The sequence below is a fragment of the Nelumbo lutea genome, chromosome 3 (assembly GCF_056320005.1).
Source record: "Nelumbo lutea isolate HS-2025 chromosome 3, American lotus-T2T, whole genome shotgun sequence".
NCBI classification, from domain to species: Eukaryota; Viridiplantae; Streptophyta; class Magnoliopsida; order Proteales; family Nelumbonaceae; genus Nelumbo; species Nelumbo lutea.
In genome coordinates, this window is record NC_142686.1 from 10,190,708 (window position 1) to 10,299,496 (window position 108,789).

At 37.8% G+C, this 108,789-nt stretch overlaps 7 protein-coding genes and 4 long non-coding RNA genes across 23 annotated transcripts; 8 read left to right on the forward strand and 3 right to left on the reverse strand.

The window, feature by feature from the left end:
* The first annotated feature begins 2,544 nt into the window (after nucleotides 1-2,544).
* On the forward strand, nucleotides 2,545-12,388 carry LOC148862853 (protein NUCLEAR FUSION DEFECTIVE 6, mitochondrial). Its single transcript, XM_088977289.1, has 3 exons — nucleotides 2,545-3,208; nucleotides 4,662-4,780; nucleotides 12,194-12,388. Exons 1-3 carry the CDS (start codon nucleotides 3,024-3,026, stop codon nucleotides 12,211-12,213), a joined length of 324 nt encoding a protein of 107 aa, XP_088833415.1. The 5' UTR covers nucleotides 2,545-3,023; the 3' UTR covers nucleotides 12,214-12,388.
* A 3,246-nt stretch (nucleotides 12,389-15,634) lies between these two features.
* LOC148862854 (uncharacterized) lies at nucleotides 15,635-20,347 on the forward strand. Of its 3 annotated transcripts, XR_016109475.1 has the most exons (7): nucleotides 15,635-15,840; nucleotides 16,165-16,273; nucleotides 16,571-16,651; nucleotides 17,168-18,000; nucleotides 19,381-19,562; nucleotides 19,734-19,761; nucleotides 19,928-20,347. It is a non-coding gene; the product is annotated as an uncharacterized LOC148862854 (long non-coding RNA). The 3 variants fall into 3 exon arrangements; XR_016109474.1 differs by having other exon boundaries at nucleotides 17,168-19,625; XR_016109473.1 differs by having other exon boundaries at nucleotides 17,168-19,562.
* An 8,373-nt stretch (nucleotides 20,348-28,720) lies between these two features.
* On the forward strand, nucleotides 28,721-30,455 carry LOC148862855 (transcription factor bHLH162-like). 2 transcript variants are annotated; one of them, XM_088980995.1, is made up of 4 exons: nucleotides 28,721-29,157; nucleotides 29,317-29,361; nucleotides 29,647-29,985; nucleotides 30,072-30,455. In XM_088980995.1, exons 1-4 carry the CDS (start codon nucleotides 29,032-29,034, stop codon nucleotides 30,225-30,227), a joined length of 666 nt encoding a protein of 221 aa, XP_088837121.1. In that variant the 5' UTR covers nucleotides 28,721-29,031; the 3' UTR covers nucleotides 30,228-30,455. The 2 variants fall into 2 exon arrangements, with proteins under 2 accessions (XP_088837121.1, XP_088837122.1); XM_088980996.1 differs by lacking the exon at nucleotides 29,317-29,361 and having other exon boundaries at nucleotides 28,724-29,157.
* A 5,986-nt stretch (nucleotides 30,456-36,441) lies between these two features.
* Nucleotides 36,442-38,018, forward strand: LOC148862856 (transcription factor bHLH162-like). The gene is made up of 3 exons (XM_088974354.1): nucleotides 36,442-36,963; nucleotides 37,062-37,403; nucleotides 37,506-38,018. The coding sequence occupies exons 1-3, from the start codon at nucleotides 36,832-36,834 to the stop codon at nucleotides 37,599-37,601; spliced, it is 570 nt and encodes a 189-aa protein (XP_088830480.1). The 5' UTR covers nucleotides 36,442-36,831; the 3' UTR covers nucleotides 37,602-38,018.
* A 1,539-nt stretch (nucleotides 38,019-39,557) lies between these two features.
* Nucleotides 39,558-39,999, forward strand: LOC148862857 (uncharacterized). The gene is made up of 2 exons (XR_016108934.1): nucleotides 39,558-39,690; nucleotides 39,789-39,999. It is a non-coding gene; the product is annotated as an uncharacterized LOC148862857 (long non-coding RNA).
* A 5,756-nt stretch (nucleotides 40,000-45,755) lies between these two features.
* On the forward strand, nucleotides 45,756-58,243 carry LOC148862858 (uncharacterized). Of its 8 annotated transcripts, XM_088977135.1 has the most exons (20): nucleotides 45,756-45,788; nucleotides 45,879-46,105; nucleotides 46,944-46,981; nucleotides 47,107-47,129; nucleotides 49,648-49,754; nucleotides 49,845-49,896; nucleotides 49,981-50,065; nucleotides 51,176-51,266; nucleotides 54,271-54,309; nucleotides 54,435-54,502; nucleotides 54,618-54,680; nucleotides 55,069-55,124; nucleotides 55,234-55,307; nucleotides 55,427-55,519; nucleotides 55,613-55,714; nucleotides 55,897-55,977; nucleotides 56,063-56,154; nucleotides 56,262-56,277; nucleotides 57,625-57,735; nucleotides 57,832-58,243. In XM_088977135.1, exons 2-20 carry the CDS (start codon nucleotides 45,983-45,985, stop codon nucleotides 57,922-57,924), a joined length of 1,407 nt encoding a protein of 468 aa, XP_088833261.1. In that variant the 5' UTR covers nucleotides 45,756-45,788; nucleotides 45,879-45,982; the 3' UTR covers nucleotides 57,925-58,243. The 8 variants fall into 8 exon arrangements, 6 of the variants coding, with proteins under 6 accessions (XP_088833261.1, XP_088833260.1, XP_088833262.1 ...); XR_016109732.1 differs by lacking the exon at nucleotides 45,756-45,788 and having other exon boundaries at nucleotides 45,807-46,105; nucleotides 55,613-55,773; XR_016109731.1 differs by lacking the exon at nucleotides 45,756-45,788 and having other exon boundaries at nucleotides 45,807-46,105; nucleotides 56,262-56,312.
* On the reverse strand, nucleotides 57,788-60,038 carry LOC148862859 (uncharacterized). The gene is made up of 2 exons (XR_016109733.1): nucleotides 59,354-60,038; nucleotides 57,788-58,117 (listed from the first exon to the last, which is right to left on the reverse strand). It is a non-coding gene; the product is annotated as an uncharacterized LOC148862859 (long non-coding RNA).
* Nucleotides 60,039-60,682: 644 nt separating this feature from the next.
* On the reverse strand, nucleotides 60,683-62,611 carry LOC148862860 (uncharacterized). 2 transcript variants are annotated; one of them, XR_016109734.1, is made up of 2 exons: nucleotides 62,126-62,611; nucleotides 60,683-60,819 (listed from the first exon to the last, which is right to left on the reverse strand). It is a non-coding gene; the product is annotated as an uncharacterized LOC148862860 (long non-coding RNA). The 2 variants fall into 2 exon arrangements; XR_016109735.1 differs by lacking the exon at nucleotides 60,683-60,819 and adding an exon at nucleotides 61,538-61,617 and having other exon boundaries at nucleotides 62,126-62,594.
* Nucleotides 62,612-69,842: 7,231 nt separating this feature from the next.
* LOC148862861 (serine/threonine-protein kinase 52-like) lies at nucleotides 69,843-76,342 on the forward strand. Its single transcript, XM_088977862.1, has 6 exons — nucleotides 69,843-70,667; nucleotides 72,052-72,173; nucleotides 74,521-74,717; nucleotides 74,893-75,067; nucleotides 75,587-75,721; nucleotides 75,817-76,342. The coding sequence occupies exons 1-6, from the start codon at nucleotides 70,421-70,423 to the stop codon at nucleotides 76,021-76,023; spliced, it is 1,083 nt and encodes a 360-aa protein (XP_088833988.1). The 5' UTR covers nucleotides 69,843-70,420; the 3' UTR covers nucleotides 76,024-76,342.
* A 3,776-nt stretch (nucleotides 76,343-80,118) lies between these two features.
* On the reverse strand, nucleotides 80,119-83,018 carry LOC148862862 (bidirectional sugar transporter SWEET5-like). The gene is made up of 6 exons (XM_088977140.1): nucleotides 82,694-83,018; nucleotides 82,251-82,287; nucleotides 81,926-82,142; nucleotides 80,945-81,106; nucleotides 80,712-80,831; nucleotides 80,119-80,477 (listed from the first exon to the last, which is right to left on the reverse strand). The coding sequence occupies exons 1-6, from the start codon at nucleotides 82,734-82,736 to the stop codon at nucleotides 80,337-80,339; spliced, it is 720 nt and encodes a 239-aa protein (XP_088833266.1). The 5' UTR covers nucleotides 82,737-83,018; the 3' UTR covers nucleotides 80,119-80,336.
* Nucleotides 83,019-103,579: 20,561 nt separating this feature from the next.
* LOC148862863 (homeobox-leucine zipper protein HAT5-like) lies at nucleotides 103,580-106,278 on the forward strand. 2 transcript variants are annotated; one of them, XM_088979774.1, is made up of 4 exons: nucleotides 103,580-104,182; nucleotides 104,615-104,748; nucleotides 105,104-105,343; nucleotides 105,727-106,278. In XM_088979774.1, exons 1-4 carry the CDS (start codon nucleotides 104,101-104,103, stop codon nucleotides 106,108-106,110), a joined length of 840 nt encoding a protein of 279 aa, XP_088835900.1. In that variant the 5' UTR covers nucleotides 103,580-104,100; the 3' UTR covers nucleotides 106,111-106,278. The 2 variants fall into 2 exon arrangements, with proteins under 2 accessions (XP_088835900.1, XP_088835901.1); XM_088979775.1 differs by having other exon boundaries at nucleotides 103,605-104,182; nucleotides 105,094-105,343.
* Nucleotides 106,279-108,789: the final 2,511 nt, after the last annotated feature.

Below are 108,789 nucleotides of genomic sequence, written 5' to 3' on the forward strand. Positions count from 1 at the left end.
CCGTTTGGATTATACATACAGATTCTAGCATCAATTCTATACTTGGCCTTTATTTACACTAGGATTTGCTTGCAACTATGCAACATTCTGATTTTGGGCATTTTGGTATAATAATCGGAATCTCAACAACCTAAAGTCACATGGGTTTGGGATCTCACAGGGTTGGACACTGGGTCGTGAATGTATAATAAAACTAGATTTTGCAACCAAACGGCTTTTAGCGTACCTAAGCAATGTTGTCAGACCCGGAGTAGATCTAAAACTGTTCTAATCACTGACTTCCAGGCTCCAGCTATCACTCTTATCAGATTTTGACTTTGACCGAGACATGGTAATCAATGCCCCGGATGCACAGATCGCGTATCCCAGAGTTTCCAACAATCGATACTCTTTTTTAATTCACAAATGGGTATATTAGGATGGGTATTAATTTAATCCCGTTAAGGTTCTAATTCTCAGTATTTAGCATGTTGTTGATCTTTGATCCTCAAAACGTATACCTATCGTACAATACGGTATGGGTACACTTAAGGTTTAAAAATATCGATACGGTCGATACCGATAGGGGTGTATCGGATGAATCAATACTGCATTTTGTGCTTTTTTTTTTTTTAATTTTTTTCACAACTGATTCAGGGGGGCTGGTTTAGGGTTCCTTCACCCCCTGAACTGGTCAGGCCTTTGATACATTCACTGTATTAGTCGATACAAGCCGATACATGTCAGTATTTTAAACCTTGGGTATATTATGTTTTGATACTTTGATCGGCTCAAATAAAAAATGCAGAAAAAGAATAAATAAATAAAAATATTACTTTTTTCAGATAATCTTTTGAAACTATTTTAAATAAGCTTTAAACAATAAATATAATAGGTTATAACACCCAGTAATACATGTATTAGGGTGAATTTGACCAAGTCAACATTTCTTAGTAAACAATTCAAAAACCGTTTTGGCTATCGTCTAGTCCAGCTGTCCGGTCCGGTCTGAGTCGGACACATACCCGTGTTTTTTTATTCGACATAGTTGATGAGTCTTGAATGATAATCAAACTCGGTCATTGATTGAAAATGCAACCTGATGAAACATGTTTTCAAATGCTTCACAAACTGTGACCCATTGTTGAAATGATATTTTCAATTGTACTTTTATAAAAGTCAAGAATAAGAGCACATGTTTGTACGTGTGTACAAGTATTAACCAGATATATGATAATTGGATTTATTTTTTATACTTATATGGAATATAAGGCAAATATCCACTCCATATATAGAAAGGCATTTGATTCACTGGTTGGTTTCTTATGGATGTCAATGATTGGGGTCAACTTGATAGACTTGAAACAACGGGATCCTATTACGTACGGTTTGGGTTTCATTTTGAGTCTCAATTATCAATAGGGTTGGACTGGTTGGTTTTAGGTTTGGATGTTGATATCCAATTAAATAAGGTTCAAAGGGTGTATCGACCTCTATCGGTGCTTTTTTATGTTTTATTTATTTATTTTTTAAATCGGTTTAAAGGATTGGTTTAAGTCCTATTTACCTTCTGAACCATGGTCTAACCTAATACAACCCCCATAGGGGCGTATTGGGAAGTCATTGGCACGATACGTATCGGATGATACAGACCAATATGTGTCAATACTTTGAACCTTGACCATAAAGGCATGGGAATGGTTTTATATGTTTCAACCTAATTAAATCTAGAGCATGGTTTTTGAGCTGTAGATGATCTCGACGATCGGACCGTTTGGCCAAGAACCGTCCAGGCAACCAGTTCTGTTTTACCCCAAACTTGATCCTTGGCAAAAAATCATTGAATTAGCCAACGAACCATTGACTCGGATAATCTAACGGTCAACCCATTAAATGGTTTTTGGCTGTTATTTATTTTAATTTTTTTGTCAAAATGGGCCATCATTCGAACTGAATGGTTGAACTGTTGACTCAAAAACCAGTGGCTAGAATGGTTCCAGGTCGTTTTTTAAAACATCAAAAAATACACAACATTTTATGCATGTTTCTCATGGATTTATCTGTAATAACTTATTCATATAAAACATTTAAAATTAGGGTTCAATTATGATATTGGAAAAACATCTTGTGATTAGTCAACTGATATTATAAAAGTGATAACCAATCGGGTGGTTATTTATCAAATTGAAGGTTTGATTGGTCAAAGCCCTTCAGTTATCAAGTCTTTTTGCTTCAGCAACATGTTTTTTTTCCATAAAATTATCATTTTATAGGGGATACGTAAGATATCTGAAAAATTAAAAAGAAAGAAAATTAATAGGTTTATTGTCAAATACCAAACTAAAGGATATCAAATATAATTGGATCTTATCGGCTTAGACCTGAAAGCCCAATCCGGATTGGATCTTATCGGGGCTTGGTTTATTCTGGATCTATGTTTTCTTATTGGTCCCATGTCTACTATGACCTGGCCCAGATTCCGTTTGATTAAACCCAGTTCAACCATCTGGCTAAGATCAGGATTCAAAACATGAATAAATGTACTAATTTGTGGACTGAAAAACCAAAATACGAAGTTGTTTTATGAAGTTTTAGTAGAATAGGTGGCTCTTGCTTGAATCAAGTAGTTTTTTTAGTAAAAAGATTCAGTGCAGCTTTGCATTAAATAAGCCAGCTCTAAGTAATTAAGTGGTAGTTAAGCCTATGAAACTTGATCTGATCATAAAGACTTTTCCACCTCTATCAGACTGGGTTTGATCCCAGATATAAATTAGGCTGCAAATAGTCAAGATTATTTCACGTATTATGGGCTGGATCTGGGCTTGGATTTGTATGGCCAATTTAGAACCGTTGAACCGGCCTGTCCATAGTTCACAATTCACATACAACCCGGCCAGCCCATTGACAAGCAGCAGCAACAACACGGTTCTTGCCTCTCGCCCTCCAAACTCGAATTTAGGGTTACACCACAAGGTTGGAGCTTCTGTAACTTGTAGGCTGCAGGGCAGTGAGGGAGAAACAAAGAAAAGGAAGATAGAAAAAAAATGGCTAGTAGCTGTGCTAGACGAACTCTTCTAAACTCCTCTGCATCTGCAGCTACCATTCTAAATGGTTGCAGGTCATCGTCATCTTCACATATCGCTTCAGGGGCGACTAGGATTGGGGGATTCGCTTCAACAAGGCCCACTTCTGCTCGTCTTTCTCGACATAAGCTTCCCTTATTCTCCAGGTTTATATTTTCATGCCATTGTTTTGTTTTGTTTTTTTTTTTTTTTGTTTTTGTTTTTGTTTTTTGTTTTTTTTATAAATTTACAAGTTCAATTTCGGTTTTGATTGGTGGACAGTTGTTAAAAATCCTACATACCCATTTGAAATCAGTGGAATATTTAATGTTTCCTTCTTCTTTTTCTTTACTTTGTTGCATCTAAGAAAGAAAGAACCTTTTAATAATCTTCTGTGAAGTTGTACATCTCCTGTTTTATCCAGAATGTCGTGCTTATTGACCATTTACATGCCATCCAAGCCAAGTTGTGAGCTATGTCATTGTTGGTTCTACTTATATATTAAATGTTTACATATTCAAAACTACCAAAATGTTTATAAATTATACTAAGTAATGGGATTTTAATCTATCTGCCTTGTTTGCATTCTTTCTTCGGGTGTTCTGCTACTACCCGTGCATCCATTTTTAACCTCAGCTGCTTGATTGCGTACTCTCAAGCTGTTTGCAGTCCTTTGATGGTTGCCCAGTGTTCTGATTCTTGACTTCGGTTTGCTGTATATGGTTGGCTTGCTGCTACAAGAAAATCTTTGTTTTTTTCTTTTTGCTGTTAGTATCATAAAACAAATGCCTGCCTTCCCAGAAACTGGATCATATGAACCATCAATATAAATTTGAAAACTATTCCGAATGTTATTGTCAGCTCAATAATTGTCATTTTCTTCCTCCTCCGATACCTGTTTGTTTTCTATGGTATATACTATTTGATACTTCCCACTACCCAGCATGGATCTTGTTCTTTGTTTGTGTGCAGTTTGCCATTTCTTGCATCCCATATTAGTGTAAATATGACGAGGAACCTTCCCCCACCATGCACTTTGTTCCTCTTTTGTGATTCAATAACTTAGTTTTTTCCCCATTCTCCACTATTAATTGAAGATGAGTATTTATTTGTTCAGACTTCAGAATTCAGTCCTAGATGAGTTTGGAACCAAACTGCTTTTGCAAAATCACATTGGAAAAATAGATGATGGGATGCCTCTATCACTTGATTACAGAGATCACAGATTTGGCCCATTTCATTTGGAACTCCTTTTATTCTTTCTTACCAGCAGCCTCTTTGCTGCCTTTTCTTATCATTCATTTCATTGTGGTTACCCATTTAGGATTCTCTCAATTCTTCTTGTCACAATCATCGTTATCATGACTGCTATTGTTGTTGTTCTTATTGTTACATTTTCTTTTAAAACTGTATTTAAGTTTCCCTGTTCTTCTTTCCTTCCCCCTTCTTTTCTCATTTTTGAAATTGCACTTTTTGAGTCTGCACACTGATAACTCATTTGAGGTTTTTCTTATTTTTCTAGTGTAAAATTGTTTTTTTTTTTTTTTGCATTTTTAATTGAGGAAGATTCTTTTATTTATTATCATGTTACTAACACATCATTATTATACCATTCTGTAGGCTTCCTGTTGAGTTAGGTTGTGCTCAGTCTTTGATGCCATTGCACAGTGTTACTGCTTCTGCATTGCTCAAATCAATGCTTTCTTTAAATGCTGGAAACTGGGGATGGCTTTCTGAAGGTATTCCATGCTCCTTTTCTGTATTTCGTTTCTTTTCCACTATTTCCTGCCTTATGTTGCACGTTACTGCCAATTGGTAAAACCTGGTTTTGCTTGGGCTTGTTATCCAGAATGTTTAATCTTGTAATTGGACATATCTGTTTCAGTAAGTTTATCCTTCTTTGCTATTCTTTTTAGTCCCATCTAAATAGGAGGTATTCATATCATATTCACTAGAAAGATAATCATGCATTTTTAAATTATATTGGCATAAGATCTATATAAATTTCTTAATTAAGATGGTTCCCAATTTTGTATTTTGTAGTTTCACTTGAATGAAGAGTGAAGACATAGTCAACTAACACATTTGTAATATGAACCAACTAAGCATATTTGAGTTTTATAGGATGCATTGAAAATAAGAGAACTCTTAAAATAAGAAAAATATAAAGAACCGTATAATTTATGGGGACATTCAGGTTGCATTCGACACTAAGGCTTTGATTCAATGCAAAGAAGGCAGATGATTTTCAATATGAAATATTTTGCTTATATTTCTACCCCTTTTAGGTTTAAAAGAAAAACAGCCTAAATATTAAATCTGTATATGTGAACTACTTTTTATGTTATGTGAATTTTAAGAGTATAATTTTTATAAGGTTGCAAAATGCATTATAAATGTGTATTTTTCCACTTCATAGTGGAACAAGTATAGGACAATCAGGGAATTTGATTGTTATCTGTTGATTAGTATCACAGATAATCACTATCAGTTCCATTTATCCATCTGATTATCTGATTGAGAGCTTACACTTGCCGGTGCATTTAAAGTCATAGAATTGTTAAGTAAAAATGACATAATTTACAAAGTTAAATAGGATATAAATCTCTCTGTGTTAATGGCCTTGAAAGACTTGCTGACAACCCCTAGAAACCTGTCTCTGGCAACTTATACTTGTTCCTGATGTATTGGAATCTTACCAGTTTTTCTATGTGGTGCTCACAATTTAGTTAGTAAATGTTTCAGTTACCAGAAGGAAACCTAAACTTTTTATTACTCACTAAACTTTTTTGGAAGAAAGAAAGGAGTTAATTAAAACTTAATTATGAATATCAACTTTAATCTTGGCCGGACCTTAACTGGTACTGAATAGCAATTATATGAACATAAACATTAGGACTCTTTTAAAGGAAAATATTTATCAAATTTTAAGATGTTATTTTCCTTTTTTTTCTGTTTTTATTCCAACATAAATGTTTGAATTTTGGAGCTTTTTCTGTTGTAAATGGATGAGTGTATCAGGTCTGGAACTGCATGTGCCCACACAGGTCCTGGCTTGGTGCATATAGTATAAGGGTGCAACTTAGGTGGGCTCAAGTTGGGCATTTGTTAAAATTTAAGGCGTATGGCCTGAGGGCCTGGGCCTAGTGTGGTGTAAACTTTTGAGTACCCTACTTGCACCCCTAATATAATTTAGTCCAGGTATGGACATATATGAACATGAATTTAGTGCCATTGTGCTTAAACTTCTAATTTGAAATTTGGAATTGCAGCCTGAAAAGTTCATTCATGTTAATAGCAATTAAAAATCAAGTACAAATTAAAGGTTTTTAATGTGATTAGCATTCATTATACTACGTTGTTATTATTTAATTGGTAATGCTGCATTATTCTTTACCTTGTATTCAGACTTGCACAATCCTTGATAAGATTTTCAGGAATTGGGATTGGAACTATTTTCATCTTGATTGATATTGTTTGACATGAAGTGGCTGTTTTCTGATTTGAAAATATGACTGTACCACCTTACCGAGGAATCCCTAAAGAAAAATTAGCAATGAGTAATTTAGGTTCTAAAGATAGACTAAAGAGTGATAACTTGAGTTACTGTGGGTCAACAAAGTAAGGCAAAAGAGGGTAGCAAAATCAAAGTGATGGGAGTTGGAATTATGGTGAAAAGTAACAAAAGGAAAAATTGGGTAAAAATAGTTGGTTGCTTATGCAAGAAATTAGGAAGAAGAGGGAACTGAATACCAGGTATTTATGGTGAGGTGTATGAGTGGAATCCACATACTATTGTGTTTTTTAGGGCTTGATGTAACCGGAAGCGTGTCGTTAACCACTTTGGAACACCAGTTTAGAGATTTATAAATTTTTCCAATCCTCACGTAATCTTAAACAACATAGTACATAGTGAGAAAAGGGTCGAACCCACAGGGAAGTGGGAAAAATTATTATTTTCTTGTTCCAGACAAATAAAAAGAAAATTAAACTGGGAATTGCAGAAAATAAGAAAATAAAATATATCAATGCTGAAATTAAACAAGACAATAATTAAAATTCAGAAATTAAAGGAGTAATGAAATCAACAAAAAAAAAACAAAAACAAAAGTTATCCAAAATTCGGATCCAGTGGCGGTAGCTGTAGATTGGCCGGACAACTTGTAGGAACACCTCTTGACAAGATCTGGGTGTCCTTCCCTTCTTCAGCCCTCGAGACACCTTAGCCTTGAACCGGACGAATTCAGCTCTGCAAAGCACAAAAGCGAACAAAAATTAAATCTAAGAGGGTGCTGGAATAAAAATAACAGAAATTAAAATAAAGAAAATAAAAGGTGGTTGAATAGCTTGCAGGAACCCCTCCTGACAAGAACTGGGCGTCCTTCCCTTCTACAACCCTTGAATTCTTCAAGAAACCTTAGTCTTGTGAACTGGATGAATTGACCAACCCCCTCTCCAGGGCCATTGGGGTCCTTTTCATAGAGAAGGGTGGATAAAACTGGGATTAGAGAGAAAGAGGAGGTGGCAGCTGGGTTTTAGCAAAAATATGGGCACCCTAGGGTTTAGAATGAAGGGTTAGGATGGTTTTAGGGTGATCCTAAGGCTGAGAAGAAAATGAGAGGGTGCCCAATATTATGTAGGGCTGAGATTTGGGCGCATAGAAATGGATGGTGGAGATTGAGGCGCCTAGGATTGAAATGTGGAGATTAAAATGAGTGGGTGGCGCCCTAGAGTGGATGGCTGAGAAAGAGAATGGATTAGAGGGTTGAGATTTAGTGTCTAGGGGCTGAATGGTGAGGATTAGGAGGTAGGTGGAGCCCTAGGGTTAAAAGCTAAAAAAAGGTGCCCTAGAATGAATGGTGGAGATTAGAAGGGATGGAAGGTGGGGATTTAGCAGCTAGGGGCGGCTAGGGTTTGTTAAGGATGAAAAGATTAAGTTAGAAGGCGCCCTAGGGTTTGCTAAGGAGAGGGGAGCATGCTAATACTGTAGGAGGGGCGCCATTTTGGGTTTAGCAGAGATAGGAGGCGCCTTCCTATGCTCAGTTTTTCACAAAAACACCCCCTCTCTCAGTTGGGCTTCACACCAACTTCCCAAAAACTGCATTTCTGCTATGAAACTTCCCCAGTTTTCCATAAGATTTGCACAGAGACCCTTAGAGGTCACAATATTGATTTTAACTGGGAAAAGGGGACATTTTGACTATTCTAAGGCCTAAAATACCCCTGAAATGATGCCCTTAAGGCATCAAAATACAGAGTTATCAGGGCTCAAAGTAGGTTGAGGATGATTGGTTGTCAACCCCCTAGGTAGGGATTAGGAGGTAGAGTTATATTGAGGATCATTCTTGTCGTGTGTGATTCCTGTTGTTAAGGTCTTTGGAACCGTTCTCCTTTTACAGGTTGCTGGTGTTTGAATTTATTTTTTGTTCCTTATTTTTGTGCATGCTTTATCTTTTTGTCATGAAGAGAAAACTGAGGTTAGACCATTGGATAAAGAAGGTTGTTCCTGCCACCAAGAGTATGTACTCTTAACTCTTAAGTCAACTCTAAATACCTATTAATCTTAATACTCCAATTAAAACTAAGCAAGCCAAATTCAACTCCAAGACAGACAAAAATTAGAAACTTTCTAGTCTTGTCATTAGGATTGAAGTACATATCTAGCTTACACCTTACCATAAAATGGCCATAATTTTTTCAAAAAATGCATGGTTTACAAGATTTTTTTTCTTATTTGATAGGTAATTGAAGTACATATCTAGCCACACTAAAATCACATCAAACAGACAAGTTTTGACTGTAAGAAAATTGATGTTATTATAACCACAACTCAAATTTCTAAAAATCACTTCAAGGCACTTTAAATTATATGACCCCTCTATGATGACTAGCCCTAGCCTTATAAAACTAAATAACTAGAAAAATAATCTTTGAAAAGCTCTAATTGACCAAAACTATGAAAATGGAACTGATGCAAAATCTATTAAGAATCAGAATCTTCTTTCATGGTTTCTTTCCTTTGTTCCATGCCTGCATCAGCTATGCTACATGAATATACTTTCCATTTGGTATTTTGTTGCAAGGGGTCACTTTAAGAAAAAAAAAAAGAATTTGTTGCAACGGATGGCGATGTGTTCTGAGAAATCTATCAAATTGGATCTCTCTAAGCAGACTGATTATTAGCTTATTGCTGAGAAGCATGTGCATTAAGTTGTTTGTAGCACACTGGTCTCATGTTAACTTAGTTTTTGTTGGTATTAATCACTGCCTGACACCCCCATAGGGGTCCTTACTCTTTTAAGAGAACAGTACAACATCACATTGACAGCTCTTCTCTTAACATAGTTGATGCTTAATATTCTGTCACTAAGTAAAGAGAGCCCCCTTCATATTCCTTTCGACGTCTTTTGTTATTGATAAGAAGTGTAGGTTGGGAAATGCATGATTGAACTTTTGGGTTTTGTATGGTCTACTTGATGGTTGATAGCTACTAAAACAATATGAATTGTTGGTATTAAGAGAGCATATTTAGAGCTCTAAACTTTAATCTTCTAGGAGTTGCATCTTATTGAGGTCGACAAGACCCCCCTTTCAACTAATGTTATGCATCTTTATTCTTCTTAATATAAAAGAATTTTATTAAAAATAAAAATAAAATGAGATCCCCCCTTCCTCTTCATCCTGCTCCTAACCCCCCTCCTCTTAAGGAGGTGTAAGCCTCCTTGTGTTTGAGGCTTATGCCTCTTGCATTCTGAACTATGCCTCACGCCTCTAGGTAGTGGAACGCCTCTCGTCACGCCTCCGCATTTTAAAACATTGTTTGAAACCTTAAACCGTAAGCACCTTTCCATTATTCTAGTTTTGCATTCAGCATATCTTTTGGTCTTATAAATCAGCACTATATCATCATCATCAGGAAGCAAAAACAAAAACAACATGGGAGCTCTTCCTATGTAGTTGAGCTAAAAGTTAAAGACCAAGTGCCAACTCTTGGTAAGATCCAGTGTGATTGGAAAGTTTCTCTACCCTTCCTAAGTTCATACACTGGTCACTGCCCATTAATGCATGTATCAACCTCCTCCCCCTGAAAAAAAAGGAAAAAGAAACGAAAAAATCACCAGGTGGAAAAAAAAAATTAATACAATATCAATATAAAATTTAAACTTTGAAAGAAGCAAATCCTGTTAGCTCAATTGGTTAAAGCAACATGTTATTAACAAAAAGGTTGTAGCCTCATTGATCAGAAAAAAAAAACAAAAAGGTTGTAGCCTTGTGCATTCAAGTGCTACATAAAAATTCTAAAACCAAAGTTATAATGTACAAGGTCAACTCATAAAGACATGGCAACAAGTCAGGGGAGACACACCTAGGTTCAGGTCAGGCACACCCACAAAATGAGTCTTGTCTGTGAACTGCGCAGACCTTTTAAAACACTAGCTTCCATGTGAACAAGGCTTTCAATCTAGAAACCATATCTGATGGTCAAATATTAATTTGGATGCTGGTTCCATGGGAAAAGAAGCATCCCTGGTGGTGGTTGTGTTGCAAAGTGGAAAGGATGATCTGATGATGAAAGTTTATGTCCCATTAACTTAAAGACCATCTTGAATGATCCAGTGATTTAAAAGGCGTGACTAAGGCACACAGGCAAAGGCGCATTTCAGGGTATGCACCTCGCCTAGGTCCTAGGCGCGGCCCTTTCAAAAGGCGCACGCCTGGGCTAAAGGCGCATGCCTGGTGTGCCTTTTGAAAATTTGACGCTTTTTTGTTTTTTTTTTTTAATATAGTGGCTGAGCCAGGGGCTCCACCCCCAATCACTGTGCCACGCCCCTCGAGGCAAGCACAAACAAGTCCACATTAAGTCTTAAATTCTTAGTTTTCACACAATAATGATTTTATAGTTTTAATTGCTTTTTAAGAAGACCTTTTATTAGGATGAATGAATGAACAACATTCTTCTTAAAAAACAATTAAAACTATAAAATCATTATTTTTTGTGTGAAAACTAAGAATTTAAGACCTAATGTGGACTTGTTTGGGCTTGCCTCAAGGGGTGTGGCACAAAGGCGGCTCGTAGAATCAAGAATGTAATATGTTTTACATTACATTACCTGCTTGAAGTAATGCAATTGAGTGAAAAAAGAGATTAGAGGTTTTACATGCTTGAAAATGTTTATATGTTTGATTTTATTTTTAAATTCTCATTTGAGTATGCTTTACATCTTATGTTTATATATTTTAATTTTAGATAATAGTTTTTTTAAAATATTATTTTAAAATTTAAGTTTATATTTTTTATTAATATTATGTTTAATTTTTGGCTTTTTTTTGAATTTTCTGACATTTTTTTATTTTTTAGCTTTTTTTTTTTGTATTTTTGCACCTTGCTTCAAAAGGCACTCGCCTCGCCTTGCACCTTTTTTTGCGCCTCAGGTGCAAATTGACCCCTGCGCCTATTTTGCGCTTTGCACTTTTAAACACTGGAATGATCCTTGAGGCTTGTGTCTGCCAGCATTCTTTTAGTGTATTGTCATCACCATCCTTGATGGTAAGCTTCATAGTAGTGCAGTTTTACACATGCATGATTGAGAAAATTTATGGTTTTTTTTTTGGCATGAGAAGGTTTATATTTGTGCAACCTTTTTTTGGGTGGATGTTTTCGCATTCTATTTATTTATTTATTTTTTCGGGGGGAGTCAGCTCTCATTTCTTTCTATTTTTCTAATATCTATAATCACATTCACATTGGGGTTGAGAAAGAAGGGAAATCTTTAACTTTGCTTCTCAATTGGTTAGAGTATCTAGTTATTAACACAAAGTTATGGTACTGGTTAAAGGCAACAAGAACTCAACTCAACTCATTCCAGCCTTAATCCCAACCATTTACTATTGGGCTACATGAATCTTGTCCTGCCATTATGTTTAATTACTAGCTCCAAGCAACCCACCAAGGTCACAGCCTCACATGGTGAATGCAGACAACCACTGTTGTGATAAGGCAAATGATGGTGATATATTTGATGTCGATAACGATGATCGGTTTCTTTTGTGGACTTTAATAGTTTAATATTTGCAATTTATGGGTCATGACATGATAACGAGAAAGGTTTATAATCAAACTTTGACATTGCTTCTCTGTTGCTTGGTTACAGGATTTGCAACGCCTCTATAGCAGGGCTAGTTGTCCCGAGATACAACTGAAGACAATCCAATCATAAGGAGATGCTTTCTGTTGTCATGTGGAATACCTTATTTCAATTTTCAGAGAGATTTTGGGTCGAGTGCACCGGCAATAATTCCTGTTTCTGTTTCTGGATTTTCTAATTAATACACTTATTATTTCATCATCCTATCATCGCTAAGTAGTCTCACTTTTAAAATCCTTTTCTTCTGAAGGGTGACGTTACAAGATTAGCCAAGATCTTTCCCCAGGGGAAAAGAGAAAAAAAAGAAGAAAAGCAAAATAATAAGAGATGTGAATTGCTAGCTGTGTAACCAATGATGACGTCTCATGCCAACAAAAAAAATAGATGGGCTGAGAGGTCGCCTGTTTACAGTGGGTTGAGGGAACCTGCAGATCAAATAGTCTTAATCATCAAGACTTGTCCAAGTCTCAGTCGAATGGGGCCGGTTACATGAATCCTGTTTTGCGTTGGTTAGTCCGTTCTATTCACTATTCGATGCCATATCCATTCTTAAATTATGGTTGCATTTGTTTTTGAGAATTTAGTCTTGCCTCCAGTCATGCGATTACGGTTAGATTGATTGCAGGATCTTCTATGTTATTATTCATGGGAAATGTTCCTGATACATGGTGGGATGTGACTCTAAGGTCCATGTGAAAAGCTCTCTATGAGCAAGAGATCCCTATTCAGTTATTTGGGTGGGTTGCTGGGTCACAAAACCAGAAAGCTAGTCTATTGCCTTGGAGGTTAGCTTTATGGTGTATTATTATTAGTTTATTACTGGAATAACTGACAAAAATGGATTATTAGTGTTCAAATGGGAAGACATCACTTTTGAGTCATAGTTGATTTATCTAAATAAAATTAATTGCGTTCCATGCTTACATGAATTAAATGTTGCCCAGTGCAACCTGGGTGGGATCAAGTAGAATAGTTTTTAAACATGGGATACATTTGCTTTATCAGATAGCCAGGCATACTATAATATTATTAGGAAACTATGTTTAGGGGAAATTAGAAATATATCAATTTCTTTTAAAGTAAATTCAAGGTCATTGATACGTCAAACGGTTCAAATCCAAACATTTGAAGAGGTTCCAATGATTTTAAACATTAAAATCCCTCTTAACATAGCTCTCCAATTATTGCGCAAAAAAGTGTTTCCCAGTTTTTTTAGATGCTAGTACTCAACTATATTAGGGGTGCTCAACGGAAACTGGAAAACCAAAAAATTGAACCGAATTGAGGAAATCGAAATGAAAAATCCAATTAATCAAACCAATCAGTTCCATTTTGGTTTAGTGTTTTTCAAAACCCGGTGATGCCAATTTGATTTCAATTATATCCAATATATATTATATTTTTAACTATCTTTTTATAATATATAATAAATTATATATATATATATATATATTTGTATTTATATTATATCATAAATATAAAAAATTGAAAAACCAAAGAACCAAATCAATAAAAATATTGGTGGTACTAGTTTGGCTTCAAAAAAAGAGCCCATTACTTGGTTAACCGAACTTTGAATACCCTTAAAGTATATCGATGTACTTTACATCACCAATGTTCTTGATGTGATTGGATGAGCATGGCCAACAATGTGTTGTGGTCAAGAGATCAGGACTCTCAAAGGAAACTACCATTTTGTTCATTTGTGGAAACTGTTCCCCACATTTGAGGAGCTCCATTTCTCCAAAAGGGTGGAACATAAGGGTAGGGATCTGCTACCAACATGCTCCCAATCACCACAACCACACACTGGGAACATCTCCCTTGTAGTTCATGGGAAGATGTTTCCAATGTATGACTGTAATGGCTTGTTGGAACAGTGTTAGAGAAGATCTGAATTTGAAACATAATTGTTACCTTTAAGCTATGTTTGGTTTAAAGGAAAAGGTAGGGAAAGAAAGGAAAAAGTAAGAAAACCTATGAGGTTCAAACAATATCAAGAAGGGAAAAGAGATGGATAAGATTTTTTGATATAGTGGACTGGATGGATGTATGTAAACCATGGAAAAATAAAAGGGAAACAAAGAGCATGTTAGAGGAGGGCGAGAAGAACAGGAAAAGAATGCCTTGAGCCGTTTAACTTCCATTATTGTATATTTTGGAGATCAGAACCTACAATGAGGTTGAACCCTTGACTACAAATTTGTAATTTGTTACTAGTGCCTATTTCTATTGTGGTTTAATTTATAGTTTTAATTTAAAATAAATATAATTTTTGGGAAAATTATACATAGGTATCACATACTGTGGGGGTAATGATATTTAAGGGCTTCAATGGGAAAAAAGATACTTATTGACCAATTTTCCCAAGCTTATTTTATTTGTTGTTAATTTATGTTTGATTTGAAGGGAAAGGTAGGAAAACCTATACAAGGCTTGTAAAGTTTTTCTTATCTTTCCCTTCCTTTCCCTACTTTTTCCTTCAAACCAAACACAGCCTAAATTAACAGGGCCTTAAGTTCAGCACTATTAATCAATTACATTGAGAATTTGAGTGGTTGAATTACAAAATAGCTCATTTTGAATTACTTTTGTGCGATCCTGATAATAAATTCCTTGAGCTGGTTTGAAGGAAACCCAAGGAAAAAACAAATGTAAAGGAGAAAAACATAACTCATGAAAATTTTCAGACTTTACCCATTTAATCCACCCATTTGGTGGGTTGTGTACATCATGGTTGATTTTATTTTGAAAAACAAAAGCAACTGCAACATCACCAAAATTATATTATTTTTTTTGATGTATCAGTTGTTTTAATAAAATAATTGTAAAAGAGAAAATCATACTTAATGAACATTTTCAGACCTGACCCATTTAGGGGGTGTTTAACAATATGATTAATTTTGTTTTCGAAAACAAAAACTGTCACACAATAAAAAATGTAAAATTGTATTATACTTGCGATGTGGCAGTTGACAAACAAAACCAAGCATAGTATGGAACACCCACTCCTTCGTATGGCCGGTTGTACATAGGTTAGAATCGCCCATTGTACCGTCCCATTTTTCTTTCTCACATCGCGTTTTGTTTTTCTCTGGTATTAATGAACTGGTTTGGATCTCTCTACTTTTTTTTTTTTTCTTTTAAATGATAGCGATTTCTCTATATCCTCCCTTTTATCAAACCATTATTGTCTTTTCCTTGTTACAATTTCTTTTCTCGTCGGATCTCAGACCTGACTTGTACATTGTCTGCTGATTGATGACCGTCGTCACTCGTCAGGGTGCAAATAAGTATATATAAAATACGGAGAAGTACGGATACATTCGATGCAAATTTATGAATCATTATAAAAGAAATTTTGATCTTTAGCGACAGTCAATTAAAACTGCCTCTAAAAAAAATCGACTGCCGCATAAAGCACGGGCTAGGTATCGCCTTCTTCCCGCCCTCTTTCTCTCAGTCATCTCTCTCTCTCTCTCTGTATTCAATCTCACCTTTTAATTTCTCTCTGTTTTCCACTGGACAACACCAACCGGCGATGCCTAGGTAAATCAAAATCCAAATTGATCAATTCATCATCGGAGAACATCCTGTCCTTTTTTGTTCAGCCACTCTTCAACTCTTCAGTCGACATTTTCTCTTCTGAATCAGTAAGTATTCAATTTTGGTATTACTGAGGATAATTACTCAATCAACACGAGGTTTTAGAGCCTTTCCTTCTATTTTCTGACAAGTTTTGGTGTTTATATTAATCAGAATCAGTTCAGCCAAACTGTATGCTCAAGTTGATTTCATAAAATATCTAGCTATAGAGTTTAGGTTTGTGATTCTTGTTGTATATCTGATTCTTGCTTTTGTTCCTAAGAGAACCTCTCCCACTCAAATAGGTATGAGCTAGCCCACGTGCCATGTAAGGGTTTGTGAGTTTGTAACTTATTTAAGTTGATGGCCAGACTTGCAGTTCATGTTTGTAGGTCGTGCGGTTATTTTGAAGCCGGAAGCTCTGGTAGAGTCCATGTGTATTGCTTCGACGAAAGTCTGAATCTCGTTCTCATCAGAAAAGATCTCGAGCTCTTCGTACAGGTAAGCTTGTGCTTTGATCAAATAGTGGAAATAGAAATGGAATTTGATGCAATGCAACTTTTCTTTTTCAAAGAGGATCTTTTCAAATTACTATTCCAAGGGCCTATCTGACTCATGGAATTCGAATTGGATTGTATGATTCCATCTCTTAGAATCGAAATTCAGATTTGCAGATCTGTTTGTCCTATGCGCCACAGTTAGAATGTTTATTAGATCTTTTAGATTGACGTCCTGAGGTTGGAATTTTACTAATTCTTTGTCTCCTTTTGAACAATTAAACTTGAATTCAAATAGCAGGTTTACGTTTGGATCGGAAGTAGAAGTGGAATTTGCTCGTTGTAATGCAATGGGTTTCAAGAAGATTCTCAGATAACAATGGTAGACCCTATTTTGTGCAAGTTTTTGGGATTGAATTGGAATAGAGTATTAGATTGCTGCAGTGAACTACATAACTAGAATTCCCTTCAATTTCTTTAATCCTTGGTTTTTAATTTTCTACTGTTTTCCTGGCTCTGGTTTAGACAATTACAGGTTTTCTGGTTTTGGGGCTTGTCTGCTAGGTTTTCTGTGGTGTTTTATTTGTTTTAAACCATAGACACTTTTATCCCTTCTAAAATTCTTTACCATATAATGTTGATACTTGCCTTGGTTTCATGACAAGATGAACATCAAAAACGTTTTTCCTCTATTTAGAAAACCTATCAAAATGCTCTTTTTTCTTCTGTCTCTGGCTTCTTGCTTTGTTCTCTGAATGTTTCTTTTCTCTACATTTTTGGCCCATAATTAAAGATAAATGAAGACATTTTTATGTCAACATTTTTGAGGCCCAACCTATGATGTACATGTCTACCGTGCATGCTTTACTATGTCCATTATGGTTCATTGTTGTTGCAGAAAAAATTGGGTTTGAGTGTATATGCCAATGATCCCTAGAAGGCTGCAGCTTGAGAAAGCAGAAGATGTTGTTACTAAAGAGTTGTGTCACAAGACACCTGATGAGGGCGGATTTGGCCCTCCAATGATATTGTGACACATGGCACCTCAGAACAACTAGGTGACACTCGGAACCACTTTGGCAACAACTTGCCTTAGCCAAATTGATGGTGTCCCACCAGGCGTGGCCCGACACAGGCGTCACCTGGCGACCTACGAGATGTGCTCACCGATAAGTTCGGCATGCATATCCTAACACTCCCACAATCCTTGGAAATTGGCCCACGTGTCAAACGATCCGGAGGGTGGTCAACGTGCATGGCAGTTACCTCCAGGAATCTCGAACCACTTAAACGACCTCGCTGAAATCTCGGATATGGTGCGTGAAGCCCACGCCAAACAATGCCTATACAAAGGCACCAACCATAATGGCAAGTAGGCAAGTAAGCAAGTAAGCAAATTCTAGCTATCACACTTTGTGATTTTTAGTGCGTAGTCTACTATGAGACAACTGACTTAAGCATCAGAGCGACCTCGTCGGGTTAGCCACCCCGGGTCGTCTGACATTTGGTTCCTTGCAGGTCTCTAAAGAGCAACGAAGCTCATCAATCCAGCTCGCCACCAGGCAGCTCAGCACCTCCCAGGCAGCTCGCCACCTGGTCAGCTCGGCAACTCATAGGCAGCTAGCCACCAGGCAGCTCACCACCAAACAGCTCGGCACTAGGCAGCTCGCCCCTAGGCAGCTCCACTTCAGCCTGAGTCATCGGCCACTTGGAAGCAGACCAAATGACAAGGTACTTAGCCAAAAAATTGATACATCACCAAAAATCGATCCATCAATTGGCGCCGTCTGTGGGAAACGTTACAAAAAGCTAAGTTATCATCCTCTAAAAGGCTAAGTCCTCACTTTTTAGAAACTAAAGCTCTCGCTTTATAGTTTCCATTTTTTATGAACTCAAAGACTATGTAGGAAGTTGATGGCCAACATACTAAGCGGCACTACCAACTTTATTTCAACTCAGATAAAACCTCATCAGTCCTCTTCACGAGGTACCCTTTACAAAGATGAGCTCTATGTGGCTTCCGCGGGAGTAGGCAGCCAACAGACTGCATGGACGCCCCTACCGGTCGAACCTTTCAAGGCTCCCGTGCGAGCTAGTGACCTAAAGTCAGTAGTGCTGCCCCCGTAAGTCGAGCTCCTAGTAGCTTCTTGTAGGAGTGGGTAACCGACGTCACTAACAAGGCTAATGCAGCGCAGTCATAGCTCTAAGGTGCCAACTTGGCGGCCCAGATACGGCCTGGCGCGGCCCGGCATAGGCACAATCTGGTACAAGCACGAGTTGGCAGCCTGGCATAGGCGTGACTTGGCGGCTTGGCCCTAGCACGAGCTAGCAGCCTGGCCCAAGCTCGACCTAGCGACCTGGCCCAAGCGCTGACTTAGCAGCCTGGCACGAGCGTCGATCTGACGGCCTGGCCTAGGCGCGAACTAGCGAACTGATAAAAGACTTCATCACCATATAAGACCTAGTTGCCTCTTAGGCATGGGCAAAATCAAGGAGCGGACTGCGAGTTGCTCCCAGAGCCTAAGGAATTGAATCGATGCTTACGAGCTCATCGAATTATTCATTCCGGGCCAAAAGGAGAAATCTACTCCCTCAGAACAACTAGGTGACACCCAGAACCACTTTGGCAACAACTTGCCTTAGCCAAGTTGATGGTCTCCCACCAGGCGCGACCTAGCCCTGGCGCGAGCTGGCAGCCTAGCACAGGCGCGACCTGGCGCCTGGTTTAGGCGCCGACTTGGCGACCTGCGAGATGTGCTCACCGACAAATTCGACATGCATATCCTAACAATCCCACGATCCTTGGAAGTTGGCCCACGTGCTGAACGATCTGGAGGGTGGTCAACATGCATGGCGGTTACCTCCAGGAATCTCGAACCACTTAGACAACCTCACAGAAATCTCGGATATGGTGCGTACAACCCACGCCAAACAATGCCTATGTAAAGGCACCAACCCCAATGGCAAGTAGGCAAGTAAGCAAGTAAGCAATTTCTAGCTCTCACACTGTGACTTTTAGCTCGCAGTCTACTATTAGAGTACTGACTTGAGCACCAGAGCGACCTCACCGGGTTAGCCACCCCGGGTCCTCTGACTTTTGGTTCCTTGCAGGTCTCTAAAGAGCAACGAAGCTCATCAATCCAGCTCACCACCAGGAAGCTCGGCACTTCCTAGGTAGCTCGGCACCTCATAGGCAGCTAGCCACTAGGCAGCTTGGCACGAGGCAGCTCACCACCAGGCAGCTCCGCTTCGGCCTGAGTCATCGGCCACTTGGAAGCAAACCAAATGACAAGGTACTTAGTCAAAAAATTGATACATCACCAAAAATTGATCCATCAACACCAGTCAGAATTGGGGTGTGTACTTATGATATATTTTTTTCATTTTTCTGTTATAAAATATTTAACCTATGCAAGTCTTCCATACCTGTTGTCCACTTTGATTGACTTCAATGCATATTTCAGGAAATGACAGGTCTGAGGGCATTGGAAGGTGATGCTTTAGATAGAATTTTGCAAGCGGCAAATCTCATGTTGTTCCCCCTTTGATTTTATGACTTAGTTCAGTGTGTATATGCATATGTTTATTTTTCCTTTTCTTATAAACACTCAAATAGGTACTCCTACTCATGGTTTAAAATACTTTGTTTTTGGGTCAGGGATTTTCTTGAAGACAAAAGTTCCTTGAAGTCAAAATGAGAGTGGGTCACCGTTCTGGATGGAACTCAGGAAGGCGCTTTTCAGCGGGTATGCTGTTTTGAACTTCACTCTACATACACACAGATTCACAGATTGCATCACAAACTACCTTAGTGGACTATGAAGGAATAAACTGAATAAAATGAAATGAAAAGAATCTCAATACGGCAATAGAGGGGAAAATAATTGATTTATTCCTCATCTCCACTGAAAAATCAAAATGATCACCATTACTATATACAATCTAATTGAGATAATGTTGATAGTAACCCATGCGTGTAAGCTGGAACTTGAGAAATATCCTACAATTAGTGGAGCTAAAAGCAATTTATTCCACTATAGCCATTTTCATCAATAGAATACCTATAGTTTTCTGGTCAGCATGTTCATATTACAATATTATCATCCTTTGTTCATCATTTTTTTTTTCAGTTTAGGAAAGAAAATGATAGAAGTTAAATAGGGTCATGCAATTAGTGGGTCAAAAATTTAAAACTTGGATTGGTACCAATTGGTGCCAACCCCAATCATCAAATAATATGGAAAATCCCCAAAAATATTATCTTAATATTTGTATTAAGTCATATTTATCAAAAAAAAAAAACATTTGTACTAAGTCAGAATGGGAAATGCTTGGAAGATTTTTTCAAGTATTCACTATGTTTTCAAGTATCCACCTATAACACCCATACCTGTCCATCAATTGGCATCAATTCCGAGCTGGCACCTACCCCCAACTGTATGGTGGAGATAGGATTTCTGGGATGGACTGAACAATAAAAACCCCAAACTTTTAACCACATGGGCTGTTGCTTTCTAGGAATTTCACCTTATGGTTGGGATTATCATTCCTAGCCCAGCCTAGAAAGCCTGGCCCATGTATATTATGTACAAGTCTTTAGGCCTGGGTTTATATTTCAGACACTGTGTGCAGGCTGGGCTTGGTCTTACTTGAAGTTCCTTATACTAGGTGACAAGCCTGGCCCAGCCAATGATCACCCCTACCTTCTGGATAAAGTTTTTATGCAGTGAATGGTGGCTATATCCACACTTTCAGACACCTGTTGCTTTAAAATATATCAACCGTTAATGGAACAGTTTCTAGGATATCTAATCCAACAAGTTGGTTCACTAGATTGCTTTTTTGGGCACTGCATCCAAAGATCATGTAAATATCTAGTTAAAGCAACACATCTGTGTATGAAAGCTGAGGGATAAAGATACTCCCACATGGAGAAGATTCTAACATTATCACCTGGACCACTCTTTTGAGAAAACTGATTTATAATATAAGTCTAGATCATAATTTCTAAATATATTCTGTATACAATTAAGCAACAGCTGGAAATGTGCTATTGCTTCTATTGAGGGGTATAGGTTCTTAAAAGCATTGTTTGTAGCTAAGATACAGCAATGAACAGGGCAGGTTCTTGAAAACCATCCGAATGGCTAAAAAGCAGATGGTTTTCAATGGTTTGTTGGGTCAAAGACCGGACATCTGATTCTTCTTAAGTTAGAATTGGACCAGTCCAATTCATTGTATTCTACCATATGCCATAGTCCTAATAAAAGACAAGTGAATAATCATAATCACATTATTCTTTAAAGTTTATTTTCCAAAAAATCCTGGTTAAGCTATGTGGTAGCTATCTTGGCAATTTAAGGTTAGGATTGAATCATTAGTTCGTTGATGGATATTTCTATTCTTTGCATTATGACACACTAAAGAGTTCATTCCCCAACTAATTAATAGATGGATTTTAGCCAATTAATTAACAATACAATACACATGGAATTCAATTAGGTTTCCTTCATAATTAATTTGAAAACCAGAAGCATAAATATCATCCTCTAGATTCGAATCATTTTAGATAATTAATTATGTTATACTTAAACATCGGGTTTACACTGCAGTTGTACATTGTGGGATATAGCCTCACACCTCACTTAATCTATTTGAAACACCTCTTCCACTGACACTTGTGACTGGATATATGGAAGGTAACTGACGTATGTATACATGTCTTCATAACAGAGGATTCGTTTCTCATACCTTAGAACAGAGGAAACTTAATTCAGCATTATGTCTTCATAACAGAGCATAATTTGCAAAAAAAATAAAAACAGAGACAGTATAATCCCATAAATGTATTTGAAGTTAAGCAGGGATGCATATAGACACCATAATACCAGTAATACAAACTTGGCAGAGTTGAATATATATTATGTATGTGTATATGTACTTCCATCCATGATGAGATGGTTCCATTCCCCCTAACAGTCCTTTCCCCTCAGAAATCCTTGTTCCACCGTACAGTTGGAGGTAGGTGTCAGCTCGGAATTGATGCCAATTCACGGGCGGGTATAGATATTATAGGTGGAGGTGTTTATAAATTTGAATTGTTGTAGGTCTGCAGTTCAAATCAGAATTCTGAAGTGGGAATTCTAACTACTAGCCCTCTCCCCCCTATAAACCACATCTTGCCCGTGAATTGGGCATCAATTCATGGTCAGGATGCATTCCCCCTATACTATGGGGCTATAAAATTCTGATCTGGGCTGATTGGCCATTCTCCCTATAAAATATAACTGGCTAGAAATATCAAACTGTACGTCAAATGTGGAAGGAGCTTTCATCCCGACACCAGTGCCCCAGTCTAAGAGGTACAACCAAACAAGGGGTAAGGTCTTAAAAGTAGCATTTTCAAATTCAGACCTCTAAAAGGTGCAATCAAATGACACCTTAATTACTACTTAATGTATGATCCCAACACTTAAAATAATTATTTGTTAAAACAAGTGCTTAGTCCAAGTGAAATCAAACAAGGCCATGGTCGCATTTACATCACAATAAATATAAGCAAATGCTAAAGCTTTTACACTTTAACATGACATCTATGAGCTACCTACACATCCCCTTGGCCTTGCCTGCCAGCCTTTATGAATTAAGAGGCTAAAGTTTGAGTTAAGGTTTCCTTCCAACAAAAAAAAAAACCGTTCCCACGTGCATGATCTGTGTGTGTCCGATACACAGCTCATACGTCCCCGACTCCTCAAGATTGTGTTTACGTTGAAGTGACTTCACTTCGCTGTAATATATAGAATCCGTGAGATCAAAGCCTCCCCCCTCCATATGTACGGACAATCCATGTATCTTATAATCAAAATATCACAACGTTCTCTTCGTCATTTTGACTTTCTCTTTAGTCTTTTCTTTGTTTGGATTTTTTTTATTTTTTATGTTTGAAGTAGATTGATTAGTGTTTCTTTGGGGTTCCGCTTTTTCATTGAACTAACTAGCTAGTAACAATTTATTTACAAATTTAAAATTTTCTTTGTTTGGCATGGACACAGACCTGATTCGAACATATTGAAAGAGATTTTTGTTGGTAGGAAATTTAGACTTGTAATGAAAGATATCAAAATTAAGAAAATACAGGGGATGTGAAATTTAGATTGGGATAGTATCAATTAAGGGAAATCTACCATGACAAAAAGATATGGTATCAAAAGAATTTTAACTAATCAAAATCCATCAATTTTGATAAACCCCACCATGTTAATGATACAGATGGATTGGTCATAAATTTTTAAGATATCAAGTCTTTGTATATTATAGTGGAATCCTAATCAATTAATATCCTTGTTCGTTCTACATGGGTATCTTTGGAAGAATCGAAGGATTAGTAATTGAGAATATAGTTTTACGATGTTCAGATCTCTTATCCACAAGAATCATATCCATATGACACTACAGTATATCTGTATAAATGATAATATGCAAATATGAAAGATGTTCTTAATTTTATTTGCACTATTACAAATCATGAGAGTGAAAATGAAAAAATGCAAATTCTCATTTAATTTTATTTTGTTTTATATCTTAATTTACTTCATTTATAATGCAATAAAATAAAATAAATTAAAATTTAACACCAAAATAATTAGAATTTACATTAAAATCATTTGTACTGTCATAATTTTACATCAGTACAAATTTATTTACATTGCTACCAATTATAACACAATGTACATATAGTGAGCCATTGTTAGGTGTGGGTAGGAGATCGGTTTCATTAGGTTTATGATCATTTAACGACAAATTTGACCGGTCAAAGAAGTGAAAGCGCGTCTGAACCATTCAATTACTGGTACTGAGTGGTCGAGTCCTTGGGTAATGGGCGACTTGAAGTGAGACCAGGAAACCAGATAGTCCACTTTATGATTCTTTATTACTTATTAGTCTTCTGCTTTGTCTTATTCCACAAAAGTCGAATTTTTCGATTACAGTTATCAGTTGCAGTGTAAGCGCTCGCTTTGCGACCTCCGTTTAGACGCCAACCCGGGTTTGTTTTGATTTTCGAATGTATTTCGACAGCTGGGACTGGCGAGTGACATGAATAGAATGGCTAATTGCAGCCTCCAGCATTATAGGAGTTAGCAAATGGGTAAGTTTAAAATGGAATCAATCAGGTCTTGTATCAATCCTATTCAATCTATCATAAGGTAGGATCTGACCCTAAATTCTCGGAAGTAATTCCGGTTTTGATTGACTTTAATGGAGTCAACCTTGGAATTGAATTTGCGTTTAAATAAACTTTAAAATATTTTTAAGAATATAAAGATTTAAAATCAAATACTCGTTGTTATAAAAGTTATAATCTCTTAAATAATTTGATTATTTATTATTATTTTAATATTTAAATGTATATAATAAATAATATTTATAAAATTTAAATTATAATATAATAAATTTTGAAACATATATTAATATATTATAATAATTTATATATTAAATTACACAATTTTATCATTGAAAATCAATTTTTTAAAGAACATATTTCATTTTTTTAAGAACAGGTTCTACGAATAAACCCCAAAACAGACCTCGAAACCGTCTAAGCAAAAACCAACCCTAGACCCTGGGAACAGGTTCTGCCATGGAACAGAATCGAACTGATCCATTCTCATCCCTATGCAGCAACTTGCTAAGAAGTGTCACAGCAGCTACCGATGTCAAGGTAGGCATGTGACGACCCACCTGTGTGCATGCACATTGACCTTCGGAGCGTGTGTGATGCCGCAATGACAAACGAGTACAATTAGGACACGCTGGAAAATGCCCCGTTCTTTGCTTTGAAGGATATAACATTCCACCCTTAGTCTACAAACGAATGAAGTAGGTCCCGTGCGTCTTTTTGCATGGTCTATTTTTATTTGGTATTTGGAAAATTTTATCGTCAAAAAGATGTGAAAAGCTTATTTTTAGTTGATTTTGAGAAATTTCAAATAAAAATTTTCACGTTTTTTATATTTTAATTTCGTGCAAAAAGACTCAGAATGACACACAAAAAAATGCATGTTTGAACTACGCAAATCTTATGTAAAAAACTCGTATATCTATTAACTGTTAGAACTAGAGAAGATCCTATAATAATTATAAAGGACGGTTGGTCGTCAAGGTGGACCCTTACCCTTACGCAATGGGATTGATCAATTTCCAACCCAAAAACGTTTTAACCTGTAACGTAAAGAAATAAAGCACGACGCCACACGCCCACCCGATGGGAGAAAGAGCGGTCATGGCCATTATGCACGGTGAGTAAAAGGTCTGTCTGGTCTGGTAAATGCATCAAACAGTTGGCGATGGAAAAGACAAGAGAAGGAGCTCATTGAACCTTATAATAAGCGACTTCGAAACACTGATTAACCTGGGCCCCCAAAACCAAAACGATGAGAAATGGATATCATGAAGAGCCACCCACCACCCAAGCACCCACCATTAGTGGGGCCAGGTCAAGGTGGAACCGTGGAAGATGTCTTCTCCCCACTCTCCTGTCCTTCTCCTTCGGTCCAGGAATAGTATGCTTTGTTGGCAGTTGGCACGTGTGATATGAACCGTACATATATGTATGGTCAGTCTCACCAACACCAAGCTTGGTTAAACACGGTAGATGGGTTATATTTCAGCCTAAAACATCTGAGACAAATTAAGCTTCTTTTTTGTTTTTTTTTTATTCAACAACACTACTGCATCTCATTTCATGGCTTAATATATTATCCTATGGAATTCAACGGAATTACTTTGTCCTATAAGCCTATAAGCCTATAAGCCTTTTTATTAAGGCTATAGCTTATATAGCCTTTTTATTGTTTTCATAGAAACAAAGAACAAGAAAAGCATGGAGGACAGGAGGACGGGATGTATTTGTGGTTACATTGCCATTATGAAAAAAAAAAAAAACCCTTAATGTCCCATTTTATAGGAGTTGAGGAATCAAATTGGGATCAAGAGTCATAATGTGTGTGACACGCAGATATACAAAGGGTTGTGTGGCCACAATCGATTTTCATAATTCATATGCTATAGAATATTCCCTTTCACATATTAGAATTGGCATATAGTTTTTCAGAAAAGATCATTTCTCAAATAGACTCTGTCCAATCACCTAGTAATCCACAAAATCAAAACATGTCACCCCGATATCCTCTCTTTCTCTCTCTCTCGTGACAAAATTCATGTAGATGGTGAATTGTAATGATTTTATCCTACTCGCTACATACCCATTTCATGGGGTGTTTTTGTTTTTTCTTTTCTCTTGAAAAATAGATTTTGGGGTCAGACGGATTTTGGGCTTTTATGATCTATAAGTATGGGTTGGGTACAATATTAGTCTAAACCCGACCCTTTGAATTTTATGTAAAATAAGGGTGTAAATGGATCGAATTCAAATTAGATAAGGTAATATCTAAATTTGAATTTCATTAATGCTCCTACTACTAATACTGTTGTTGTCTTTTCTACCTCCCATTTTCATCAATTCTATTTTTCAACACTGTTGCCGCAACTCATAGCAGCGGTGGTCCTCTCTCTCTCCTCTCTTTTTTTTTCCTTTTTCTTCTACTAACTCTCGTTCCCATTACCTATGTTTTCCACGACCATTGCTATGCCTCATAGCAATGGCAACATACTTGATGAGGGGTGATTTGGCACGACCTATTAAGTAAAGGTCATGTGGACGCGATCTACCCGAAGGATGACAACTCAGCAAAAGAAGCCTAGTCATCAGTTTTCAGAGCTTGGATGTTTAGTCACCTCGGCACAAATTCACCTCGACACAAAAGTCACCTTGGCATAGAGTCACCTCGGCGTAAAGGTACCTCGACACCTAATCTAGTTCGGGGGCCTAAGAACCGAAGTGACACGTAATCAACTCCAGAAGCTTCCCAACAAACTTTGAACTTCACGGGATCACGCCGCGTAACGGCCATCCTTATCTTCTCCTCGCCCAGATCGAGTGGAGATGATAGACTTCATTAACTAAAACATTACTCCCTGACTAAAGTGGAAACGGATCTCATCTACTTAGGCTGAAGATCCCGGAACCCTTTCATGAGACCCACGGCAGCTCAACTATATACGGGTATCAACCCCTCCAGGACCTAAGTACGTGCGATTATTTACTCACTAGTACACTTATCATTCAACATTCAGCTCGTAATACTAACTTAAGCATCGGAGCGACCTCGTTGTGTTAGCCACCCCGGGTTCTCTGAGGTTCACTATTTTGCAGACCGAACCATCTTGCCATGCAGCCAAGTTCTAGATCATCCTCCAGTTAGGAGCATCCCGATCGCGCACCATCAATACTCTCTCTCGATCCCTCATCTTCTCACTTGGCAACATACATAGGTTTCGCTCCCGGTCTCCATGCCCTGAGTTATCTATGATAAAAGGGTATTTTTGAGATTTTAAAAAATTTATTAGTCAAAAGGTGTCACATATTAATGGTTTATAACAAAGAATTAATGGTAGGGGAGATTTTGGACAATTGTCAGAAATAATAGGGATATTTTAAAATAATATATAAACAATAAGGATATAATTAGTCAATTAATTAAAAATAAGGGTAGTTTAAGAAATTATCCCTAAATCTAAAAGCAAATTTCAAGACTAAAATCTACATTGACCTTAGGTTTGCTTCAATTTTAAATATAAAAACATCAAAGAAACAACTGCAAAACCAAACTCCGTTACAAATTAGACTCAATAGTCAATTCTGCATTCACACTCTTACCAAATGCAGCCGTATTTATTTGCACAAAACTTCAATTTTTTTTTTATTCCACACACACACGTATATAAAGCTCTTGCATGTACATATTTATTTGCACTCTTCCCTAACTAAGCCCTAGGATGAATGGGTCTGTGGGGTTGATCTTTGTAGAAGTGAACCCTAGCGTGATTAATAATGTGATATAAAAAAATTAAAAAGAGAACAAAAAACTGAAACAGTAATATTAAATTTTACAAAATCATTAAGGTTATGTTTGGTTTGAAGGAAAATACTGGAAAAAGAATGGAAAGGTAGGAAATTTTTTACAAACCTTGTATAGATTTTCTTGTTTGTGTTCCCTACCTTTTCCTTTAAACCAAACATAGCCTAAAATAAAAACAAAAGTAGCCGGAGAACTAGGCGCAGAGTCGATTTTGCTGGATACAAAGTCAGCTAGGCGTAAATACAATGGTATTGAAATTTGCTGGATACAAAGTAGCCGGAGAACCGGAGACGTAGAGTCGATTTTTATACATAAAGGTGGTCGGTGAAAGCGCGGTCTATAACAGTGACAGTCAGTTTAGGCGCCTCTCATATCCTTACGTGGTGTTGCTGTCTCTCTTATTGCGAGCGAACACAAGGTCAAAATGTGGTTTGGGCCAATTCCGGTCCCTTCCCCTCCTCATTCGCTTTGCCATTCCATATTTTGCTGGTGCGCGCTGGGGTAGTCTGAAGCCTGTTGCTTTCTCAATCTTAGCCAAGCCTTTCAACCTCCTCCGTTTTGTTTTTTAGTGCCTCTTCTTCATTCCTTTTTTTTTCTATTTAAATAGAAGGCTTGTTAGTAATGTTGATCTTGTTCTTGTCGTTGTTGTTGTTCTTCGTCTTCTTCATCTATCTTCCTGTTTATTGTTTACCAGTTGCTTAATTCCTTCTTTTCTGTGTTCCTGTAAGTCTGTTACTGGATAGATAAAAGATTTTGGCCAGAAGAACGTTAACAGAGGGAAGAAATGAATACTTGTGGTGGATCAACTAAACCCGACCGTAAGACAATTGAGAGGAATAGAAGAATTCACATGAAACGCCTCTGCTTCAAGCTTGATTCTCTCATCCCCAAGCACCAGAACGTCTATAGGGTACTCTCTCTCTCTCTCTCTCTCTCAGCAAATTAAAGAGCAAACATGATACACCATTGTAACAGCCCAAAAAACAATAAAGATGGATCGAATTAAAAATTGGCTATAACTCGCGTAATTTAATTTCGTTTTAATTAGTTCTTATTTTGGATTCATCAGAGTTGTATTTGTCATCACCCCCTGTGGAGATCTTCTTCGATGAAGGTTTGAGAACTACTCGGTTTCAAAACTCTTTTTTCTATTACTGTTATATTCCGTAACTACTTAATCCTCTTTCAATGTTTTCTCCCCCGGTGGGAAGCCCGGCTGGGGGTGGGGGGTATTATCTTCCATACCAATTCTATTGCAATTACAGCCAATTTTCACAAATCACAATCCAACTTCTTTTAATGCGACATAAGATATTTAGTAGTTATTAATTGATTAATGCAATGGATGAGTTCCACAAGAGCAATCATGCTTAAATCCATCCGGTATTTTGTGTTTCAGGATGCAACCAATCAAAGAGATCGGTTGGATCGCGCCGCCAGTTACATAATGCAATTACGTGAAAGAATAGAAGAACTGAAAGAAAGGAGGCAATTAGTAATGTGTATAAAAGGAATTAATAGAAATATGAGAGATTCCGTGAAAATCGATGATGTGGGATTGCCTGTGCTTGAACTTAGAGACTCGGGTCCTAATCTTGAGGTAGTTTTGATTAGCGGGTTGAATAAAAGCTTCATGTTTTATGAAATAATTTGTGTTCTTGAGGAAGAAGGAGCTGAAGTCGTCAATGCTAGTTTCGCTTGTGTGGGAGATAGGATCTTCCACACAATTCATGCTCAGGTAGTTTTTTTAAGTTTAACAGATAAATAGATATTGAGAGCTAACAAACTAACGAGGTTGTTTTTTGATTGTATCTTGTAATTCAGGTCAAGTGCTCTAGAGTTGGTATCGAAACTTCAACAGTAAGTGAAAGGTTGAAGGAGGTGGTTCATTCCATGAATCCAACATCATTTGCCTCTGGTAGCAGGATGGGAGGAGAGTCGGGAGACATACAAGATGATCAACCAATACGAATTAACTAGCAAGTTTAATGTGATTATGGTGCTAATTAAGTAGCATGGCGATTACAGACTGTACTGAGTTTCTTCCCCGTTAGAAAGTTGTTCAGGAACCGTATCAGTGTCAGTCGTCTGGTCTTTCAGATGATTGTCAACAACTTTAGTAATATAGAATATATACCAAACGGGTCAAAGTCGTCGCCTGGATTAAATGATAAATGAATAAAAACAACATATAATCGATTTCTGATTTCTCCCCTTGCCAACAACTTATGGGAATGTTATTGGATCACGGCAGTGGATTCGCAATTGAATATATTCCAATGTTAAAATTCCTTGGGAGTTCAGCTGACTACCTGGGCTGACCATTTCTAACCCCACTAATTAAATATGCATGCACAATTCAATCATTATCATCCGTGTTTCCCATGCTCAAATACAATTTTATTTGTACAGTGCTAATACATACTTAAATAATACAATATTTAAGTATTTGGAAGAACGCAAAACTGAAAACCTGAATAATTATAATGTCATTTTTCTCAGCTCTGCACTGAACCATACACAACCTAAGGCTGCATGCGTTTGGAATGTGGATAGTGCAGCAAAAGGATAAGTGAAAGCAGTGGAGCCAGGAATTTTCTCTTGGGGGCTATAATGTTTTTTTTTTTATTTTATATTAAGCTAATTATATATTCTTTTAAACTTGTCCTTTTTATACGTAGACACCCCTGTGCTTAGAAAACGAAAGGTATCTGCAAGATTACAATAATACCCCTATGTTCAACTTTTTCCCTCGAATCAGAATTTGAAAATAGGCATATATATCCATCGATTGATGGTCGAACAAAACTATCGGTGGGTCATGGGATAAATCAACATGTGAGAGGAGAGAGAAATAACCAAGGTGTTTCTATCATACAAAAAACAGATAATAGAGTAAATGGTCGGTCATGTTTAACTTTGTCATAGAAAACAAAAATGATGCATGGGGATTACTTCACTTTGTTCTCTACAGTTGACTTGACCGAGTATATTCATGTTATAAATAAACGTGTCTGATGGGAGAAATCCGTGGAGGTAGGTATTAAGAAGTCGAAGCATTGTTAAGAGAATGTTGGAAAAGAGAAGAAATTCAGATAATAACTCTTTTCGTATATTTCGTAAGGTGTTTTAGGCAAAAAAAAACCAAAAAACAAAAAACAAAACAAAACAAAAGTTTCCAAAAGAGTGTTTTTGATAATGATAGAGAACAATTAATTAGGGTGAGTAAATGAATAAGTTCTATTTAGAATTGAATGGAGTCGATTTTGAACCAGTCGTGAACCGACCCTACCCAATCTGTTACAGGGTAGGGTCTGGTTCCAAGTCTTGGAATCAACTCCCACCCAGGCTGGTTCCAAGGTTTAGGGGTTTACCCTATTCAAACCGACCCAATGGACTAGCCTTGGTGGAATCGATTTTGTCGGAACCTGTCTTGAAATAAACCCCATAATGCTTTTAGAGATGTTAAAATTTGAATCCAAGTATTCATGGTTACAAAAGCCATCATCTCACTTGATTATTGAGTTACTTAAGTGATTTGATTATTTGTTTTCATTTTAATATTTCAATGTGTACAATAAGTAGTGTAAAAGATAATATTTACAAAATTTAAATTTAATTTATAAGTTTTTGACCATGTAATGGTAATCTAAATACTAAGATATCAAATTTAATCAATATAGATAATATAAGTTTTAAACTATATATTTATTTAAAATCAAGTTTTTAAAGAATATGTTTTTTTCTATGAAGGGGGAGAGTAAAAAAAGTACAAGTGCCACGGATAGACCCTGGAATGTAATTGACCTCAAAACCACCAATAAAAGAACAGACTCTCAAACCAACCTCCAAAAACCTTAAACCAACCCTTATAATATAGGTTCCAGTTTCTGCCATAAAATCAAACTGAATCGGCCATGTTCACCCGTAATAGAGAATAAGATTGAATTACATATAAAATGGAAACATAAATTGAGGGTAAGTTTACGATTGAGAAAACCATTGGATCTGATGTAGCGCGATCTGGTCACTCCTAGCTGGCATTCACGTGGCTCTTGAGAAGTACCTGAAACGAGGAGGAAGAAGAAGAATCCCCAAGGGGCTTGCCCGGTAGGAACGCTCCAACGATTAAGTCAGTATTCTGTGTGAGAAGCAAAGGGAAAACGAAGGCTAAGAGTGCAGATTGCGCAAGTGGTTCGAAGATACTCTGTTCCTTGAGAATAAGCTCCTTATAACAGAATTCCATCGCATCAGGCCCTCTGGCTTCTGACAGGGCAGGTATAACCGCCACTATCAGTCTGCCATAGCCGTTACAAGCAAGGCTGAGGTGGCACGCATGGGGACGTCATCGCAGGGTACGTGTCTGTCAGGTGTAGGACACCTTCTAAAGGTGGCAGGCGCGACAATGTCTGACGAGGGACATGGCTGCTGTCCCCAGATTTGTCAGGTACGGTGGTCGAGCAGGAAATCTTTCGGCGGTACGCCGAACTACCCTTTCGTGAGTTACCCTATGTCGGGCTATCCCATAGGCAGTGAACTGCTTGTGGCAAGCTATGCCGAGCTATCTGGCCCGAAGTGTTTTCACCCCGGGGTGTCTAGAGGTGGGTCTGTGAGCTCCCATCGTGGAGTGGCCCGAAGTCCATTGGGAAGAGCTCGGGTATCGAGAAAGGTCAGGATACCCCAACCTTGGGGCACCCCGAAGTGCCTTAACCCCGGGGAGGAGATACAAGCAAGATGGCTTATGGCAAGTAGTTTATCCGCCCAGTTGCCGAGCTCAACTCGGTGAGACCCTCCCCCCGAGTTGTGGTTATGTTAGTTGCGCTGTCATGCTGAGTCACTGTTTGAGCAAGGTCACACCCATGTGTACCTGTGCTACGAGGTCGGGCCAATTCACCCTCCATCAGGATCTTAATATAAATTTGCCAAATATATATGGTTTTGCCTAACTTTTTTTTCCTTTAATGTTGCATTAAAATTAAACAAGTAGTGTGAGATAAGTATTCACTTGGCATCCTCCCTTTGAGTGTGAGTCACACGTTCAAACCCACAAAAGGTCTAGCTCTCAGTGTAGCGAATATACCTCCTAAGAAAAAGAATATTGGACACTTGTTAGAGACGTGATGAGGGAAGATTTGGCCCTCTAGTGGAATTGTGACATGTGGCACCTCGTGACAACTAGGCAAACACCCAGCCAACAAACTTATAAAGTTGGTGACCCACCCGGGCACTAGCCTGGCCGGCCTGGCCCGACCTGCGCGCGGCCTGATGCGCGGCACGCGGGACCTGACGCGCGGCACGCGGGACCTGATGCGCGGCCTACGCGACCTGGCCAACCTGGACCAGCCTAGACCATGGTCCGGCCAAGCCGCCCATAAGACGCCCACCGATAAACTCGGCGGCATACATACCCCACGAGCTCGGTAGCTCACCAAGGAGCTCGCCAAAGAGCCAGGCAGCTCGGCAGAGCTCGCCACAAACAGTTCGGCAGAGCTCGCCACAGTGAGTTCGCCCCCAGGCAGTTCGCCCCCAGACAGCTCACTATAGGCAGCTCGCCACTTGTAGAGAAGTTCGGTACAGGAGTAGTTTGGCGTATCGCAGGAAGATCTCCTACCTGACGACCTGACCTAAACACTGACCCGCCGACTGATACAAGCGCCAACCTGACGACCTGGCCCAGACACCGACCCACCGACTGACGTAGGTGCCACCTTGACAACCCGGCCCAGGCGCCGACCTGGCCGCCTGACACAAGCGCCAGCCTGACGACCTCGAGGAGTTCACCACCGTACCCCGGTTCTGACAGGATGTGACGAGTCTTACCGTTTAGAGGCTTTTCACCCACCTAACCTGCGAGGACTCCGGTATATAAAGACCTCACCCCCCCAAATAAGAGGGGGATGAGGAAAGGGAAGTAACCCCTGCTCTCTGGCTCTCTCGTTTCTCCAATATTATCTTCAAAGCTCTTTACAATCAGAGTGCTAACTTAAGCGTCAGAGAGCCCCCGCTGGGAAAATACCCCCGGGACCTCTGATTCAGTTCTCGCAGGTCCCTCAGCTCCTGCCGCCTACAAAGAGGAGGAAAAGATGGAGTTCTCGCAGGTCCCTCAGCTCCCGCCACCTACAAAGAGGAGGAAAAGATGGAGTTCTCGTAGGTTCCTCAGCTCCCACTACCTACAAAGGAAAGAAGACCACCTCATGCTGAGGACAGTCGGATTGCGCCGCACCAGAGAGCTCCACCATTCTCTAAGTCACCGGCCGCCTAGTAAGCAGCTCGCCACCAGGCAGTTCGCCACCGGGCAGTTTGCCATCGGGCAGTTCGCCACCAGGCAGTTTGCCACTAGGGAGCTCGCCACCAGGCAGTTCGCCACCAAGGAGCTCGCCACCAGGCAGTTCGCCACCAGACAGTTCACCACCGGGCAGTTCGCCGCCAGGCAGTTCACCCCCAGGCAGTTCACCAAGCAGTCCGCCAGTAGGCAGTTCACCACCAAGTAGCTCATCACTAAGGCACGCCACCACCGGGTCAAATGACGAGGTACTTAGCCAAAAAATTTTACATCACAAAACATTGGTATGTGGCCGAAAACGGTTACATCAAGACGTATTACTTAGTTTAACAAATACAGGAAAAAAATATGTTGCAAATCCCAATTCAAATACGTTACATGTAAGATAGGCGTCTTTGATACTGATGAGGGCAGATTTGGCCCTCCAATGATATTGTAACACATGGCATCTAAGAACAAATAGGTGACACCCGAAACTGTTTTGGAAACAACTTGCCTTAGCCAAGTTGATGGTGTCCCACCTGGTGGCCCGAGCGCGGCCTGGTACAGGCGTGGCCTAGCGGCCTGGCCTTGGCGCGAGCTGGCAGCCTGGCACAGGCACGAGCTAGCAACCTGGCACAGGCGCGAACTGGCAACCTGGCCCTGGCGCGAGATAGCAGCCTGGCACAGGCACGAGCTGGTAGCCTGGCACAGGCACGACCTGGTGGCTTAGCCCTGGTGCGAGCTGGCAGCCTGGCACAAGCACGAGCTGACAGTCTGGCACAAGCGCGACTTGGCAACCTGGCCCTAGCACGAACTGGCAGACTGGCACAGGCACGAGCTGGCACAAACGCAACCTGGCATAGGCACGAGCTGGCATAGGCGTGACCTGGCATAGGCACGAGCTGGCATAGGCATGAGTTGGCACAGGCGCGACCTGGCACAAGCGTGACCTGGCACAAGCACGAGCTGGCATAGGCATGAGTTGGCACAAGCATGACCTGGCACAAGCACGAGCTGGCAGCCTGGCCCAGGCGCGACCTGGCAGCTTGGCACAGGCACTGACCTGGTGACCTGCGAGATGTGCTCACCGACAAATTCGACATGCATATCCTAACTCTCGCACGATCCTTGGAAGTTGGCCCACGTACCGAATGATTCGGAGGGTGGTCAACGTGCATGTCGGTTACCTCAAGGAATCTCGAACCACTTAGACGACCTCGCAGAAATCTCGGATATGGTGCGTGAAGCCCACTTCAAACAATGCCTATATAAAGGCACTAATCCCAAAGGCAAAGGAAGATAGCAAGTAAACAAGTAAACATATTCTAACTCCCACCGTAAATACATAAAATATTCCCAATTAAAATGGTTGTAATCGTAGTGGCTAAGAGATCCAATATGCTATTCATGTAATTTCCAATTATAGGTATATATTTCAATTCTCATTTCCATCCTTGTCCATTATCTCCTCTTACTCTCTTATACATTGCAGTCAGCCATTCATTCAACTATATAGTGAAAAAATAAATTCAACGCCATTTTTGCTTTTGGAATGAGGAATGAGGGGAGGCTTGGCCTTTCTTTCGAATCGCACATAAACATGCTTTATGATTTAATTCACTGGTCGGTGAACGCGGAGATAACAGTGGCCGGAGTCAACTCGGTAAGCGTCTCACGTGCGGTTAATAGTATAGTTTTATATATTGAACGGTAGACCAAGAACAACAATGTTTCGTAAACGAATTGGTTTGGTCCAACCCGTCTTTGAATACGGCATGCCTGACATCTGTTGCATCATGCAGGCCCCTCCCTCCATACTTGCCATTTCCCAAAGTGAAAGAGAAAGACGGGTCTGATCAACCACTGTGACCCAAATAGAAGAAAATGTTTGTGATTGTGCGGCTATAAGATTTGTGACTAGCGTCTTGTTTCATTATTTGTGGTCAGCAGATACATAGTCGCCGGGCTTCAGCAGGCTTCTTCCTTTTCTCCCGCAGTCTGAGACTGGGGTCCGTATGAAACATAACGTATGCTGTGGGCCGGTTCTCACTTCTCTCACTCGCTTTTGAGCTCTTGACCTTGTATAAGTGGCCACTGCCCACTGGCCAGTCCTCACCAGAGCTACTCTTCTTATCCTTTTCCTGTTCCTCGTTAAATAAGTGGACTTAGGAAAGTTCATCGTCCCACTGGCTCACCGCCTCACCACTCTTTATTAATTCAGACCTCGTTCCGTTTCTTCTTCACTTCTTGTACTTTTGTTCAATGCTTCAATTGATGCTTCTGGTGTGAGAGAACGTGGAGGAACAAAAACAGGAAGAGATGAAGCAGCGTCGTCGCAGTGAATCGGCCAAGCTCGATCGGAAGATTATTGAGAGAAATAGAAGAATCCACATGAAGGGTCTCTGTTTCAAACTTGCCTCTCTCATCGCTAAGCACCATAACGCCTCTAAGGTACAATTACTTTCCTCTTGCCTCTTGCTTCTCCGACTGGCTGTACAAAGTATGTAAGACTGATAATTTCTTAAACCCGGCCCTTTTGTATTTCTCAGGATGCATCGTCCGAAGGAGACGAATTAGACTTAGATCATGCTATCAGCTATATAAAGCAATTGCGAGAAAGAGTAGAAGAACTCAAGGGAAGGAAGCAATTCGCAATGAGCATCAAAGGGATAAACACTGACTTCAGAGACACAATGAAAATCGAGTTTACATTGCCCATACTCGAACTTCGAGACTTGGTTCCCAATCTAGAGGTCCTTCTGGTTAGTGGGTTCGATAAAAAATTTCTATTTTATGAAGTAATTAGTCTTCTTGAGGAAGGAGGAGCTGAAGTCGTGAATGCCAGTTTCTCCTGTGTGGGTGATAAGATCTTCCACACAATTCATGCCCAGGTAATTAACTTCTAAATTCTAATTGCTTATCATACTTTTTTTTTTTTTTTTTCTGAAGATAGTTAAAGAAATTCAAGCTTAGGACACTTTTGATACTTTCAGGTCACTAGTTCTGGAGTTGGCATGGAGATTTCAAGGGTACGTGAGAGGTTGAAGGATTTGGTTCTTTCAATGTTTTCTACATCTTTTATTAATTAAATCCGACTATAGAAATTGCCTTACATAGCAGCATAAAATAGGGGCGTAATAATCTTGGGCAAGGGGATGGGCAGAAGTAACCGATTGTGATAAGGTTGTAATTAGTTGATTTGGGTCCTATATATAGCCCACCCATGAAGCCCGAAAAAAAAAAAAGAAAAAACGAGGATTATTCATCCCATATTACTAGGACGGTTGAATGGGACAAGCAAAGACCTAATCAATTAATCAAATTTATGAACGTTTAGAGAGAGATCTTGTAAACATTTAGGGGCGTTCATCAAACATGTATGATTTTATTTTTCAAAAATATAAACAACTGCAGCTTCAGCAAGATTATATATTATCTATGCTGAATTGATTTGTTTATTTATTGTCTTTTAGTGCATAAAATAGTGATATTCACGTCTATCAAAATAGTGGACTTTTTTATTGATTTTAAAATATGCAATAAAGGTTCACAATTTCAATAGGATGGGGTATTTCAGTTTGGCCAGTTTCAGGGGTAGGCATGCCTAAAACCGACCCCTGAAACAATTTTGAAAAAATAAAAGACTAAAAAATTATAAAGTACCGAAACACCAGAAATTTGCATCCCAAGCCTAGGCCAATCACTATATACCAAGCCTAGCCTGTAATATATCTACATAACGTGGGTATTATACAAAGGCCCAAAGGGACGAGTCCAAGGCAGTGTAAAATACTAATTCGGGCCAATCTGAGATGCACCCCTAGTTGTAGGCCCAAAAGCTCGCCCCAGATTCATGTACAGCCAGAGCCAGACTATGCCCCCCTTTATATTACGGCCTATTTCATGATTACCCCTTGTTTCAGTCACACCATGGTGGGACTCAATTTGCACCGTACATATTTATATTCTTACATTTTTCAAATTGAGCCTAAAAATAAACAAATAAACAATTCAATTCTGCCAATTCAGTGTTTATCAAATGACCCCTAAAACTTATCAGCTGATCTGAAATGGTTAAACATGCCTCCAAACAGGAAACTTGGACTAAGTTTTTAGAAAAGCATTCTGAAAATGTGAAGTTTCGCAAAGAAAATAAACAATAGTGTCATCATAATGTTATCCTAGCTGATCCCAAGGGTTATTTGCACATTCCACAAAAATATAGGACCATTTAAACCTTCAACTCTTTCATATCTTTGTAGTTATAGCTTGATTTCTTTCACCTTTGCACTCCAAGCTCATATATGTCCAAACAACACTAAAACAGATTTCCCTGAAAAAATATTGAATGGAAATATTCAATATACATTTTAAATGTAAGTGACTAAATGCATGCATGATCTATTAACCATTTGAAAAATAAATAAATATAACTATATTTTTTTGGGGTTACAAACATAACTATATTAAGCTATTATAAAAATATACAATAAACAACATTAAAAATGCAAAAACTCATTTTTGTATGTATTTTTACTGTACATATTTTGTTTTGTGCTCTTTTCAAACTGACCCGTGACGTTGACACTTGATATAATATTTTTGAAGATCTATTTTATTTTTTCAACACCTGTATTGTTCATGTACTACATTTTTATTCGTCTTGGTGCAGGTCGTAAAAGTTATTTTTAATTTTGTGATGTCAAAATTATACTTTACAACTTTGCACATGTGCATAGCACAGGTCATTATTTTAGTTTTATAAAAGTCCAAGAATTAATTTTTGAAAATTATGCTGTTTTTAGTGAGTTTAGATTTTTTGTACACACAAATTCTGCCCATATTTATGGCAGTCACACAGAGAATATCTCATCCTCTGCATAGTATTATGTAAAGGGAGATGTATTCAATTCATAAGGATAGTGTGTTATGAATTGAAGTGGGCATGGAGTTCGTTTTTACTACAGTTTAACTATATATATTGGGAGATATTCTAAATGTAGTACTGTAGTGAGACATGAATTGGTGTGGGTAGGAGATCCAAACTCAAAGCAGGATATGTATAATGAACTGGCCCTGCCAGAGTGCCAGGGAAAGCTTGTGGTTATGCGAGTTTGATCTAACGCCTCCTTTATTTTAGGGACAGAAATGACATTTCAACCACTGAGCTACCAAATGGTACAGTTTAACTATTGTCCGAACCTTGAGTTCTAAGTTAAAGCCTTACACTTTTCCTTTCCTTCTCTTAAGGCATGTATACATTTTTTTTTTGACAGGTCTTAAGCATGTATACTTTTGTCCCTCTTTTGATGGGGTTGGGATAAATAACCTGGGGCTTGTAGATTTACATGTCATTGACATTGTAATAACTTTACCAAGATTATGTCTAATTTATGCTGCTTACGTCAAGTTTGGCCCCAAACCATGTTGTAAAGGCTAAATTTGAAAAGAGTATTAATACAAATATGTAGAGTGCAAAATTTTGTATTTTGTATGTATTTTCACTATAAATACTTATATTTGTACTCTTTCCAAACTGAGTTTAATTGTTCAATTCAACCACAATTCATCGGTGGAATAAGGATTAAACACCAGATTGAAAAGGTTGTATAAGACCACCGGCTTATGAAAGACCATAAACCCAGTTGGTCCAATTTAAATCAAATTGGACCAGTTCAGTCCAGCCCAAGATGGTAAGCCAAGTCCTTAAAAATCTCATTAAAAACCGAGAAAAGAAAATAGTATACATAAGGGCCCCATGTCCAAATGGGGACTTAGGGCCTGGATGCACCACAAATCAACAATCCAATCTCTCTCTCTCTCTCTCTCTCTCTCCACCAACATTCCGTGTCATTTCCATCTCCTCAAACCTTCAGAGGCTCAACTATTGCCTCTTGAGATCCACTTGCTTGAAGTTTGTATAAATTATTGTAAAAATAAAGGGAAAAGAATGTATTATTTATCTATACTATATAAAGTAGATACTTAGTTTGGTTCAACGCAAATTATAAAATTTAAATCCAAACATCATATATTATATAAAATAGATACTTACACATATGACTATATAAAGTGGATACTTGCCCTAATTTCGATGTAGGTCATTAAAGCTAAATCCAAATGCCATATGTTATACATGCTTACTAATTTTACACATGCATGCCTAGCAAGTGTTCTTACACACTATTAAGTCTTTTTTTTTTTTTTTGGAATCAAAAGGTATCCGTTCATTTACAAGATATTTTACAAACCACTTTGATATATATAGTTACTCAAATTCTTTGAAATGGGTGATTTGATGGCCGATGCTTTAAGTGTTTTAATTTTGTGAAATTCTTGACTTAGTTTGGGAAGAATGTAAATACAAAAAGGTGTTCAATGCAAATACAAGGTTTAAAAGTACCATATACAAAATGCTCCACTGGAACATATTTATATTTGCACTCTTTCTAAACTGAACGTCTGAACCTAGACTCAAGAGCTTTCCCTCAACTTCTTTCCTTTTTCTATCAAAACAAAACTTTGTATGTTTGCACTCTTTCCAAACGATTCCTCTGTAATTTTCTACTAAGTTCTTGTCCTCATGGCCTGAGCTCAAGAGATTGTATGGGACTTGTTAAGATCTCATGTTTTTCACATAATTTACAATTCTTAGCCTCATGGAATATAAACCACCCAACCAAAGAATCAGAGCTTCCTGAAAGTAAAACCTTTAAGAAGTAAGAACACAACATCCAACTACATATTAGGTATATTTTCTGTACATGTATATATGTTAAATTCAAAGAGAGATATTTCCAATGTAACAGATTGGATGTATGTACTTTCAGAGCATTTACAAAGTGTTTGCATTTTTGGAGATCTTGTTTCCCAATAGGATGGTTTCATTCAATGAATGGTTCTGATTGATCATATGGAATGCACTTCAATGGTACCATGGTGTTTACATTGGAGACCAAAATGCAACCAGATGGGCAGGAGACGAAATCATTCACACTGGGCTGGCATGTTCTATGATGATAGGCTGCCCAGCCCACTCTACGTGATTTGGTCTCAGGCAGGCCAGTTGACTCAACTAAAATGTATACGTTAAACGGTTAAAGTTCTATATGTTAAGTTGATCGTGTAGACCAATGAAGTGATAGACTGCGACTGGGGCCGCCTACTATTAATGAATAAATGATATGCTCTCTTTTCTTGAGATTTTACTTCCAAATCTAATTAAATATCCAAATTAATAAAAGACCATTTAGTAGCAATTAATTAGGAAAAATGCTAAATGTTTTTATAAAGTTTTAAATAAATATCATTTAGGGGAGACTGGATCTTTTCCTCACAACTGGCGCCTCACAGGCACATCCTACTATGCATTGGGAACATCTCCCCTATTTATCAGTAAATATTCACGGGAGATGTTCCCAATGCACAATTGATGTGCATGTAAGGCACCCATTTGTTAGGAGCAGATTCCGTCACCATTTAGGGAGTTCCGCTTTCCTCCTCACACCACTTGTAGTCATGCATTGGTAATATCTCTCTATTTGTAGTTTTAATTCATCAAAGCTGTTTTTTAATGTATCACTCTAGTGTTGTGAGGACCAATTTTGTGAGGAGGAAATCTGAATTCCCAGTTAGGTCAGTAAACAAAACCTATGTGAGAGGTTGTCATCTCGGTTTCCCTCTCAAGGTTTTATTGAGTCTTCATCCTCCGGTGATCCCCTCTCTTTACTCCTCCTCCAGGAGTTGGAAGACTTCCCACCTCTGTTTCATATCTCTTTGCTTTCCATTTATATTGAGTTGTGTTGTATATTTAGAGTTAGGATGCCAACAAAATATGTTTAATACATCATCTTACACCACACATCTCATACATGACGGGTCTCACTTTTATTGCCAGGAAATCCAACTCCGTATGGCATTTGATTACAACGATCATTTTGTCCTTCTTGCACATTCAAATTGTTCTCAATCTTGCATGGACCATGGGTGCACTATGCAGTATGCTTTATTGCTTGGTCGTGTTACTTGGCGTGTTCTCTTATAGTCTCAACAGAGTTTAGATTATGATATTTGGATGGAGGTGGTATCTTTTTTTGCAGGCTAATCACCATTGATGTTGGTCAATAATGGCAAAGGCAAATTACCATTGTTTTCTCAGTAGGTGTTTGGCATCAATTCCATTTCCTTAAAAAATAACATTACATCAGTGTTACATCAAAAATCCATTTTTTGGGAAAAATGTCTACTGTTTGATTAGTCATTTTTTCAAAAAACATTTTTCTAAATCATGTCTTAAAAACCAAAAAAGGTATGATCTTTTGGTATTTTCCCATTTTTTCTATTTTTACTAATAATAGTATACTGACATGGCATTGAAAAAACGCCCATGTAATGGTAATAGCAATGGTACCAAATAAAAACCCTAAGAAAACATTTTCCCAAAAAACATCATATTTATACAAGGTGTTTAATTCCATGGGCATTTATTCAATAAACATTGTCACATAGGCTTCACTTCATCAGTTTCTCTTTTTTGCTATTCTGTATGCATTGATAATGGAAAAAGTGGACTTCAGTTTTTGTGTACATCTACCATTTGAGAAAGTTATTTTTTAAAACTTCTACAAACAGTTAAACATTTTTTCACTATTACATACTTAATTGTTATAAACAGTTATAATTATTACCTTTTTCAATTTTACAAACAAATAAAATATAAACGTGGAATAAAAAAATGTAAACTAAACCAAACACATACACAAATCACCATGTTCTAAAAAAATGCCTATCAAACATTGATTACAAGCACCACTTCAATAAATGTCAAACCAAATAAGTGTTTCGACCGTTATTTTGGAAAAGGGGCAATGGTGTTAAACAGCCCCATGGTTGTTAGGTAATCATGGTGGCATTTCATGCGCTGTAATTTGAATTTCATTTGGGTGGTTGTCTTGGATTAGATAAGGTATTAATTACATTTTTCTTCCCATTTTATCCTTGTACATATAATTCCAATGCCCGTTATGGGATTTTGTTGACTATCATTAAAGTCATGTGGGTGGTCGGTTGGACTGTTTCCATTGTAGACCCAACTATTTAGGTCACTGCCATTGGGCAATGCGCATACACGTAACAGAAATTTAATTATAACTAATTATAAATCTATAATAACTACTTATCATAATCATTTTTATTATCAAAAATATCAGAAGCATCTAAATCCCCATCCTTCTTTCTTTGCCTGTCAAGGCGAAAATATTCTACTATGGAGCACGGGGAGAGATTAGGGGTGATCATGAAAAACTGAAGAATCGAAATTTTTGATTAATCGAATCGAGCGATATATGTATATATTTATAATATATAATATATTATTTATTATTTATAATATAATATTTTATATGTATTTTTTATTTTTTATTGTATTCAAGCCTGTTCAACGGCCAGGCCAGTCTATCGGGCCACCCGGCCTATGAACATATCTATAGCATGTTCGACGGTGCCATGAATATATATTATTTATTTTTTATTATATTCAAGCTTGTTCGACGGCCGGGCCAGTCTATCAGGCCACCCGGACCATGAACATATCTATAGCATATATAAATTACCCATACATTTGAATGTAATCATTGACAAGTATATATATATATATATATATATATATATATATATATATATATATATATATATATATATATATATATATATATAACACATATCATTTGATTGTAAGTTAAAAAGAATAAAAATCTAGGCAAAAAATCATTTGCACTCGCATACTTTTGCATTTAGTGTAAATGAAATTGTATTGCAATCAAACGGGTATAGTAAGATTTTTGAAAGAGGTCAAAGTCATCTCCAAGAACAAAAGTGGCATAGAGAGGTCGCTAAGTTTATCCTAAAATGATTAAAAACAATTTAAATGTAAGGAGGTCTCCATTTCACCAAGGTCAAATTAGAAAACTATCCCTTGATGTCCAAATTCAATCGGTTTATAATTGGTTAAGTTAATACAATATATATTCACATATTTAAAGTTTATACTATATATTAATATAGTTGATTATATAGCATTAATGTAATAGCACATACTATGATGACTGGTGTAATGAATTCTGATGAAGGTGCATATGGCATCCTCAAATGGCAACACGTGGCATAGGGTACATCATATCTTTGCTGTTCACTTGTAATTAATTCTAGGTAGGTTCAAGTATAAATAAATGGTTTAACTCCCTAGGTAAGTTATTTTGACATTTATTGTTCTCAGTTCTTTTAATTTCCTCTTGATCTCGTCTGAACTATGTTGGAGTCTCCGCCCCTGGAATAACACCCAAGGCCTCTGTTATGTTTCTTCCTACATACGTTGGACTTACATGCCCTCAACCCATTTCAAGCAGCAACAAATTCCAATACTTTGATCTAACTTTTATCTCTCTAACACAACGAAGACAAACATCCTCATAGATATTAAGATATAATGAATATATGTTTTTACTACCATATTTTCAAGTTTCATTTAAGTTATTTTAGTTTATTTTGTTAATAATATATAATATGTTTGATTTTTTAATTTCATTTAATAATACTATTTCATGTGTGATTACAAATTTACTATACTTGAATCTGAATTAAATCAGATAGAGAATATTTTATTTGAATTTGAAATTTTGAATATAAACGAATCAACTGATTTGATTTGATACATTTCTTATAGCATTACATCCTTTCATGGTTCGTCCCCCATGCATAGAGGTGTAAATCAGGTCGTGCCATCTATAGCCTGGCACGCGAGCTATGCCAGGCATGACACGATTGTGTGGGCTGTGCTGGGCTAGGGGTTTTAGGTCCGTGGGTCGTGCATACTGTGCCACCTGCAACATATATATTTATATACTATATATTATAATTATATAATAATACATAATTTATAATAATATAAATAAACAATTGTATACATGAAAATTCATATAAAAAATTTAAGATTTATTTTTCAATTTTTTTAAATAATTTTTTTGTAATTTTGGTCCCATCCACGGCCCCATCTAGCCCCAAGGCTTAGCCATGAATTAGCCCTGTCCGTGGCACAGCACTGGCACGTATGAGCTCGGACCGTAAACCGTACCGGGCTGACCCCAAAATATCTAGGGGAGGAAGGCAGGCCCAGGACGGCCTGCGGACCGTGCATGCCGGCCCGTGGGCCACGCATAAATAAAATACTTAAATACCAATGCATTTTTGGCGGCACACAGTTCACATACTCCAAATTTCCGGTAAGGTTGCTTTTCCAACCTCTTCCTCTCTCACCTCTTTCCTTCGGTTCACAACTGACAACTCTAATCGCCCGCGCTCTTTATATACAGCGCTTCAACTTCCTCAAACCCCTGAGCCAACGCTCGTTTCACTGTTGTTTTCGAACTTCATCCTTCTCGCAGTATTCCCTCCGTCTGAAAAAGAGTAATCAAGCATGGGAGCTTTTTGCAGGAAAGAGTTGCCGCTCTCGGAGGAGCTCAGCTTTGCATCCCAGTACGATAGAAGGTTTTCGAAGAACGTTCTTGATAACGTCCATGGAACCATCAATCTTGATCTGGTATCAGCATCTGAGTCCATCATCGGATTTAAATTCTTGATTATACGTTACATTTGTTTCACGGCTTCTTGTTTTTGCCTTCTTTATCCTTTTTTTTTCCCTCATTTTGGCAGGATTGGAGTGTTTTTGTTTACGGTGCATTTAGATGGAATTTATATGTAGAGTTAGAAGATTTTCAAAGAAATGGAGTCTAATAAGTGACTGAAGGAGAAAAATAAACTTATAGGAATTAAAGCAGACTGTGAAAAAAATGAAATGATTCAGTCATGAACTTCAAGACTAGATGGAAGTACTCCATGAAAAAGAGTATTTAATAAAAAAAATAGAAGAACCCGAGACTGGAGAGTTATAGGTAGTTGCGACGTTGCGATCTATATATAAATGCTTTTGTGAATGAGATCTAGCGTTTGGCTTTTCATGGCAGTCTAAATATACTTCAGCTCATATGTTTAACCGAATCTAGTTCACTCTCCTTTTTCTTGGTAAGTTAGCTTAATGATATTTCATCCCTCCGTTTTCTTTTGACTGTTCATCCCTCTGTTCAATTCTGTCAGTAGTAACTTAGGTAATTCTGATATATTTCCCGTCGCTTTACCTCAATTAAATTGGGCGATCAACTTCACAAGTCTGGCTGCCTTCCTACGACCTTTCAGTTTAGATTTACATCTGTGGGTTGATGATGGACATGATTATGTCTGAATAGTATTGCTGTACTTCTGGTTTTTTATATAAATCTACACCTACATTCTTTTTATTCATTTATCAACAAGTACTCTTAACCTGGATTTCCAGATAGTTGGATAATTGAATTTGAGTACTATTTTCTGGATGGTTGCAGCTCTCTTTGAAGTTTATTGACACTGAACAGTTTCAGAGGCAAGTATAATTACTAAAGTAATTTCTGATTGTTTTTCGTTTCTGTTTATTGTCTCAGTCAGTTATTTTAATTATACTATACCAAGTTACCAACCATCTGATGTGGTTTTGTTCCAAAATTGCAGGCTTCGTGATCTAAAACAACTTGGTAAGTTTGACTATCTTCTTTTTAAGTCAACCGTTAGGAGCGAAGGTTTAATTTAGGTATGAATGCTTCTGCCACAGTTTTCTTACATTTGATAAAATAGCATGATAGCAATCAAATTTGTCGTTGGAGGTTGAATGGGTTCAGCAATTGGAGAATTTTTGTCTTTACATTTATTTAACTTTGAATCACATTATTACTAGTTTAATTTAGGTATGAAGTTCCACACAGATAACTTCTGATTTTATATAGTACCATCTTGGTCAAAGGATCATTATAGCTCTATTTTGGTTATTTGCAATAAGAAACAAACTTCTTTTATCTAATTGTTCCAATTAGTTTTGATGCTGGACCCAAACAATACCAAAGTAGGTGGTTCTGTAACTTAAGTTGGTAAAAAGCAGGCTATAATACCTGGATACTTGTACATGCCTAGCATACCGGTGTTGGATATGATACTGGATACTGTATAAATACTTCTAGATGTACTCTACAGCATTAACACTTTCAAAATATATAAAATGGTATGTTTAAACAAATTATACTATAAAAATCTGCACATTTTAGAAATTTAAATAAATTTGGCAAGGCATAAGTCTTTGGCAAATGACATTTACAGCTTCAAAATCTAGATATAAATGCATGATATAAGCATATTAAATTGGACACCCATACTTGCATCTGTGTCTAAGATTTTATGAAACGGAGCGTTGTATCTTCTTTTCCTGCACCTGCATCTGTGTTTGTGTCTGAATTTGGGCATCATAGACCACAAGGCCCTCAATCTTTTTAGCTTTAACACTTACCTTAATTGTAATTGAAAAAGGGGGGTGGACAAAATTTAAGAATGTTTAAACATGTAAGAATAATAGCAAAGCAAACATGAAACTGATAAAAAAGATACAATAAAGAATAAAGTAAAACTCAACTAGTGCACAAGGTGTCTATTGTTGAATAAAGATTGAGCCTAATGGAGTCAATATCATTAAGTTTCTATAGAAGTCAGCACCTAGAGATGGAGTATTGGAGTCAATACCATCAAAATCTTAGAGTCAGCACCAAATAACCAAACTGCAATGAACACAGTTCATATTCCACCCATCTTGCCAAAACATTGTTTACTAGGATTTAGTATCTTTTTAAGATCTATAGATATTTATTTTCCTAATAAGCATCGCTGCATGGAAATACTTGTTAACAAAGAAATTATTCAAATCTAAATTTTTAAGGTCTTGTCTATTAAAATTTGAAGATGCAATCAATCTCTTTAATTGATTTGATTGAGAGAATCTCCTACTTAGCACACTTGATTTGGACAATTTTTCTAAAACATACCCAAGTTCATGGGATATGGCTTCATTCACGAGCTGCTTGGGTGGGCCTACAATTATGGGCTTTGGGGCCCATGGGTCTAAGGGTTGGACCTTCTTCTGCCCCATCAGCCCATCTCTTCATGGGATATGGCTTCATTCATGAGCTGCTGGAGTGAGTAAAACTTTATAACATGTTAGGTTTTCAACTAAGGTGGCGTTTAGTTTGTGGTTCTAAAAAAGAGTGGTATGGTTAAAAAATGTGCAATTTTTTTTTCAGAAAAGACTGCATTTTTTTGAATCCAGTAGAACAAAAGAAGCCGTGCTTTTCATGGTTTATTTCTTGAACTATTATGTGAGTATCAATTGTTGACTCATGTGCAAATGTAGTTTCACCACTATTTACTTTTGATCATACTATATTGCTGAGTAGGAAAATTATAACTAGCTATGTTGTTTTGTGAGACACCATATAACTGCCACTGCAACCTGGGTGACCAGGGTTCAAATCTTGGAAATAGCTTCTCTGTATGTGCAGGGGTAAGGCTGTGTACATCTGTCCCTCGCCAGACCCTGCATTGGTGGGAGCCTCGTGCACTGGGCTGCCCTGTCATGCTTACATCAATAAACCATGTTCCATGCTGAGAAAGCCATAAAATCTTGTGATAAAAGAATGCTTATTTTTTTTTGGTCCTGGAACCATGAATTGCTGGCTCCAGATCCGGCAACAACTTACAAAACAACAATTCCACTTGTGGTGTGTTCTAGAACAAGATGAAATGCGAAAGTGACCACAAATCGAAAATGCCCTAATCTATTCTTTTATCAACACATCGCCTACTTTCATATTTTTTTTGTTAGGCTCCGCCTACTTAATTCATGTCATGCATTCTGGGACCACTTGAAGACCAATTTAGAGCTTAGGCTTTTGCATTGGGATTTAGGAAGATTGAAACTCAAAAAAGACAACTGTATATGCTGGAAGTCATGTTTTGCAATCATTTCTGCATATTTTTATTTAGATCCATTAAAAGATAAATCAATTGTACAAACAGATTTCAGACAATTTTCTTGCAACAACTAATTTTGCACATGCAGTGCACTTAATACATCACTCTTTTTGCTACCATCAGAGTACAAAGGTTTCTTCTTTAATTCAGTTTTGGTTGGTATATACTTATCTCTTAAACAAAGTTCCGTGCATCTTTCAGGTCTAACATACATGGTTTACCCAGGAGCTGTACATTCACGGTTTGAACATTCACTGGGAGTGTATTGGCTTGCTGGTGAAGCAGTTCAGAAGCTTCAAACTTGCCAAGTATGGAACTGCTTCTACTTGCTCTGCTCATTCTCATTGCAGAATCAAAGCATTATTGAAAATATTCTATCTATTACTTGTGGTGTTCAGGGCTTGGAGCTTGGAATTGATCATTTTGATTTTCAAACTGTGAAGATTGCAGGTGATTAACTATACTTGCTTTGAAATTAGATCTTCTTGAATGATCTAATTCTGTCTGTTTTGTCTTTTCTGTTTCTGTTTATAGGACTACTGCATGATATAGGGCATGGTCCTTTCAGCCACCTGTTTGAGAGTGCTTTTCTTCCTCGGGTTCTTAATGGTGTCAAATTGTAATCCTCACCTCCTCCACAAAATGTGTTATTTTTCCCTATAAAATGTAATTACATGAAAAGGAGGATGTTTCCAATGTTGGGTTGCTACTTCAAGCTTATGTTTTTACTTAACACTTATGGTTGCAACACTTGTGAATTGAAAACTAAGGCTCTTTGTTGATGCAGTTACTGCTCTTTTCAGTTCAAATATTAGATTGCTGTTGCAAAAATGTCATCTACAAAGCTAAGAAGGCTTTATTATTATTGTTTGTTGTTATCTTTGGCAATGTACATAATCTTATGCGATGTATTACTGAGACATGGAAGCAAAATTCACTCCTAGAAAAATCATCAGGTATTAAAATGACCGAAACTACCCTTCCACCATGTATTCTGCAATTAATTGGACCTTGGGAAAAACAGACCAAAAAATCCATCATTTTAGATTTTGCATTGTTCAATTTTTTTAGCCAAACTGCAAGATCTAGAAAGTGCTTTGTTTTCTCTTTTATCTTGCTATTCCACTTCCATCACCATTGAAAAGTAGCTTTGTAGATTATGTTTTTTTAGGGATATATGGTCTTTTGGTAACTATATTATCAGCCCTTTCTGGCACTTGGATTGTATAATTGATAATAATGAAACAGTAACAATTGGACTTTTAAATGCCTATTTACCACTATTTTGTTCAGAAATCATTGGTGTAATAATCCCCAAATTGGAAGGTACAAGCTGGTGGAAGTGAAGTCCTATTAAAATTTGAATCATGATGATTCTTGCAGTTTCTATTCATTCTTCTAGAAGATCTAATAGTATTGCATGAAGAAGATCCTACATTTTGGTAAGCTAGTCGAAATACAATTTTCAAAATTTCCCAAGGTGCCTCTCTGTCCATTATGTGGGTCATAAGTTCTTTTATGAAAGTTATTTGTTTAAACCTGTGTAAAATTCCAACTTCACTAGAATTCATTTATTGATCTCTAGTGCAATCTTGATAATGTAAGTTTGTCTTTGATCTTGTTGAAATATTTTACTAAAATGGGAAAACAACTTTTCGTAAGAAAAAACCAGTAGTTTCTTTGTGAAACTGTGTCATTGCTCATGTGGAGATGATTTTCACTTTTCCAGGTCTCATGAAGAAATGTCAGTTAGGATGGTTGAATACATTATTGATGAACACAATATTGAAATTGATCCTCAAAGTCTTAAAAGAGTGAAGGTAAGTTTATGCTATTAAGATTTCATATGCTGTAGTCGTATTCTCTTTGAAGATGGTATCTAATAATTTTCTTTAGCAGCAGTTTATCATTAGTTGTTCTTTCCATCTTTGATCGTTCTTTTTTCTATGTAGGCATGGGATACATTAAAACTCATTCATGAATTCAATTTATCTTTTATGGTAACCTTTCCATATCATGGAGTGACAAACTGCAGTGGTTCCTCACAAATTTTATAACAAATATTGTAGCTACTCACCAAATTGAAAATTTGAAACTAATGCAATAATGTAAAAATTGTTAGCATTCTATGCAAACTTTGTGCATTATCTTTGTTAAAGTGAACCGAATAGGGGTAGTTTAGTCATCTCATGTTTGTTAAGTACCTTGCTTATGTGGCAGTTTTATTAGAGATACTCTGCCCCATACTTAAGGGCAGTTTAGTCTTTGTAAATGTTATTAGAACCTAATAAACATTAGGGGGTCGAATGAATAGTGAATCAATGAGTTTCGACTAAACCCTCCTGTTCTCTCTTTCTCTTTTCTTCTTCTTTATCTTCTTCTTCCTTCTCTCCTGGTTCGGGTTACTGTAGCTGCATTTGGTTAGTTAATGGAGAGAACTGGTTCGCCCTAGGTCTGAGACATCATAGCTCGTTTCTCTCTGCTGTGCGGTCTTCTTCATCAAGGAAAGTGATTTCAGCAGTGAATGGTTGGTTGATACTCTCAAAGGAAGATTGGTTATCTAGTCATTTTGTGTTGCTGGTATTTCTGGGTAGAAACCCTTCAAGAATCAGTTAGTACTGATTAGAACCTAGAGAACTAGGTTCGAATTTGCCCTAAAACGGGCTGTCTACAGTAACTGAATAGTGTAGGGGCTGCTGTAAGTGGTTGAGTGGGTTAGGGCTGCTGCAGGTGGCCGAGTGGTGTAAGGTGTAATGCAGTGACTTTGCCGAGTTCTTTGTGGTTATGTAATGCCCTCTTAAATGTGTTAAACAAGTCTGAACTTGGTGTAGCAGATTTGACTGTGTTATGGTGCTTGTGGTGCACAACTTTTATTGAGTGGTTGTAAGAGGTCCTACATGTGATTAGTGAGTGCTAAATTGATGCTTATGTGGTTCGTGGGTTTGTGAAGCCAACAGTAGTGTGAATAAGAACAAGGCGTGGGCTCTCACTGTTGTGTTTAGGGGCTGCAATAGGTGCTGAAATATCAAACTATGAATAACATCAGTCAGCTTGTGGCTGAGAAGTCAGGTTAGAGGCAACTGTGAAAGAGTACAATGGCAGCAATAGGAGATGGGTACAATGATCAGAAACCTAGTGTGGTGGTTTCCCCCGACTACCTAGGGGTACAAATGACCTCAATTAAACTGAATGGGGAAAACTATGTTCCATGGGCTAAATCTGTGGAAGTTTTTCTCAGAGCAAAGAGGAAAGTGAAGCATGTAAAAGATGAGAAGCCACCGTTTGATTGATTCCCTTGACCATGTGAGTTTGTAATGAGATTCACTACTTATTACTAAGTTTATCTCTTTCTTCTCATGCATTGTTTGGCTTATATGTTTCTTGCACTTATGGCACCACCCTTGATGATCCATCCAATGGTTGAAGTCTAGCAATGTCTTTGAAAGTAGTGGAGTTAAAACAGTTCTTCTACCATGAGTGCAGTAGAATGTTGTCATCTTCTTCACCTACTTATATGTGATCAAGCACTGAATGGATTTGCACAGGCTACTTAGATTTTTTCAAATTGATAGGTTCTGGCATGATGAAGTCAAAATTGCTTCAAATGTTATCTTGCAATTTTATTGTTTTGCTCTGTTTATCCTACTAAAATCGAATATTAGTTTTCCTCTTTTTTGGTCGGCAGGATAGAAATTGAATGAGAATGGCACACTGGTAGCACGGCCAAAAATAGCATTCCTTTTAAATGATAGTGACCTGGAATTGAAATGTCTACTCAGTTTCCTGGGTTACTTTGCCAGTGAAATTATCATGTTTAGGCTAATTCTTGGGTCTTAAAAATATTGTAAAGTGAATATAATACTATAACTTTGGTTAGAAAAGAAAATTAAAAGGAAAAAGCACAATCTAAATCTGAATTCTGAAATATCATGGTACTATATGTCATGGTGTATACATGCAGTTAATATGTGACATTGTGTGTAGGTCAATGCATGCACCATGACCTGTGATGTCATCCTTTGAATTTTAGATAAACACTTTACAGACTTTCTACATTTTTTTTTAAAGTATCAATTCATCAAAAGAAAATGCAAGGCTAGGTGATAAGATATCAACAGAGATAAAGAGAAAACTCCCACAGTTGTAAGGCCTCCCACACAGAACATGACCACACCCTACATGTTCAAACCAATAGCTCACACATTCACTAACTTAAAAAGTTGGACCTCATACATCTTGCACTAAATAAAGAAAACCCCAACCCTACGGAACCCACCATTTTTACAGCATTCCATAACCCAACTATATAATGATGATGCCTGCTGATCGTTGCCCATCAAAAAAAAAATGTAGAAAAAGAAGGATATTGTACCCTTACTTTCTTCCTTATGATATAGCACCAACCTTTCCTACATCAAATTTCACAAGAAATTTCTGTCACTCCCACCCCTCGTTAACTGCAGCTCATTTCAAGCTCCTTAATTCTTAGAAGAACCAATATCTCTTGTACACTCTTTCTAAATATTGGTGGTTAATTGTTCCTCTCTTTCAAAACATCACTTCCTAAAGTTGTGGGGATCATCTGCATTGAAAGTGCTTTGCTGTTTACTAGTCTTGCTCCCACTATTTACAAGTGTTACATATTTAAACTTTCCAAATATTGGTTTCACTCTTAACTGTGCATAAAAAGATGCTTGGAGTAAAAATGGTATATTTTTTTGATCGTTAGTAAAAATGGTATATTTATTTTATAGGATCATAAAATTATGAACTTTCCTTTTTAATGTCACCATTATATTATTTTTATTTTCCCCATTTTGACAGGAAATGATTCTCAATAGCTCTGAAACTGTAGCTACAAAAGTAAGTCATTTTTATGGTAATTCTATTCGTATAGTTCTCTTATCATATCATATGGTTATGGCACCTTTTGGTACTTTATTTGATGCTTCACTGTCGAATAAAATTGTTTTATTTGTTTTTTCCAGAGCATGAGAGAAAAGCAGTTCTTGTATGATATTGTTGCAAATGGTCGAAATGGGATAGATGTTGACAAGTAGGTGATATTTATATTAATGAATATCACTCCCTTTTCCCCTCATCCTAGAGGGATGCCTATACTTTTGGTATTGGTGCATGACTCATGCAGTGAGGACATGATTATTTTGTAGATTTGATTACATTGTTCGTGATTGTCGAGCTTGTGGTATGGGCTGCAATTTTCAATTTCAGAGGTACAAATTGGAATTTTACACAACCTTGCTAATTACCAAAAGTAATACACGTGATGACGTGAAAGTGGAATTTTACTTGTAACAAGTTTTGAACAGTATACAAATGCAGTAATGTATTATAAACTTATAATATTACATGTTCTGAATCTTAATCATTCAAGAGTAGCATATAACTTCTGAATAAAAAACTTATGACAACTTAATTCTGAAATCTTTGTACAAATATGAGGTTTCCCAAATTGCATTGAAACATATTGAAGATTCAGGAAAATGACAAGTTTATGATTTTGGTTTATTTAGAACCAGCTCTTTGTCCAATATGAAGATTTAACAGTATTTCCACACTATTCTTCAATTAACATGAAACAGCTTACCTTTTCACTTGCAGGTTAATGGAAACCATGCGGGTATTGGGTGATCAAATTTGCTATCGTGCCAAGGATTGTCAGTCTTTGTTTGTTTTCTGGCACAGTATTTGTTGTGATTCAGTTTTCACATCTATTCTTGATGAACACCATATTTTATTCTTTTTATGTTTAAATTATTCTGTCAGATCTCACCGTTCACAAGTTATTTGCAACTCGTGCTGATCTGCATCGAACAGTCTATACACATGCAAAAGTGAAGGTATAATATGTTTTCATTTTTCACTACAGATATTTCCAAACTAATGTAAATACTAACTGTTTTCCCATTCTGTTGCTATGTAAAAGGTTGATTGGTTAGAATTGCATGTTCTTTTTCAGGCAATAGAGCTCATGCTTGTAGATGCATTGCTAGAAGCAAATAATTGTCTAGGAATTTCTTCTCATGTTGACAATCCATCCGAATACTGGAAGGTTTTAAGAGCTCTGTTATGGATTTAAGTTCATATTTTATTCTTCCGATAGTCATAAAGGACTAATATCAAGTACCTTTTTGGAAATTTGCAGTTGGACGATACAATATTGAAGACTATTGAAACATCTTCAATACCAGAACTGGCACAAGCTAAGAATATTGTTCTTCGCATTCGTAGAAGGGATCTGTACCAGGTATTGATGTTGGTTGACTCACTTTATTGTTGTCAACTTCTACTCACCATATGGACAAGGTGTGCTTCACCAGAGGGAATTTAATCTTGGTAGTACAAAAACCTTTTGAAATAAATATTCATTTAATATTTTTTATTATTTCTGGAGAATGTGTTGTAGTATTTTATGTTTCTCTGTGGCAGTTTTGCAATGAGTATGCTGTTCCAAAGAATCAACTGGATCACTTCAAAGATGTCACTCCACAAGATATAGTTTGTGCGCAGGTCCATATGAAACATTTTTATTAATTTTCTTTGCTCTAGATTGGTAATTCTCAACTTGGATTCTCACTAATTTCATTAAGTGTAGAAAACTAGTAAAGTCTCACTAGGAGAAGAGGATGTTGTTGTTAGTAATGTCAGGATTGATTTGACTCGCGGAAGGCATAACCCTCTGGAGAGGTATTTGAGATAGCCTAATAATTATTGTGCCAAATTTCTGTTCTTTCTTCTGGAACCTCTAATTTCAGTATTTAATACTTCTTTTTGTAATGTATTTTATATTGCAGCATCAAATTTTACAAGGTACCAAAAGTTCACTTTCTTGAACGATCTACATGGTCAGAATTGAGATTTAATAACTTCATATTTCTATTGAACTATTAGCCTCTTATATTTCTTATATTATTTGGCCTCTTAACTGGAGGCTGAGCCACTTGTACTTATGCATCAATGGAGCAGCAGTTCAACCATCTGTGTCAATGGGTAAAACCATGATGTCAACATTGTAAACAATTAAAAAAATCACACAAGGTAACCCACTGAATGGGTCAGGTGGGTCAGTTGTTCAACCACCTAGGTTGACAGGTTGTTGACCGAGTCAACAGTTGTAATATAGAGGGTTAGAGGTTGTGAACAAGGTCTGTGATCGGGTGACCAGATCATTGGTCCAACTGGATGGGTCAATGATGGGTTGAAAGCACTGTAAATTGGTATATTTTCATGGTGGTTGAAGAATTTTAAACAAAATATTTTCTACTTCCTATGCTTCTATGCAAGAAACAATGAAAGATGAATGGCTACACCTGTAATTTCATTTCTAGATAGTTTTTATATGCTTTGTAGTTGGCCTGTGATGGTTTTGTTTAAGCTCAGATGCAATCATGCAAGTCTGACCTGGGTCACCACTGGCCAAACAACTTGGACCAAAAGTGGGTTGATAAAAGATGTTTGAGCTGGGTTACTAAATTCTCCCAGGTAAAAGTATGTTACTGTCTTTGAGTTGGCTAGGAGCCGTCTTCCCTTGAATGGTGGCATGCAAATAAGGGAGATGTTCTCAATGTGCAGCTGTAGTGTCTGGTGGGCAGGTGCGGGTAGGAGATCCAGATTGGGTAAAAATATGTTAGTGTCTTTGAATTGGCTAAGAACCATTTTGCACTTTTGTATTCAGGTTTTGAAACGAGGTTACTAAATTCTCCCGGATAAAAGTATGTTGCTGTCTTTGAGTTGGCAAGGGCCATCTTGCCTTTTTGTATTCAGGTTTTGAAATGAGGGCTTATTCCAGCTTGTGAGACCTATTTATGCCAGTTTGGGTGCTTGGCATGGAAAATTTCTTGGCTACCAAATGAGATCCTTTTATTCCATAAAAAGGGAGGGAAAAAGGCTTTTATTTCATGCACAACATTTTGAATGTCTTGTTTTATTTATTAAGTAATGGATTTCAATTTTCAAGCCCATGGTTTACAAGTTGAATCCATGGCTTCTAAGTTTAAGTCTTGTATCCTTAAGAACTACAAAGATGCACAAACCCATATGATAAAGGCCATCCTTTTTCCACTGATTATTTGTGCAAATTTCATAAACATACATTGTACTCGTGGGTAAGTTCACCTTTTTGTATCATAATATATTTAACAGCTTGTAATTTAGCAGGACTATGTCAGTGAGGATTCGTTCTCTATCCAGGATCATCGGATAAGTCATTTGCTGCCTGCATCCTATCAAGATATGATAGTGAGGGTGTATTCAAAAAAGCCTGAACTGGTCTGTAAAAGATGCCATCAGGAGTCATTCACGTATTTGTTGTTTGCTTTCGTTGTAGTTAAATGATGACTTTTTATTTGGGCATCTGTTTTACAGGTTGAAGCAGTTTCGGATGCCTTTGAAAACTTCCAGTTGAAAACATATGGGACCATACCACAAGTACATGGAACACCAAAGAAGAAATGCTGAGATTAATGGTTACCACTTACCACGAGCCTTTTGTTTTCATTTGCAACACAGATATAGGTTGATTTAGATCTCAAATAGAACGGCGAGGGGTATGCTTTATATGAAACAGCATCACGAGCTTTTTCCAACTTTCGAGTAAATCAGGAGCCGTCAACACAAGTAGAAGTGCCCCTCCCTCTTTGACGGGTTGACCCTGTAAATGAAGAAAAATGTATAGTCGATGACCATTCTAAAGCTGTATCAGAACTCATTTTTGTAAAATGGATTCAATAGAAGCCTCGACGCAGTCATGTACCAAGCTGATTGCAATTTTTGTGAAGTGTCTCGAAATGGCTAGTCCTCATGATCGGGAGATTTGTTTTTGTTTTCCATGCATTGGAATTATTGATTTGCATTTCATGGCATTTGAGAAACTAAAGTCATTAAAATTGGAATAATGCAAAACGACAAAACAATAATCCTACAACCACTGTTTCTGCTTTCTGTACCTTTTGGGCTCTCTACGGGCTTTTTTGGGTTAGGAAAATTAAATAGTGGTAGTGGCTAACCAAAGCTGCTAACCCTAATTTTTGGTAGGGGTCCATGGGAATAGGGGTGTCAGTTGGACTGGATTTGGTCCAATCCGATCCAGTCCATCATTGGTCAATTTAAAAATGGACCGGACCAAATCTGGTCCAAATGAAATGCAAATGGACCGGTCCGGTTCAAATTAAATGAAATTTTAAAATTTACATAAAGCCCAGAAAATATAAAAAAATGCAGAAATATATTAAAAATTTCACAAATATATAAAATTGACGCTACCTTCAAAGAAAAATGGGGTTTTCTGAGAAATTATGATTTTTTCATACATGATTTTGTTTTATGTGGTATAACTTGTGCTCTCAAATTAATGCAATGGAAAACAACATGGCTAGTACCTAGTAGACACGTTTCCTAATTTTCTTTTAATTCATTTCTCCATTACATTATTGATAGATAGATAGTTGCTCTGTCCACTTCTCTTTGTTCACATATCATCCCTCGGGACATGATATGCCAATTTCATTTGCAGTTGTGCCTATAGAAAATCATGGGAGAAAGAAGATAAACAGAGGGAAGTGGAAAAGGGAGGGTGGGGCTGACTGGCTGAGGAGAAGACAAATGAGGAAAGGAGAAATTGGTTCTTCTAAATGAAATGGAAATTTGCATGCCATCTAAGACAAGTTTGGAATGGTTAAAAATATAGTAATTTCATCTCTTACTGGATCTAATTCATTATAGAACCAAACATAAAATTTTCTTTATCAGCAGCTAATGATAAAAATAATATGTAATTCTTTCTCATTCTCTCGTGGCCATAAAAAGAAAAAGAAATGAAGCAATAGATCAAGTCTAAGATAAATTAGGGCTTTTAACAGAAAGAAAAAAGGAATTATAACATCCTTACTTCGTTCAGCATTCAGTTGGCTTTCCAGCTGAAGATTCAAGAACTCAAAAAGTTCTTCTGCCCTATCAATGATCGAGAACTCTTGGGGAGAAAATGAACATAACGAAGAAATCCCGCTTCCGAATATCAAACAAGAAATATGATTATTGAGAACTCTCTCCCTATGAACACATTTGGAGCTCGTTGAAGAAAATGGAATTGCAAAGGAGGCTCGAAGGAGAACCTCCATGAAAGTCTATGGACGAAGCTCAGAAAAAAATGATGGCTAGAACTCAAGGAAACCAACCGAGGGGTGGTATATATCTATTTCAACGATTGATAGACGCCGGAGACTCGGAGAGAGATAGACGCCAGTGAGAAATGTTGTACACACAGCTCAAGCAAACCAACGGAAATCGATTCTTAGTAGGCTGGAGAGAGAACCATTGGAAAAACCCTAGGTCAGTACACGTCGCTGATTGAGAGAACCATCAGAAAAAACCGTTGGAAATTAGGAGAGACAGAGTTCGCTTGGAGAAACCACAAGTCAGTAGGTTGGTTGGAGAATTGGAGAGGTGGAGTCCGAAAAAAATTCGATCCTCAGACAGTTTGTAAACAAATCGGCCTCGTCCATTTCGGTCCACCAATTACTTAGGACCAAAATTATGTGGACCAGTCCAATCCGATGCAAAAGTATGGACCGTCCAACCCGTCCAATCTAAATGCGATTTGAACGGGTCCAACCCAAATCCGGTCCATTGACATCCCAACATGGGAGTGAACAGAAGCTCCGGCATATATTTAAGTTTTCTCGTTGTCTAATTCATTTTCGGATTATCTTCCAGGACCGGACGCAAAGGCACTCCAAACCAATATTCGTCTATCTTCTTTTCTCCGTCTGTGTTTGGATTGAATTTGTTCTCGTGTATATGACTATATGTATTGAATGTTGACTATTGATTGTGACCGTGTCGCAGCGACCTCCGATCTCAACCTCGTGCTAAGATAGCTTTCTTTTATGAGTTAATCCTTTAACAAGGTATCCTTCTCGCATGGCAGAAGGCTTAATAGAGAAGGACCAGACTGGGGACTGGGGAGATGAGATGAGAATCATGAGATGGTTCAAAGTCACGGGATTTGCCCTTTAACGTGTTTGCTTTGCTTGTCTATTTTACGCCTTTATTGCACCACCTTTGAGTTGATAAATTCGTGACCTTTTCTTTCTTATTTTTTGGCTGGATAATATCTGAGACTTCGACGGGAAGAAACAAAACCACCCTCAGCCGCAATCTCTTATCTGTTCTTTACAGATCAAAAGAACTGAAAACCCATAAGCTGATTTCATGTACGTGATATAACATCATTCATAATTAATAATAATTGTTATTGTTTTAAATGAATTGAGGGCAGAAAACAAATTCGCTTTCGAGTCAAAGGCTGATTGATGAATCTGAGGTCCGTTGTAGTTGAGGGCTTGTATATCAATCCTGTGAAAAGAGAAAAGATATCAGAGGCCCAAGTGTTAACCGAGGGAATAACTTGTTTTTCCACATAATGATTGGATATTATTATTATTATTATTATTTTTCATTTTTTCTTTTTCTTTATTCTTGAGCAAAGGAAAAAAGTAATTTAGTTGTATATTTTCGAGTTATTTCTGGTGGAGGCCAGGAGTGGAGTGTATCAGTTGACAGTGTGCCAAGTGCCAACTGGTTCAGGTCTTGGCTGATTGCAGTAGATTGGATCAAATCCCGCTATCACCGCTTACAAGAATTGAAAGGGGTTATGAATATGAATAAAAAACTAGATTTGCTCCTCACGACACACTACAACACACAAACTCCAGTACTTGAAGCCGCACATCGAGAATATTTCCATCCTTTTATGTTGTCATTGTTGTTATTACGTATGGTTGCCACTTACTGTGTGAGGTGCAAATCCAAATGGGATAATAGCATATAATGACAATTTTTGGGTTCTAACATCAATAAAAATAATATTTTAAAAATAATTTTAAAAAAATAAACACACTTTTTAAAAATAATATTAATTAAGGATAAAATTACTATTCATCTTTTTCTTCCAATACATTTAACAGCACAGCCGCCTGCTATCTCCGCCTGTTGCCGGAGGCGGAGGCAGAGGCAGAGGCAGATGAAACGAACAACGGGAATCATCACACCAACAATTGCCTCCGAGATCATAATTCAGTGACATCCAACAACTAAATAGACTTCATGCTTCTCATCTCAGTCTCAAAAGATCCAACCAGACGACCATTAAATCTAACTTACAGAACAGGAAATATAACTCTTGAAATCAGAGTAAATTCCATGCCAGTATCAATTTTAAGTAAAGCAAACCTAGCGAATAACAGATCGATAGAACTACTGATTGAAAGGGAATGATACATCAGGATTTGAAACTTCACAGACTTCTTATTCTGAACAGAGTTTAAGCCTTGAACAGAAGAAAAAAAAAAAAAAAGAAAACTAACGCACCATGGGCAAGCAAAAGCATCATCCGAAGAGAAACTTCTAACAAATACATTAATTTAGAATCGCAAAAGATAAGCACAACTAAAAGAAGATAAATAACTAGTTAACCATAGATTAAGTATGTGAAATACGGTAGAGGTGGGTGTGTTAGAAACTTGACTGAAGCTGGTTAGGCAGGGAGCTTCTTCACTGGCTCCGAGAGCCAGCCCAATGCCAAAAACTTTATGGCAAGAAACTAGGAGAAGAAACGGAAATATGTATATATATAAAAAAAAAAGACGCAAGCAGGACTTACCTGGGCAGATTTTGGCCCGACTGAGAACGATGTACACGGGAGATTTCAGTTAGCTCAGCTCCGAGCTGTTTTCTCAACCAACGGTGGCGAAACGGTTTGCGATCGAAAGTTTGATGGGCAAGGACGATCCCCTTAATTGTAAATCTCCTTCGAAATGGAAAAGGAGGATGGAAAAGTCCATTTCGAACTGGTTAACCGGTGATGAGGACCGAGAACAGAGCTTTCGAATTAACCAGTGATGAGGACCAGGAACAAAGCTTTCGTGGATTGTTTACAAAAAGCCTTGAACGGTGGGGTGAAGAGGAGAAATGAAAGAGGAAGAAAATGAAATCGAGCGATGATTGAGATATCAGATATGCGCCGGAGTTGTGTGAGAATGTTGGGATAGTACTGCCGTTGGAAGTTCGGTGTTCTCGAAAATGGTGGTGAACAGGGCCTGTCGAAGGTAGGTGAGGAAGGAGGAGAAAAAATGGGTAGAGAGAAAAAGTGGCTTTTTTTTATAATTTTATTAAATATATTATTTTTATTGATATTAGAGCCGAAAAATTACCCTTAACTAATAGGAAAAAATATGGATACACTGATGCAGATTTCTGAATTCTATCCAAATTCCTATGTACAAGGGATGGACTACCCTGTTTATAGCCCCGTGGAAATAAAAACACAAAAAAAAAAAAAAGGTAAAGCATAAAAGGTGGAGGTTATCTTTTGGCGATGTTTTACATTTTCCTTCCAATTGGAGGTTAATTTATCCATGCAATTCCTTTGGTAAACACTGTTATTAAATCTTTGATTGTTAAGATGTTTTTCCCGCATAATGTATTTTCGGTATCGGTACATAGTTTAAATTTTGAAAAGAGAAAAAGAATCACTACACAAACCTGCGGGGTAGCCGATAATTCAATTTCCGTTTGGATTGGGTTCGGTTTAAAGGGGTGTGGCAAAAACTCAAACCATTTATAGTTGGATAAAAAATGGATCCACCCATATCCAGATGACCTGACATATGGATAAAAAATGGATCATAGCCTTATTTTGGTGGGGGTGTTATGGGTTTAGTGGACGACGGGCTACTCTCTATTGTGTAGGCCATTCAACGAAAGAGAAAAATCTCATCAAATTTTATTTTCAATTTATTTTATGTTTTGGAGGTAAAATCATATATACATTTTTCATTTTATGAAGGATTGAAGCTGGCTAGGGTTCTGTACAATTCTAAATGTGATACAATCCTTGTTAGGGGTATTGATAGAGTTCGGATCTTCTGCCCACGTTTACCCACATAACATCACAGTCATACATAGAGAATATTTCATCCTCCTACATGATATTATGCAAGGGAGATATTTCCAATTCATGGGGGTAGTGTGTTGTGAGTAGATGTGCACAGAGTTCTCGTGGACAGGTGATCCATAGTCCGATAATCCTCCTCCTTGGTGCATTATTGGTATACTGACGATTGCAAGGCCCATCTAACCCACAAGAACCCTACCCACACCTATCCATAGGACACCACAACTGTACATTGGAACATTTCTCATAAATGACAATATACAAGTATGAGAAGTGTTCAGTGCCACTGTAATTGTCCAATGGGTAGGGTTCTTGTGGACAAAAATCTGAATACAAGCATGGCTATTTGTTTATCATTGTGCTATTATTCATTAAAATACATTCCCGGGTTGGTACATGGCAATAAGGCTAACATGCTCCGTAAATCTCATATACGTGGTCTAAGATCCCTTCTTTTCTTGTTGCTTTCCTCCCATCTGATTGTATTGTTTGTACCCCAAAAGAAATATGATTGTATTGTTAATTGAATGGATTTTGTCTTGAGGGTTCAAAAAAATAATGTCGATTATATTCCCTGTCGTATAATATCTTGTCATTAACCGAATCTGAATCACCAGCCAATAAAATACATTTCAACAACCTATTGACACCATCTGACACCACACATCTCATACATGGAAGGTCTCATTTTTATGGTAACCCCTCGTCTCAATGTTAGATTAAGTTGATAAAGTGTTAGAAGGTATTCTATTGGCAATCCCAACTTGTTATAACCACCACAAACTGTTATTTTTTTTAATTATTTTTATTTGCAACTATGTCAAATTTGTGCTCTTAGAAAAACTGTTTTGGATTTGGCACCAATCACTCTTCTTAGGTTAAAAAAGAGCACGGCATGGTAAAAAATGAAAATTTAATCCTTATTCATCCAAATATGAAAGTAAATATGTACACTATATATTTACCCTTTTTTCGGTTCATAAATGCAAATACGATTCACATTTTAAAATGTTTTTGCACTCATGTTGTTTGTTTGAAATAGGTGCAAGTGTGGGCTCAACAATAAATGCTCCAACTATCTTATACTCCAATGTCTTAACTTTGGTAAAAAAGTTAATTATCAAAAAATATGTATAGTGATGCATTCTTTTCATAGTACAAAAGTGTCAAAAAATACATTTTTAATCTGATAATCATTACTTTTTTACATATCAAATAAACACTCGCAAACGCGAACCGGGGTACATAAATACTCTGATTCCGTGTTCGTATTGCAAACAAATAGAGCCTAAGGCTCAATTTGGAATGATTATAAATACAAATATGTAGAGTACAAAACCTTGTATTTTGTACTATTTTATAAATATTTACACTCTACATATTTGTATTTGTACTCCTAAAATGAGCTTAAGCTGTTTTTATTGGATTAGATGGATCAGATTAGGGATATCAATGGGGTCGGGTTAAATATAAAATATATGTTTGGCTTAATTGGAACATATCTAGAGACACTGGTCCAAACCCGACTAAGTGAAATGGGGTATTGAGTGCATGTTTGGAATGGCTGAAAGGCAATGCCTAGGTGGGCCTACACATACAGCTCTATAAACGTTTGGTGAAAAATCCTTGTAGCTCAAATCGGCTGGCTCTTCACTCTTTAAAGTAATTAAACCAAGGTGTCATTTGATAAGTTTTTTTGAAAGATCTTTTGGAAGATCTGACATTCAAAAGACATATTGAGCTCCCACAGACCGTTTGGTTGGAGGTGCATCTTTCCGCATGAAAACGAGACGAAAACAGGTGAGAAGCTCCATTTCTAACTTCCCAAAATAAATTTGAATCAAGCTTTTTGCATCTTTTTTGGGGGTGGGGGGGGGCACAGTTTTTCAACTGCTAGATCTTCCCCCATTCAAACGTGAATAAACAAAAACACGGGCTGCTGAACTTTTAAATAACCAACAACCCACAAGGAAAGATGTGCTAAACAAGGCCTAACTTATTTGATAGCCCGTTTGACGAGTCTTTTTGCATGGTCTTTTGGCGGTTTACAAGCCGTGAAGACCGAAAATCGGTCTATTTTCATTTGACATGTGGAAAATCTAGCCGCTAAAAGACGGCACGCCGAAAAGATGTGTGAAGCCCACTTTGGGCTGATTTCGGGAAGCTCCAAGTAAAGCTTCCTGCATCTTTCACGATTTAATCTCGCGCGAAAAGACCCAAAACAATACACAAAAAGACGCACATATGCCAATCAATCTTCGGACTGCCCAGATCTTATGTCAAAAGCCCAATACGTCTTTTAACTATCAAAACAACAAAAAATCTTCTCAAAAAAACTTACCAAACGAACCCTAAGTCTTATCTCTCAAATATACCGACACTTTGGCCCATCTTATAAAAAGTGCCTCTATGTATACGTTCAACCAAGGCTATATTTACAAATGTTGCAATGATACTATGTCAATGAATTGGTTTTGGTGCCGATAAACCTTATCAAAAATTTTATCAAGGTTGACCCAGTTGGGTCAATGCCGGTTTACCATTTTACCTCATCCGTTGGCATCCTTATATTCAACCTAATTAATTCAATCATAAATACATTGCAGCAGGAGTGTATAATAATTGTTAGTCATAAAAAGTCTAACAACATATAGTGTTTGGATTTAACTTTTATATTTTAATTAAGATAAGTATGAAATTTATTTAATATAGATTTAATGAGAAAAAAAAAACATTAAAAAACCATCGCAATAATAAGGAACAGATTTGATGGCCCCATTGTTTGGGAACAAGCTTGCTAAAGGGCCCAGAACTCCATGTGTTGGAGGGTAATGTTTCAGCTCAAAACTTCTAGCTACTGTGTATCTAAATCCTTTTTTTTAAGCATGCAAACTTGGTTAAGTGTTTCACCCTTAAGAGATATACATTGAGCATGTTAATGATGAAAATTTGGCTTGAGGCAGATATAACAGAATCATTAATTACGACGTATAAATTAATTCACAATTGGGACAAAGTTCAGGTATAAGCCACCAATGCTAGAAGAGACATGGTAATGCTTATAGGGTAAAGGTGTAACGCATTCTCTCTCTATGGGCGTTCGATCTATGGGTTCGCAGCCCCTGCAGGCTGGGACAGGATGTTCATTTGGGGGCCCATTAAAATAATTAAGGGGGTAATAATGCGTTTTTCTAAAACTGCTTTAATCTCCTATATTTTTTAGCTTTTCAAATATTTTCCATTACATTTCAGTAAAATTATACAAATAACCCCCCTTTCATTAGTTTGACCTGGATGGACACAATAAAATTACAGTGATTCTCCTATTATTTTTTCTTCAGACAGAAAAATACAACATTTTATATACCAACTTTACCCTTTGATAGTATTGAAGAAACAGACCCCACTTGTCTCTCCAAGTTTATAAAACCACTCAAACCCCACCTACTTCTATTGTTTAAAATGACAGGTTTGCAATGTATGTGTAAAAGAGCTTTTTGGGGTGTTTCACTCCAATAATTGTCAAAAGCTAAAGCATTTGTCAGGGAGGTTTAAGTAATTTGTCATCATATTTATAGGTATTTTCAAAAACCTATACCTAAGAGTATCTAAGTAATCCACCTTAGCTCTCTCATGCAACAGGTTTTAGGTTCTACATAAGAGGAGGTTGTCACGGCTCAATTTAAACTTTGGATTTGAATTGATTACCATAACTTTCGATATTTATATTTTATTATTTAATTAATCTATAAAGCACGGATAAACTTAATGCAGATTTCTAAATTCCACCGTAAAACTATAAACATTTAAAATGTCAAAAATTTCATTTTATACATCAATACCCACCCATGAATTGGCATCAATTCAGAATCGATACCCACCCAACTGTATTTTAGGCCTAAAAATTCCAACCTTGGACTGAACCGTTGTTCTCCCTTTAAATTTTTGATGCAATTATTATATCTATGGACTGATTACTTGCAGAAAAGCTGATCCAATTAAAGGATGGGCTTGAGAAAGATTTGGCTGTCCACAGGGTTCTCTCCATGACACGCATGAACTCTATGCTACAGTAATGATGCTGGATACATTGATGATGTGTGGATTAGCATAACATGCTAGTAAAAGAATTTTAGCTGTCTAAATTAAATTTGACTTCTCCCCATTTTCATCATCATCCAAGCCTTATCCCAATAATATTGCGCCAGCTACATGAATTCTATTTCAACAGTTTGATTTGTTTGTTGTCCATATCCATTTGTTAAATTATTTGGCATTTAAATCATTTCTTACTATCAATGTCTTTTTTTCTTTTAGGTCTACCCTTTGTCCTTCTAGTCCCTTCAACTTGTAATAAATAGTTTCTCCTTATTCCCTTGTATTATCAAAAAAAAAAAAAAAAGATTGTTATTAATGGTTTTCTATGCATATGACCAGAGGTCAACCATTTTAATATACTTTCCTTCATTTTATTACCTATTAAAACTATTCTTAAATTCTTAAGAATGAGTTTTTTTATACACTCATTCATTTCAATATATACATTTCTGTCACACTTATTTCTTGGATATGTTCCTTAATTGCCCAAAACCCCTCCCCATATGACACATTAATATATTTGGATATTGTGTGCTAAATACAGGTTCATCTATTCCAGAGTTTCAAAACTATAATCTATCCCATTATGATGCAGATTTTAGATTTTGTGGCAGAGCTTCAATCTCAACCACCTTTCTTTCGGTAATGGGCTACACCGCTACACAACATGGGGTAGCCTTGTGGTTGTCGTGTTTGTTGATAATGCAAATTACCAAAAAAAGAAAACAAAAGAACAAAAAAAGAAAAAAGCAATTTGTTGAATTTACTATTTACTTGAACTGAAGCCCTTTTTTAAGGGTAACTCCATTGTCTCTTTTAGGAAAAAAAAAAAAGCTCCATTATTGTCTCATTAGTTGTTCTTAGAGGATTCATCTAATGTGGAATATGAAACATAACTTATGAGATAATTACAATGAAGAAATTATTATCAAAGTACACATATTATCAATAATTTACACATATATCTCCACATCAGTCTATTCAAGGTCAACAATACATAATTAATCTAACCCCTGAGAGACGTTTAGATTTTGTTTTCTGCATTCCCACTTCATGCTTTCGACAACTATTGACAATTGAGTGACCACCATCCAATTGGGTTAAGTTCTAACTCAAACAAATCTCTTACACAGACTGGAATTAGACGAACGATTGGCTCTATATGCCTGTTAAGCAGCCTCTGTTTTTCTTCAAATTGATCAAAGTAATTAACGCTCCCTGCCTGACTCAACCATCGTCCTTATCAACTTTTAGTGTGTTTTTCAAAGTTCAAACTAAACTTCTAATGACAATGGCCAATGAATTTAACTGATACCATCCAGACCCTTTCCTTTTAGATAACATTTTCTACATTATCTCTATTAGATAAAGAACTGTTGAACCAAAATAAATGGATACATGAAAAAGACACCCATCTCTCCCCATATGTAACTTTTCCCTTCCATTTCTTCTATTTTCTTTTTTTTTTTCGAGATTTGACTTTTTATGGTACATCTCCATGTTAATGTTTAATTTGAAGAAGCATCAAGTCATGGCCTCAATTGCATACAAACATGTGAATGGGGCCTTAGGTCTTTGTCTCTTAATTTTCATTCTTCCTCTCTGATTCATTCAACCCGGAGAGAGAAGGGCCCATTTTGCCAATGGTTTTGTTATTTTTGGCATTGCATGGATGATGGACCTTTATGGGGTCTCTCATAGCCTATCTACAGATAGGCGAATGCGCTTTCCCTAGGTAAAGGTCCTGGGTTCACACCTCTTGTCCTCCACGACAAGATTCCACATATACTCTTATTATAACCTCCTCTGTCTGTTGCAGTACACAATCATGAATAATGCCTGAAGAGTGAAGAATTTTCCCCCAGATATGGCGCTAGTATGTAGCAATTCTTGGCTAAGGACTAAGGTGTGGTTTCCCCCTTCTGTCCTCCAATCAAGAAAGTGGAAACGACCCCACCCATCATGAGATCTTAGCCGTTCCTTGTCCCTCCCAATTGATATAAATAATAGCTTAAAGGCCTGATTCCTAAAATAACCATTTTGTTTAATGGTACAGAAGTAAAAACTAAAAACAATTGACCTGGATATTCTGGAATAGCTTTTTTTTTAATCAAATAATTTCCATCCATCACACTATCAAACTCAACCCCCCACTAATTTCGATTAGTGTGTTGAATTGTATTGCTTATGGATTGATTTGATGGTCATGGTAGTGGAATTTTGTAGTGTTCAACTTCAACAAAGTAAAGCTATGCCTACCAAAGAAAACAAATTCAAATGTAACTACACAAGCCCAATAAATAAGGTAAAAACAGAAGAGTAATCTGGTTCTATCTCTAAACAGAAGAAAAAACTGTGATTTCATCATATTTCAAGCTTAAAGCTATTATCTATACGGAGATCACATTCACTATCCTATCCAACCTCCATTTGTTTTCCAGTATCAACGGAAGGCAGCTTTTAAGGAGATTAGTTGCGGAAAAGTACATTGACCGTGAACCCATCAAATGATCAACCATTCAACCTCAACCTAAGATAAAGACTAATATAAGAAGAGAGAGATTATAAAGAAGGAAGAAATAGGAAAATAAAATAGAAGAGGAGACCGAGGTGGGTCAGAAACACACGTTGTGTTCAGGCAATCCATGTGCCCACATGGATGATAGGGAGAGAGAGGAGAGAAGAGGAGAAGAGAAAGAGAAGTGGAACTGTGCAACAGAGAAAGAAAGAGAGGAAGAACACAGAAACCCACCATCCCTCTTTCTCGTTTGCTGCAACTACAACAACAGCAGTTGCTCTTGTCTTTCTTTGTTGTGGAAATAGATAGAGATAGTTATAGTTAAAGAAGAAAAAGACTGATTTGTTGTTTTGATTGGGAGACATAGTAAATACATAGGAAGAGAAATGAAGGAGAGCAGTGATGGGTTTGTTAGGGCAGATCAAATTGATCTGAAGAGATTGGATGAACAGCTAGAGAGGCATCTCAGTAGAGCATGGACTATGGAGAAGAAGAAGGAGGAGGGAGAGAAGGAGCGGGTCACTAGGGAAGAGTGGGAGATCGATCCCAGTAAGCTTATTATAAAGGGTGCTATTGCTCGTGGTACCTTCGGCACCGTTCACAGAGGGGTTTATGATGGCCAGGACGTCGCAGGTGAGAAAGCCCAATCCCCCCTCCCCTCTCCCCAACCATGCATACATAGTGGTTTTCTTTTCCTTTTTTTTTTCTCTGTAAGTCATTGTTTCTCCTTGCTTTTTCTTCTTTTCTGAATATCTTATTATTATTATTTTTAATTTGTTCCATTTGTTTTTAACTTAACATCTTTAATATGCTCATTTGTAGTTCTTCTTTTTGAGTTTTTTGGTTCTTCTCTTTCCTTTTCATTCTGAGCTGCTCATTGCCTTTCTGCTTGGTTTCAACTTCCTTTCCCCCATATTTTTCTTCCTCCGGCCCTTTTTTCCTATGGTAAATTTATTTGGATTTATTCTTTCTATTTTTCTTTGAATTTTCTTGTCTTATTGGATTTGCATTTGGACTTATTTCACATATCTGTTTTTATTTTATCTTGTTTTCCTTCCCCCCCCCCCCCCCCCCCCCCCCCCAATTGAGCATTTTTTAAAGATACCCAGTTAGTTTAATTTGGTTTCCAAAAAGAGTAGACTTTCCATCGCTGATCCAGTTAAAGATTCTTAAAGATTACTCCTAGAGAATTCCTCATGTGTTCTGTTCAGACCTGGATTTTGGTTTCATTAGGCTTTTGTGAGAAGCCTCCTTTGGGCCCTTGTTTAGCTTAGTGGTAAAGGAACCATATTGCCATTTGTTGTTGTATTTTTTTTTCTCATTTTCTTAGCTTTAATTTTTTGCCCTTCAATCATCTTCCATTGGAAAATGCTCCAATTTCTGTTGATTCTCGTGGCATGGTTAGTATCTAATGCCTGTGAATCTAATCTTACTGTACCTGTAGTTCACGAGAGTGGGTTGGGTTGGCAGGTAACTGGACTACTTTCCAAAATAGTCGTGTTTCAGTTTCCTTTTCCCGAACTTTCATGTGATCATATCTGGCTTTTGGTTCACGCTTGTCTGTGTCCATCTACAATGTGGATAAACTCACACAAAATACATTTGAAAAGTACATTCAGTTGGTTTTAGTGAACGATATAGACTGGCTAAGTTACAAGAGGTCCCACACTGGATCTGTAATCACAAGCTAAAACTATGTAACCCTTTATTAAATTTGATTTTTGTGTGAGGCAATCTATTATTTGATTTGATCTCAATTTAAGGTGAAGAGCCTTTCTGCTGCCAGGGCTTCACTCCTTTGTTTATTTGGTTATATTTTTTAGCAAAAAAAGAGAACCATATCTGGTGCATGTCATCCATGTGCAGCACACTACCTATCTTCCTTCTATCCTTTCAATTTTATCAGATATCTATGAAGGGATGAACATATTTTTTTTCCTAAATTCATATAAATAACTATAATTTCAAATTTAAGAATGTTTCACTAACAGTAGGGTTCACTCTGATATATCTTCAGTTAAATTACTTGACTGGGGAGAAGAGGGCCAGAGGACAGAAGCTGAAATTGCCTCACTGAGGTCGGCATTTACCCAGGAAGTTGCTGTTTGGCATAAGCTTGATCATCCAAATGTAACCAAGGTTAACCATCTATTCTTTGAGTCTTTCTTTTTCTCATTTTTAATGTTCCGTGGATTGCCTACAAAATGTTTCAGTTGAGGTGGTTGGTGCTTGAGTTAGCATTTACAAAAAAATTAAAACTAACTTCATAGTTCTGTAATAAATTGTTGATGGGCTAACCTTGGATATATCAATATGATATCCTATATTATGCCTATCATCAGGACGCATGTCTAAGTTGCAGCTTTTGAGAATCTGGATACAAAAAAAATTCTAAAATAGTATTCTCCAGTACAATTGTATATTTGTAAAGCTATTTTGAAGTGATCAAACCTCTGTGAGTTGTGTAGTACAGACATTTATAAAAAATAATAAGACTCTTGAAAACAAATCAATGAGTCTTCAACCTCATATTTTCCTGTTATATAATCCATTCTTGAGTGTGTGTTAGAAATGAAGAATGCTTGAAGCTATTAAATGATCTAGTTAGCTAAATCATAATTAATGAGAATGATTAGCTTAATAATCCGAGCATAGATTTTTGTCTTAAATAGTGAATCATAGTACTATATTCCTGTCTTTAAACCTATCCAGTCACATGGCACAATTTAACAAAACTATAGTGGATGAATATGGAAAAGAAATCGCTATCCCTACTAGTGCATATCTTTAGGAGAAGTGAACACATTATTAACTATGCTTACATCATCATTGTCATTGCCATTCTATTTGCTTGTGTTTCAACATGATGTCCTTATAATTTTTAATAAACTCTGTCAAGATGTTTACATGTACCACCTAATCATTTCATTGGGTTGCTTTTCTAAACAAATTTCTAGAATTCAATGCAAGTAAAACCAAGAGTTGCTTCCTTTTTTTTATTTTATTAGTTTTGCAATCTCAAACTGATCTGATTTAAGGCTGCAAGTGTGGGGGGAGTTTTGATCCATATAATATGATCTGCTTCCAGAGCTGGTCCTAGAAGTAGATCGAGTATTTTCTCTAGGTAGCTAGCAATCCCACTAAATTGTATGTTTAGCCTGTTATCATACTCTGATTCCAATTTTCCAGTGATATATAGGTTGTTTCTTGTTTTCAACCTTTTTCATGTGTTCTCGACAGTATGGAAATTTTAACAATATGAGAAAAGAATGACTTACAACAGGATGCTTAAATATGTAGTTGGACTAGCCATGGCTAACCAACCTCAACTTTCTATTTTTCTATTTATACATCAGTGTGGTATGTTTCCCCAAGCAATTCTTCCGAATCTGCCCTAAGATTACCCTTTGTTTTGTAATTGAACCAGCCCAAGTTATTGGCTGTTGTTTACACCCATACGAAAGTGACAAGCATCTCTATTAGCAGATGCTTGATTTCCTTCATCGCATGCTGGTATTGCCAAGAAGCCTGCTTGTTATTCCTTAACCAGTTTACTATCCTTGGAATCCCCTTCCACTATCAGGTTTCTGAAATTGAGTAATTTGCCCTGTCTCAAACATTGTAATACAAGTAATTCAGCTCTTTGGAATTAGGGTTGAATGCTTGATTTATTCAGTTAAAAACTGAACCAAATAAACCAAAATTGAAAAATGAAAAACCAAACTGAAACCGAATTACAGAAAAATTGAAATAACTGAAACTTAAATTTTTTGTTTGTTTTGGTTAAAACCGAATTTCATTACATATATATATATATATATATATATATATATATATATATATTATAGTGAAATGCAGTTAATATTTTTTTTTTTGCAGTTAACCAAATTTGCAATTCTGAAAATAGAATTAACCAAACCAAAATAGCTGAGCCAAAAAAACTAAACAAATAATGCTCAGCCCTGTTTGGAATCCCCAACACCTATGGGCCCTGAAAAGATTGCAAGTATTATTCCATTGTTGTGACAAACTACTCCTATTCCTACTACCAGAATTGCCTGGGTTGGTCATGGTAACCCTTCAAAATCTAATCCAACTTGATTAAGAGCTGGTGATTGCCACTCCATAGGGATATTAGGTGCAGTTGAGGAATAAGCCATGGTCTACCACCCTCTTAAGATGTCATCCATAGTTTCTTGTTTTTAACTTCTCATGTTCTTAAGTTTCCTATTTGCGGAAATATGTAATTTGGCATGGAGTAGATTTTGTCACATATTGTTGGGAAATGTTTTATCTGAAGGGTTGATTTTGCAGTCCTAATGTTCAGTACATGAATAGGGAAGCACATTCAAGATTGTTCATGTGATATCGCCCTCTATTATCAGTATAGAGTGGGCAATATCTGTTTTTCATGATTCTCACGATTAATCTTCTATCGAATGTTTCTCAGATGCTGACCCTCATGTTTGTATTCATCTCTTTGCAGTTTATAGGGGCTATAATGGGGGCATCAGAGCTTAACATACAAACAGAAAATGGTCAAATTGACATGCCAAGTAATGTTTGTTGTGTTGTTGTTGAATATCTTCCTGGGGGTGCATTAAAGTCCTACCTTATAAAGAACCGGAGAAAGAAGCTAGCTTTTAAAGTTGTTGTCCAATTGGCCCTGGATCTTGCACGAGGGTTAGACTCCTTTACATCTTGTTATTTTAAACTATTCAAAGCAGTCAGTTTCATATATTAATTTTCATGGATATTTAACAGTTGAGGTGTCTATTAGCAATATGCAACCTTTAATTGGTCAGAGCGACTCTCTGAGAGCAGAAAATTGACAAGGATTTTTTTCCTCGTTGTATAGGTTGAGTTACCTTCATTCAAAGAAGATTGTTCACAGAGATGTGAAAACAGAGAACATGCTTCTAGATAAGACACGGACTGTAAAAATAGCTGACTTTGGGGTTGCTCGTGTGGAGGCTCAAAATCCTAATGATATGACGGGTGAGACAGGGACCCTTGGTTACATGGCTCCCGAGGTACAAAAGTTAGCTCATCTACAGCAAAATTTACCTTGCCAATTTATTATGTTATTTTATTTTGGGAAAGTTCCCAGACTGCACCAATCCAACCCCTGTTTCATGGTGACGTAAAATTGGTAGGCAATGCTCAGCATTTATACCCAATTTGTGTTTTTGGATAATTACCATATTGACCTCATGCTCGGACATTTTTAATCTTCACTTGAAAAGATGCCCACAAAGGGGTGTTTTTTCCAACATTGCTGAGGTCTTTTAGTCCCAAATTTGCCACATGATGAGTGGATGAATTGGTGAAGTGATGGTCATTCTTGAAAAACTCCTCCAGTGCACCTAACCCTTCAATTTCTTGCTTTCTTTTTAATGAGTGGTGATTTCTTTTATCTGTTTTGAAGCTTCACCAGACACCAATTGATTTCCTACATCAGTGACAAGAAATGTCATGAATTGAATTTCTGAATTAGATATAATGTGTTTCTAACCTATCACCATTGACATAGGTGGATGCCTGCATTTCAGGTCCTCAATGGAAACCCATATAACAGGAAATGTGATGTTTACAGTTTTGGTATCTGCTTGTGGGAAATATATTGTTGTGACATGCCCTATCCCGATCTTAGCTTCTCAGAAGTGACATCTGCTGTTGTCCGCCAGGTACATAACATAAATGATCCCTTCCTTCTCCAGCCAATGGTTAGAGTCCAACATATAATTTAAGAATTCATCTTAAACTATACTTGAAATTGCAGAATCTGAGGCCGGAAATACCACGCTGTTGCCCAAGCTCTCTGGCAAATATTATGAAGCGATGCTGGGATGCAAACCCTGACAAGCGGCCGGAGATGGATGAGGTGGTGTCCATGTTAGAGGCCATTGACACATCAAAGGGTGGAGGCATGATCCCCCTTGATCAGCCTCAAGGTTGTTTGTGCTTCCGCAAGTACCGAGGACCCTGAGAAAGAAGTTCTTCCTTTAGAGTAGAGAAATAACTAGGAAACTTGATGCATATAAAGCTCAGAAATTCCTATTTGCATTCAAGGTGAGAAAAGATGAGAATTCAGAGATGGAAAAAAAAAAGCATGGTGGTGTTATAGGCTGAGAAGCCCGGCAACATCTTATCTCTCCCATGGGAGGATGTAAAGCTTTCTTTTGCCCTTCCTGCTTTCTAATTGTGTGTATTTAAATGGCCAGTTCTAGGGTGGACTGGCTCTTCCACCTGTTCTGTAAGACTAGTCTCTGTGTTTTCAATTATTATCGTGATATGATCCAACTCAACTGGATACTGTAATTTGGAATTGTTTCCGGTTTGGGTGGACAGACGGCTAAATCTAGGAACACTGCGAACCAAAATCCTGAAATAGTTATTAGTTAACGACTGCTACCTTTGGAAATACAAGTTACCAAATTCGGCTTCTTCAAAACCGGATCTCCCTCCATCGGCTTTTACAGCTTATCCACTCTACTGTTTTAGAAAAGAAAATTTCCCGTGATGCATTCCACACTGTCCAAAAAAAACTTATAAATGTGCACAATCTCTTGTTTGCAGCACAGTTTTAAAAGCAAATTTATTAATTTATAAACTCCCACCCGTTTTTGAGTCTAAACTCTACAGTTTTAAATGCGCACAATGGTTGGACCAGTTGATCCAGGAGCTGGTCAGGTAACCAGTTTTGTTCCACCCTATAACGGTCCTTGAGCCAAAAACCGTTGGTTTGATCAGTAACCTTCTGATCAGGTGGTTGAACCGTTGAACCATCGACCACAATGGTAGCGGTTCCGTGTCTAGTCTGGTTTTTAAAATCCCCGTCTTGTCTTGTGTAGCACCCTCCGATTTATCAAAAATTTGTACCACTCTCTATACGGCATTAACATTTAACAGGGTGTGTGACTGTGTTCTCACTCTTTTTTGGTCATCTTAAGGTGGTGTGACTGGTGTTCAGTGGTGCCCGTGTTTAAAAATTAAAACCACGATATAAATAATTGTCAAATTGTGCATTGTGTGTTATGTGCTAAAACACCTTGTTTTCCCAATTTTCAATATTATATCTCAAAGTACAAATTTTGAGACTTACCACCATTGGATAACAGGATAAGGTTCAAATTTCAAAGTATCAAGCTCAGCTCACTGATACTCAAATTTAAGGTGAGTTACAAGATTTCAGTCTTTCTGTATATTAAAAGGTAATGTGATTAGACCCCTGTCAAAAGAGGGTGCAAAAAAAGATTGAGAAAAGGAATGTGAAAACTTCGATCAAAACACAACACATTTGGCTTGGAAGGTCCATGAGCAGTAAAATTCATGCAGAGCCTATAACACAAAGTCCGCTAAAAAAACTCCCAACTTTAGTTTAGGTGTTGTACAAGTTCTCCAGGGAAAGAACTGAATTCTCTTGCTTTCTTACATAATTCGTAGAGTTTGAAGGTTAATCAAATATTATTCCATCTTGCAAGGTTCATCAGCTATGTAAAATGCTACAAGACATTTGTAATGTGAATAGAACAAGTATTACCCATGAAGAACCGGTTACTTGAAAAAAAAACTTGTCGTTTAAGAAAAATAGTAAATTGCTAAAATCTCCCCTGAAGTTTTTGACCATCTCTTAAATCTCCTATGCATTTATTGCAATTACCTCTCCTAAGCTTTCTCACACAGTGGCAAGTAGAAGTAGACCCCTTTTGTTAAATTCCTCTATAACAAGAGGCACTAAAATGTTCAAAATTCCCATGCAACTACTTTTGATCAAAGTGTTCATTTTCCAAATTTTCTCTTCATATCAATCGTACCCCAAGTCCTTCCAGTCTCTTTTTCAAAATTGATTTATTTTCTAGATTTTCCCTTCATATCAATCGCTCGAAAGTAAAACTGCAACTTTATGCTAGTTTTGGTTGCAATGCAAATAAATTTGCACTATTTTTTGTTTCAAAATTTAGCTTATTTTGTTTGATTGCAATATAAATAAAATAAATTAAAACATGAAGCAGAATAAAGTAAAACCCAAAACAAAATTAAATAAGAATGTACATTTTTTTCATTTGCACTCCCATGCATTTGTACTAATGCAAATAAAATTGCACTGCAATCAAACACAGCCTTAAATTATTTTTTTTCTTTTGTTGTTGTTTTTTTTTTTCCTGTAGAAATCAGCTTCAATATATAGTAACTGCATGGGTATTTTGGACATTTTATGCCTCTTGTTAGAGGATTTTAACAAAAGGAATCTAATTACAACTGTATCGGAGATAATTGCAATGACCAAAACTTCAAGTGAGGTTTCAGAAATTTACCCTAAAAAAAGGAGTAAATGATCTTTTTTCACAATAAAGCCATGTCTCCCCTGTTTTAGAAAAATTTTAGATATTTCATGACAACACTAATGGCATGGTCCTATATACTGTGAAAAGAACCCTCTCTGAAAGGAGACAATGCTGAACTCAAGTTACATGTTTAGAATCTCTTACTACTTCTGAGGAACTTCAGATCATCCGTAATGGAAATCCATATGTTGAAGCGGCATTTGGTAGCAAGCAAAAGGGTTCTGAGTATATAATATATCCTTTTTGGATGTTAATGAGAATTCTAATTTGCACTTTCAAAATTGCACCACCAAATACCCAATAAGTAATAAAAGAGAAGCGCAGCAAAAATATGATGGCTATTCATTTGTACAAAGTCAATGTTAAATTTCTAATCCAAGATGAACAGTAAAATAATAGCCTATAAAGGTTCAGACGAAGTCTCGTTATTCTTTTTTTTTTTTTTTCTGTATACAAGGCTAAAAGTGAGGTGCGTGCATGTTAGAACTTAGAAGCAAAGCATGGAGTTTTGAAATTTTCAAAAATAAAAAAAATAATAATAATACATTAAAATGTAAGCTTGAATTAAAGAAATTAAATGTTTTAAAAATCCTGTTGGCTCAAACTAAACTTCATAAAAATAGCATTATTCAAAATGAAACCATAGAAGTGAAAGTAAACAATTATACATCGTAAATTGCATCAATCATCATCGAACATTTAAGTACATAAAACTTTGTTTGTTTATTTCTCATGCATGGTTGCATTAGTATAGGTACTTAAGTAGTTAATGTAATGTTAGTTATTTTCAATAAATAATATATAATGTAATGTTGGTTAATATATAATAACTTTAATAAATAAATTGAATATATTTTACATGTAACATATGTATTATTTTATATTTAATTAAAATAAATATAAAATTATATTTTACATGTAACATATTTATTATTTTATATTTATAAATAAACTAAAAATTACACTTAGGCCCAAAAAATGGGTTTTTGGAAAAAATAATGAGGCAAGGCACCTTTGACCCTTGGGATGCATAGATATCAAAAAGTTATCCAAAAGAAAACAAAATCATATCAATCGTGGACATTCTAATGCAAAGTTATGGCCTCTAAAATTTTGTACATAGATTGAGTATGCAACCATGACCCGATGATCAGGTCAAACAAGTTAATGATTCAACTGCCAAGGTCAAATAGTTTTTGGCTAAGTGAATAGGTTTTGACAAAATCCCAAGTTTTACCCAAACCAAACCTGACATCATCGCTAGGTGACTAAATCCCAAGTTTTAGTCATAATTCATTATATTTTACTACTAATAATTCATTATATTGTCTTTTTTCCACAGGGCTATACAACGGGGCAACCCATCTCCCAAACCTCGGTGTAGGCAGATTCAATCCCAAGTCTCCACTATAACCAGCAGGAAACCATAATCAGCTATAGTTACTAGCAATTTGCAAACTATAGTTATATTGTTGTTGCTTATTTAATTGGAAAAATCTATGTTAGAGGTTCTATTTATATGATCTAATGCTTTAAGATATTTGAATAGGTTTTGATTTTGTTCATTTTAAAAGTTGGTAGACCATTACTAATGTACAAATGGTAATAAAAGGTGATTTAGAAGTTGATCAACTATTTCAAAGATGTGAATTCACAAAAAAAAAAAAAAGGAAAAGAAAAAAAAAAAAGAAAAAGAAGAGTTGACAAGTATTCAATCATTTTGTTTGCAATGCAAATTTGAACCAGCACAAATTCCACATTTTATTTTTGAAGAAAAAATGAACAAAATTGCAATGCCCCTATTGCAGTAGTACAAATGAGCATGGAGTTTGACGGAGCATTTTTTTTTTTTTTCTGCAACTTCAAATATAACAGAAATGCGGCAATGCGAATGTTATTTCCCTTAAATCGTCAGTCTTTTTCCCCTCATTCCACACTAAGCACAGCTGTGCAATCAAACCATATTGTGCATTGCACTGCTACTTGAGAGCTGCACTTGAGATGACTTCTTCTCATTCTGATCACCCGGCTTCCAGTAGCAAAAATACAGAATTAGTTGGGCTGCACCAAGCACAGCTCCCACGCCATTGGAAATCTAGAAGAAGAGCAAGTTTTCTGTCAACCCTTTTTTTAAAACATTTAGATAGACAAAACAAATGAAGATATACATCCTATCTCCTTTGGAAACTCTCAGCAAATTACCTTTGATGTGGAAAAAAATACATAGTGTTATTTATCTGTTTTTGGTTGGGTAATTGGTAAACAGTAGTAGAGATATATTAAATTGAAAGGGAAGCAAACGAAACAAAAACTATAAGTTGGCATTTACCAAGATGTAGAGGTCGAAACGAAGGAGAGCATAAATCAGCCAACAGATTCCATTGGAGAAGCTTGCCATCGAAATAGAGAACGGCATATATTCCACACTCTTAGTAACTATAACCGTTTTCTGCTCAATGAAAAAAAAAAAACATCGATGCATAATTGCGTATAAAAACAAATTAACATTCATGGAATGCGCATGAGTTGATAATTTTTCCATCAGAAAATAGATATACATACCATGATGGTCAAGGGCGATCCATACATGATAATTCCAAAGACGATACAGATGGTTCCAACAAGTTTCGATCTGTCATCGTAGGTATGGAGACCCAGCAGCGTGCCCAAAATTATTGCCGACATAAACACTAATTCCAAGAATATAAATCCAATAATCTTCAACTGCACAACATAAATACAAACAAAAACAAAGATTTAATTTTAAGTATGGAAAAATCTATGATGCCTAAAAGAAATAATATCGGAAAACCTTTGACGTTTGACCCTTGTGAATTTGGATGAAAATTACTTGTTTTATAACTAATTTTATAATATCGGTTGATTGGTTATAAGTTTTCTGGGCCGAGTATACGCCCATCCTTTGATTTTTAGTAAAAATAAATTAATATTACTTATTAATTATGATAACGTGACATTCCTAAAAATTCTCTCAACATCCCCCAACAGCTAAAGTTTTTTTTCTGCTAAAATACACCAGTTGTTGAAAATACTCTTGCCCTAATTCAATATTTTATTGACCAAAATGGCCTTTTCTTCGTCTGAGGTCTCGAATCGCTGGAACGTCCGTCGCATTCTAGCGACGATGGTCACCTGATTCCCTGTATTCCACCAATAATAGCAAATAACAATCTGAAAGGTGTTCAGGACGTGTGCAAAATCAGGTATACGGATCTTGACACGCGTATGACGAAATGATAGGTTAGTGCAGGAACTAGGAAGTGTAGGCAATTAAAGTGTCGGAGTTTCAAACTCGGCGGGAGAATGAAGAAGCATTGATCTAGTTTCTAGCCATGTCTGGAACCCGCCACTTTCTTCTAGAGCCTAGACGTAAAACAGGATTAGGATTGCAGAAAAAGTAAAAGCAATGCCTAACGACGTCGGTCAAAAGCGATGCTATCACACAGACATTACGAATCAATAAGCCAAAAGCAAGCAAGCAAGCACCAGATCTATAGAGAAGTTTGTGTTGTGAAAGCTTACTCTGTTTTTCTTGTCGGCGAAGATGAAAAACAAGGTGAGGTAGATGATCTCCAAGAAGAGGCCGATACCGTTGATGGTGAGCACGAGAATGCTGTGAGGATGGACGACCGGGGTACCATAGAACACCCACAGCATGCAATTCATTATCGTCGCGATATATGGCATCGGCGAGAAATCCCCAACCGACTTTCTCTTCAAGATCGTCACAATCGTCGGCCTGTGAAATGCAGCACGCATTATATTGTATTCTAAAACAAATCCTTCTTCAATACAGAGAGAGAGAGAGAGAGAGAGAGAGAGAGAGAGAGAGAGAGAGAGAGCCTACGCAGGCGAGATGAACAGACCGAACGATATAACATTTCCTGCAAAGAAAACACTATTAGAAAACTCTTACATTGTTTTAAAGAAAAAGACATCAGATCAAGCGGAGGTTGATATTACCCAGAAACAAGACGATCATAAAACATCAAAAACAAAACGTACAAGAAATGGCATTGTATCTTGAAGGAAAAATAAATCATTCGCATTATCATTAATCGAAAGAGCTACTTATTAAGAAAGAAAAGAAAATAATCGTTGAAAGAAAGACAAGATCAATAATCTTTGCAATTCCACCACACGTTCAAATCGGCCGGGATAAACAAAAAAACAAAGAAATCCATCGAAGACAAGAAAAGAAAAGGAAGTAGAAATCTCTTCATCGGAGACATTAAACAAAAAAGAGATTTCATAAATAAACATGACGGGGTTTGGGTTTGCAATACCAACCGATGATGCCGACGACTATCCGAATTGTTTCAGTATTGACCATTGTCTCTCTCTCTCTCTCTCTCAGGAAAAGCAAACGAGGGGGTCAAAGAAAGAAAAAAATACTGAAATTAATTAGGATTTACTGGTATGAGAAGGCACGATCACGAGAATGACAGAGAAATGTACTTTTCGATTAGAGTTATGGCGTAATAAAGGTTTACTTTTCAACTAGAATTTAAAACTGGAGAAAGAAAAAGAAAATAACTGTAAGAAGCAGATTACTGTGAGTGGGATAGAGTGGAAAAGCAATCAAGATTAGCATTTGATTTCCGATTGTGCTTTCGGTTTCTTGAGCATTATATACATTTTAGGAAAATTTTGAATTCGAGTCTATCTGAAGAAAGCCTGGCGGGACGCAAATAGCGAAGTAGAACTGGCGGGTAAAGCTCTACAGTTTCTCTCTCTCCAAATGCACGACAACTGTACCAGCTCTTTTTCGACAGTTAATGCTTCTTGCATTGCCACCATGTTCGCACCTTTTATTACGACTACTCACTGGCGTTCTACATGTGGTGCATGTACGATGCTAATCCTCCACGGTTCTACTCGTGATACAAAAGCCGATCATGATGTGCAACATACATATTCCTCTAGCTCGGTGTATATCCTCGTAACTTAAATTTGTAATTTTAAGCCACTTTTAATTAATTCTTGTATTAATATTAATATTAATATCCACGAGTTCCAAAATTATGGTGGATTAATGATTCCATGTATATACTATATACAGACAGACACTTTGAATAATTCTTATTTCTTAATCCAACTTCTAACCATTATTTGCAATTCCAATGACTACTATTTGGTTCCACGTGGCAAATGTGAGAATAATCAGAACGGATAATACAGTTATTCATTAAGAGATTCTATTAATATATATTCACAAAAACGTTTGTCATACAAGTTCGGGGTGCGGTTGAATTGAAATTTGGTTAGGTTTGGGTAGGTAAATCACGATTTTCATGGCATCAGTTTGAATCCAGGTCATGCTTAGGATTTTGGCCCTTGACCCTGACCCGATCCGACCATCTAATTTATACAATTATACTCAGTCCAAGTCCAAGGGCAAATAATATATTCTAAATTAATGCATTTTCTAAAAATTCAGATACGCTCACAACAAATGCTTCCATCATTGTCCCAACTCCCAAGAAGTTGCTCAAACTGCAAAGACTCATTGGAATAGAATTGGAAGCATTTTATTGGTTACAAATAGTGTTTTAGAACTGCCATTCACCTGGATGGTTGGATTGTTTGGCCCCAAGAATCGTTCAACTAATTGGGTCCATTTCATCTTTAACCTGATCCTTAGTCAACCATCCATTGACCTAGGTAATCAAATTGTCGGTCCGTTCAACTTGGACAATGGTTTTTTGATATTTTTTATTTAATTATATTTTTTAGTTTTTTTTTTGTATTTTTTTTAAGTTCGAATAGGTTGTCCATTTGAACTATATGATCAAACCACTAACCCATAAACTGGTGGTCAAAGTGATTCTCGTTCTAGGTTGGTTTTTAAAACCTTAGTAACAAATCCCTACCCATTTTCTAATCATGTTTTTCAAGTTTGTTTGAAAATATATTAAGGCCCCGTTCACTTTTCAGGAAGTTACTTACCCAGGTATCCATGTTCTTTTACATTTCGGGTAAATAAGAAAATGACCATTTTAGCCATAAATGAAACATGATTAAAAGGGCAATTTTATCCTATCTAAGTGTTGGCAAATTTTCCCCAAGTGGGAAAGTTACCTGCCAAGGGAAAATAAATTTTCCGTAAACCATATAAAAAGAAGAACATGGGTGTCTTGCTCAATGGAAACCAACTTTCCCCCTCTCAAATTCAAAAAAAAAAAAACGGCCCCTAAAATCATTTGTTAGATTATCCTTGTATTTTTCGAAGAAATGAATGGCTAATAATCTACAACTAATTATTAGGCCTTGTTCATTCATTAAAAAGTGGAAGAGAGTAAATTGGTAGGTTCTACCAAAAAGAATCAAACTTGTATTTATTTTCTAGGTCTCGTAAAAAGAACGATTTATGAGCAGCTCATTAACCTAGAGAAGTGCATTTCCCAAATAAATCATTTACCAAGACTCAAACGAGGCCTCAATGTGGGGCAACGGTGCCTACCCGGTTCTTTTTCCCTGCTATCAAAAGCATAGCTAATTTAATTGATTAAAATATTGCTATACAAGAGGGAGGAGGAGACCTAATCCTGTCCCCATACAGGTCCATCTGAAGACACCAAGCAGCTAATTTGTGAGCCAAAATGTTAAATTTATCCTTGAAAAAAAAAACAGCAATTCGACCATAATCTGAAGCAAACTTCTTTTGCATTGATGAGTAAGTACCTCCTGCTCCATGAAGTATTCATGTGTGATATCACAACCAAACAGTCCCCTTGCACCTATATTTAAGGGTGTCAATTGGACTGGATTTGGTCTAATTCGAGCTGGTCATATATGAGTCTATTATAAATGGCCAGGCCCAATCCAATCTGATGAATATTTTGAATCATTTTGGTTGATCCAATTCCATATCTGAATTGTTCAAACTATTCAAATTGGTTTTAATTTAGATTTGTTCCAATCTGAACCTGGTCCATTGATATCTACATTTTTATCTTCTATCAATAGACCGGATATTGATTCAAACTGGCCCAATCCAATATAAATCCATTGTGGATGGACAAGGTCAAATCCAATCCAATAAATCCTTTGAACCATTAAGTCTGAACTATCCAATTCAATATCTCTTATGGTATGTCCAATTCATCTTTATGTTAATAAAGACACAAAACCCGGCCACTTCTGCATAAGATGCCTCTATTCCACTGTAGGAAATTCCCCTCTTCTGTACAATAGGAGAATCAACACTTGGAAAAACCTCATTAAAGCTTAGTTTGGAAGAAGTACAAATGCAAATATGTACAGCATAAATACATACAAAGTAATACAAAATATAAGGTTTTGCACTCTTCATATTTGCATTTATACTCCTTCCAAACTCAGCCTAACAAATCTTGTAACTTGAGCAATAACCCATAGGATTGGCATGAAACTCCCTATGGGCTATGGCTTATACTGTTTTCGAGTTCAAGAGAGCAACTTCCTTATCCACATCGACACTGAATCATCCTCTTGAACTTCCTCTTTCTCCAATCTCCACCCAATAATTTCCAACCAAATGGCATTAATTAGCAAAAGTATACCGAAACAAGTGTTGGATAGATTCATCAGCCTCCCCATGCAACACACAACTTTTTCAATCACCCCTTATATGTTATTATGCACAGGAGATGTTCTCAATTCACTAAAATAATGTTTTGTGGGTAGGCATGGATGGAGTTCTTACTATGAATAAGAGATCCGGATTGCAATCTATTTACCTACCTAACTATCTACTAACTTCCATAAAATCAGATGCATGCGTATATAATTCTGCCTTCCAAAATCTCTTCAACTACGTACAGAGTGAACATGCATGAATGTTTCATTTCACAACAGATGTCAATGGGTCGGATTTGGGTTAGACTCCATCCAAATCAAAACTAAATTAAATTGGTTGGACGATCCAAACTTTGTATTGGGTTTGACTTAATCCACATTTCATGGTCCGATATAATTAGCGGTCTACATTTAGAAAAATGGAGGTGCATGACCATGCAAAAAACAATGGGAGGCTTGGGAGTTAGAAGCATGGATACTATAAATAATGCAAGCTTACTCAAGTTGACCTGGAAGGTGGTATCTCAAGAGGAAAACCTGTGGGTTCGTGTCATAAAAAGCAAATATTTGAAGAATGTAAACTTCCTACAAGCAACAAAAATGAAAAAATCCCCCTGGACTTGGCAAGCCATATATGGGCAAAAAGAAAATCTTTTTTATTAAGGCTGTGTTTGGAAACGATACAAATAAGGTATGAATGCAAATATGCAGAGTGTACAATTGTTCATGCAAATGCAAAGTTGGGCTAGTTTTGTATTGACAAATTTATTTTCTTATCAAACAGGCTATTAATTGCAATGGACGCAAACACGAATTCTAATAAAATATATGCCTTTTTTATCAAAAGTCCACTTGAATACAAACTTACTCATTTTTTATTGATGTACTTTTACATCTCATTGTCGGTTAGAAAATGTATAGTCTGTTATTTGTCAATGTATAAATGCATTGTTACCAAATACATGCAAAAATGAATCAGAGTGTAAATTTACCCTGAATCGGGATTTAAACTCTATTTACATAAACATAGCCTGAAAAGGGAATAAGATGAAAATTTGGAAACTGAGGCAAATGTAAAGTCTGGTTGGATAATTGGGTCCAAAACCACCCTATCATGGAGGATAGAGGGATCCTTGATAGGGATACGGTGGACATGAACATGACAGTAGGAGAGCTGATAGGTAGAGAATCAAGAACATGGAACAATGATAAACTCAATCAGCTTTTCTCAGAGGACCTAGTAAAAAAATCCAAACAATAGCCATTCCTAGCAGTGAAAAGGAAGATGAAGTAGTTAGGGAGCCAACCCCAAATGGAGAGTTCAGCATCAAATTAATCAGCATATGCAATCTAAAGAGGGGAGAGGCAGAAGAGAATCCACTAATAAGGAAATGGCATTGGTCAAAAAAAAAAAAAAATAGACAACCTTGTGTGTCCAACCATGATAAAATTATTCCTAGGGTTGGCAATAAAAAATAAATTACCGACCAAAGCATTACTCTATGACAAGGGATCCCGATTGTCTCACTAAGGACATGAACGGAAACAGGATCATATCTGATGAAGCGCGATCCGGCCGGTCTTAGCTGTCAACGACCTTGCTTCTGAACTGGGTAGCAGGGAACCTGAAACGGAGGAGATGAAGAAGCTCTGGGGGGAACCCGGTGTAGCGGCTCCGAAGCTCAAGTTAGAATCCTTCAAAAGCAAGATAAACCATATAGCACAAAGTTTGCATACCTTCTTTGTTGGGGGGCAGGGGGCTCTTATAATCACTTCGCGCACTCGCTCTGAGGCCCTTGTCAGGTCGGGTATGATTACCCTTGCGCATGTCAATTCGGCCGTCGTTCTTTCTGGTGGGACAGAACCGTCACTGCCTAGCCGTCTCTCTAACTCGAGATGGCAGTGTCAGTGGCGGTGGCAGGTGGCCGTTTAGAGTGCGGCCGCCAAGCGTCAGATCCCAAGTCAGTCAGGTGCGGCGCCCTTGGGCACGGACTTCCTCAGTGTCAGGCCCAGAAGGTGATGCGGAGTGGTGAGCGAGGCGAAGTCTTGAGTTCGGAGGTATCTATAGGGCAGGTCAGTTCGGCGAGGTGTATCCCGAGCTGTTACGAAATTGGCCAGTTCGGCGAGGTATATCCCGAGCTGTTACAAGGTTGGTCAGTTCGGCGAGGTATATCCCGAGCTGTTACGAAGTTGGCCAGTTCGGCGAGGTATATCCCGAGCTGTTACAAGGTTGGTCAGTTCGGCGAGGTATATCCCGAGCTGTTACAAGGTTGGCCAGTTTGGATTACTCTGGTTTTGAGCCAAGGGTGAGTTCGGGCCCCCCGTAGGGACTTCGGTCCGCTGGTGTCCCCTTGTTCACGCCTTAGGCTTGGCTCTTTTGCTGAGCTATTGTTTCTGCCACGTGTCGCATAACTGTGAGGTCGGGCCAAATCTTCCTTCATCAATTGCCCCCCACTCCTCATGCCAAGGGTCTTGCCCTGGTGTGGGGAGTTTCGCGAGGTAGTAGGTGGATTTGTTCCGTCCTTCGAATCTTGACTGCGCGAGTTGCTTTTGCCAGGGTTCTTTGGTTTCCGAGGTTGGAAACGTGCCTACTCATAAATGCTGATGGTTGTGACAGCGCGCGTTTTAAATTTCAAAAATTCGCACCGCTGGGACGTGATAGCGGGTCATTCAAAAAGGCGTGCCACTACTGTACGTGGGCGGGCGGCTGTCAGGGAGACGTGCAGCGCAGTCAGTTTCAGAAAGACACGTGTCGGCGCGACGCCGGTTTCAAGAAGGCGTGCGCTGACGTTTCACTCTTTTCGGAAAGACGTGCGCCAATCACGTCTCGACCTTATGGGATGTGCGGTCAGCGAAAACGTGGGCCGTCGGATCGTCTTTGATCTGCACGGTCGATTCTTGGTTACTGTAGCTATAAATAGTGGAGGACCCCAGTCAATTTGTCACTTCTGCGGTTTGTCTACTGAGCTCGCGTCCAAGTTTTTTCCAGCTCGCGTCAAGGCTGGTTACATAGCCTTCAAGGTTCTTTGGCTTGTTCCCGTCTCCGGAGCGTTCAAAACTTTCTTCCGGTGAGTACCTTTCTGAATCCACATTTTCCTCAATGTCTAGCTTTGATAGCTCAGACGACTCTTCAAGTAGGGCCGACGTAGGTTCTACCAACCAAGCAGTGTCCCCCGACTGCCTCAGTGATCCTGAGGTGGAACTCGAGGACTATGAACCAGTAGGCCGAGCCGCTTCGGGCAGTTTGGCGTCTACCTCTCGCCGAGGTCGGATGCTAGACAGGTTTGGTCCCTCGACCATGACGCCTGAGGGGCTTCAATCTGTACTTATGTCTTACAACCTTCCTGGGGGGTATACATATTTTATTCCTTCGGGTAGCTTTCCTTGGGAACACGGTCCTGATGAGATCATGATTTTTCCAGAGCAGCTCGCTACGGGGTTGCGACTTCCTTTCCACCCCCTTCTCGTCGAAGTTATAAACCACTTCGGTGTCACCATTGGCCAACTTCATCCGAACTCTATTCGGAACCTGGTGGGGACAGTTTCCCTTTTTTGTGAGCATAATTTTCCCTTGGACTTAGAGATATTCTCCTCCATCTTGATGCTCAAGAGACAGGCGGGCTCTCTTCCTGGGGGAAGACGGGCGTATTACCTTTCTCCTCGCCAGGGTTTTAAGCTTCTGCACGATCTTCCTAATAAGGTCCCGGCGTGGAAGCGGGACTACTTCGGTGTGCGAAGTGCACAAGGATGGCCCTTTCAGACCGGGTGGGGTGAGGCCGCTCCTAATTCAGGTGTTACTCTCGATAAAAAGACGGTGAAGGGCCTCCAGCAATGGGCACGACAAGGTTTAAAGTGCCATCACTACTTAACGGAGGCCAAGCTTACTGCGGCCGGCCTGAGTTGGAGTAGGTTTCTAGCTATGTGATTTCTTGCTTGCTTTGTTCTTTCATTTTTTCTGATGCTGAACTCGTTTCTGTAGGTGTGATGGACGCGGAGAGAACTCGTGGGGGGCGTCTGTTCCAAGGTATGAAGAGGAGGAAGCGAGTCGCCAAGCGAACTCGTATCGAGCTGCCCCTGGATGAGGAGCCCCAAGTTCCAGACCACACGCTGGAGGATCTGCCCAGGGAGCCCGAAGTGACTCCACCGATGCATGAAACTGTCGGGGCGCCTTACGCTGAGACCACTCATACGGGCGCTCCTGCATAGTCAAGTGCTCCTGCTCACTCTGGGTCCGCTCATACGCGGGCTGGGCCCTCGGGTTCGGGAGCTCAAGGGGAGTTCAGGAGCGTGTTGACGCCGAACTACGCTCTTCAGAAGAGTAGGAAGGCTACTTTCCCTGAGGAGATCGCGGCGTGGACCGATCTTCCTTTGAATCAGGTCGCCTGCCGCGCCGTAACACATGCTATGGTGGTAAGTTAGATTCCGTCTGCCTTTTTCATTTTCTGTTATTGCTCACTTGTTTCTTTTGGTAGGTGAATTCTTCAATTCATGCCTTAGTGGCCCAAGTGGAGAGGAGCTCGCGACAAGCGCGAGCTGCTGAGGCTGCCGCTCATGTTGCTAAAGAAGCTTTCCGTGCTATAGAGGCGAATACCCGAGCTGCTGAGGCGGCCGCTTATGCTGCCGAAGAGGCTGCTCGCGTCGCGATGGCCAGCCAAGCAAGGTCTCAGCGTGATGCCGAGGCCATGGGGGTAGTTGTGAAGCATATGGCGGACTTGAAGCTCACGAGTGGGTCGATCCAGCTCGGCTCTACTTCCAAGACGGGAGCGACCTCCTCTGTCCCCCCGAGAATACTAGGCCGAGGTAAGTCCTCTATATACACAGTTCTCATGTTGTTGTGACTTGTGCTGGCTAACCGGGACAGAGCGTCGGCCTCAGTGTTCTCTGACCTCGGGATTTGCCTGATGAAGTGTGACTGGAAGTTGAGCAGGGCATCTTTTACTTTCGCCAAATATGCGATCATGGAGAGCTCGCGTGCTTCATACTCGCCTGTAACTTGATTGACCACGAGCTGGGAATCGCTGCAGATGACCAAGTGTTTTGCCTTTACCTTTCGCGCTAGGTCCAACCCAGCTATCAGTGCTTTGTATTCTGCCTCGTTGTTGGATGCCTCGAACTCAAAGCGTAGTGCGTATTCTAATTTTGTGCCGCCCGAGCCGCATAAGACTATTCCATCTCCGCTGTCTTGCCGGTTCGAGGAACCGTCCACGTGAAGGATCCAAGGCTCCTCATCCCAGTTCGCGTTTCGTCTGACCATGAGAGATGTCACACTGGCTGCTACTTCACGGGGTTCAGACTCTATTGGCTCGGGAGCTCCGGGTTCGCCCGAACTGGGGACCTCGGGCTCAACCTGTGGGGCTTCGTGGCTGAAAGTGCACTCGGTGATAAAATCTGCCAAAGCTTGGGCCTTAATAGAAGTTCTTGGCTTGTACTGGAGGTCGTACTCGCTGAGATCGATGGCCCATTTCGTCAGTCGACCGGAAACCTCAGGTTTGAGTAAAACTTGTCTCAGAGGTTTGACAGTCAGGACGATGACGGTGTGAGCCTGGAAGTATGGGCGGAGTTTCCGAGCTGCTATCACTAGTGCGTATGTTAGCTTTTCTATCTGCGGGTACCTTGTCTCTGCTCCCTGCAAAATTTTACTAACATAATAGATGGGTCGCTGGACCCGGTCTATTTCTTTATTAGTACCGAACTGACCACCTCATCGCTTGCCGAGAGGTACAGTTCTAAGACCTCGCCCTCCTCGGGCCGGGCTAAGGTTGGCACACTAGCGAGGTAACATTTTAGCTCGTCAAACGCGAGCTGGCAGTCCTGAGTCCACTCGAACCCTTTGCCTTTGATTGCTTTGAAGAAAGGTAGGCAGCGGTCTGCCGATTTGGACATGAAGCGACTTAGAGCGGCTATGCTGCCGTTTAGCCTCTGAACTTCTTTTACTTTCCGAGGTGGTCTCATATCTAGAATGACTTTTATCTTGTCCGGGTTGGCCTCAATACCGCGCCGATTGACAATGTACCCTAGGAATTTGCCCGAGGTGACGCCGAAGACACATTTGTTGGGGTTCAATTTCATGCTAAACTGACACAGGATTTGGAAGACAAAATCTAAGTCTTGTATTAATTCTTGTGAAAACTGAGTCTTGACGACCATGTCGTCTACATAGCACTCTATCTTCGTGCCAATCAGGGGCCGAAACAGCCTATTTACAAGTCTTTGAAAAGTCGCCCCAGCATTTTTTAATCCGAAGGGCATGACCTTGTAGCAATATAGGCCGAGCTCGGTTATGAAGCTGGTTTTTTCCTCATCGGATGGGTCCATCCGGATTTGGTTGTAGCCCGAGTAGGCGTCCAGGAAGCTTAGCAACTCATTTCCCGAGGTCGCGTCCACTAGGCGGTCAATTCTGGGGAGGGGGAAGTAATCTTTCGGGCAAGCTCGGTTCAGGTCGGTGTAGTCGACGCACATGCGCCACTTGCCGTTTGCCTTTTTTACCAACACCGGGTTGGCCACCCAACTCGGGTAATGGACTTCCCTTATGAAGTTTGCTGCGATGAGCTTCTCGACCTCCTCGTCGACCGCCCTCCAGTGCTCTGGGGCTAAGTTGCGTTTCTTCTGTCTAACGGGTCTGACTACAGGGTCAGTATTAAGTTTGTGAGTTATCAGGCCGGGGCTAATGCCGGGCATGTCGGCCGCGGACCAGGCGAAAATATCTAAATTTTGAAGTAAAAAACTCTCCAGTTCGGTTCGTAGGGGTTCCTCAACGGAAGCTCCGATCTGAAGTGTGCGAGCTGGGTCCGTAGTCGAAGTCGGGATTGCGACCGTTTCCTCCGTGGGCGAAGCTCGTTCCTCATCTTGCTCCGCAGGCCGCTCCAGTTCGAGGTCGTCGGCCGCCTTGGTTTTTCCCTTCAGGGCGGCAACATAACATTTGCGGGACTCGAGCTGGTCACCCCGCGCTACCCCCACACCGAAGTCCGTAGGGAACTTCATGGCCAAATAGTAGGTGGAGACCACCGCCCGTAGGATATGCGTGATCGGCTGCCCTATTATGGCATTGTATGGGGAGGGGGTCGCGACCACCAGGAAATCATGGTTGAGTCTGACCGCACAAGGCCATGTGCCGACTTCCACAAGTACTGTTATTTTTCCGAGGGGCCTGACTTCCTCTCCGCTGAAACCTACCAGGGGAGTGTTCGCGGGCTTCAGCTCGCTCCTCTGTAACTGTAGCTGGTCAAATGCTGATTTAAAGAGGATGTCCGCTGAGCTGCCCGAATCTACGAGTACGCGTCTGACCTCGAAGTCACTGATCCTTAGTTTAATGACAAGAGAGTCATCATGGGGGTAGCGGACCCCTCGCACGTCGTCCTCCGTGAAGAAGATTGGTTCTTCGGTCTTTGGTCTCTTCGGGGGGTTCCGTTCCTCGAGGGCCGCTTTGCGAACTGAAGTCTGGGCCATTGCCGAGGTACACCCTGCTATCACCGAACCTCCCACAATTACATAGATGATTCCCCGAACTGGCCTCTCTTCCGGGCCGCTGCCGAGGTACACCCTTGGCAAATTTTGTTATTTAGTATCATTTTTGCATGTAAGCCGATTTTTGAGAAATTGGCTTTAACTCTGCTTGGTACTAATTCTCAAGGGCTGATCATTTTTGTATACGATGTTTGTCATCCTCCAAAAAGTTGGAACCAATTAGAAATTAGGAAATCACAAAACAAGGTGATCCCTAGAAAGGGTTGATTTCAAAAATCAATTCTTGGCTGATTTCTTGAAAATCACCAAAATCGATCAACTAAACAGAAATTTTAACACCGATTCTTCTAACGCTAATGTGGATTCAACATGGCAATAATTTTCAAGAAATTACCATTCATGCCAAACATCACCCTATTTGCTGGGGAGGATGAAGCTATTCTATGGCTTGGGCGATTCATGTCTGGGTTTGGTGAAAAAGAAATATATATATATATATATATATATATATATATATATATCCCATGTTTTATGCTTCAGACCTAAAAAATAGAATTTTGACATTTTACACATCAAACTTTAGTGATCAAACACCATCTTATAGTTTGAATGAAAGAGAAACAACAAAAAATTGAAAGAAAATTCTTAACAAATTTTCTAAAATTTATCAAGAACGACTTTCTTTGTTTCTCTCTTATTTTCCATCTAACCAAACACAGCGTCGAAGTACTATGCACTATTTTATAATAAATAAATAGGCCGTGTTGCATTGATTCCAATTTGCAACAACTTTGACCAGTTTAGCTCCAGCTCGTCCTGTGGACTGTTGTATTAAAAACTTCAATCTTTTAATTAACCCCAAGTCCCTAACGCAACATTATCTTCAATCTGGTTCTCACCTCAAACCAAACCGGATTTTCTGCCCAATACTCTCTACCCACACCTTACCTGCTTTGAATTGCAACTATTCTTATATCATGAGATGTGTGATTTGAATGTACGGTGGGTAGGGTGTGGGTACAGAAAATGAATAAAAAATCTGGGCTCACCTCAACCCAATTGCAAAACTTGGTTGGGATTGGGATCGGGATCGGGTTTAAGAATATTTGTACAAGTACGAATGCATTCACTGACTTTATACTCATGACATGAATTTACTTTATAATATATATTCTTGGAAACCATCATTTCAGATGGGCTCTGCATACCTTTCAGTCTAATGCACGAAGGATATGTCCACTTCTTTCCAACTTGTAAGCACTGGGCGTAACCATGGGAAACTTCACAATCAACTGTTGCAAAGTGTTCCTCCTTTTTCTTCCCACAGTATAGGTAATGATAAAAAAAAATATATAGAGTATTAAATTTGTTGGGTCAGCTTAAAACGTTGGATAGGTGATAGGCCCTTAAGGCTATGTTTGATTTGAAGGAAAAGGTAGGAAAAAGAAGAAAAAAGTGAAAAAAATTTTATAAATCTTATATAGGTATTCCTATCTTTTCCTTCCTTTTTTTATCTTTTCTTTCAAACAAAAAATAGCCTAAGTCTCCATCATGACCACCAAGAGATGAGACCTTGATATTAAAAAAATTTCCTTTTCTTCGTATCCACAGATAAGCAGTCCATCACCGAATTTTCTACAGCGCTGAGCTAGTCAGTTAGTGCATTGTTGTCCAGTAGGGTGCATGATTTGTTTCAGCTCCAAAGACTTATAAGATCATTCTGTATTTCACAAGCCAACATCTCTGATTCTCTCTCTATATATCTAGTCTAGTCTTGGAGAGAGAGAGAGATTCGAAGATAAGTGTGTATGTTTGACAGTCATAATATTCGTCCAATAAAACGGCAAGAAGCACTATCTTATCATCTTATGCTTCAACTTTCTCAAAACAATCTATGCAGACACGGCCATATGGGTGTCTATATAAAATACACACACTCTCTCTCTCCAAAAAACTCTCTCCAGAAAAGGTCTAATTTCTTGCTTTAATTTATCTTTATCCTCCCATCAGCGCCTTCAATAAATCCTAATCCTACCCATAAATTCCCCATTTTCTTAATATATATATAATTGGGTGCGTGTCTTTCATACTCCAATCCATCACTAATCAGAAGATTCCGCCACGAGAGTGATTCTTCGGTGCAAATTTTAGTGAGAAAAAAAGCTCAGAAAGATTTGTTTATATCCATCAAAAAGATTGTATTCAGCACAAGCTGGCATACCAGCCCTTGGAATTGAATGTTGGGATTCGTGTGTGAGTGATGTATGGAATAAGAGAGTCTTATATTGAAATTGAAATGAAAGAGAAGTAAAGAAATTTACACCAAAGAGTGGCCCATAACCTAACCTAATAGTTTAGGCTTTGGATTATATGTCATGTCCATCTTTTGTAATATCTATACTACTTTAAAAATTATGAATGGCCTCAAAAATATTTCTGGAATTGTTTTAGTTTAAAATTTACCCTTTTACATTTAAATTTATTGATAAAAATTGAGGGTAAATAGGGTAATTGGTTATTGATATTAAATGAGTTGAAAAAATATAATTTTATGATATTCAATGCATTCAATTCTCTCTCAATAAATCTAATATTTAATTTATTAACTTGCATTCATGTTCAAGGAATCTTATATTTAAGTTATTTTTGTTTCTTCTCAATAAATCTAATATTCAATTCTCTCTCTCTCTCTCTCTCTCTCTCTCTCTCTCTCTCTCGGTTAATATCTCATTTTCCCTCGATCTCTATACTTCTCCCTCAATCTTTCTCTCGTTACCTCTCTCATTCTTTTTTATTTTTCTTACAAACTTTTATAATATTAATCATACTGTATACAAGAACTAAAGGGACCAACTATTTATACAATCAAGTTATAAATTTCTATTAAATTGGTGTAAATTTCATAGTCAATAGTTTCTTATGAATTTTTATCAAATTGGTGTAATAATTTTTTAACTATATCAAGTTGGCCTCATGTTCTTTTATACGATCTGATTAATACCATATAAGTGTGTAAGAAAATTGAAAAAAAATAGAACAAGAGAAGGAGTGTGAGAAAAATTGATAGAGAACAATAGATTGAGAGAGATTAAGAGAGAACAATAGGTAGAGAGAGAATGAGAGAAATTGATAGAGAGAATGCAAATACAAAAACTGAAAATCATTTTTATTTATTTTAAAATCACATAGTCGTTGAGTAGAGAGACGACTGTGTGTGTGTGTGTGTGTGTGTGTGTGTCTGTGTCTGTGTCTGTGTTTGTGTGTGAAGGAGGGAGGGAGCGGGAGAGAAACTAAAAACCATTTTCTTATTTTCTAATCACCCAACATTAAAGAGCAAGTTCAGTATAAGCTTTTTGTTGTGTCAAACATGGATTAAGAATCCCATGTTGGCAATAGCCACACAAACCTCCGATGACATGGTAGGGATTTTTACAATTTGAAATGTAGAGTTGGTTGTCAGAGTTTGTTGATTTCTAGACTAATTTGTAGCTTAGTTTTAAATGTGCACCCGGTTCTGACTATAATTCCCTAATTTAAAACTAATCCGAAAGCAAAGTTATTTTCTTATCTAGATAGTGGGTCAATGGTTCAACTTTTCTAAGAAACCCATGATATCATAATTGAATAATAAATATTTAAAAAAAGATAGAACACCATAAATGAAAATGTACAGATTTTTGTCAAGAACATTTGAGAACATTTCTAATGCTATATATTCATCATATAAATAAAAATAATTCTTAAAGTAAAAGTTACTTTTATTTATGATAGAAATGGAACACAAAATTTAATAATAATAATTATTAATATTATTATTTGGTACAAGCATTTAAACTTATTTTTAATCATATTGTTACTTTTATTAATTTTTAATTTCTATCTTAATTATGATATATCTAAAATTCAAATAATTAATATAAAGAAAAATTCCACACATACAACGCATATGCTTAATTACTAATAAACTCTAAATGCATGTATGTGTACAAGCCTCTCAGTTTTGACTCTTCTCACCGAGTTGGTTCAATATCAAATTATCTTGGTTTTGTAGGCTGAATTGGCTAACTACGAGAGATGAGAGATCTACTATAATTTGATTGAGAGATATTAATATTTTGGAAGATAACATGCAATAATTTCAATCAAATATGATATTTGGAAGACAAACTAGTGATTTTGCTTTCATTGTTTTTGTTCTCCATAGACCATAGCGCCAGAATTACAAGTAATTGCCATTGTTAGACAGCTGGCAAACACTTGGAGGAGAGAGGCAGCATATGAAATATGATATTTGCCCTGAATGATCCAAGGCTTCACAGGATCATGGATCCCGTTTCAAACAACTTCAAATATGGGAAGATCCTGTCACCCATATCCAAGTTATCAACCGTTGATATGGGAAAGTTGTAGTGGTAAAATCAATTTTGTTTATGGGGTGTTTTTTTTTTTAAGATTTTTAGAGGGTGAAAGTTGGTCAACTAGATTTTGATTTTTATTGAACAATAAACAAAAATGCCCTTTTTAATATTGGACTTTTATGGCTAAAATGGTCATTGCCTTATTTACATGGGTAAATTCACTTAGCCAAATGTTTCCCAGGAAAAGCTTACCTAAGCAAGTGCACTTACTCGTATAAGTAACTTACAGAAAAGTTAAACGGGCCTTAATGTTTTATATAAATAGATAGAGTTCTTAACCAAGGGAAACTCTTTTTAATTTACTAAGCATTTTATAGTTTTAATTACTTTAATTAAATTAATTGATTCTTTGCCTTTTCTTCCACTATCGATTAATAGAAAAAAAATATTGATTCCTTGGGAACTCCTGCAAGAGCGTGCTACTTCCGTAATTGGCGAGGCAAGGTCTGAACTCCAAAAAAATGCGGGCCCGGACCGAGTTGGGCTGGTCTGTGGGTCGAGTCTTGGGCCAGGTTGGGCCATGGACCATGCCAAAGTTATTTATTTAAAAAATGAAAAAAAAAACTTAAAATTTTAATTTTATATGAATTTTGATGTATACAATTTCTTATATATACAATGATTAAATAAAATAGTATAATAAATTTGAAAAAATTTGTTTATTTTATTAATATATTAATATTATATACTATTATATAATTATAATTTATATAATATATTATAAGATATATATGGACCGTGCGAACTGTGCCACAGGCTGGGCCACGCCAGTCCGCGGGCCAGGGGTGGCACAGCCCGCTGACCTGAAACTGGAAACCGGGCATGACCCATCGGCCCATTCAATCTTGCCCGGCCGCGGCCGTGGACCATCGGGCCGGGCCTTGCCGGTTTACAGCTCTGTAAAGAGAAGACCCATTGTCTGGTACGTATCTCATGCATAAATAATTGGGGGGAGCCCAATATGATTGCTTTGTAACCGTCTAATTTGCTTCTATATTTTCACAAAGCACTACGGAGTTCCTTTCTTCACTACACTGCAAAACATGGACACGGTTGAATCACTTTTGGCTGAGCCAATACCTGCTCTGCCTCTAGGGCTGTTCATAAGAATGCCCAACCCGATCAAATCGATCAATTCGGACTGATCCAACCCGAGTCGGGTGGGTTTTCATCAGTACCGATCAGTTTCGGGTTGGGAAAATATATAAACTGATATATCGGATCGGTTTCAGTTTTCTTGTGTGAAAACCGAAACCAACCCGACCCGAACCGAACTAGTCTTCTACTAGTTTAGTAGTTCCTAGTTTGAGTAGCTTCCTACTTAACTATAACTAGTCATCTACTAGAACTAAAAGGTCCATTAGGCAATTACAATTAGAATAGGCAATCTATCATAGTTTCTAACTTTCTAATATCTTTTACACCAAATAGGCAACCCATTAGACAATTACAATTATAACAATCAATCTATCCTAATTTCTAACTTTCTATAATCTTTTACACCAAATAGGCAACCCATTAGGCAATTACAATTAGAATTCAATTAGGTGTCATTTTGTACAGGAACAAAACTGAAACTGACCCAAACCAATCCAACCTGACTTAAACCGATTAGGTCAGTTTAGCTTATCAGTGGATCGGTTTCGGTTTTCATCTCAAATAATCCGACCAGATCGGGTCGATTTGGAAAAACCCCAATAAACCAACCCAACCCGACCCCGTGGTGAAGTAGATTTTCGATGTCATTGTCATCTATGCATTTCGCTGAGGCATGTGTCGTGCAGTGAAAGTATAAAACACACATCACATCCATCAACGTTAGGTCAGCCGTGTCATTTTGCTAAATCCGAAACGTCGTATTTTTCTAATGAAAAGATGAAAACACCCCACATGTCGCCCATCTGAGCTGAAATTAATTATTCTTTCTAAACATGCACGATGCAGGATGCAGCCCCCTCTCATTAACTATATTCTCCTCCCAGTCCCTTTTATTTCTAATGTCATGAATATTGACCCTTTATAACCTCGTAAACTGGACTTATAAAAAGGGGTAATAGCATATAAGGATAACTTTTGAAGTTTAATATCAATAAAAGTAATATATTTAAAACAATTTAAAAAATAGGTTAACTTTTTAAAAATAATATCAATAAAGAGTAAAATTATTGTTTATCTTTTTTTTCTTGCCATTTGTTCACCAGAACCGTCGCTCGCCGCCACCTCTGCCTTCGACAACGTTGCCGGAGGTGGCCAAAGGCAAAGGTGGCGGCGACGGTGCTGGTGGAGACAGAGGTGGCGACGGCGGCGGACAAAGGAATGACCACTAGCACCGCCGCCACCACCTCTACCTCTGGCAACATTGCCGGAGGCGGAGGTGGGCGGAGGTGGCGGCGGGTGGTGGCGGACGACGACTTTAGTGAACAAATTACAAAACAAAAGAAGATGAACAATATTTTTACCCTTTATTAATATTATTTTTAAAAAACTAATCTATTTTTTAAAATTTTTTAAATATATTAATTTTATTGATATTAAACCCCAAAAGTTACCCTTATATGTTAGAAACCCTTCTGAAAACAATGTAATGGTGAATAGATAATTTCGAATTGGGTATTCATTGGATTTGGTGGCTGGTGCTGACTTTTTGTTCACCGTTTACTTCAAAAATTATTAATTGTTTCTTTCATTCATTTACAACAACAATAGTTAATTAGTTAGGTTGCAATTTGGGCGGACCCAACCTGACCCGATCCAAAATGTTTTTTTGGCTGGACTTAGGTTTTGCTCCTCCATAAGATGACCCTAGAATCTCAATGATTTTCATTTTCTCGGTCTGGGGTTGGCCTAGCCCCTGTTATGTAGCTCAATAGCCCAAGCCCATGCCCGACCCAATACACACGTAGACAATAATTTCAACTAAGGCTTAAGATAATTAACCTGAGATAGGTTTAAGACTTTTTCAAGGGCTTATATCTTAGGCCAAAGCATTAAAGTGGGACCTATGTTGACCTTAATTCCAACTAATCCCACCCAAGTTTCAACCCTAGTAATTACTAACAAACCACACAACACACTTACACACACCTGGTAATCCCACCCAAGTTTCCTCTCTCTCTCTTTGGGATTTGCAGACTGATCATATTTTCATAATCATCAATGCCTTGTCCTAATTATATGAGATTGGCCACATGAACCTTATTTAGCCTCCATTCAGTTTAGGCCATGTTTGCAAGTGATTATGTTAGAAAGTGTTTAAAAATAAGTGCTTATTTGAATAAGTATTTATATGTATTTGGCATCCAATTTTTTCAAGTGTTTATTCGATAGAAGTGCTTTTATAAAGTATTTCTGTAAAAAATACTTTTATAAAAGTTATTTTATAAAAGTGTTTTTATAAAAGTATTTCCATAAATGTATTTTTGTGCAAGTGATTATGTTAAAAATAAGTGTTAAAAAACAAGTGCTTATTTGAATAAGTATTTATGTGCATTTGGCATCCAACTTTTTCAAGTGTTTATTCGATAGAAGTGCTTTTATAAAAGTACTTCCATAAAAGTATTTTTATAAACGTGTTTTCGTAAAAATGCTTTGTAAAAGTGTTTTCATAAAAATGTTTTTATAAAAGTGCTTTCCCAAAAGTGCTTTCGTAAAAATACTTTACTTTCATAAAGTACTTTTCATAAAATTACTTTTATAAAAGTACATTTGTAAAAGTGATTTTATAAAAGGTTATAATTGGTATTCTAAAAATTTACCGGAGACAATTATGGGAGAAAAAAATGAATAAGTACTTATTATATGAACACTTTAAAAAAAAAAGCTAGAAATTTGGACTTAAAAAATAAGCACTTATTTCAGTCTTGTTTCCCAGACACCAATAAGTGTTTAATGGTGTGGTCCCTACCCAAATAAGCACTTATATTAAGTAAGCACTTATTTTTAAGCACTCTCAAACATGGCCTTAGTGCCATATCAAGTATAAACAATTAAATAATTTCTTGTTACTTCAATCCATGTCCATTTTTTGTCTGCCCTTAGCCCTTGTAGCCTGTTCAACTTGTAGATCATTTTTTCTTACAAGCGTTATAGATAATCTTTTATGCATGTGACCATATAATTTTAGTATATTCATTTTTTTTAATATATTGGAGCTATACTCCAAACAGCATTACTGGCCTAATGACTACTCCAAACACTATACTCCAAACAGCATTATTGGCCTAATGACTACTTTATAGATTGATCTTGTTTTGATTTCTTTTTAATTTATGTTACTAGTGCTTCCTTATGATCTAAAATGGTAAAAAAAAAGAGATTTCACGGCTTAAGAAGTAGACTATTACATAGAGGTGATCATGGGCCAGGGTTAGCACCTAGAATAGGGGGCTTAACTAGGTTAAGGCTGGCCAAACTAGGCATTTGGACCAACAAGCTTTTAAATATTTAAAGTATGTCATTTAATATATAAAAATATTTTATACATAATATTTAGGGTGTAAATTGCGTACCCAATTTGAATGAATAGGGACTTTTTATTTTCTTTTGGGGGCGGAGGGGGGGTGAAATTGGTCAAAGTCCATTCTTTTTTTTTTTTTTGTTAAATAAAGTCGGTTTCCGTCTATCAGGCAATATTTTCAAACCATCATTGACTCGAAAGGTCAGACCATTTGACCTAGGAATAGTCGAGGCAATCAGTTCCATGTTACCCTAAATCCAATTTCTGGCCAAAAATCATTGAATTGGTCAATAATTTATTAATCTGAGCGATTGAGTTGTCCACTCGTTCAACGGTTTTGGCCATTTTTTATTTTATTGGTGATCGAAACATTCTTTTTTTGAGAATGCTTCTAGACATCATTATTATGGTATGGACCATGGTTTTCAAAACCGGACTAGAAAGTCAGACTGGAAAAACCGGGAACAAATCAGATAACCGGTTCTATTTTACCCTAGAACCATTATTTTGCCAAAAATCATAGATTTGATCAACAAACCGCTAACTCAGACGATTAAACTGTTCAAAAATTTTGGCCATTTAATTTTTAAAATTTTTAATTTGTATTTTTTTATCAGAACCGCCACCCATTTGGTTCAAATGATCCGAGCCTTGGACCTTGAACCGGACCCTGACCAGTTCGTTGTCCAATTCGGTTTAAAAACCTTGGTATGGACTGTGGACTATGGACTATGGACTATGGAGCAAAAGTATGTAGATAACTTATGGTCGTGGAAATAATTTAATGGAAGCTAGAGGATCTAATAGGGACTGACATGCAAAATATGGTATTAGACTGAGCCACAGAGCCTCTGAGGGGATGATAAATCATAAACCTAGGATGGCTGTTAAAAAACCTAAAAAGGGCAAAACCCAAAAACTGACACAGTAACAGTAACTTGGGTACCCGAGGACTGAGTGATCCGACAAAGACCCGACCGAAAAGCATGCAACTTTTGTTTTTTTGTTTTTTTTTTTTTTTTTGGAAAATGAAAGCATGCAACTAATTAGAAAGCACCTCGCACAAACCACGAGAATCTCACTGTTTGATCAACCTTATCCAATGGCCCAGATCTGCTAGATAAACTATCGCCTGCGGCGTAAGTTAGTTAAACTTCCAAGCTGGCCTTTCCGAATTCCCCCCATGAAGCAAATATACCCTCGCCTAATAAAAAAATTACAAATACAAATCAAATTGAAGGGTATTTTAGTCGTTTTAACTTTGCTTCTACCGCTATAAAATGGGACGTCTCTACTCGAACTCAACTTTAGCTGCGAAGAACAGCTTTGACGGGGGGGACAGTAGCAAGGAGCCAGAGACAGAGACGTGCTCACCGGAATTCGAGCAAACAGCCGCCGGTCTGCCTGATACCGGCCAAAAAAGTCTTCTAATAGTATCTGCTTTACTTTTTGTCGCTTATTTCAAGTGTTTGGTTTCTTGTTAGATCGTCAGCTGGTCCGAATTTTCGATCTTGTCTCCGTCTGAACCCCAGGTTATCTGACACTCGCCTGAAAACTTCCCGGAGATAAGAACAATTGTTTCCGTGATGGGATTTGGCATTTGTCCACTGGAAACCCCGACGAGATTTCTGTGGAGTACTAGCTTCTTTCGTCACAAGGTCATGATCTTCTGAGAATTAAGAAGATAAAAAGACCAGAGTTTGGGGGGTTGCGGAGTTTGCTTTTCGCCGGAAAAATCATCCACGAGGAAAAACTCTCCGACGATCCGAGATACAAAGATATACACTAAGTTATCTTTTATGGATTCCGGCCGTCTATTCTTTGATGCCTCCTGCCATGGGAACATGTTACTCCTTGGAAGCGCAGATCCCCATCTCCGAGGTGATCTCTCACCTTTGTTCTCATATTATCCCTTCTGTTTCCTTTTTACTGCATACGTACTTCTTCAGTTCTGCGAGCAAAAGCTTTTCCGTTTCGTCATAATAAAGTTTCAACTTCAAGCGTTTATGTAAAACCTCATGCTATTTATTGCGCAAACTGTGTCTGTTATGCAGTTCAAGTTGGAATCTTTTCTTTTATCGAAGATCTGTAGCTCTGTCTGTTTTTCTTCGTCTAGAGTGTCGTATTTTTTTTCTGCTCTTTATGGTTGCATCAAGATCTGCTTTCTATCGGTTGTTTTGTTAATCTATACTTAGCTTTAAATGTCAATTTGATCCTAACATTTAAGAAACCTAAAAACTATATTAACTACGTTAATTCCTGTAGTTGATCTACAGAAAATTACTTAAATCTCTCCTTGAATTGGAATTGCAGAGTCAAGATCGGTGCTGAACATGGAGGAAAACTCAAGGAGGCACCTTTTTTTCAGCTCGCCGAACGATCTGCTAGATGAAGAATATTACGACGAACAGTTGCCGGAAAAGAAACGCCGCCTCACTCCCGAGCAGGTTAGTGACCTTCCCACTTACTTTGTGCTCGTAGCTTCAAAGTATCCCATACACTAAAATTCTTCAAGATAATGGCATATTCACTAAAAATGTTCTAATCTAATTGACGACTGGTATCAGCATCTGCTCTGCTTTTCATAAATTGTTTTGTCAAACATCAGAAGTGTATGAACGAAGACTCTTGTGTGAAATGAATTGAAGCCCCTCCCAACCCTGTTAAAAAATTCCCTCTTATCAAAAGAAGAAATTCTCGAGAATCCCCCACCCCCGTTTCCATTTTATCTCTTTGGTTTGCAACTTTTTCGTTAGAAGTAATATGTTCTGGGTTGAAACATTTGGCGGAAGCTATGTCCAGGTTCACCTGTTAGAGAAGAGCTTCGAGGCGGAGAACAAGCTGGAGCCGGAGAGAAAGACCCAGCTCGCCAAGAAGCTCGGTTTACAGCCGAGACAAGTCGCTGTTTGGTTCCAAAATAGACGAGCTCGTTGGAAGACTAAGCAGCTCGAAAGAGATTACGATCTTCTCAAGTCCTCTTACGACTCTCTCCTCTCAGATTATGAATCCGTTGTCAAGGAGAACGAAAAGCTCAAATCCGAGGTTGAGTATCAAATCCTTTTAGGGGCTTTAATTTGTTTATCTGAAATTTGACCTTCTAAATTTGGCATTTTGAGGAAGTACAAAGAAAGGTGAAAAAAAAATCAGGAAAAAAAATGGAGGGTTCATATTTCATAGCCAGGCCACCACCAACCCAAATCTTTTCTTTCCTTGCATTGGCCGTCGAGGGGGTGATGGGTCTTTTGTTTACCCTTTTTCTTTTTATCTTTGTGGTAAAATTTGTAGAAAATAAAATCTGTTCTTCTGACTAATGGTTTTAAAATTGATCGACGAATATACCAACCTGCTTTTTCCTGAAATCTATTTAAATGAAGGGTATCTTAGTAATTTCCGATCGACGTGTGGTTCCTCTTGCATGGATGCAGGTGATCTTCTTGAATGATAAGCTGCAAGCTAAAGAAGCGGCGGGAGAGGTGGTGGTGGTGGGGCAGAAAGCCGACCCACCACTTTCGGCTGCTTCCAACGGTGAAGCTGTCTCTGTAACCGTAAAGATGGAAGTCCGGCTGAGCACTGGCAGTGGGGGAAGTGCAGTTGTGGACGAGGATGCCGGTCTACAGCTAGTGGACAGCGGGGATTCCTACTTACCGGACGACGAATATCAAGATTGCATGGGCCCCGTCGATGGCATGCAATCGGAGGAAGACGACGGCAGCGACGATAACCGGAGCTACTTCTCCGACGTCTTTGCGGTTGCTGAACAGCAACACCACGAGGCGGGCGAGGCGTTGGGTTGGTGGGTCTGGTCTTAAATCTTCTTCGACAGAAACACAGCAACTTTTATGTACTGTATATGTTCTTATGTCGTGGACGTGGAGTAGTTGTCTGTCATGTTTAGGGCTTTAAGTTTAAGCTCGTATTGTCTTCTCCCTCTGTTACTTTACAAATTACAATCACAATCTCTCTCTCTTTCACACAAATTATGGACATGGGAGAAATTAAAATTAAGGTTTCACTTGGTTCTAAAAAACGACCCGGAAACGGAATTGTTAAGGCCACCGTTTTTCTGGGTCAACGGTTTGATTGTCTGATCGGCGGGTTGACGGTTTTGGCCACCTAGGTTAATAGTATTGATTGATTTAATGGTTTTTTAGTTAGGGGCCAGGTTTGAGGTAAAATATTACCGATTGTTGAACGATTCTCAAGCCCAATGATCCGACTATCCAAGTTAACGATGGTTGGGAAACCATGGTTTCACTTACTTTTGATCCCATCAATTTGGTCACGGACAGTGGTTTATGTGTATACACTGGTACACTTATGCAAACTTTGTAGCAATCATATACTTGAAAAATGATGACCATAACCCTGTTTTAAGTAAAATCGTTGCACAAGACCGTCATGCAAAACCAATTGCGCACAAACAAAACCAGACATAGATCAATAGCTCACATATAAGAGTGAGTGACTTTACTGGCTTGATTGAATTGAACTTCCATGGTGGCCATGGACTATGATGTTGTACGTAGTAACAGATATGAATAGATAAAATCAAGGGTTGGACTTTAGAATTAGAAGGGTGCAGTTTGAAAGTAAGAAGGACGTACATGGTGGACGATGGATCACCGTTCACCGAAGGTGTAAAAGTAAAACAATTGTAGTAAAGACTCTCATCATCTTCCAAGGAGATCCAACGCAAAAAGGCCATGGATGAGAAGGGTAGATTAGATACAAGGACATATCGCGTCTGTTGTACAGGTGAACAGGTGTGTGATATGGTCATGGTCATACTCATATCCCCATTCTCCCACGACTTGGGATTTGCTCCTCCCAGAGAACGCCTCCTCACACCAGGGGTCCCGATCACCTGCCGGCTGCCGATAATAATTGTTCCAATACCCTTTCAACATGATATGGCAGCATACATTTCATAGTCATAGATGGCCGATCCCACCTTTGGCATTGGTAGGTGATTCCAACTGTGTGGCTGTAATTCACGACAAGTAGAGAATGAGTAGAAAATCCCATATGACTTCACAGCACTTTTCAGCCGTGCTTTGTGAGCAGTAAATCGGGAAGTCGTCACCAAAGGCCGCCTCCCATTTATCCCCCAAAAAGGGCCATCTAATCACACATCATTTTCTCCAACCCCCGCACCTTGCCAACCACTCCAGGTAGGCTCTCTCTCTCTCTCTCTCGACTTTATTTGCTTCTTGAATTATATAAATAGAATGATGCTATGTCGGTAGCAAGGAGCATGATCATCTTTTGGGTGGTTCCGAGCATTTAAACCATACAAGTCACAAACAAGAGTACGTACACATGTTTGAATGGCTAAATGCTAGAAACTGCTGGTTAATCATTTATAAATGATAGTGAGCCAAAATGGATAAAAGAGAGCATCAGACGTGTTTGATTTGTCAAATGATATCATCATCCACCCAAACAATTGTAAGAGACGGGCCTTGGTTTGTCTTTGATGTTCCATTTATATAAATAAAAAAAAAAACTGATGTTCTAATATTAATTACTTTCCTCACTTTTCTTATATCAGCTTTTGCTTTGACTATTTGACTTTGTTGTAGTAAGAACCAGAAATACCGTCATTTCGTATGTTTGTCAGCTAGAGAAGATACCTATTTCCTACATTAATACATCATTGAATTGCTTATCTCAACAGTGAGAGGGATCAACTACCAGGTACCAACCACCAAAGCAAATGTGAGCCATTTTAATGGAATTTAAACTATTCATATTCATGCTTAGTTGATCAAGCAATTACAATAAATAATAAGTGGACGTAAATGTTGCAATAATCTGATTACACGACAAACACTTCTTTGAGTTCAATTCATTCATTTTAGCATACAAATATACAATGACACTTCCTACCATTTGATTGTCGCTCATTATCTACATAACCACCCTAATTTTAATATTACATGTAATAAGAAATTAAAGGAATCTCCTTTTCCTCGTTTTCAGGGAGTGGGTCATCTGCCTCTTTTGCAATTAATCAGCAGCTATACTGCCACCAAATTGAGAAATCTTAAACCGTTCACCGGTATTATAGATGTTGAAATTTTTAAAATTTTTTTGCTTGTCATTATGAAAAAGCATGCCTTGACTTGACAAATCAGATTCAGAACCTCCCATGAATTTTAATTTTGATAAAAACCTACCTAATCGATTATCACTTTTATGATGCCAGTTGTTTGGCTATAAGTTTTTCCGAATCATATGTAGTCGCAAAACATAAAGAACAATGCAAGTTCTTCATACAACATTTAAATTCTAAATCACCCCACATGCTTGCAGCGTTCACATGAATTATAGTCATTGGGGCTCTAGCAAGATTTGAGGCTCTGTACCCACCAAAAAAAATTAAAAAGAAAAGCATTAAAGCGGATGACAATAATTGGGATGATGAAAATATGATCAACGAATGACGGTGGAGCGGGTTGCTTATCTAAACGACTCCACATGCTTAT

Bases quoted from the DNA above. Each gene is read 5' to 3' on its own strand.
- LOC148862853 (XM_088977289.1), top strand. From the start codon at position 3,024: ATGGCTAGTAGCTGTGCTAGACGAACTCTTCTAAACTCCTCTGCATCT. The intron at 3,209-4,661 runs GTTTATATTTTC...ACCATTCTGTAG, and splicing joins AAGCTTCCCTTATTCTCCAG to GCTTCCTGTTGAGTTAGGTT. The intron at 4,781-12,193 runs GTATTCCATGCT...GCTTGGTTACAG, and splicing joins CTGGGGATGGCTTTCTGAAG to GATTTGCAACGCCTCTATAG.
- LOC148862855 (XM_088980995.1), top strand. From the start codon at position 29,032: ATGAATACTTGTGGTGGATCAACTAAACCCGACCGTAAGACAATTGAG. The intron at 29,158-29,316 runs GTACTCTCTCTC...TGGATTCATCAG, and splicing joins AGCACCAGAACGTCTATAGG to AGTTGTATTTGTCATCACCC. The intron at 29,986-30,071 runs GTAGTTTTTTTA...CTTGTAATTCAG, and splicing joins TCCACACAATTCATGCTCAG to GTCAAGTGCTCTAGAGTTGG.
- LOC148862856 (XM_088974354.1), top strand. From the start codon at position 36,832: ATGAAGCAGCGTCGTCGCAGTGAATCGGCCAAGCTCGATCGGAAGATT. The intron at 36,964-37,061 runs GTACAATTACTT...TGTATTTCTCAG, and splicing joins AGCACCATAACGCCTCTAAG to GATGCATCGTCCGAAGGAGA. The intron at 37,404-37,505 runs GTAATTAACTTC...TGATACTTTCAG, and splicing joins TCCACACAATTCATGCCCAG to GTCACTAGTTCTGGAGTTGG.
- LOC148862858 (XM_088977135.1), top strand. From the start codon at position 45,983: ATGGGAGCTTTTTGCAGGAAAGAGTTGCCGCTCTCGGAGGAGCTCAGC. The intron at 47,130-49,647 runs GTAAGTTTGACT...TGCATCTTTCAG, and splicing joins TCGTGATCTAAAACAACTTG to GTCTAACATACATGGTTTAC. The intron at 55,520-55,612 runs GTTTTAAGAGCT...GGAAATTTGCAG, and splicing joins ATCCATCCGAATACTGGAAG to TTGGACGATACAATATTGAA.
- LOC148862861 (XM_088977862.1), top strand. From the start codon at position 70,421: ATGAAGGAGAGCAGTGATGGGTTTGTTAGGGCAGATCAAATTGATCTG. The intron at 75,068-75,586 runs GTACAAAAGTTA...CCTGCATTTCAG, and splicing joins TTGGTTACATGGCTCCCGAG to GTCCTCAATGGAAACCCATA. The intron at 75,722-75,816 runs GTACATAACATA...TTGAAATTGCAG, and splicing joins CATCTGCTGTTGTCCGCCAG to AATCTGAGGCCGGAAATACC.
- LOC148862862 (XM_088977140.1), bottom strand. From the start codon at position 82,736: ATGGTCAATACTGAAACAATTCGGATAGTCGTCGGCATCATCG. The intron at 82,143-82,250 runs GTAGGCTCTCTC...TGCATTTCACAG, and splicing joins GGTCTGTTCATCTCGCCTGC to GCCGACGATTGTGACGATCT. The intron at 80,832-80,944 runs GTATGTATATCT...TTCATTGAGCAG, and splicing joins GATCGCCCTTGACCATCATG to AAAACGGTTATAGTTACTAA.
- LOC148862863 (XM_088979774.1), top strand. From the start codon at position 104,101: ATGGATTCCGGCCGTCTATTCTTTGATGCCTCCTGCCATGGGAACATG. The intron at 104,183-104,614 runs GTGATCTCTCAC...TTGGAATTGCAG, and splicing joins CGCAGATCCCCATCTCCGAG to AGTCAAGATCGGTGCTGAAC. The intron at 105,344-105,726 runs GTTGAGTATCAA...GCATGGATGCAG, and splicing joins ACGAAAAGCTCAAATCCGAG to GTGATCTTCTTGAATGATAA.